The sequence below is a fragment of the Pygocentrus nattereri genome, chromosome 1, assembly GCF_015220715.1.
Source record: "Pygocentrus nattereri isolate fPygNat1 chromosome 1, fPygNat1.pri, whole genome shotgun sequence".
In the NCBI taxonomy this organism is placed as follows: Eukaryota; Metazoa; Chordata; class Actinopteri; order Characiformes; family Serrasalmidae; genus Pygocentrus; species Pygocentrus nattereri.
Genome location: NC_051211.1, coordinates 47,574,910 through 47,719,088, shown reverse-complemented (window position 1 = coordinate 47,719,088; position 144,179 = coordinate 47,574,910). Strand labels below are relative to the sequence as shown.

General features: G+C 38.4%; 4 protein-coding genes and 1 pseudogene across 7 annotated transcripts in view; 3 read left to right on the top strand and 2 right to left on the bottom strand.

The window, feature by feature from the left end:
• Nucleotides 1–33,688, top strand: part of cped1 (cadherin-like and PC-esterase domain containing 1) — an 84,888-nt gene extending 51,200 nt beyond the window's left edge. For both annotated transcript variants that reach the window (XM_017712185.2, XM_017712183.2), the window contains exons 15-21: nucleotides 22,106–22,223; nucleotides 23,283–23,419; nucleotides 26,604–26,824; nucleotides 28,693–28,794; nucleotides 29,288–29,375; nucleotides 29,482–29,628; nucleotides 32,303–33,688. In XM_017712185.2, the coding sequence (XP_017567674.1) occupies nucleotides 22,106–22,223; nucleotides 23,283–23,419; nucleotides 26,604–26,824; nucleotides 28,693–28,794; nucleotides 29,288–29,375; nucleotides 29,482–29,628; nucleotides 32,303–32,542 (1,053 nt within the window). In that variant the 3' untranslated portion in view covers nucleotides 32,543–33,688. The remainder of the gene's footprint in view (nucleotides 1–22,105; nucleotides 22,224–23,282; nucleotides 23,420–26,603; nucleotides 26,825–28,692; nucleotides 28,795–29,287; nucleotides 29,376–29,481; nucleotides 29,629–32,302) is intronic.
• A 1,204-nt stretch (nucleotides 33,689–34,892) lies between these two features.
• Nucleotides 34,893–44,485, top strand: wnt16 (wingless-type MMTV integration site family, member 16). Its single transcript, XM_017712186.2, has 4 exons — nucleotides 34,893–35,246; nucleotides 35,553–35,779; nucleotides 38,211–38,497; nucleotides 42,585–44,485. Exons 1-4 carry the CDS (start codon nucleotides 35,152–35,154, stop codon nucleotides 43,047–43,049), a joined length of 1,074 nt encoding a protein of 357 aa, XP_017567675.1. The 5' UTR covers nucleotides 34,893–35,151; the 3' UTR covers nucleotides 43,050–44,485.
• A 5,995-nt stretch (nucleotides 44,486–50,480) lies between these two features.
• LOC108435988 (opsin-VA-like) lies at nucleotides 50,481–55,614 on the bottom strand. The gene is made up of 4 exons (XM_017712178.1): nucleotides 55,248–55,614; nucleotides 53,975–54,303; nucleotides 53,067–53,312; nucleotides 50,481–50,627 (listed from the first exon to the last, which is right to left on the bottom strand). The coding sequence occupies exons 1-4, from the start codon at nucleotides 55,612–55,614 to the stop codon at nucleotides 50,481–50,483; spliced, it is 1,089 nt and encodes a 362-aa protein (XP_017567667.1).
• A 4,030-nt stretch (nucleotides 55,615–59,644) lies between these two features.
• Nucleotides 59,645–114,335, top strand: stab2 (stabilin 2). Of its 3 annotated transcripts, none has more exons than XM_017712188.1 (68): nucleotides 59,645–59,760; nucleotides 60,755–60,882; nucleotides 62,146–62,258; nucleotides 66,366–66,451; nucleotides 66,571–66,637; nucleotides 66,808–66,903; nucleotides 68,392–68,514; nucleotides 68,940–69,136; nucleotides 69,310–69,440; nucleotides 71,667–71,800; nucleotides 72,065–72,147; nucleotides 72,351–72,494; nucleotides 72,743–72,886; nucleotides 73,056–73,118; nucleotides 73,200–73,316; nucleotides 73,430–73,483; nucleotides 73,609–73,689; nucleotides 75,323–75,475; nucleotides 75,644–75,703; nucleotides 75,902–75,997; nucleotides 77,500–77,586; nucleotides 77,715–77,826; nucleotides 78,645–78,822; nucleotides 79,655–79,748; nucleotides 81,813–81,971; nucleotides 83,472–83,567; nucleotides 85,387–85,482; nucleotides 85,642–85,689; nucleotides 86,157–86,293; nucleotides 87,006–87,114; nucleotides 87,222–87,299; nucleotides 87,391–87,480; nucleotides 88,241–88,348; nucleotides 89,204–89,335; nucleotides 89,751–89,879; nucleotides 90,003–90,071; nucleotides 90,970–91,056; nucleotides 91,330–91,525; nucleotides 91,935–92,030; nucleotides 92,116–92,161; nucleotides 92,342–92,421; nucleotides 92,509–92,634; nucleotides 92,931–93,004; nucleotides 95,374–95,445; nucleotides 96,233–96,352; nucleotides 96,452–96,496; nucleotides 97,572–97,652; nucleotides 98,748–98,894; nucleotides 99,901–100,038; nucleotides 100,490–100,549; nucleotides 101,728–101,904; nucleotides 102,128–102,217; nucleotides 102,985–103,131; nucleotides 103,823–103,885; nucleotides 104,116–104,239; nucleotides 104,792–104,941; nucleotides 105,175–105,279; nucleotides 106,404–106,511; nucleotides 106,795–106,988; nucleotides 107,806–107,947; nucleotides 108,647–108,780; nucleotides 108,863–109,028; nucleotides 109,245–109,351; nucleotides 110,467–110,586; nucleotides 110,682–110,831; nucleotides 111,237–111,485; nucleotides 113,725–113,832; nucleotides 113,971–114,335. In XM_017712188.1, exons 1-68 carry the CDS (start codon nucleotides 59,683–59,685, stop codon nucleotides 114,028–114,030), a joined length of 7,632 nt encoding a protein of 2,543 aa, XP_017567677.1. In that variant the 5' UTR covers nucleotides 59,645–59,682; the 3' UTR covers nucleotides 114,031–114,335. The 3 variants fall into 3 exon arrangements, with proteins under 3 accessions (XP_017567677.1, XP_017567676.1, XP_037398740.1); XM_017712187.1 differs by having other exon boundaries at nucleotides 89,748–89,879; XM_037542843.1 differs by lacking the exons at nucleotides 59,645–59,760; nucleotides 60,755–60,882; nucleotides 62,146–62,258 and having other exon boundaries at nucleotides 66,409–66,451; nucleotides 66,575–66,637; nucleotides 89,748–89,879.
• A 931-nt stretch (nucleotides 114,336–115,266) lies between these two features.
• Nucleotides 115,267–135,541, bottom strand: LOC108435989 (annotated as a pseudogene).
• Nucleotides 135,542–144,179: the final 8,638 nt, after the last annotated feature.

Sequence of the window (144,179 nt, the reverse complement as noted above, 5' to 3'; positions counted from 1 at the left end):
AACAAGGCCTGATGCAAGTGTAGCAGATATATGAACTGCTTTTGTTCCCCCCCACATCATGTTTACACTTGCATATGTACAACATTCTTATTGCTTTGAACTCCACCCAGATACCAACACAGCTTATCAAAGAAGTATCCATGTATACACAGAAACATCTTAACCTTATTGAATTGGCAGTCTTAACAATGAAAAATTCTGAGAATATAATGACGAGCCCTGAAACTCGTTCAGATCTGTAGCCTTTGAGGAGTAACAAAGGGTGCATGTGTGCATTGGCCAGAAGCGTGCAGAATTAAACTTCCCATTTTCAGTTTCTGCTGGTCTATTTGTCACACATAATGTAAAGAAAAGACTTTCAAGGCAGATGCAAAGAGTGGCTTTAATTGGCTCTTCTCCACTACTCACATCAGTTCTGTTGCTGCATTTGTTTAAAATGTAAAGAACTAACAAAACAAGAAAAATTTAGATTTTTATTTAGTTAAGTGTTAGTTTCACAAACTACCTTATTGAATAAGAAAATACTTGTGGCATTGAAATTGCATGGTTTAGATGGGCCAAATGGTTGCAAATGAATAAAATAATATTTCATGAATACAGTCATTGCCAAAATATGTAAACTTGTGTTGAGACAATATAATTAATGTTATTAAAAATTAATATTATTGTATTTTCTCTCACCATATAAAAGATGCACAATTCCTGTATTGCTTTGTGTACTGTGTTTTTTTTTTTCTCAGAAGGAATGCATAAAGCATTTAGAGCACAGTTTGGACCATAAGAGTTCATAAGTAACACAAAAAATGTTATTGATGAGAGATTTATATTTGTAGTCTTTTACTTTAGTGTTCAATAAGGTAGTTTGCTAAATAAACTACATTAACTAAATAGTAGTTAACTAAATAAAAATATACACATTTTTGTTGTATTAGCTCTCGCTCCTTATGTTTTAAATAAATGCAGCAACAAAACTGATGTGATTAATGGAGTAGAGCATATTAAAGCCATGTTTTTTTCAACATTTGCTACAAATATAACAGTAGAAACAACACAGTTTTAACAGTGATAATACGCATCAACACATATGCCCTTCACAGATCTTCATATGTGGCCAGCTCATTTGAACTCTCTAATCCCCAAGCAAACACAAACACAAATGAATGCCTGTACGCTATGGAGACATTAGTGCATATGGAGAGATGTGTGAGCACTACGTCATGGGGAAAGAGTGTGTGTGAGTCTACTATAAACTACCTTCTGGGACCCTCTGAATAAACACTAAACTCAGCAGAGGCCCATTCACCTCACCTGCTGTGTCCCTCAGCCTTCACATATCAGCTTTACTGAAAAAATGGTGCTTGACATGACATGATTCAGATGGGTCAAGTGGTTGCAAATGAGTAAAATATAATACATGAATACAGTTATTGCCAACACATGTATACCAGGGGTGCACACTGGTTCTGGAGAGCTGGTATCCTGCACAGTTTGGTAGTTGCCAATTGGTAGTTGTCAATTAACAGAGGAGTTGAATTTGAGCAGCAAGATCATCAAACTATGCTGGACATCCAGGACTGAAGTTGTGCATCCTTAATGTAAACTTAAAGAAAGCCATTGTATTGCTATATTTAATTTGTGTGCAACTAAATTTGAAAACATTTTTCCAGTGAATACCAGTGAGTAGCTTAAGAATATCGCACAAAAAAACTACTAGTATCTTAACAGCGTCATAATGTTATGACTATAAATTACAGATTATTTACTATGCTTCTGACAACAGTTGCCTATTGTCACTGTCTACCGAAAACCATTTATCTTCATTTTTGTAGATTTTTAGTTTTCTACATAATTTCAACACACCAGCTATCCTTCACATTGTGTAAAAATTTCATGATGAGTGGACCAGTAGAAATGCTCTAAAGTCACTTAAAATCCCTTTACTTTGACTTACATTGAAAGGTAAGTGTTTTTGCCTTCTCCTCTAAAACTACTATTTTGAAGATACTTGTTTTCCTTTGGACAGCAACGATATACTAGGACCATCTCTGTTGTCCTCAGTGGTCTAATACATGCTCAGCAACTTTTGTTGCCTTCTATTGCAGCTTTTAAAAATTCCTTAATTTTTAAGAGACCAAATATCAGTCTAGATTTAAGTTCTTCACTCTATTTCTTTTATAGTAGATACCAAATCATTCATAATAGTTACTGAATATCATATCTTAAGATTAGTAACTGAATAATAAGCTTGTAGTGTCAGGCATTAAATAAGCATTTTTATTTTCTAAATACAAACTGCTTTGTGATTACATTAGAGACCATTCTGTATTTCTGATCTTCACCACTTTGTGTGTGTACGTGTGTGTGTGTGTGTGTGTGTTGGCATGGAGACAAGGAGCCAAGCACTCATTTCCTGACGTTGTCAGGAGAGTTTAAGTTGAGCTCGGTGAGGCTTTGAAGTGTACCAGCTGGGAATTCGTGTCTTGGTGACAGAGAAAAGCGCCACTGTGTATCCCATTGTGGGTGCTAGAGCACCGATACCACCACCTCACAAACACACTCTCTCTGTTCACCTCAACCTAGTCAACCAAGGCCACAGAGCGCACTCCCACAATGCTCCACTTCATCTAGCCTCATTAGTCAAAGAGAAACAGCACATTTGATGTGCTGTGTCATATTCGCACAACATTAAATCGAGCACAGCTGTGTTTTCTAGCTAGACTGGAAATAACGAAGATATTTTCTATTTGGTGCTAAGAGTAGTTGGCTATGCTGAGATTCTGGACAATACACTGGATTAGCTCAGAGGTGTGAAAGTTTTATAGGCTGCTGCAGCATGGCCATCTGCTATTCAATGGTCACTTCCTGGAGGCTCATTGAGGGTCATTTAACACCTGACTCAACTCAGGGGTTCGGAAATGAGCAGAACAGTTGCTTCAGGTGTGTTAGAGAAAAAAAAATTGTGATACAGGCCTTCGTTGCTTGGGCAGTGAAACAGCAAACAATTTTTTTCAATATGTTTATTGATAAAATGATCATGGTGTTCCATTCTTTAGTTTAGAATTGGTAGCAGATCAGAGAGTAAAAAAGGCTATGAGTTTAAGAGAAGCGCAACTGAGATTGTGGAGATGCTCACCTTAGTTTTAAGTGCCATTCAATTAAATTAGTCAAATTTAACTAAACTACAAGTTGAAAGTAATCCAAGGTATGACACCCAATCCTAACATTAACTTTAACTACAACTCTGAACACTGTTAGTCAAATCAAATCGTGCATTTGTAGTTAAGCTATAGGAGGCTCTCAAAATAAAATTTGACAAATATTTATTTATTCTTTATTTATGATTATTTTTGTATGATCTGCCTTGATAGCAAATAATGTTGTACATTACACCACAATAAGACTTCTTCTTCTGGGTTCAAAATACTAGGAAGAGCTTGTATTTTTTGGAAGTTATTAATATCCAGTGATATGGAAAAATGTAGGGTTGCAATGACCGTTTCAGGAAATTTGATACATTCAGTAAAATAAAATATTTAAAAATGAAAAAAAGCCTTTTCTTTTAACCAATGTTATGAAGGCATGCATTTCCACTTGCACACATTTATTGTTTATCAGTAATTTTTCCATTACCCTGCAGTATATCAAGTTTCATTAATTAATAATAGTGATACAAATAAAATAAACAGAATAAAATGTAATTGAACATTCAAAAATGCATTTAATGGAGCTCTAGAAAAATGTGCTTCCAAAATGGACTGTCACACTTGATGTAGTGCATCAGATTGCTTTTTTTCTGTTTGTGTTCTTGATTGTTTACATGTGTGTCTAAATTTCTGTCTTTTCCTACTTGGTCTTCTGATCTGTATGAATGTCTCTCTGCATGGCTCTTTTAAGCCAATCCTGCTGTTTTGATTTGGAGCATTAGCAGATGCGGTCTGTACTCTGGCCTCTTTTGTGCCTTTGTGGTTTTTCATCAGTTTCAGACAGGCGTTAACAGGGCAGCTTGAGGAGGATGATGGATGTGGGTGTGGAAACTAGCAAGGGGTCCATTCTCTCCCAATTTTTTATCTTTCCCTTTCCCTCTCTCTCTCTCTCTCTCTCTCTCTCACACACACACACACACACACACACACATGCACAAACACCTCTCCTCTTACCTCACCTCTCCCTTAGTACAAATGTAAGTGGACAGATAGCATAGGGTGAAAGAGTGAGAGAAGGTCAAGCAGAAGAATAGCAAATGGAATGATCAAACTTACTGTAATTCCCTGTCTCTGCAACACACACACACATGTAGTCAGAGGTGTGTCCGGAGCTGCTGTCTGCTCAGTCGGGATCAGATGTGGAAATGAGGGGATTGTGAGCTGGTTTGTGCGCGTGATCACACTGAGCTTTTGAAGTCTGTCAGATCTGAGCTGCTCATAAAGAGATTACGCACTCCCAGCTGGGCAAAAATAGAGAAGGAGACAAAAAAAACATGAAAAGAGGTGTACCTCCCACTAAGAGAATTAAATGTAGAGGCCAGACGAATATGTAATTCGAAATAATATTTATGTGTGTATGATGTGTGTTATGTGCATCAGTGAAGGTGTGTAATTGAGTGAGTTGTGACATTTGTGTGTGGTCTGCAGTTATCTGCTGCAAATTAATGTACATGTTCATTTAAACTTATATACTTATAGTCAGAATCAGTATTGTGGGTCCAATTGCATGTATATGATTGAGATAGTAATAAGGCATTATCTGGGATCATAATAAGCTATGTATGTACAAAATCATCATTTTGGAAGTGGCTGTCCAACTCTAAGCCCCAAATTTCAATTAACATTTTTTAAACTTTTTTTTTCCAGTTTTGTTTTTAAAAATATCTTTTTGATTAAAATTGAAAGATTTATATTTTATGTGTGTGCACTGTTGTAATTACTGGCGGCGTGGAGATTTTATGTATGTACTCTAGGGGGGTAGAGGGGCAGTTGCACTGGGGTCCATTGTGCAGGGGGGCCTGAAGCAACGAGCTCTTATAAAATCTGTATTTAGAAAATAACAGGAAGATCCAATTTATTAACAACATACCTTACTAGTTATCTTCCATCAACACTACACAGACAGACCAGATGTCTGTTTATCTTATTCATAAGACAGCTTGTCCATGATGACCATTTTCGAATGGATTCTTAATAACCTGCAACATGATATTTACTGTATTTATCATTTTTAATCTATATAGATAGTCTAACAAAGATTAACATTGATTAACAAAGAGTTAACATTGGGTGCTAGTGGCTGAAGTGGGATGCCTTGAGAGTGTAAACTTATTTGAGACACCATTAGCAAGTAAAGAAGCAAACTACACATTTACTATTCCTTAAAAGTAGGTTTTACATTGTGGGGTCGTTTTGCGACAGTGCTACGTGCTGGGTTTCAGAGTGCTGCTGCTGCCTAGTTCCAGTTTCCCAAAATCTTTAGCCCAGTACCTACCGTAAATTGCGTTTTATGACCTAGAGGGGATGGAAGGTGGTTTTTAGAAACCTTAAACATTAAGCCAGCAACATGATTATGTTGTGACAACATCATAACGATCTATTGTTTTGGTGTCCACAGTGTTGTCACAATTTTAAAATGTAATTCCTTTTCACAGTGTAATGTGACAGCTTTCTAGGAAGTTGTGAAAACATAGTGGTAACAGTGTCACTAAGTTGTCACAGCCTTCTACAATCCTAAGTTCCATTGTGTTGTGCATAGAACTCCAGGGAATCTTGCTGAGTTGCCAATAGGTAGTCATAATACCAGGTGGCAACATAACCTGTTCAGACAACATAAACTACCTTTTCACAACGTTGTAGCAACATTAAAAGAATATAGACACTGTTGAGAAAATGTGTATTTGCTGGGTGTGGTTTAGCCCCAAATGGTGTAACGGTGGGGAGCAATGAGGAGGTGGACTCATATGCAGAGATAAGTGAGATTTATTACATGCAAATCCAGGGTCATGGTCATAACAGTCCTGGGTTGTATAGCCAACACAGAGAGCAGGAGGGACAGACATATTAAACAGAAACACAGAAATTCAAGCAATACATACACCTCAAACATCAAACAGCACAAACAAATCAAACAAAGACCAGCACTAGACTAGGGAAAACACAGGGCTCAAATACAAACAGGGATAACGAGGGTTCACAAGACACAGGTGGGAGCAATCAAGGGCAGAGGCAAGAAACAAGGGGGCAGAACCAGGAGGAAACAAAACAAAGAAGCACGTGGACATGTAAACAAACGCACATGGAAGACTGGGAGGGGCCAGTCATGACAAATGGCTCCTGACTGCACTATGTGTGTTATGTGTGCTGAATGTGTGTTGTTTGCAGTTCAGCCGAAGTAATCATGAAATAAAAGGAAGTTTGTGGCGCGGTTGAACCGGAGAGATGGCTGTATGAACAGTCAGTAATGCTTTACACCTGTGCATGCTTTATAGCAGCCTGCAGCACCAAAATATACTTTAGTACTGAAAGAACAAAAACTGTTACTAAAAACACAAATCATTTCTCTGTTAAAAGGGTTTTGTTAATCCAAAAAGAGTTATATAGTAAATTTCCTATACACTGCTTATTCCTATACTCACAAGACCGTGGCTGCAGTTCCTGAACAGAGGCTCAGGGAGATGAAAGTGCAGGTCTGTGGGGGCTAAAGTTGCAGTACTGCAGCTGTGCAGGTAGATATTCCTGGGCCATGCTAATGTTACTCTGCTTAATAAATAGCAAAGTATTCAATTCTGTCTCATTATTCACTGACATTGCTGGGATGTCTGTGATTTTTAAAATGCTGATAGAAAAAAAAAACTCACAGGACAAAGCACCTTTTTCAGTGTAGATAAATGTAACGCCATTTTGCCAGTTATAGTGAACTATGCTGCCTGTCACAGCATAAAACTATCGAAACAGAAGATTAAAACAAAAGTTAAGACGCTTCTCAGGTTGTCTTTATGTTAGGACAGTATTTAGGAAACTTTGTCTAGGTAAGATGCTTCTGTAATTAACTTTTCTTATCAGGTGTTAGGACAAGATTATGAAGTTATGTTGTTCTGTGATTGCTACTGTCCTAAATTCAGTCCTTACTGAAGTTGTCATAGCAACTAAACAGAAATAAGAAGTTTCTGTATAATATAGCTCCTGAAGTCAAAGTCAGTTTTGTGGCATTTGACATTGAAATGAATTATATGTAGTTATGTAATTACATTTGAATTGTATAGCAAAATGAACAGTAATTCAGAGCTTCTCGGGGCTAAATCTATTGATTTTGGAAGAAGTGCTAGACGAATAGGATACTTTTGTATTTATGTGCCTGTTTTTATGCAGCTCTTCTCTTACATTTCCAAAGGTGTGTGTATGTGTCTGTGTGCTTGAAGGCTGCCGTATGCCAGGTTTAGAACTCAAGATCAAGTCAGCCTATTCTTTGCTAATGCACATCTGGAATCAATGCAAGGAGACAGTGCTGTTGAGTTGATGGAGGAGAAGTGGAACATTTTTACTCTTTCACACATGTGAGGCCAACAAAGTGGAATACACTTCTTTCCTTCACCTGCTGTCCCACTGTTACTTTTTCATCTAGCACCTCTGCAACATGCTGAAGATTTCTGTTGTGTGTTCATGTAGTTCTGTAGGTCTGTGCTGAGAGACACTTGGTCTGCGTATGTGACGTGTGCTGAAAACAGGATATGGGCTCTGGCTTCTTGATAAGCTTTGGCAGAGGTGTCGGTGTGTATGTGTGTCTGAAAATGGAAACAGGTTTTGTCTGGCTCGTTGATGTGGTCAAACGAAATGGGCCAGTTCCGCTCCAGGAACACCCGCTCTTGGTCCTGTGGGTTTTCTGTAGTAGCAATAAATGAGTTTTAGGAGATTTGTGTCCTGCTAATCCTTACCACAGTGAAGCCAGAGCCTCATTAAGGAAATGAATTGGTGTGTGGATATGGGTGATAATACTCAATCACAAGTATTCAGTATTTATCATGAGTCTAAATGAGTAGAAAAAACAATGTCACTGTATGACAGTAATTCGTAAAATTCAATATCCTCTCAGCAGCTTGTCATTGACATTATAGTGTAATCCACAATTCATAAACCAGTCTGATTTATGGCAGGCAGTTCTGAACTCAATCTCCAGACTGTACAGTAGAGTGCAGAGTACATCTCCAGACTTCATGCTACTCATATGTGTGTGTGTCTCAAAGGACACTCTTTAAATCGTTCAGTGGTCTAGCTCTTGCCCAGTCTCCGGTTCTGAATTAATTAACACTCTTGTATCAGAACTGGTAAATGTAACTCATTGCTATTCCTGATCCTCCTCTCCATATATACAGACTCTAGTAAAACTAGCGCTTAGCCAGGAGTAAAATAACACCTGATATGTTCTGTCCCTGCTATTCATGTTTTTCCTTCATTCAATAACTGCTGTTTAGTTTTCCGCTCTTAGTGAAGCCGATAAACAACATTTGTATAATTGATACATGTTTTAAATCATTCTGAATAATTTGAAAATAATGTAATTATATTGATTGGTGGTGAAATTTGAGATTTCATAATGGACTAAATAAGTTTCTAAAGGCCACATTGAATCATTGTGAGGTTGGAGATTTATGCCTCTAATTACAGTGTTTCCCATTCCCAGCCCTGCAACACAGCTAAGTGATCTCCTGGTTCTAACTGACCGAATACAGCAGATGATTTGGCTGAAAAGAAGAAATATATGTCCCTCTCAAGCTTCTGCCAGGATTTGTAATAGACTTTGTTATTGACATCTCCTTCATGATCTAACACACTCACTGAACTTCTTTCCTGCAATATCCTCTTATCTAACACCATGCATATATCTGAAGTAATCAGTAGTCCAGCTACAGATATTTGGCTTTAAACATAATCTTATACTTTTAGTGATTTTTTTCCTTTAGAGCCTTGGTTCCTTTCAGTAATTCTTCCTCATATCTGGTAGTTTTTCTTTTGAACTTTGGTTCCTCCCAGTGTTTCTTCTTCATGCTCTTAGGGACTTTTTCCTTTTGACTCTTGGTTCCTCTCTGTTTTTCCTCATGCTCTTAGAGTTTTCTGGACACTGTCATGCTTGAGCTTGTTCTTTAGGGGTCTTACCCTCTCAGTGGTTTTGTATGACTGTGTTGTTTTTTGTAAGGACAAATAGGGCCAGATATATGCATTTGTGCAAGCTAGCAAAAAATGTGGAGCAATACATGATGGTAATGTGTCTGAAATTAACATTTATTTTACGAAACCTGTAACTAATCATGGAATTGGCACACACATAAGACCGCCTTTTAAATCTGTGTGCTTTTGAGGTGCAGGGTTAAAGAAGCAGTGAGATAGTGGAGTGGTGAATTTTGAAAAAGTGCAAATTCAGTGACATAAAGATATGTTTATTTTCTGTTCCTCAGAAAATAAAGTTTGAAACAGTAACACTGCAAGTTTTTCTGTTGACAAAGATTTTTTTTAGCATATGTTTGAGACTCATGCCTATGTCTAGCCACTATGGCAGCTGATATTGTGAAAGAAAGTCTGACAGCCACAAGCTTTCAGGTACTGCTGTGTTTTTATATTTAGTTTAAGGAAGGGGAGAAAATTCCATGCAACACTGGAGCCCATTAGTTGACCAAATGTTGGTAAATTGGTCAGTTTGGCAATCAGCTTCACTTAATAGCTCCACCCATTTGTTTTGTGATCATCCCTGGTTTTGCATGATTTGCTTTCAAAATGCACATGTATGGTAGGTGTAATGGGTAAGATGTAAGTCTGACTGGTCAAGCACCTTTTGCTTTACCAAAAAGAGACCGTTGGGCAAGACTCCTCACGATACTACCTTCGCTTACCTCTGTAAAATGATCAAATTGTAAGTCACTGTGGGTAAGAGCATCTGCCAAGTGCCATTTTTCCATGTACATGGAATGTAAAGTTTAGACTTGTATGCCAGTTTAGTATATAACATCCAGGCAGAAAGCATATTGTTTATGTCTGAATCTGGTGCACAGATCTTGTCCATAGTGTCACTGATGCTCTGGATATTTATGTAGTGTGCATTACAAGCCTTGGACTTCATATACATGCAATTTGAGACTATAAACACATGTGCCTTCGTGAAATCCAGCTAGCATGGGTCCATGCCAGTTTCTTCCCTTTAAACCTGGTGTGTCCCATCTAATACACATAGGGCCTGTGTGACTTTTCATTCCAAGAATTTAGAAGCACACATGATCAGTTGTTAAAGATTGAGATCACTTGGTTAAACTAGTGAAATCTGTATGGAATGAAAACCTGCACCCACCCTAGCACTTTGCAGATAAGATCGGAGACCCTTTTTTAAAAATGAAACACTTACTTAAGTGCTGACAGGTTCCTGTTGTGGAGCATGAGGGAGTGATTGAGCCAAATAGTTAAGTTAGTTAGGTTAAATAGTAAAATTAGTTATTTAGCTACCAGATTCTTGAGATGCTTTGCATCTAAAAAGTGCTCAACAAATAAATTCGAATTGTTAATAGGGAGTGCAGTAAACTCTACTGTGCAAGGCTATATCAGGGCCACAATTAGGAATACGCATACTTGTTCATGCATTCAACCAACTATGCTTTGAATGATGCCTGTGGCTCTGCTGAGTATCAGTAGACCAGAGCTGAAGAGCTCAAATTTCATCTGATGCCCACATTGTCTAATCCAACTTGACGGCCACAGATACACACACTGTCATGGACTTAAAGGTCTGCAGAGTGTCAAGGTCACATAACAGCACAGCAGAGGCTGGGCTGGCACAGGAAGGCCGATGTACTGCCAGAAACTTCACAGAGAGCATAAGCAGGAGTGATCCCAGTCATCCTCATCAGCACAGCTGTAGCCCAGCCAACACAAACCCCTATCCCAGCCCAAAGGCCTCTATCCACCCTTCAAATGGACTCTACAGTGCTTCATCATCAACTTAGTAGAGTCAAATCAGACTAGACATTTAATAAGTTTCTGCTCTTGGAGTGTCCACATTTTTAATAGTTTTTGAAAATCCAAAGAGGAAAATAATTTATGTCATTGTTTGGATTGCTTCTCTGCAGTCAACACATTCAGTCAAAAATGTAAGAATTGGAAAATGATACAAAACTGATTTTTTATATTCTAGTCTAGTCTACACATGCATTTTCTGAGTGTTGTGATAAATAGATGTAAACAAATCAATAAATTTGAACAGATTGTGTATCCATATAATAATTATGCCCATTTCTAGTAAATACCAAGAACTCCTGTGACCTTACTTTGAGAGGAGGAACAGAAGGTGATGCCATCAATGCTGCATCTCTTGAAGGTCCCCAGGTGGCCACAGGCTGGACATGATACAATCCTCATGCCTTCTGAAGTGTGCTGTGTCTTGGGTTTATGGCCTGTTTATGTCTGGCCATGAATTGTGGTATAGCTTGTAAAGCTTTCAGCAAAAAATGTCTCAAAACATTGCACAGTGACGAATGTTCACTTTCATGCTGCAGCTACCTCACTGAGAGAGAACTGATCCAAAAATACTGGTCAGTAAAGTGAGTGTAAGTGTGTGTGTATTAGTGCTGGGCAATACCTATAAAATCTACAGTATTTTTCAAATATGTCATGCTATCAGATGATAGGTTTATCTTAATGGAGTTAATGAAATCCATGCCCCCCAGGTACTCTATTCTGTAGTACTATGTGCTGTAATAATGTAATAATACAAATCTAAGAAAGTTGATTGCATATTTTATTTTTATTAATTTTGGATGTAATTCTTTCAATCTGAAGCACCCAGAAAATGACATATGCAGTTACTTAAGTGTAGTTATAAATCAATACTGCCATAACAAACAATTAGTATTATTGTGTGACATCAATACCTGTTTACCAGTATAGACAGAGTACAGAAAGAGAGTGATTTTTTTCTTTGTAACACAATGGGACATTCTGTCACACCAAAAGACACCATAAAAAATATATTTTTTGTGAAAATCAAACATGTTTTTAGATATACCTTCTGTTAATTCTGTTAATTAGCTTCAGGCCAAATAAATAATGAGATTGCACACTGCTAGAAGAAACGAATATAATTTAATGTAATTTGGTCAATAAGAATGACTAGAGTGTAAAACGTGTTAACAACATCAATGGTGCACTGTGGAAGATTCAGGCTGATCTATAAACAAAAATTTAGATTGAGCCCTTCAAATTTACATAGGGAGTGGATCCTCTTCCAACAGAGGCGCTACCACATCTCTTCAGTAGCCCAGAACGGACAACCCAATGATACATTTACAAATGGTGGATTATGCTTATTATTTAGCACAAGAAAAAGCAAGGGAGGATGAATCCTTACCGTCAAAGAAGAGAGAACATGAAGAAGCAAAACAAAATTGGGACAGATGATGGCAGAAAACAAAGATGGACACTGGCATGGCCTTTCCCAGAAGAAAATCACTGATGAGGGACTTATGTTTTTAGAGTGATGCATCAGTTGCCTGTTTTCTGCTGGACAGGTAATTTTGCATACCGGTCATCTGTCAACCATTGTAGGTTCTACTACTAAATAAATCCATTTACGTATGTCAATGAACAGTACATATCAGCAGTAGGGCTGTACAATATATTGTTTTTTAATGTATGCTGTGAAAATCTTCACAGTTTCAGATTAGTGTTTCTACAAGAGTTTGGATGAGTCATGATATTTGTTATGAAACTAATGTAAATTGTTTTGGTTGAAACAGTCTTGTAATTCGTCATAATCATTTAGAGTGCGAACTTGAACACCTACAATATTAGGGGTGTGGGGAAAATCGATTCTTATCGCGACGTGGATGATTCAGTTCGATTCACGAATGTACTTTTTTTTTTTAATTTCTAAATTTTCACTTTATAACGTAATGCTAACGGAACACAAAAGGGGGAACTTGGAATTGTGGAAGTGCAGTTTCCGGACAGTCTGTGACGTGCAAAAAAATTTACTGGCACCCTCTGCATTAAAAGCAAAGTTAAGTCAGGAGTCGACAGCCCAAATGTTAAGAAGAGCCATTTTGTCCTTTCAACAAAAATCAGACCACCTTGGGAGCCACAACATTTAATGTCCAAAATGTCTTAGTATGTTCTAATGTTGTATTATAGGTTGAAAAATGTATAAACAAAAACGCAGACTTACTTCGCTCTGCTTTAAGCTTTAGCTATAGCTCCTTTCCTCCCATCTCCGCCATGAAACTTTTCTTCAAAAGTAGAGCATCTTATTGTGAAAGGTCTCTGAATGTTCGACTGTTTTTACAAGGCTGAAGTCAGCTTCTTCTTCGCCAGCTTCTTATTTGATTTTTTTCGTTCCACCTTAAATTCTGCCTGAGGTGCCAGAGTGTAAATGCAGCACCATTTAAGGTGGACTGGGTAAATTCGAAAGAGAAGCTGGTTTTATCTTTGCAACTTTTTAGTGTTTGACAGTCTCAGTGTTTGCAGATTTAATGTACCTGCATTACTTTAAATCTTTCTCTTTGCCTTTTCGTTAGCTGCTAGCTAGGCAGGACTGTGTTGCTAGGTGGCCTACAGTCTGCACACCAGGGGAAAAGGGACCTGAATAAGAGCTATACTATATGCAAGTTGTGTTCCACTAAACTAAAATATTTTGGAAACGCCGAACATGAGAAACTGTATTACATGTTTCCACCCGTTTTCCATCAGGTTGTACTTGTTTGCTGCCAACCAGAAGAGCATCGAGCCAGTAATGTCAAAGCTTCCGTCCAACTCGGAGGTGAACTACGAACTCTGTCGCAACTTTTATTGTCAAGGATTTGCGTCCGTTCTCAATCGTTGAGACCAAGGGCTTTCACTCTATGTTGGACACTTTGGAGCGAAGATACAGATACATATTCATTGGTAGTGATAAAATGGAATGTTTAAGCCATTATTTAATTAAAATAAACATACACTACCAGTTCAGTAGCATGATTCATGCATATTGTAATAAAATATGACAAAATTAAACACAAAAATTAAAGATAAAATCAACCACCTATACGCTGTACCCCTATTTGATTAGCTCTTAACTCTGTCTGTGTGTTGGGGCATATTTGACTGTTCAGAGCAGCTAATGTAAGCTGACTGTGGCCTGGATGCATTTACTTTCATTCCATTAGGCCTCAAATCAGCTCAGACAGTTGCTGTCAAACAGATAGCTTTAGTCTGAAGCTGCAAAACAGCTAAAGGACAGCGCAAATCTGTGCACTCCAAATCTGACCAAGCATGCTTTGATCTGCCCTGAGAATGGACTCAACAGGCTGATGATGCAATAAGAGGTCACAGCATTTGACCCTTTTGGGTGATCGGTCAGCCTCTGTCAGCTTTCATCCTGACCTGTAAAGCGATTGCATTGGCAATCATTGTCTTAAAACCTTCCACTACAGTGTTACAGTTTTGGAATCTTCTTTACTGTAAATGCATGTTTGAGCCCAGTATGATATCACTATCTATGCTGTCAAGGCATTGCGAACTATTTTGCAGCAGGTAAATGTAAGCATAGCAGCAGTTTTGCCCTAAGTGTGTCTAAGAAGAATCTGTCTTTTCTTTCAGCCTGAGTGATTGTGTAACAATTACCTCATTGTACAGATTGTAGATATGTGTGTGCAGTAGCCCCCAAGGCTCATTCTCCTCTTTCTTCCCAGTTCATCCCTTGCTATGAATCTCACTCCTTTGCTCTGAGTGCTGTGCTTGCATCAGTGAATGCATCTGCGTATATGTGTGTGAAAGAGAGAGAGAGAAAGAAAAGAGCTTATGCATGCACACGTACATGTGCATTTGTGCATGCATTGTGTGTATGAGAGTTGATCTTGCCAGGTCCGTGCAGTTATCTTCCTACTTCCATATGGTGTATAGCTGGCAGCAATTGCTCTCTCACCTCTAATAGCGATTTAAGTGGGAGCAGCTCCGAAGAAAGCAAAAACCCTCTCCACTTGACCTTAAACAAGTAGGTGTAACACGGTGGTAGGTGGATGTTTGGCTTCCGTCTGCAACAGGTGATTGCATCCATGTGTATGCGTGTATGTACAACAAAGATTCAAACATTAGATAGTGAAAAAAATATTGGAAGGAGAGAAAGCTCCAGCTCTCATTTTCATTGTGTTGCTGTTTCTTGATGAATGGACCAACAAAAATGGTCAAAAATTTTTCCTTTTCTTTTAATGTTCTATTTAAGGTTTTCTTATGGCAGTCACAATATACATGTAACTTGTGAGCACATATGTTCAGTCTGTATCCTCTCTCCTTCATCTTCCCTCTCGTGTTTGGGTTTTGACTGATCTTTTGGGTGCGTGCCTTGCCCTGGAATTCCTCAGCCTGTTTGAGAATGAGATCACAGGCTGAAATGGTGCCATAAACCTGCGAACCTGTACATGTGTAGTTCAGATCCACCTGCACCAAACCTACAGTAAGTGTATTGAGTGGCTGTCTTTACACAGAATTGCAGACAGATTATGTTCAATTCAGCAAGCTAACAACTCAAAGCTTCTTATTGCTTTAAAGTGAAAAATCAGATGTTGCAAATGTTCTGTGTCCAAAGTTTGTGTCTTTAGTTTTGCATTAAAGCTATGAGGCTAATATAACTAACAAGCAGTAGAAACATACTGTAATTATAAACATGTTTGTAATGGTGATGCTTTCCCCATTCCTACAGAAAGAAGTCTCTATAATTTCCCCTGGTTACCTCAGGTAGCCTGTATTGAAACCCCATAACCTAGATGTTTACCCAAGCATCTAAATTACATTACAATTACATTGACATTGCAGTTACTACACATAGTTCTAGATACTACATACAATAGTATTAGGCTAGTAAAGTGGACTTAATTTAAGAAATTTCACCCAACAGGACAGAAATTGTTCTGCCTTGTAAGAGGTATGTTTAATTTAATTCTACTTCTGATTAGCTCATCACCAAACCTTTTTTAGATTACAGTAGGGGTTTTGAAGTTTGAGGTAAAGGAACTGGGCCAACAGCTCCATTTTTGCAGTTAGCTTTTTCTCTTTTGCTCCAAAGTCTTACATTAGTCTTACTGTTATTACATTGCCGTGAGGACTACTATTACTGAAAAAACTCAGAGTTTGAAAAATTATACTTTCGCTCTAGAATTATACCTGAGCAGACTTGTAAAAACTACAGAAAACTACCGACATTGCAGATTTTATAATGAATAAAAATCACAGATCCTCATCAATCACTCAAATTACAGCACTTACCCAGCTTGAGTAGGGCCTAAATCAGCTCACATTTTCAGCAAAACATGTTGTGAATTACCTCAAATAGACACACAGTAGAGATATGACATACTGTTATACATAAAAAATGACGAATGTACATTGCATAGCTAAAACAGTAGAATCACTTTTCTTTGAAATTTGTCTGTATGTTTGTCTACACTAGTCATTTAAGCAAAACCTTTCAGAAGGCCAACATAGGCATACATATGTACTGTAATAAGCCTATATAAAACATGTATGTAGGCCTACATGTATGAAATGAATGATTCTAATGTAGTAAAGTAACTCATAAACATAGAGATTACTGAAATACTGAAAATATTAGTGCATATGAATGATACACTTAAAGAGAAATAGAACTTACAGAAACATTGCCTGTAAAGTACAAAGACCTTATGTGTTACCTCTCCTTCTGTTTGCTATTTTTATCTTGTTGGAATTTTGCTTGCGATGTGCTGTAGAAGCTGCTAGCCAGTACCCAATGAAAGAGGCATTTTGGCTGAGACCAGAGTTGTCATTCAACAGGTGAAGCCCACATGTTTAAAAAAAGTTGTCCGTGTGCAAGAAACATATAAAAAATGTTAGGATGCGACTGATCTATCTTCATGGTTATTTTATTCTCTGAGTTTCTGCCGTTCTTTTTTGACAGTCCTTCTAATTCTAATCTGCCAGTCACTCCCTCTCACAGGCCCTGACATATTTTAACCATGCTTTTAATGTTTTTTTACTTTTTTTTTCTTGTTTGAATCTTTCCCTTTCCTACCTCTTTTCCTCCTTTGCCCTTTTGATCTATCCAGACCATGTTCAAAAGTGGACAGTGTTACAAAAAAAAAAAGCTGATCTACTCTCTTTCTCTCTGCTTTTCCCCTAAATAAAGAATGGCAAACTGTTGCAAATCGCTGCCAGTTTTTCTACCCTCTTTTAGAAGAACTCTATAGAGTTTGAGATTAGCTGTAAACCTAACTATTGCCTAAGATTACAGACTTGCATTTTATCTAATCCTATTTCCATAGGATTACATGGAATTCTCTTTGTGAGGCCACTTCAGTCTGTCACAACAAAGGCTGCATATGAGTGACCACAGATGGACTTAAATGGAGGCCATGCACCTGCCACAGTCAGATGGCAGTATTGGTCACCCATTCGTCACCCAGCTTAGACCTCACATTAATTAAACAACAGGCTGATCTATAAAGACAGATGTGATTAGCAGTGTTTCTGTAATGCTACTTATATGTCTTTATCTGTCTGGGCCATATCTGTTGGGAAGTTGGAAGCTAGTAGCAGACATATAATTCAACCTCAGTTAGCATAACTGAATTCAGAGCCTCGCAAATAGCCAGGAGCACCACTTTTCTCAGTTTAGCTGATGAAATCAGTCAAATATCACAGCATGAGCCAAGAGAGACTGGTATGTATTTGGTCAGGCTTTATTTTTTATTTTCAAGTCCAGTAAAGTGAACATTTGTTGTGTTGAAAAATACCAAGACTTTCAGAAAATGTGTTGGGTGTTTTTATGTGTTTTTTTAATATGAATAAAAATAAAAAAAATGCTAGCTGTCTTTTGCAGTCATTCTGGCATTTCACCATTTGTCATGCATTTTTCTCTCTGTTTCTTTTACTCTACCCCTGGCACTCTTGTGTAGAGGGCCACCCTCTGCTTATATCCTGTACAGGAAAACTCACTTGATCTGGAAGCATTTTCTTTGTCTACATCAAGACTGGTAGTTTATAATCTCATGTGTGTTCACTACCCAAAAGTTTGAATTCACATAATTTTTGTTAGTTTATAGACAATAATGTTATGTTTTTATTTTACAGATAATACCTGTGCAATAACTTATATACTATGGAAGTAAATTATATAACTCACATACCAAAAGATTGTGAAATTATTTATTTACAGTCTATCAAGTTGTCTCCACTTATGTATACGAAACCCAGTCGCCAGCATGCAAGGCCATGGCGTTACTCCTTACCCTGTTTAATAACTGTTCAGAATTAGTCATAACTCTATTTAGGAGCTCTCTTGAGTCTTGTATGAATCCCTGTCTTTTACAGTAATGAAAATTACACTAACCACATAATGGAATGTGAAACATTATGAACGGTTTATTGGAGTGTAGTTACTGAGCTGAACCACAGACAGTTAGTACTACATTTGAGAGTATGCTTAAGAGTGATGAATTTCGATGAACTCAAGATGACACACAAGCTCTATCACTGGGATAAAGCTTGAAACAGATGTTGAAGAATAGTGGAGGAAATATAAAATATACTTATTATACACACCAACCAAAAGGGCCCTTGTGCAGTGTTGGGGCAACATGGCTGGGGACTTCCTATGCTCTGTCTGCACTCTGACTGCACCCTGACATTCTTAACTGCTGCTAGGAGTAAGTTTACAGTTTGCATCATTGAATAATACAGGGTGAGCCAAAAAAGTCTTAGGACACCGTTTTATTGTACTTTATTTTTTATGCTGTCACAAGCCTCCACGATACAGTGCTGAAGGTGATGTTTGTTGCGGATTTTCTCAGCATACACAATTTGTTTGAGATGACCCCAGAGATGAAAGTCGATGATAAAATAATAAATAAAATAAAACGGTGTCCTGTGACTTTTGACTCACTCTGTAAGTATGCAGTGGTCTTTGCTGTGAAAGACTATTTGTCTCCTCTGTCATTTACCTCTTGTCTTATTTCAAGTTTTATACTTTATATTAAGTAAGTATAATTTATACTTAGTGTTTACATAGCTTATTATGTAGGTTACAGTGGAATTTATTATCAGTGTTTATTATAGATATAGACCTTTAAACTGTTGTCACTTGACATACTTGTCTGCTGCTGATTAGCAAAAGTTGCACAGGATAGGCGCATTACCATGATTTATATGCGTAACTACAACCAACTGTTGAACAGTACTGTATGTTTTCATCTCTTTCATTCAGTGAAGTGTGCTTTTGTCCCCCTACACCAGCTCTTTAGAACACAATCTTAAGAGCCAGACTTTTCTTGTAAGAGCTCTGAGCTTTTTCTGGAAGGTTGGTCTTGGGAGGATAAAGGCTGGCTGGAGAGGCCGTTGAGGAGCGTGGAGGGCTTTGTTGGGGCCCGTCCCAGAGCAGGTGCCTTGGAGGCCGCAGAAAGCATGATCTAATGGAGGATGCAGGGGAGTAATCCGGACAGCTCTATCTGCGCGCTTTAGCCCAGCACTTTGATCACAGGAGATTAAGCCGCTGTTTCTTTTGGACTGTGACCACTGTAACTGACTTGAGTGGCTCCTTCAGCGCTGAAACATTCACACACTTTAGATATGGCAGTGCATAGGAGATGGAAGATCAAGAAGCAGAAGAGTTGCATGAGGCACATGGATTGTGCAGAATAATGTCACTTCAGCTTTCTCTCATATCAAAGATTGTGTAATACATAATAATGATTTGATAACTGTGGTATGGCAGTGATCAGGACCTTGGTCCTGGAATCCCTGTTCTGCACATTTACATCATTTATGTGTCCCTGCTGTAGTACAGCTGATTCATTTAATCAGATCAATAACAAGCTTTTGTGGTGTTGAAGTGGGTGTGTTTATGAAAGCATTAACATTTTTCTTGAGTAGGGTTACTTCGGACCAGACGTAGGAGCCACTGGTATATGCCAGCTTTATTTCTCTGAATTAGATAAATGTTAAAGGCCGTTCACAATAACATTTTTGAATATATCGCTGCTGTCTGAATAAAACCTCATATCTCTGCGTTTGATGTTTTTCAGTTTTTGACAAAATTTTAAAATACCCATTTCCTTTGTAATGTATGCAAATTTAATGATGAATGAACCAAAATAAGTTCTCCAAAATTACTTGGATAAAAAGTCTGGTTCCATTGACTTACATTAAAAAGAAAGAATGTTTTTTCCTTCTGTAAAGTTACCATTTTGAAGATACAAAGTTTTGTTCCGACGGCATCAGTGTAAGTATGTATATAGAGTATATATTTTTGTGTAAGACTTTCTTTCTTTCTTTCTTTCTTTCTTTCTCAAAATATATTCTGTTTATACACTGTAGAACATACTGACAATACAGTTGTATGTGAAAGTTTTGGCTTGAGAAAATAAGTTAACACATCCTCTATAGAGAACACACTTCCTCACATTGTTTTGCACACTGTTTCTTTGCTGAATTTAATATATTGAGGGAAAATAAAACATAAATGTGGCCTGTGCAAAAGCTGTGGCACATTTAATGTTTTATGTTTTATTCTTTCCAAAAATGTTAGATTTAGTAATTCGATAGAAATTGTGCATTAGAAATTGCAGGAAATGCCACATTTAAGTTTGTTCCCTGGATGTTTTAACTTGTTTCTGATTTAAAATCAACAGAGCATGCCATTTGACCAGGGGCATTCAAATTTTTGCATTCAACTGTAGATTGCAGTTTGTTCCATTTTCATGCCTACATTGTTTTATGTAGAATCATTTTGAATATAATTATGTATAGCACCGTAAGGGTTATTCTGTTGTCACAATGGCAAGCATGTAACAATGGAACTCTTTTTGTTGTTATATAGCACCATTTTCAAAAAGATTTTATATAGAAACATATGCATCACATTCTCCATCAATCTCAAAAACCATTTCACCATGCAAAGAACTATTTAAACATGAAATGGTTCTATATAAAACTGTTTAAAAAAGTTTTAAACAGAATCATTGCCTTTACTAAAGGACCCATTGAACAACCATATTGTTAAGTGTGAAAGCTTCCACACACTTGGTACACTCTCACACCTGTCATCAGTCCTGGCACAAGAATATTACCTCAGACAGCACTTTCCATCCATTAAATTCCTGTACATGCCACAAATTAATTGAATGCAACTAAATATGCTTTATTGTCCATGGTCTGAAATTTGTATCATAAAGCTGTCATTTGTATGGAGGAAAGCAGAGAAAAGAAAACCGGTCCCCCTTCTAAATGTGCCATAATTACAGACGTTTTTCTTTGGCGCAAGGCTGTGAGGTTTCAGAGCGATGCGTGGCAGGAGAAAAGTAGCAGGCGGTTTTCTGGGCTGATTTATGCGGCCCCCGCCGAATCAAATAGTCCGCCCGTGTTTGCGCGGATGCACCGTCCACAGGTACGAACAAGAAAATCCCTGTTAAGTTGTCTTGTGGCACTTTGTCGACAGCAGCAGCAGGCCGGTGGGGAATGTGAAGTGTCCACGCGAAGCCCCTGTGTAAAGTGTAGAGTGGGGAAAGGGGTGATGGAAGAGGTGGGTAGGAGCAGGGCCTCACTCTCTCTGAAGTGGAGCCAGACCTGGTGGCTCCTGCCAGAGCCTGCGGAGGGCAGTCCGGCCCCCTTGCCGCCGTTAGGTTGGTTTGATCCCTGACCTCTGCCTGTTAGAGAGTCTGCAGTGGGATGGGCGGCTCTTTGATTTGGCCCAAAAGGGAAACGAGGTACCCGCCACCACATGAAAGAGTAGGCAGAATATGGAAGAATATGCATGGAAAAATCAACTCATTCGCTTTCATTCAGAATCCAGAGTTATATGCCTTTGGTGCTTAATCCTTATAAGTCAAAGGTATCACAGTATAGCACAAGCAAAAGCAGGTCTTAATTGTATATTAATTATTTTTCAATCATAGCTTCTTGAAAAAACGTGAGGAATTACACTTAAAATATGGATTCTCAGTTTTCAGTCAATGTCATCTTTATGTTTGTAATCAAAAGAGGACATATCAGCCATTCTCTGTTTAGCTTTCATCTCCTTTGGAGGCATTCATTTGCTTTCTTTCTGTCTCACAATATCTTTTTTCTCTTTTGTGTGTATGCAGGACTGTGGCTTGATGGTCAGACCTGACCTGCCCTGCGGCCTAGAACCCATTGCTGGACTAAAGTCTTCAGGCAAACCTCTGGCAACAGCACAACCTTGCTCTTCAGGGGATGAGACCGGTGAGCTGATGCTCGTCTCCCTTCTCTTTAACAGACTAATATCAACACCTCCAACTCCCCTCAGTAATACGCAGTTGATATACCGCACTCTCTCTTAGCTATGCTGATGTTCATAACTCACTTAAGGACAAAACAGGTGCTGTAGATTCTTTCATGATGATATTATCTATTTTCTGCTTTTAGTAAATGATGTATGGTTTCGAACTATAGACGCCTTTTAAAACTAATATATTCTATTCATTTTTCAGTGTGTACCCAGACATTTTGCTCTGCATTGCACACTCTGGAAATGCCGCCTGTTCTCACCTAACATCCTTTAAGGGTTGTTTAGTGGCCTACTTAGGCCAAGCATCTGATTTTGTTTAAAAACAAATTCTCACCTGGTGAAACCCAACTGGAGACTGGTTTCACTGGCAATATGTTCTTAAACCTTTTACTTAAAGTCTTATGCAGTAGCATTACATTTAATTAGATTATATTGTCAGTATTACTACAATGTCAGTGTAACATCAATACATTTCTAACACAATTATCAATACACTGTTTAGTGTATTTCCTATTCTCTCTCTCTCTCTCTCTCTCTCTCTCTCTCTCTCTCTCTCTCTTTCTTCTCTGGTTTGTGCGTGTTATACTTCTGCTAGCTTTTTTCCACAGGCAATGATTAATGTAGCTCTTTAAGCTTTAAGTTCAACCAGAGTACGTTCTACCACTATATTCATACTTCGTGCACAGTTCTAAGTGATAGTGGGTAATAATTTTTCCTAATTGGCTTACAGCTGCCTCAAAGCTTATTATAACATTGTTCACATACCAAAACCCAAGTGTTTTTTTGTGGATGGTTAATTTACACTGGGTTAAAGAGTTAATGGTCAGTCTTTTGACCTCATCTTTGCCAGCAGTGCTATATCAGAGATAGCAGCAATAGGGTTTAGGAACGCTGGACGCAGATAAAATTTAGAGAGGATCTACAGTTCAGATGTCAGAACACTGAATGCAGTGCACTTGCATCAACTGAGAAGGTTTAGTGAACTCACTATGATACTGAATGTCTGTTTACAGGGCGCTGGGTGGTGCCATGCTTAAGCTGTTCGGACAACAGGACATGTGATTGGAGGGAAATTGCTTGGCAGCCAGACAGCTGTTATCACCCTGTGTTGGAGCAGCCTCTGTTGCAGACATGTATGATGAACAAGAAGGTGAGACAGTTAATTGTCAATAAATGTCAGTTGTTCATTGAACAGGCTGGCACACATTTACGATAAGCCATTAGGATCTCAGCCTAAATCACCATTTTTGCATCTTTGACAAGTATAATATGAGACAAAAGGATTTTTCTTTACTTTTCTTTACTTTTAGAATAGTACTGAAAATGGCAAAACTGTGAATTAATACATTAGAATTAGCCTGGAATTACAGTACTACAGTCAGTAATACTGGCCTTCAAACCAAAAAGGGGTGTTTAGATCCACCCTTTCCACACCCTACAACAGCTAATTGACTGAAACCTCTTAATGAGGACAGGCATTCTGCACATAGTAATTTGGATGATAATGATTGTAGCACAGTATTTCTCAATGCTAAATTTCACAAAATTAAACTTCTACAAGAAACTTACTTGATGACTTGCTGTAAAGTATCATTTTTATATTAGAAATAAACAAGAAATAGACATCATGATTCCTATTTAGATTTGCCTTTGAAACAAATTTAAAACATTTAAACGAGTCTTTAGAAAATAATGTCTTAAGGATTATGAAAAAAACATGCCTTAGCTGTGTTCAAACTTAAGACTGCTACTGAGTTCCAAGTCTCTCCTGTGGAGTTGTACTATTAGGAGCATTAACTGCAAACCAGGCCAAATGATTGGAACTTTCCCACTTGATGTGAAATTAGCTTGTTAGAGTGAAGCTGTACCATTACAGTCAGACAGCAGATGATAAAGCAGTGTGATTCAGAACCTCTGTCTATACCAGACTGTAGCTACCATAGTAATGTTGTACATATGCTGCATATGTTCAAGGGAGAGGAGAGTAGAGTGAAGACAAGACAGGGACACAGAAGAAGTGGGTCAGTACAAAGAGGAAGAGTAAGAATTGAGTGTACTGAGTGAAGTTATCTCTCTCTTTTGTCATTCTGTGCTACTTGCTTGTAGTTTACTTGCTGATGTTGAGCAAGTTCATTTTTTCCACAGATTAGCTGCAAAGGCGAATAGCAGAAAACCTCACTGTGCTTTTGTCTTTTGTAAGAGGCCTCATAAATTATCACATTAAATAGCCTGGTGCTCTGTATCCACATTACAGACATTTTTTAATGTATTTTAGAGTGTTTTAAAGCAGTTTATGGAAAAGAAATCTCAGTTTTTAATATTTGCGCACAGACTATAAAACTAATGTAGCTAACAAAAAAGCAAGCTTTTACCTGTCTGCTCTTGCTAGCCAGACCTCTGGGTTTTGTTGCTTACTGTGGCCTAGAATTGTCTTCTTTAATAGGAAAGGTCATTCGATGTAAAATTACTAACCATGGACAACAGTTTTAGCATAACATGTACCCAAAACAAACCCACAGGCAGAGGTGAAAATAACCAATTACTTTTACTCTACTCATTACAGTGCTTGATGAGTCTGAATAAAATTAAACCATACATTTTTTAGTTTTACTTGAATAATAAAGTACCTTTGTAATAAAATTATTACATTTGTAATAAAAGTATGTCACTTTAATTTTTACTGTTTAATTTTTACAGAGAGTATAAATATATGTGAATCCCATTTTAAAGCTGTTTTCTATGTTTAAGTGCTTGTTAGCTAGCTACTTTAGTTTATGTAAGCTAATAGTCAACAGTAGGACTGTTGATGAAATTTATCATTTTAAATCAGTAATCTACTCATCATTTTGACTCTTATCAAATAATAACTTAATGAAACAACAGCAAACTATGCCATACTTTTCAGATATTCTAAACTACTTTGTTATAAAACTAGGAAGCCTTAAATAACCATCTAATCATGAAAGGCATATAGTTTAATCCAAATCTTGTGTTTTACACAGTGCATAGAAAACATGCAATGTGTACATGCATATATATACTAATGGAGCATGCTGTGGTCAGCCTCAGAACAGTGTTTTTTCTAATATCATATTTTGCTTTTTGTTTGTACAGTTTATTTCCAAAGACAGCAAAGCCAACACAGAAAAAAATATTTGATTGTTAATATACAAAAAAAGGTTCAAATAATTACTCAAGTAGTTTTTCAGTAGTTTATTTAACCTTACTTAAGCAATGTCGTGCCCTGCAATGGACTGCCAACCTAGCCTTGGTATGTGAAGATTTAGGCACGTAGTTTGCTTGATGCTAATCTGTGCTCATAAGCGTCCATTATAGCTTCAGAATTGTAGCTTCAGTACAAAAAATAAAGAAGACTTCAGACACCCAAAAAAGGGAAAAACTGAATTTCACTGAACTGCCCCAGTTCCGAGCTACTTTGGGTGATGACCACAAAGGCAGCTTGGTGACTGTTGCCTATTGGTGCCAGTTAAGCCATATCTAAAGACTAGTTTATCTGTGATGTTAAACTTAGATGCTTGCATTTAAGTTTGTATCTTTCTGCAACCACATTGTTACCATGGATCATGGCACATACTCGTGATTTTTGGCTGGCATTCCTTGTGCCAACTTATCCTGCCTCAGCACACATACACATGACCTCGTGATGTAGTCTGGTATTCTTACACACACACACACCAGACCTCGTTTCCAGCTTATCAAATTCTTGTGAACTGCCGCTAAGAAGCTGTGATCTCCGCTGGCTCACAGCAGCCCTTACAATGCCATGCTTGTTTATTCCATCAGTTTTTTTTTTCTCTTTCAATCATCTTTCATTTCCTTCATCCGTGGCAGCACACTGAGAAAGAGAGGCTGGAGGAGAAGGTTGTGAGGCATCAGACGTGTGTGTTTGAGTTTCTGAGTTTGATCTGTACTGTTTGTCTCCGATGTCATGGTGACATAGCATGTGTGTACAGTCTGGCACACGCTGAGGCTGCTGAGATGACTTATGCTCGGAGTGCAAATGCGTTCTTGTCCATCTCCCCATCACCATGCATGCCTCTCTGTCTCTCCAGCAAATTTCCAGAAGATATGTTAAGCTTTTCAGATTTTTTGGACCCAATGTGATGTACAGCACCATTTTAATCATTTTGACTGTTTTATGATGGATCAGTCCCTCTGTATCTCAGTCATTCTACAATGAAGTTTATATAGAAGTATGCAATAAGTGTGACATCTAAGAGAATACAGATACAACATAGCACTAACAGAAATCCAAAGGTGCATCGATTTATATATTTTTAAAAGGGGATTCTTTGACTCCTGTTGTCCCTTAGGTCCTGTTCATCGGTGACTCTACTAACCGGGGGATGATGTACTATCTGATGGAGCGAGTGAACACTACGTTGGAGGACTGGGACAAGGCCCATGACACCATCGTCTACCGCAACCTGAACCAGGGCAGAACACTCATCAGCTACTCCTACTACCCACAATTCTGGCTACACAAGAGTCAGAGACCCACCTTCCAGAGAGCCCTGCAACAGCTCTTAGAGAGGTCAGTCTTTTTGTGTGTGTGTGTGTGTGTGTGTAGTGTGATCCAAAAGTTTAAATATTAGTTATATTTTGTTGTTGTTACTGTTTCTTTCAGTACTTTACCTGGCTTGAGATTTGATGACTACATTTCAAATAGGAGGCATATGTAGTTCTTAGTTTTATTAGACCTTGGCCATTAATGTCATACAGCTATTACAGATAAATTCCTGGAAATGTTATGAAATGTTATGAAGCTGTTCTGGCATAAGTAAGATTACTGAAATCATGTTATTCATGAATTTGCAAAATATTATTGAAACAATGATTTCAAACTTTTGAATGTTATTGTATGTTCACATATCTTCCATTACATAATCTAGTGCCCAGTATTTATGGGCACTTTCAAAGTGTTGTTCTTTAAAGATACAAAAGATTCTTTAAAGTACAAATCTAAAGAACGTTTACAAAACCTCCACATTATGTTAAAGTTCTGTACCAGTCAGCTATGGCAATCTATGTGCATTTTACTTCAATTAGTTATATCAGAGCTGAGCAACACTCAGCAAGTAGTGTTATTATGCCTGCATGAGAAATTACCATGTATCTTGGGTGGGTTTGTTTGCATGTGTATACAATGCGAGGGAAAGGCAGTGTTTGTCTCCATGTGTTTGTGGGAAGGCTGATAGCCTGCAAGCTGTGAATGTTGGTTTGGCGACTGGCTGAAGTGGCAGAAACTTTGTTCGCAGGCTCTGAGGCTGTATGCGTGTCTTTGTGATGTGGGCTGTGTAAGTGGCTAGGCACTGCTTTTGTGTGTGTGTGTGAAGCATCAGTAGGCTTGAGTGATGCTGCTGGCTCAGTGCCTGCCTGATCTCACCCAGCTACTGATGTGGGCATCAAGGGGAGAAAGATATGTAACACAGATGCTGATTATGTGGAACCGGTTTATTTTTTTCTGTTAAGATGTTGAAGTGCAGTTAACAACATGAATAACAAAACAATTAAGACTTGTTTAGTCAGCAGGGAAAGAATAATAACTAGTAATACCTTATACATATAAGCAATACCTTATACATTGTCCTAAGAAAACGTGGTAACTTAACAGGAGAAGAAAAAAAACATACATAACTTTAATGGAAGTTAATGTACTAATGTTCAAAGTGATTTTCACCATTTCTGTTGGTCTGTCATGAAATGTCACTATGTAAAAGACAGTGGGCATTATGATAGTGCTGTTATGCTCTCACTTTTGCAGTCCTCCACCTATTATGTACTTGCTGTATTTCCAGGTTTTTGATATAATGATATATCTTCAAGATTCAACATAGGCTGTTGCTCACTGCTCCTGCCACAACACATTTTGGCCTACAGCCCAAGTTGTCACTTGCTTTGGAGATTTTATTTTTATAACCATTTTTAACCATTTAAGAAACCCCCAATCTACTCATAAATATCGAGCATTAATAACCAAGCAACTACTCTTCATTCTAGTGCATGAAATCCAGAGCCTGTTTGGTTGAAAACTGAACAAATTGCATCAAAGCTAAAAGATAAAACATAGCTTTAGTACCAGTGGCAGTGTTAGCAGTACAAAAGACTAGGATAACAATAATGACTATCAAAACACATTAGAAAAGAGAAGAGTCAAGTGGAAGAAATAATTAATGTAGCTAAAGTTTGGCCACAAGATTCATCATTCTACCCCTGTATATAACTGTATATAGGCCCACATAATTAGGTATGTGTGTGTTTCTGTGTATGTGTGTGTTTTTACTTTTGAAAATTCCTTACTTTTTTGTATTATGGCTCATTAGCATCACTGGTTTGATGATTACTGCTGACATGTGGATGTGATCTTTGACCTGCGGTGCTGTGGCTTCTGACCCATGGCAGGTCGCGACCTCTGGAAAACTCCCCTCAGACAGTGCTGGTTGTTGGAGGGGTCCAGTGGCTTAGCCTGGACCATCTGAAGACTTTACAGAAGGTCCTGGAGAGGTAACATGTGCCCACACACACACACACACACACTACTCCCAGTTTCTGTTCTTTAAAAAAAAAAGAGCCTTGAAAACTGTAAAGTACTGCACTAACAGATGTATTAGAATGTCATGAAAAGCAAAAGTTCCCATTTGGAAAACTAAAAAACAGAGAAAAACTGATATGAAATGATCCATGCGTACAAGATTGTTTTTAGCTGTAATTGGAGACGTTTTGTGGAAATGTGCCGGAATTAAGTAGAATAATTAATTCAGATTGTGCCAAAGCTTGCTGACAATTAAAATTCTCAAGCTCAAGCACAAATTAACAGAAAAAATCCAAATAGGTCTCGCACAGCATTTCTTAACGTAGCTATCTATGTTGTTATGAAGTTTTACTGGGTTTTGTCTTGTCCAGCTTCACCACCACCTGCTGAGTGAAAGGTTTATGACAAGTATATGACTTTTCCTTTCCGTCATGAAATGTAACCATGTTTTCTGTTATTACTTAGAGAGAAGCTACAGAATATTATGGTGGTGGTAAAGTCTTTAGGAATGGGCTTCCATCTTCCAGTGGATGGCATTCGCTCTCTCTCTCTGGTGAGTATTATACTATAGCCTGGGTTTCAGATGTTCAGTAATTTCAGGTTAAATGTATTTAATTCTTACAAACCTACAGTACATCACATTCTCTTCCCACCCTTAGTCTGGAGTGCAGGAGCTGTATGACATAAACAAGAAGATTCTGGAAAGTGCCAGGCGCCTTGGATATGAAGTGATCGACACTTTCAGCATCACCATGGGCCGCTATAAAGAGTTCCTGCAGGGGCGCTGTGCCTGCCATTTTCATGAGGTAAACCCAATGGCACATTGACGTTAAAAAACTGGCAGAAATTTAGAGCAGAAGTTTAGGCATTTGAAGGTTACATAAATCTTGAAAATGTAATGTTTTAGAGATCCATAAATGGTGAGAACAGCTTTCTCATGCACATTAAATAATATCCATATACCAGACATGCCAAGCGGGTCATATTGTCATATAAACAAACTAAACTGCTATTCTGTGTAATTGACTTATATAACTTATTATGAGGTTTGACTTCAGAGTAATAATACCACCCTGTATTACTGCTCTGCTGTTATGTTGCTGGGGTTATTATATTAATCTCTTCCAGTGGTGTGCGAAACATAAGGAGCCAAAATACACAGCGGCAGCAGAGAAGCTTGGCCTCTGTGCTAATGCTGTGAATTTGTTTCTGTAATTATAGAATTATGGGCTGCATTTACCACCCAGTCGACACACTTGCTGACTCACCATCTTTGAGCTTAAACCCAACTTTCCTGGAATATGAGGCCAGGCTTCATTCCAGTCCCCTTTGTTTTGCCTATATGTGTGTATGGGAGTAAGAATGACGCTGTTCCTCCAAGCACTCAGTCCAAACTCTTCAGTTCATACACAGGGATTCCTTAGAAACACAACCTGCCCTTCCAGCCTAGTAAATCTCATTTTAAAGAGCAGCCGTGCTGTTTTTTTATTCGCCTATAAATTGGTCATCAGATCAGTTAATGAGTAATTAGCAATTAGGAGGCTGTTTATTAGCTAGTAAAGAGCAGGTTGGGTGCAGATGAGGGAGGTGCAGCATGTGTGAAGTGGTTGCATTTTGCTTCCATATGGATCAGTAAAACGGCGCACAGGTCCACTTAAACTGAAGAACACAACACTCTAACCCAGCACAGTTAGACCACATCTAACCCATCTGAACTACCACATAGTTTATACAGAGACTTAAAAGGAACTGATAGGTCTCCTATTCTGTATATGCCTGAAAACTCCTCTTTATACATTTCAATTAATTGTTTCTCACTTGTGGCTCACTGAAACAAGCAGAGAATGAAGTTTTAATCTATATTATGTTTGTAAGTAAAAGAGCTATGGTAAAATATTTTTCATTTGTTAAAAGTTGTTCCGCATAGTCACTTATTTGCTGAAAGGAAATACATCCTTTAGATTTTTTCCATGTTTTTCATATTTTGACATTGAAACAAATACCAAAATGTGTCCAGACTCAAGTTACTTAATTACGAAAACATAATCATGTACTGTGAATAAAATGTATAGCAAAACGACCCTGATAATTCTAGACGTTTAAACGAAGCTATTTCTGCATGAAGAACAGGCACTTTCAGACTGCCCTTGGATTTTAAATTCACAGCACCGCCAGATAAAGAGAAACTTTTCTTTCTGGGTAGGCAAGGTTGTAAATGCGAGCATTTATCCCCTGTCATCAAGCAGATGCTACAGGGAGTACATGTTGTCACTCCTGCATTTCATGACTCTTATGTGGTACTGGTAAACACTTATTTACAATTACTTTTATTGCTTTACTCTCACACGAGAGATTTCTCGACAGTGTTTGCAAATATGACCATTCCAAATCAATGAGTTTGTGTGTCCTCCATTTCAGGAGCATAGTCCTGCCCGTAGGTAGCTAGTTAGCCATAGGTTACGGATATAATGTTAGCACTGTGCGTTTAAATAAAGGACACTATATGCCCATGATCTGCTCATCATAAGATGAAAGCCTAAGGTCTCAAAAATTAGCTTAGATGTCCAAAATGACCATTAGACAGCTTGTTCTCCACTTTGCACTTTTTACTTACAACTCAGCGAAGAGTGAAGTAATCTATTTTCCTGTGGAGGGGCTCAAACATGTAGTACTGAACCACATCAATAGGTGATGTTGCTTACCACTGACACTGGAGCTGGGGTGTTTTACGTTGTCTGGGAGATGCCACTGTCAGCCATTATTTAATTTGACACACCCATAGCAGTTTGGTATTTTTGGAGCCTTTATCTAATTATTTTCATTTATCTAAATTCCTTGAATACAACACTGGTAATTATTTTTCTGCAGCATATACTTACTAACAAAACAATAATATAAACATCTGAAACCATGTAGACATGGACTTGGGATCATTATGTACTAGTTGAATCCATCAACCACTTTCTGCAGGCCCCTTAGTGGCTTCCGGTAAAAGGGAAATCAGTTTGAATATTTTTAATGAATATGATCAAGTAAAACATTTGCCCCCTGTAACTCTGTCATCAGATTAACTAGGACACTGTTGTCTCTCAATGTGTGCAATGTTGTGACTCTGTGTTGATCTACTAGTGAGCAGTGAGGGGTGAAAGAGGAGGTTAGGAACCCCCGCTGGGAAAATAGTTCTTAGCTCTCCACAAGGACAGCCGTGCTGAGATAAAAACTGACAGCAAAACTGCAACTTTCTTGATACCAAAACATTGTGTGCAACTGGCACAATAAAAATGACCATTTAAACAAAATAGAACACTTTTAGAAATCTACACTTACAAAGATGAAAATTCTGTTTGTTTTTTTAATCACACTCTTCATTGAAATATATTCCATTGGTGATACTGAAGAAAAAATGCACAGGGAACAGGGGAATTAGTAATGTGAAAAGGGGTTAACCCTCATACAATATTTTCGATGTGTCCTTTACAGGTTCATAGACTATTGATTCCCACAGTTCCGGTCCACCGAAGACTGCAGATAGTGAGGCCTGCTGGAGAGAGTGTGAGTGACACTAGCACACAGCTGGCATCTGCACAGCAGCAAGAGTTGTGGTCTCAACCCTCCTCATCCTACCATGTGAAGGGAGCAGTGAACCAAGTGTATTCTGAGATTCTGCTCAGCAGACTGTGTGTGCCTTATGTCCACAATGGGACCAAAAGCCAGCACTGAGGGTACTGCCTGTGTCCATCCAGTGAGAAAGTGTATATTTAGCATATGTATAATTGCATGAAATTCAGTCTCTGCAGTTTAGTCGTAATGCTAAGGGCTGTGTGTATATGTGTGTGCGTGCGTATGTGTGTGTGTGTGTGTGCATGTGTGCATATTGAGGGGTCCAAAATGACTTAAGCAGCTGTGGCTTAAGGACAGCCAGTGGCTGGAGTGTGTTGCTGATCAAAACTGTGAGACGACTGCCCAGTCCACTCAAACAGCCACGCTCGAACCTTTCTGCAGCATTCCCACTGCACTGCCACTGCTGTGTCACAATACGCGGTGTTCCCAAGATGTTTTTGGAGACGTTTCATGGTTGTCACGGAGTGCCTTTGATGTCATCACATTGTCACTTTTATGGAAGCTCGGGTGACTTTTTGAAGTTGAGCTTTTAAACCCCCAGCCTTCACCAACCTCCTTTACAAGTGCTGAGGAAATTTTATGCCAAAGGTCTTATGAAGGTTATGCTGTTTTTATACAATCTTAAGTATGCCTCACATCTCTATACCCCATATATTTTTCTACAGATATGATTTATTTCCAGGCCTTTGACGGGCGCTGTAAAATAATCAGTGTAAGATATTTTGCACAAGCTCTTAACGATAAAAGAATGTTACTGATGTTGAATTTTGATCCTATGTATTTCTTTTTTTAACCTCCTTTCCTCTGGTACGCTGGAATGCACCGCCAGTTTTGTTTTCTTAGCATTTAAGGAGACGTGGACTTCTTCAACTTTATTGATCTGAAAAAGATCTTGCAATGAGATTATGGAAAATGCAATATCCCAAAAACTATTCCTTTCCTATCCAGATACTAAGCTAAGCACGGTAAGGCCATGAATGTTCTGTGTAACTGGTGAAAGCCTGTGCTATGTCCCCCAACTCTCACTCCTGGACCCTGCAGCTCCTTGTGCCTTGGGATCACACACCTGGGGACTGAACGCAAAAGGAGTGTATAACATGTAAAAGTGTTTAATGAGCTGGACTCTGTGCCAAATGCTTTTTTTAATGTTTATTTTAGTCTGTCCAAAAGGACAAGCCTATATGAAACCTATCTGAAAAGCAAGTACAGAAAACTATATATAAAGTATATTTTCTTACTGTAAAACAGGTTCTGTGATGTCTTTGTGATCAGCTTTGCTTTTTAAATGAATTGCTAAATATCTTCTTTCTCTTTTTGATTAATGGGAATGCCCAACTTAGTTGTGCTACACTGGAAAATGGTTTATGATTCAAACGGTGGTTATACACAAATAAAATATATTACATTAACACTATTGCTTTTTATAGACTGGCTTCTGTTGGTAGTAATGGTGTTCATGTAATACGTTTTATTCATTTGCAACCACTTCATTCATTTGAATCGTAAATTCATAGAGCCGTTTGTGTCAGTGTGCTTGCGCTATTATCATATATTCATATTCATTCATATTTAAAACCTGAAAACGCCGGGAAACTTTAAGCTGTTTGGGCTGTTCCAGTGTAATTAATATATTAAAATATATTTGATTAAATCAAGCCCAGTTGGAATTAATTATGGCCCTAATTCGCTGATAAATAGACGTGCCTTAATGATTTCTCGCTGACTACTGTAGTTCGTGCTGTTAGTGATTTCTATTGTATTTTAATCCTATATGTGAACATCGTTCCGTTTGGTGTCTGATTGTCGACGTTCAGTTTTAATATACTTTATTTAAAAGGACGAGAAAATGTTTTAAAGAAAGAATTAGTTTTTCGTTTGAACAGTTTACAAAGCTTGTGTACGATTACTATTCCCACGTATAGTGACCTTACATTATTCATAACTGGCCATGAACAAAATCTGCACGACATCTAGAGTTTACAGTACATAAAAAATATTCGCGAAAAAAAGTGATTTTATTAACTCGCTTTAAAAGACGAGTGGTTTCTCTTCTTTCGTACCTTTTAGTTTTGAGCATAGACGTTCTCATTGCTTTCGCGCCTGCACACACCGCTATCCGTATCACCCTGTTTGTTTCCCCCCCACCTGTTTTCCGACAAACGCCTTAAGAGTGCGAGCTACTAGCCAATCACAGCGCAGGACCCAGACCACAACTAGCCAAACAGCGCAGCGATGAGTACAGCCAGCTCCGGCGCGGGAGGCGAAAACGGGTGGAGAAAAAACAGAGCGCGCTTTCCACTGTCCAATGAAAGCCGAGGACGGACGCGCTTATTTGAATATCAATAGGCCGTTCAGCCAATCCGGACGCGGCGTCGTCGCTGCAGGAGACGAGTTCAAAGCGAGAATTTAAAGTAGTATAACAGCCCTTATGAGGGGAGGGAAAAGGAAGGGAAGGAGGGAGGGAGATCAGAGAGAAGGGGGGCAAACTGAATCGTATAACCCACCTGACAAGGGTCTCAAAACTCAAGACAGAAAGCTGACAGCTCTCGGATGTCCCCCTGAATGGACGAAGAGGGAGAAAAAATTATAACAGCCTCACGACAAGAAGGTCTTTGGATTACGGCGGTAAGAGCCGATGCAGCTGACGGCTATGAGTCGAGTGTTATCGGAGCGCTCGCGCCCTCCCTGCACTTTTAAATGAGGCGGACATGGAGAAGAGCAGCAGCAGCTGGACGCGTTTACTTCACTTCTTCTTACTCGCGTTCCTTTCCTCTTACCCCCTCTGCTGCCAGGGAAGCTGGATGTAAGTAGTTAAACTCTTTGAGATGTGTGTTTGTGCGCAGTCAGTTTCTACCCCCCCACCCGGCCTGGGCGAACGGCTACGGAGCCCCTGGTCTTTTTTAGTTTGGTTTAGTGACGCTGCGTTTCCTCGCAATTATTTTGCGTACGTTTGCAAGGGAGCGCAATGCCGTTGCAAATGTTTTATTTTCGCAGTGGCACTTCAGGTGCTCCGTGCCGAATCTGCCCCAGGTGGAGAGGAGAAACTGCCCCCTTCATTCCCTTCTCCTGTCTGGCTCTCCATAACTCTCCAAACCGCTCCGCCCCGCAGGTGGCTGGGCATCACGTCCGTCGGCGTGTCCGAGAAGACGGGCTGCGGCAGTCTGCCCCTCTCCGTCAAGCAGAAGGACATGTGCCGCCGGAAGCCTTACCTGCTAGCGAGCGTGGCAGAGGGCGCGCGCTTGGGCGTCTCGGAGTGCCGGACGCAGTTTAGGCACGAGCGCTGGAATTGCAGCACGACGCGCGAGCCGCCGGGCTTCGGCTACGAGCTCACGAGCGGTGAGAGCGAAATGAAACACGACTTGCACACACTCGTCTTTTCCTGTTCCTTATTGATTTTTCTGCCTCATTTCTCACTTCTTTCTTCTGTTTCATTTTTTTATTCCTGTCTTTTTTTCTAGACCGAAAACAGACTTTGCGCTATGAAACTGGCCTGGACTGATCACGGCTCTTCTCTTCCACCTCTAAAAGCTTTAGAACACGTTTTTCGCTTCTTCATATAAACAGCGCTGTGCACAAGCCTCGCACCCCCTCAGCACATTGTTCAAAGCCATTTAACACGGTGTGAGGAATAAGTGTGTTTGTGCAAATACACATAGAAATACCAAATACACTTAGAATAGAAGCAAATGAACATTAATACAGTAGAAACGCACATCAGCGTCTTGTCTTCAAAAAGTAATGATCTTGTTGGCGTGTTTGAAGAACAGTTTGCTTCCAGATTTCTCCTCGTGCTCCCAGACATCACAGGGATTTTTAAAATTCCATCACCTGCACACTTGATTTAACACGGTGAAACACTGATTCCCCACACTAGATATTTGGTGGTTACAAATTGAAGTGGACTGCCATGAGGAGAGATTTGGAAATGCTTTAATAAGCATATTGGCATGCATAAAATTACTCCTTACTGTCTTAATGTTATTTGTCTTTATCCTAAAATTAGAGCTTTTCAAAACAAATAAATGCTTACTGTGCAATTAAACAGCTTTTAGATGTCATTTTTAAGGTGCCTAACACTTTTGCACAGAAGAAAACATTGTATCTCCATTTTTGTCATTTTTCAGTTTTTGACATAATTTTAAAATACCTGTCGCTCTTTACATTGTTGGTAAATTTCATGATGAGTGGTTTAAAAGAAATGGCCCCAAATGACCTGGTAGAAATGCTGGTTCCATTGACTTACTTTAAAAGTAGAGTAGTTTTTTTCCTTCTCCTGTAAAGTTACTATTTTGGAGATAAGAGGTTTTGTCCTGACAGCAGTGATATGTACCCATAGTGCTAGTGTTTAAAATGGTTGCTGGTTCAGCGGGGAGTTTTCTCAGGCTGACTCTGCTGTGTACGCTCATAGGTAGCTTTTCTTCGCATACTTGAAGTGGACAGTCAGAGCAGAAGAGCAGTTGGGCAGCACATCTGCATTACTTTAAGCAGTTCTCTGTTGGAACGGTTCAGTGCTGGACAGAAGCACGAGTGGCCTCTACGCTAATCAGAGGAGATTAGAGTCATTATAATGGTTTTATTATTACTGTCTGTTTAGAACTTATTAAAGGATCCTGAAAGAAAGAAAAAAAGCAAGGAAGGAAGAAAAGCAGATCTAGGCTTTTACCATGTCTATAAAAGGAATACATTGAATGTACAGCTTGCATGCTGACATATCTTTAATGCAGTTATTATAATAATAGCTTAAATCTTAGCATGTGAACACTGGGCTCCACCAGCTTCAAAGTTTAGGGGCTTGTGAGTAATTCATATCACCTGGGGCGGGCTTCCCTCTTATTGAGTTATTCCATTCAGCTGGACTTCACTGATCACTGTTACTCATCACTGAATTGCTGATAACTCTGTGATTCTGTGAGGTTGGAGATGCGATACACTTTAGTCTGCTTCATTCTGTTTTCCACACTTAAGGTGGTGAATCTAGTCAATCAGAGGCGTTTAACATCAACAACACATAGCGCTATTCAGTCTTTGACAGAAAAGTAATTATTGTTCTTTTTAGATTTAAATGTTATATACTGGAATTTGTTATTTTAACAGTTTGCGAGCTGCTCATCTCAGTTATTTGGCTATACAGATGTAGAAGGTGATAATACCAGTTACAGCTGCATAGCCTTCTAAACTCTCCTTTATAGGCCTAACCAGTCTTTTCTGCTAATTTTCCAGTGAAATTCCATACATTCTGGCAGCTGAGGGTATAATGACCTATCCAGGTGCAAACCAGACGTATGTGTATGTATATAATCTCCCAGTGCGTTTTCCATATGGGGGTATAATTACATATGCTTACATTTCGGTCATGGCAATATGCTGATCTAGTTATATCTTCACAAAACAATCCTCTAACTGTGCTGTATGTTAGCAGCTGTGATCCTCCAAAGTTTTTTTCTCATGTATGACTGGCAGCTCTGACTGTAAAACCGTAAACTGCAGGCTTAAGTAAAACCATAAAATGCAGGCTTAATATTCGGCTATTAATCTCAAGACTTGCTATAGAATAACTACAAAAATCTTTTGATTATTACTATGACACCATATAAAAGTTACCCAAGAACTAAGGAACTGAAGGCCACAAATGAGTTTAAGGTTAATTGTTTTTATTGTCACAAATATGTTCACGTGTTCACACTGATTTCCTCACATGGGCCTTGCACTTTAAATACTATATACCATTAATTTAGCCTGACATGATTTCTCTGTTTTTGGCTCTCAGGAACGAAAGAGACGGCATTCATCTACGCTATAATGGCTGCAGGACTGGTGCATGCAGTCACTCGCTCGTGCAGCGCAGGGAACATGACAGAGTGTTCGTGTGACACAACCCTAAGCGGCAGCGGCTCAGCCACAGAGGGCTGGCACTGGGGAGGCTGCTCGGATAATATCGCGTATGGGACGTGGTTCAGTCGCCGTTTCATCGATAATGTGCCCAAGAACGGCTCAGCCACTGGGGATGACGCCCTGCTCGCCATGAACCAGCATAACAGCGAGGCAGGGAGACAGGTGAGATACCGATGCATAAATCTTGCGATATTTCAGGCCATTATTGTGACTGTGAATTAGATTGAAATACATTTTTTATAAATTAAGGTCCAGGCCTAGCATATCACTGGTATCCAAAAGAGAAACACGTATAGCTATTTTTCTATTTTCTTTTTCTTTTTATCCTTTAAAACAGAAGCTGTTCTTTACATTGTGTGATTATTTTATAGTGATATTATGTCGATCAATAGAAATACTGCATAATTACTTGGAATAAAATCTTTTCATTTGGTTTAAAAGTTAGGAGATAATTTACCTTCTCGTACAAATCTACTATTTTGGAGACTTGTTTCTTTTATTTTTGGAAAGCAAAAATATCCATTTTATTGGCTTCAGGCTGGGTGTTCTGTGCCAGACTACTGGTTAGTTGTGATTGTGTAATCATGTGTACAGCATGTAGGCAATTGGTTGCTTCAGACTGGTCGAACTCATCTGTAGACAATTCTAAAGATCCTTGTTAAATTTCCCCACTTAAAACATAAAACAACATTATTGATAATGTTGGCTACAATTAAAATCACCGCCACTTTTTCACATTGCGATTTTGATATAAAACTGATGAATCAGCTCTGTTCACTACCTTTAGTTGGGAAACACAGTTGAAACATGTTGCATTGCAGTTATATATTTTAAACTGCATTTACTCTGTACACTCTGTCTTGAATCCAGCCTTTTTATTATATTTTGTCTATTTTAAAACATATAACATTTTAAAGTGTTACCTTTAAAAGGTTGTGAACATGTACAAATAAACACATGATACATATCACAATATTTTTTTTTGAGGTTAAATAAGTTGGAAGAGATCAAAAGAGCCAGTAGTGCAATCAAAAGTAATAAATACATTTTTGTTTGATATTTCACAAACTTCACTGCCCTAAAGGCTATTAAACAGGACTACTTTGGAGTGAAACATGCAGTTAGTCAGTCTTCTTTAGGTAATGTCCATAATATGCTCAGAGAAGCATAGTTTGAGAGGATATGATGTAATTTATTATGATGAAGATGAATATTGTCATAGTGCCCACCATTAGTAGTTACTGAATATGTTATAGTAGTAACTGAATAATAAGTCACCAGATTAATAGTAAGAATAAGTTTAGAGTTTAAGGAGGTAACCAGTTGCAAGGGAGTCATGTGTTTGTGGAGGGGGGGATGACTGTAAACTATGTTTTGAACAGCTCATGTAAAGATCTGAGAAATTTATGAAGGGTCACAGAAAACAGTTTGAGGAGAGGAAGACATCGGCGTGGAAGGTCGGTTAGTGTCTGAGAGAGACAGAGAAGAGGGAGAGCGAGAGAGAGAAAAAGTGAGAGGTAGTGAGAGAGAGGGCGATGTTAATTCACACTAATATGAGTAAATATGTAAGGCATGACAGTGTGGAAAATTTCTGTCTTGTCCCATTCACCCAAATGAATTCCTGACATAGATACAGATTATATAAACTTCTTCTCAAAAGCACCCGTTTTCCTCCTGTTCTGTGTACCACTTAGTTTATTCCGTAAACTTGTCTTATCTCCACATCAACACCAGCTAATCATTCCTGAACTGGAGCCCACCTCTAGCTACTCATATCCTCCATTTCTTCTTCCCCCTTGGTGGACACAAGGAAAAAAGAATGCAGATGACCACAAACTTCCTGGATGCAGCATTGCCTGTGCCGCTGTGTGATTTAATGCATGTGCATTGCCAGCATTCTAGCCCTCTGACAACAGAAACCATTTCAAAACGGCAGGATAAGGACAATAATAAAAGCGGACTGCTTTAACTCCAGCAATTTGTCCTCAGATGAGTTGCACCCTCCTTCCGGGTCTGTTCTCCATTAATGTGAGAGGTTTATGTCCGCCAGTTGGAAATTAGAGGGCAGAATTTGCATCGAACTCCACAGGCTTGCCTACAAATCGCTCAAGAGAGTTGAGAGACACTCTACACCATGGCTATGGTTTGAAACCGCAGAGCATTGTGCAGAAAGAGTTTGCAGCAGAATGCAGGGACTCATCGGTTCATCCGCCAAACAGATCACCCGGCTCCACATGGGGGGTTAGAATCTTACAAATTCACAGCTTTCCCACTGTCTTGTGGCCCCTGCAGGGGTTGTGGTTATGACAGAGAAAAACTCGAGGTAAATTCTCCTGGTGTCTGACATTTGCTCCAGCGTTTTTCTTCGAGTTCAGGATGTCTGCTGGAGCGTATTGTGTAAGATTTGGCGAGCGGTGCCTTTTTCCTTGAGGGTGTGTTTGTATTGTTATTCACACGTTGGGATTCAACTTTCGAGATATTTTACCCAGAAAATTCACAGACATGCAGAGAACAGTACATCCAGTACATCTGTGAACTGAGAATTACTTCTATTACTGATGAATTACTGAAACATTTCCTCTCACACTACAATCACAGCGCCACAGTCATTCAGTTACACCATCGTTTAATGATGCAATGAAACAGAATATTTTATAGGCTCCTTGGGATTTCCAGATGAGTATCCAAAACTCTCAAAACCACCTTTAAAATGATTAATATTTATATTTCATAATTAACCATAATTTGCAGTATGTTTGTTACTGCAGTTCAAAATGTATCCAGTCTAACTCTTCTTAGTGTTATTCTTATCTATGTATTCAGATCAGGCACATATGGTTTGAATCTAAAAAGAAAATAATAGGCTGTGTATTGTCTTGTAATTTTGTAATGCAAGTTATTTACTGAGTACAGTGCATTAAACCACAGAATTGTTGAAACCTACACAACTGATATAAGAATGTCCTTGTTTATACAGTCGTATGAAAAAGTTGTATTACCCACAGTCAAATCGTCCTTAAATAGATTCTCTCTATATAAGAGAAAATAAATTACACATCCTCTACAAGGTAGAGGACATGTAAGTATGGCTTTTTTGTGCAAATTATATAACAGAATTTGTATCTGTTTGTTTAATTTAACATCCATCCATCCATTTTCTAAGCTGCTTCTCCGTCAGGGTCGCGGGGTTAATTTAACATATTGGGGGAAAATATATGCCACAACTTTTGTGTTTTGCGCAGGCATACACTGTACCTTAAAATGTGCAGAAGTGTGTTTTCTGTAGAAGAAATGTAGGGCTTCACATAATATAATATAAAATATCCAAAAAAGTGACAAAAGTATAATCTATCTGTGGGAAAGTGTCTTTGATAGATAATAAGCATAAAAACACTGTCCCTGTTGCCAATTTAGTTTTGAACACTTTTTGTACACTTTACTCATTGAATACAGACTTGACAGTTTTCTGCAGTGTGTGGTATTTACTGGGTGCTTTAGACTGTTTTAAAAGGATGGTTCAGAATACGTAAATCTCAATAGCAACTTTCTCTTAGTCTCTTCTCTTTCTCTGGAATAGTGGTTTGTGTCTGGCTAACATTTACAATACCACTAAATGAATACAAGGTTCCATTTGGTATATTTTGTAGAGAAGAAAATAGAGCAAAATAGTACAGTCAACATCAGCAGTGTCAAACATTCTTTTAGAACGGCATAGCAGCTCCCAGAAATGAAGTGTTTATTAACTTTATCAGTGCAAGCCTATATAGTATATAATCTGATACTATGATAAATTTGAGAAATATGATAATGGCCCATATGTATCCCAGTACTCAAAACTCTCAAACCCACCCTTAAAGTTATTATTTTACATTTCACAATAAACCATAATTTTAAGTATGTTCCTTGCTGCAGTTCAAAATATGTCCAGTAAGAAGCAACAGTTTATTAATAGTATATACTCGTGATTGATGCAAATTAACTAAAATCAGGCATGTAGGCTACAAAGTAATGGTATTAATCAATAGATGTTCTATCTAAACAAATGTAGTTTATCACTACTGTAGGTAAAAAAGATGTCTTTTCGAAATACTAAATACACAATGCAGCACATGCTAACATAACAAACAAATACTGAAGTATTCAAATTATTTGGGCCAGCACAAATCCACCAAAAGCTGTAGTTATACTTTAATGCAATTTGTCAAACTGGTTCTCTCTTTCAGTAACATTGTTTCCTTCACTCCTATAGGCCGTAGCCAAGACGATGTCGACAGACTGTCGTTGCCATGGCGTCTCAGGCTCATGTGCGGTGAAGACATGCTGGCGGACGATGGCATCGTTTGAGCGTGTGGGGAGCTACTTGAAGGAGCGCTACGAGAACAGTGTGCAGGTCCTGGATCGCTCCAAGCGCAAGTTCCGCCGCAAGGAGAAGGAGCAGAGGCGTGTGCCATTCGGCCGTGAGGAGCTCATCTTCCTCAACAAGTCACCCAACTACTGCCTGGAGGACCGGCGGCTAGGCGTGGCGGGGACCCGCGGGCGCCGCTGCAACCGCACATCTGCCGGCCCGGACGGCTGCAACCTTCTGTGCTGTGGCCGTGGCTACAACACGCATGTGGTGCGTCATGTGGAGCGCTGCGAATGCAAGTTCATCTGGTGCTGCTATGTGCGCTGCCGGAGGTGCGAGACCATGAACGACATCCACACATGTAAATAGCCGGCCAGGACACAGCCTAACTGGTGGAGGGTTCTGCCGGCACCTTCAGGCCTTCTCTCAGAACAAGAAGCATCAGGTGTTTGTTTCCTATCAGGAATCCTTTGTTTTGGACCTTGAAGAGACAATAAAGTGGCCTCTCCTTTTCCTCTGGTGGCTGTATCCTCAGGAAGATGATGACTGATAAAATTGTCTTTAATAGGAGTGGAGGGTTTTGATCCTCTTCTAGTGGACAGTCTTTTTCTCTGTCTTAGACTGGCTGCTTAAACAAACAGGATTGTGAACAATGTCTAAAATTCAAGAGACCCTGCCATAAGAGTGCAGTTCCATTTCTATGGATTTAACATTACTGGGTTGGACAAGTGGTCTCAAGTCAGATGGTCAAACGGTACATTAAACTCATTAAAAACAGACCAGATACTATTACAGTCTTAAACTGAGTTTGGTTCAGCTGACTTGCTCTGCAGTCCTCAATCAGGAACATAAAGGGAATAGAAATGCTAGTTCTAGAGTAACTAGATAGAATTGGTGTAAATAGATGTTGACTAGGTTCTCATTTTAAGGTCAGTATTTGAAAAAAGGAAGATTCCCTTTTTGGCAGTAGTAGCTGTCCGCATCTGGAATGTATAGCTAGCATTATTTGGCTCCTTTGCCATTTGCCAAAGGATGTCCTTTGAAAAACACAGCAATTATCTGCTTTATAAGTTGAGTATTCAAGGTAATAATTTTAAACACTTATAACAATGACAATATAAACAGTCCCCAAAATGAAGTAGCTTTTTCTAAAGGTAAAATGTTACCTTTAAATGTTAAATATATATATGTTCTAAATGTGAATTGAAGTGTTTGTACATACTAAATTATGTATTTAGTGTCCAGCATCAGGTGGACAGCGGTATAAGTTAGTGATGATGACTGATACCACCTTCACTTACTGTGTGTGCCCCCATTTGCCTTTTCCACATGTTCTCTTTCTCTACAAGTAGTGATTCACTAGAAGTCACAGACTTGTGCCAAATACCACAAGTGCTTTCTCTTAAAAAGAACCTTAAAAGCTAATGCAGGTGACCTTTTAACATAGCCCAGCTCCCTGAGTAAGCAAGAGGATGGCAGTCATTTAGAGCTGAAGCTAAACTGTCAAGGGCAGTGCACACATACACACTTATTTGGATATCTTTTCCAAATGAACAGAAGGGTGGCATCTGTTTGGCAAGTCTAACATTTACAGTTGGAGAATACCTTTTCACACTGGGCCTGCGCTTTAGCACTTCATTAGGAAATGCACTGCATACGGTATTTTTAAAACTTCTGTAAGGTTCAGACTGGGGCTGTCACTGGTGATCATATTAGTAATTGAGTAATCTGCTGATTATTTTATAGAATTGCTTACAGTGGTGGTGATAAGAACCAGATGTCTGAAGTGTTTAATGCCTCTAAACGCTCCATCAAAGATTTATATATATATATATATATATATATATATATATATATATATATATATATATATATACATACATTTTTTTTTTTTTTTTTCTCAGATCTAAGTAAACATTATTTCACTATTTTATCATTAACAACATTAACACTACATATAAAAACTGAAAAGAGCAGGAGGTACACTGGTCATTTTGAATTAAAATGTCCATATATACGTTGTGTTTTCCAGTTCCTGTCACCATCACTGTAAAGATATCAGTAATTTTCACATCAAAACACTCTGAATGCTTTGTTAACATCTTAACAATTGAATTATGCAGAAAGTTAGAAAAATTGATGGAACTCCCCTTTTATTACATGATTTTATTTTATAATAAGTAATTGAGTAATGAACTGACAGCTGAAGTTCAGAAGACCATCCATCCATCCATTTTCTAAGCCGTTTCTCCGTCAGGGTCGTGGGGGGGTGCTGGTGCCTATCCCAGCAGTCATCAGGCGGAAGGTCCTGGACAGGTCACCAGTCCATCGCAGGGCAGACAGACAGACAGACACAGTCACTCACACCCAGGGGCAATTTAGCATGTCTAATTGGCCTGACTGCATGTCTTTGGACTGTGGGAGGAAACCAAAGAACCCGGAGGAAACCCATGCAGACTCCACACAGAGAGGACCCCGGTCACCCGGCAGGGGAATCGAACCCAGGCCCTCCTCACTGTGAGGCGACAGTTTTTTGCATTTTGTCTAACTCATGTAAATGCACCTACAAATGGAAAATTGTCAGTACCTACTTCGCCTTTCTTCTTTCACTGTCAGGTCACGTTTTGGGAACCTGCTCTCAGGAGGAACTCGCAATAGCGCTCTGAAGTAAATGAGAAACAGAGCCTGTGCATCAAAGTCAGCATGCAAACTCTAAGAGCCATCGCTCGCACTCGCAATCCAATAAATGATTTAATTTGGACAACCTCTCAACCGTTGTGTTTTATGGCATTTCATGGTTGTTTATGGTAACCGTGTTATAGACTTTTTGACCCGCAGCCGATCTTGTGGAAATGTCTAAATAAGATTTGATCTGTTGTTCCATTCAGTTGAGTGGAGTGACCACACAAGTTCATTCCAGAGCACACAGTTCTGAAAACAATACTCCCTCCTCAACAAGCTGCCAATCATGATCCTCCCGGGCAAACATCTTGGCCAGTCATGGCTCCACTGAGCTAAATCTCAGCCAGTTGTAGATAGTATCTTGTTGATTAGATAAGCCCTAAGCTTAAGCCTTCAGTTGTTTACTCTATATCACAACAGAATGTACAGTGATCAGCGGCGAGTTGTAACTTCCATTTACTCAGTTATGTGTATTTACAATTTTGATGAATATGTACTTGCCAGAGTATTTTCCACTGTATTTATGTTCCACTGAACATTTAGTTACTGATTACATTTTGCTATTAATTTTAATTAATAAATTAAATTAAATTTAATTACGCTATGTTGGTGTACCGCTTTGCCGCTGGTCACACCTCTGACTTTTGATATGTATCATTTTATTTTAGACCAACAGTGCATCAAAAAAATAGAATAGCACCTAACTAAATTCTCCTCCTATACTGACAGATGCTGGATAAAAGAAGTTTCACTGCACTCCAAAAATTGGTTCGATGTACAGTAATAATAATAATAATGTGAAAATTAATGAAAACACATTAAAAGAAAAAAAAATTACGATTCTTAAAAAGAGCTAAAGATCCAGAATTTCTTTGAGACTCCAGAAGTTAGTTCAACATTAAACATTCATAAACCAAGGTAATCATTTTTAATGACATGTCTCTATTGTCTATATTGGTTAAACAATTGGCTTAAATGTCTCTGTTGTGTAACCAATGCGAAGACTCTAAAACTGGAGTGATGGGTGAAAACGTTTGGATGTTGGTTAAAATATGTGCAGTGCAATTCTGAGCACACAGCATTCTCTGTATTATAAATCTATAAAGTTAAGAGAATTTAAAACACAGGTTATGGTTCTGTCTCTTACCATTTGAAAGGCCAATGAAAGTGTAAGATGACTTTCTTTTCTAAGTTAAAACATTGGCTCATTTTTTTGTAACAAACAGCTCTTTAGTTTGTTTTTGGGGGTATTTTTTCTCAGATTTGTGTTTGGAAAGATGCTTTTACTTCTGCTTCAGTTACATTCATGGCACTTAGTAGTTGCTCTTATCCAGAGCAAGTTAATCATATGACAGATATATGCAAATGTAGTGTTGGGAGTCTTGTAAAATAAAACAAACAAGCTTTATTTATAACATGGCATAACATACAGTGTTACGAACATTTTTACACAGTAATATACAACCTAGTATTTGACTGTTCTGTAAAATACACTGCAAGTTCCCCAAAAACACAGCAACTGTTGCCATTTAAGAACCTGGATCCTTTGCAAACAAGCAAATACACAAATATCACTTTACAGCTACATAAACTCCACACATTAACATCGTTATTTGGAGCACATGTCTACTGTACTAAGTTTGAGAAGCATTAAATAGTAATGCATACACAATTTTACATAGAAAAAAGTGACCCAAAGAAATAGCATACATTTGTAAATGTACCTACAAGTGTGTAAATTGTGCGAACACTGATTATTATTATTTAAAACACTGGTTCATCAGCAGATCTATAGTGAATCTGGGTGGCTGAAATAGTTCATCATTGATTGAATGAAGAAAGTTCAGATTTATTGGCTGTGAAATGTAGTAGGTGGCGGTGGAGTGATACACACGCTGTAAAGTACTTTTGTTTTTATTTTAAAATGACGGTTTTAATGCCTAATTCTTAGGCAGCAATAAATGTGCTGTTTTTGGTGATTTTTGTGGCATATTTTACACACACCCACACTTCCTAAACTGCTAATCCTTCTGTGTCACGGGGGATGCTGAAGCCTATTCCAGTGGTCATTGGCCAGAAAGCAGGATACACCCTGGACAGGCTGCCAGTCCGTCGCAGGCGTATTTTACAACATAGTCAAATAACTGAACCAACTGACAACCAACAGAGGACCGTTGTGTCATCCACTATGCTATACTAACCTTAGGTCTTAATTTTACTGAAGTAACAGTTCTTTTAGTGGAGTATGTGTTTAGGCCATTCTACACACATCTGATTGTAATTTATTTACAGTATATTATTGCACGTTTTGTTTTGTATGGGTTAGGGCCCGGCATCTCCAGGGTAGATTTGAAGGCCAGGCTGACTATGAGTGATTAGGGCAGGGAATGAGCATGAACACAAGGAGGAGGCCTAGAATTAACCCACCCAGGAGAGACATCCAATCAGGATGAACGAGTCCACACGGAGGTTCAGCCAGCTGCACAGGTGACTGCCAAGTTATCTTTTCCCTCATGCCTTCACATTCATCCTTCTCTTTCCAGAGCTAGGTTTATTGTCCTGTTAAAGGTAAGGTATGCAGAGGTGTGAACTCTGCCCAAAGCTGCCCAGTGTTCTGCAGACCTTTTGCCATGGCGGGTTTGTTCTTTTACAGCCTCGCTAATGACGTGGAACTCCCTCGCTAAATGTACTGTGTGTAGCTCAGCAAAAGCCACATGAGCTATGCCGGCTCCACAACTGTCAAAACATTGAAGAAACATTCTTGTGGGGCAAGAAATAAAATATCACTATTTCTGGGATTACGGGGGCTTTTTTCCCCCTCATAATCCCTTAATGTAATAATTCTACATCTACATCAGTGCGTATGAGGAATGTGTGTGCAATAATCATATTCTTAGCAAAAAAAAAATAAGATAAATAGAAACCAATGCTTCTGAAGTACATGCAACTGCAGGCATTTACCAATATGGGATACATCATCTTACTGACTGACTGGACTGAAGCAGTGTGGACAGCGGTGGTGGGGGGCCGTGGTGATGGGCACACATAGCGTTTGATGTTAATTTGCTCCATGCTGGTTTGTGGAGCCCATAACTCTAACTCACTTGTGCCATGTCTCATCTTTTGTCTGTCTCTGAATGGTCAGTGATAGCCATCCAAGCATAGAGTTACAGCCCCGAGCCAAAAGTAATGCTCTTTTCACTCTCCCATTTCTCTGCACTCTGCAAGGGGTGCCGCGGCCTGTAAGCATTCCCAGAAGTCTGTGGGGGCTCACGGCCGGCTCTAGCACACTACTGAAGGCCTGAGAGGTTTGGATTAGTGGTGGAGTCCCGCTGCCAGTAAGTGTTTCTTTAATAAGAGCAATCAATCAGCCTGCCTCACACACATCTCCATCTGTCTTCCTAGTGTGCACAAGCCTTGACAGACTGAATGCCAATGTATAAAGCAGAAGGTCAAGAAAAACTCTGGTCTTTTTGTCAATTTTCCTTTGTAACGCAGAATAAGACAAAGAGGTACTTAGAAGAAAATGCTACATTGATGCTAACAATCCTAAACATTGATAACAGCAAATATTAGCTGACAGGGATCAATCTGCAAATTTGCCAAATGCTGAATGGAGTTTTTTTTTCCTTAGCAGTGTAAGTGCTTTTGAGTGAATTGCTCCTTAGAATGCAGTTCACTGCTATTTGTCTCCATCTAGTGGACAGACATACACATTAAAGAATGTCTGACTAATTATTCAATCACAAAACCACCCTTGCTCTCCCAATACTGGAAAACATTTGTACTGTAATATAATGCTACAAAACTAAATACATATGGTAGTGCATCCATGCCAAAATGAACTGCAGAACAAAAGTGTAATACACATTGGAATGCAACGCACATCCACAGACCCTTATTAGACTTACATCTTCACATTTATGAAGATGTCACATTTATGAAGAAATGTAATCAAATGATGAATTCATTTTTAGTTAAGGCACTTAATATTCATTCCACTTGGACACAGAAATATAAAAGCAGGCTGTTTTTTAAACTGTGTCCTGTGTCCTAACATGCCAGATTTCTGCTGCGTCAGTCTCAGACCACTCTTGTTTGGGGGGCTCTCTAAAACAGTGGTGGTCTTTCATGGTCCTGTCTTTTTTGTGTGTGGGTTTCAAAGTAGTTTGATGATTGCCTGGTTTATTCATTTTTTACATTTTTCTTCATTTATTTTCATAGTATTTATTCCCTCTGTCTTTTGAAGACTAATCAATGCATAATGTAACGATATTTAATTTATCTTAATATTTTATTTATTAATTGCATATTAAATTATGTTTTTTACTGTATATTGGATTGCTTTTTTAAACTAGCTGTAGTTGAGAAGTAGTGGGTTTAAACCCTGCCATCACACAGCCTAACTTTGCCTATGTGCTTATGCACTGGCTGTGTCTCAATCCAAATGCTCCTGTACTAAATAGCATGTTCAAAATAGTAGTGGAGGCTGTGAATAGGGCACTAATTTCACATGTAGTTTAAGACACAGACAAGGAAAGAACCCACCCACCACCTGAAAATTTGTGCTCCTCCCTGCACAAACCTAGGAGAGAGAGAGAGAGAGAGAGAGAGAGAGGAAACAGAAAGACAGTGAGAGATAGGGAAAGAGGGAGAGAAAGACTGAGAGACAGAGAGAGAAAGAGAGGGAGAGAAAGATAGGAATAGACTGAGAAACACAGAATGAGTGAGAGACAAGGAGCAAGAGAGAGAAAGAATAAGAAAGACATATGTCACAGCTGTTCAGGCTGTGTGCTGTTCAGGCTGTGTACTGTTCAATCTGTGTGCTGTTCAGGTTGTATGCTGTTCAGGCTGTGTGCTGTTCAGGCTGTGTGCTGTTCAATCTGTGTGCTGTTCAATCTGTGTGCTGTTCAATCTGTGTGCTGTTCAGGTTGTATGCTGTTCAGGCTGTGTGCTGTTCAGGCTGTGTGCTGTTCAGGCTGTGTGCTGTTCAATCTGTGTGCTGTTCAATCTGTGTGCTGTTCAATCTGTGTGCTGTTCAATCTGTGTACTGTTCAATCTGTGTACTGTTCAATCTGTGTGCTGTTCAGGCTGTGTGCTGTTCAGGCTGTGTGCTGTTCAGGCTGTGTGCTGTTCAGGCTGTACGCTGTTGGGTGACAGACGTCTGGGACCTTCCTCCACTGCCGACATTTCACTGTTGTCTGGCATGGTGGATGTCGGAGTATAACAGCCACACAGTACAATCTGCAGGGCACTGTATCGGAACTGGGAGCAGGAGAGAGTACGTTATCTGTAGTGGAGTATTTCTTAACCACTGAGCTCTGACAGAACATGCAAGATAGGATCAACATCAATCAGATATGAATCTACATTAGTCAGTTCTATTACAGTAAATGACTGAACTAATGGAGTATATTAGTGTTAGTGAAGAGTATCTCTTTACATTCAGGTTTCCATGAGTAATGTTATACATTAGGTATCATCAACAAACCTCAAACAGCAATATTAAGCAAACATAAGGAATTTAACAAAGTATTTAACCTTTATATCAACTCATGCTTTATTTTATGTTAACTAAATTATTAACACCTTTAATAAATAATGTTTCATCCATACATACATGTGTACACATTCTGTACAGGGATCACATTTCTGCACATTTTTATGCACAATTATTGTTTGTTTGCTGAACTTGACATATTGGGAAAAAATTACACATATAATATAGCCTGTGCAAAAGTTACAGCACATTTCATATTAAATATAACATTTTTTTCAATGTGATACTCAGCAAATAAATAGAAATTGTGCACTAAAATGTGCAGAAAATGTTTAAGATGTTTTCTGTAGAGAATGTGTTAGCTTACCCTTACTTAACAGTTAACATGTAGTTCGACAAGGGGTGTTCAAACTTATATTCAAACGTATATGTTGAGCAGAGGGGCTGCACATTTCAGGGGCAGCAATTAAGAATTCATTAGTCATGAAGAGGATGTACTTCACAGCAGATAATAAAATCTATCAACACTGAATTGCCAGTTATTCTGGGTTAACCCATTAAAGTTCCAGGCTTCCTACACACTTGTAACACACTAAGGCTTATTAATCAGTAACTACAGGGATAAACTGGCTGAGCTGTTCTTAAGTTATAGAAGTGTGTAATAAAACTTTGGGCCTGCCGTTGGGGCCTGGCCGTTTAAAGGGTTAAGGTATGATAATGACATTATACCAAACTCCACAAGAAATGTTATTGAGTGTATGTCAATTAGACAAATATTGTTCTTAACTAGGGTGACCTTGCATCCCTTATTTTCCTGGACGTGTCCCCTTTTTGGTTCCTAAAAATGCGTCCTGGACATTTTAGGCAGTTTGGAAGTCTTCATGCCTTCATGTTTCTACAGTCTGCCCTGTGAAGCCCTTCAGCCCTCAGTGTCGTCTTTTTTTGAAAACCAAAATATGGTCACCCTCAGTGGTGGACAGTAACTAAGTAAATGTAATTAGTTTCTGTACTTAAGTAGTTTTTTCGTGTGTCTGTACTTTAGTTAAGTTTTTCCATTTTGGGTGATTTTTTCCTTTCACTCCACTACATTTCAAAGTCAAATATCTTACTTTTTACTCTACTACATTTAGAGAAATCTGTCGTTCCTTTTGGTTTATGTGTGCATAAAACATGTTAAAGTGAAAGAAGCGTGAAGCAAGAACACCAATTAGGGCACAGCGGTTTTGACCTGTTGGTCATACCGACCCAGTGCAAGCACACGGTTCAACATCAGCACAGCAGCGTAAAACTCTGGGAGCACGTACGTCTACCTAAATAATGGAACTAACCTAACTTTGTGTAAATAGACCACAATATAGAAATATTTACACATCACATATGCAGTCGTGACTGACGTGTGCCTTTTTTTCAGAATTTATACAAACACTTTCATTCTATACTAAATTAGTTTCAGCTAGTCTATGTTTATGAACACAGACCTACAGCTGTAATATAGTAAAAGAAAACTTATTTGTGAACCTGTGTTGAAAGCAAGTTTTTATTAAACTTGTATCTAAGTTACAAATAAATCTTGAACTGAAACTTTGCTTGCTTGAAAAATGGCTTTTAGAGGCACTCGGTTCTACCTGATGAAAACTGTTTGCCTTAATTATGCAATCACATCATTTTAATAGTGCCAGACTAATTAATGACGTTCTATTAAAAGACTGGTTTACCAAGAGAGACACTGGAGTATTTTCACCTAAAATGAGTTCATGAAGTGAGTCTTGTTACAACAACGATAACAGGACATTAGAGTCATAATTAATCATTTAGTACTTTTACTTTCGATAGTTAAGTACATTTGAAGCCAAATACTTTTGTACTTTTACTCAAGTTGAGGTCTAGAATAGGGACTTCTACTTTTACTGGAGTAATATTTTACCTTGGGTGTCTCTACTTTAACTCAAGTACATGATTTGTGTACTTCGTCCACCACTGGTCACCCTATAAGTATTTAGTTATCATTTATTTTCAATTAATCCAAGTGTTAATTGCTTTGATTATGTATTGTTTGAAGTCAATGCTTTGACAGGGCAGTTTACTAATGTAATAACTTAAGGTAACCTTAATGTAAAGCTTTACTCTAATGATCTAACCTCACCCTAATACTTCAAATTCAGTTTCACTTATTTAGAACCAGCAGGTCTTCTTTGTTAGCTCACCTGCCTGTTGGCCAGGAAGAAGATGATGGGGTTGTAGATGGGGCTGGTTTTAGCCAAGTAGGCAGGCATAGAAGCAAGAAGTGGAGATATGTGGAGGTCTGGTATGAGGATCACAAGTATGGAGACAATAGCATAGGGCAGCCAGCAGAAGAAGAAGGAACCAATCATGGCCGCCACCATGCACGTGGCCCGTCTGTTCTCAAGGTGCCGGGACCTTCCTCCCTGACTCTCCACACTCAGGTTCAGCTGCACAATTCAAACCAGAATGAAAGCTTTGCACTTGCAATTAGATCAGACCAGTGGTTTGCAGTCCTGGTTCTGAGGTACCACTGATACATCTGACCCAGTTAATCAATTAACAAGTCTTTTTCCAATCTGGTCTGGGTATGTTGGAAAAATACTAAAATGTGCAAGACAAGGGCCAGAACTGGGGGAAAGCATAAAAAGAGACAAAAACACAATATAAAACAGTCCAATCTGTAGATGTTATTAAATGGCAGCAATTAATACAGAAACATTTTAATATGTTCATAAGAAGCCTGTAATTATTCAATTTACACCACTGTAAAAACACTAATCTCCAAAATGCTCTTTATGGGATTTGCAGTATTATGTGAGCACCATGCTAACAAGGGTGCTATCACAGCTGTGCATGAGCATTTAGTGCTTAAAACACAGACATTTAAAGCTCATAGTTGCTTGTAATAGACATTCAGGGAAGATACATTTTATATTTGTGCAATGCTACTGTGAAATATGCTGTATTTGTTCTTTTAGCTAGACTGCTCATGTCATTGATTCATAGCTGTAACTGAAAGGGCCTCTCTAATGTGATGCTACAGTGAGTGTATTGATCCCTCCTATCCAATATTATGACCAGCCATTTTCATTGTTCTTTGTACCCCTACCTTCTTCATGGAGATTAGTATGTGGCAGTAGCAGTAGACGATAATCCCAGTGGGCAATAAGAAGCAAAAGAACCAGTAAGGGATCAGGTAGCTGTAACTGACTGTGGTGCGCTCCTCCCAGGCCAGGGAGCAAGAGGTTTGGACTCCCTCGGGCCCATAGGAGCTCCACCCCAGCAGGGGCGCTGCAGCCCAGAACAGACAGTGGAGCCACACCAACAGAAGACCTTTAGTACTACGCCAGGTGGTGACCTTGAAAGTGCCCATGGGCTTGCACACTATATTATAGCGCTCATAGGCCAGCAAGGTTAGTGTGCAGAGGGAGACGAGGCCTATGAAGAGGGAGGAAAGAGAAGAATGATTAGTTATGATAATTCCGTGGTTGCCTTACTCTGGAATGTGGGTGGGCGGGGAACCCAATATGATATTGATATCACAGTGAATTGCATGGTCATACACAGATCAGGCATAACATTATGACCACCTCCTTGTTTCTACGCGAGGATGACCAACACAAACTGTGCAGCAGGAGATGAGCCGTCATCTCTGATTTTACATATACCAGGTGGACTGACAAAGTAGGAGTGTCTAATAGAGTGGACAGTGAGTGGACACAGTGTTTAAAAATTCCAGCAGCTCTACTGTGTGTGATCCACTCATACCAGCACAGCAGCACCTGTATAGTAAGTGGAGCTGATAAAATAGACAGATAAAATGAGCAAAGAAACAAAGAGGTGGTTATAATGTTATGCCTGGTCTGTGGTGCAGAGGTTCGGTCTGGTACTGGAAGATTGCAAGAATCCCAGTGATGTTGGGACTCCAAGAGAGAATAAATGGCCACATTTGATTGTAATGATGTAAATGCACTCATAGTTCTTCATAAACTGTGGCACCACTGTTTTGCAGATGAATTATATCTGTTAAAGTTGATCATGGTTTATTCTGGAAGGAAAAAGGAATTCCATTCCATGGTTTCTTCTGGCTGAAAGGATTTGGCTTGTTAGTTCATACTACCTAAAACATCAACTTTAAGTAATACTGCCAGATTTTCAGCGCTTTTGCATAGTCAGTACAAGTTGTCAATGCCTGATACCTCATTCATGTGAAGGATTGTGCTTAGCTGAGGAATTTTTGGTACCAACTGAAGTGACGGTGAAAGAGGTCAGACCTTAGTATGCTGATGTATAATTTAATCAGTCAGGAAGATAAGCAATAACGGCTATAAACATATAATTACAGGATAATTATACTAATTAAAACATCAGCCCTTACTCACCAAAGTAATTGACAGTGAATCCCTGGAACATGCAGAGTTCTCTGCCCATGAAGAACTGACCATAGTAGTTGGTAACCGTGGCGATGGCTGATCCGCAGAGGGTCATGAGTAGGTCAGAGATGGCCAGGCTTAGGATGAGCATGTTCATGGAGAAGAAGAGGAGGCGGTTCCGAAACATGACCAAGATGACCAGTGAGTTATTAAAAACAGAGAACACAGTGATGAGGAACATCCAGAATGACAGAATGGCATATCCCGATGGAGGCAGGAGAGTAGGAACAGGAGAAATGGCTTCTGCTGCCTCCTCTGTGCTTCGTTCCACATGTGTACTGTTTAGTTCCAGCAACGAAGCAGGGCCGATTTCCATGTTTGCACTACCAGATTTCTCTCTTTACTCTTGAAGATGATCTTCAAAGACATAAAAATGAACCTCTGCTTCTGTGGAGAAAAGCCCAAAAGGATCAACAGGGAACCAATGGAAGATGAACGTGATCTAATCCAGTGACCTCTGTCCAAATCCAGATTATAGATGGTGTACAATTAGGAATCAGTGCTTTCAAAGAGTATGAGGGACCATATGTCAGGTGGTTTTATAATATGATCAAGAGGCTTAAACGTGTAAAATATTAATACTAATAGGATTATGTAGTTCAACTATCCATCCATCCATCAATTTTCTAAGCTGCTTCTCCCTCAGGGTCTAATTTAATGAAATAAAGTTTGAAAGGCTCAGAGGATCTGGATTATTTCTCAATATTAATATCTTCACATATATATTATTTTTTATGTGCTCTTTCTTACTTAAATATATTGGTCAAATGTGATGTTAAACATGATCACTCATGTAATAAATTGAAAAGAGTGAATGACTCAAATGCTATGCATGTCTGCCTGCCAGCTGTCTGTTTCTGCCCTTCACTTAAGGAAGTCCAACTCCTGTCTCTTTACACTCACTTCACTAACTGAACTATAGGCCTTAGTCATGAATGACTACAGTGTACTGTATATTTCACACCTGAATAGATCTTAAGTGTTGGAAAGTGATGTTGAAGCAGAAGAATGATGCTGTTGAAAATGCAGAGACAGTGGATACATTTTTAAAAATCTGGAGAAAAATAAAACTGCAAAAGTCATTTTTATGAAGCCCTTTCTTAATGTATTGGACAAATTTGGGTATATACACTACAGAATATTGGAGTCAAACAGAGCTTTGATCTGCACTGTGTCTGTCTGTGCCAATCTGCTTTGTAGTGAGTAGCAGGTGGAGGGGCTGATATGAGATGACTGAGTGCATCTTAGTAGATGTATTAAAAGTCATTAAAAGACATGCACATCATTTAGATACCACTGCTTCTAATTTGGTTTCTGTCCTTATATAGAAATGATCTGTGTGTGTGTGTGTGTGTGTGTGTGTGTGTGTGTGTGTGTGTGTGTGTGTGTGTGTGTGTGTGTGTCTGTCTCTCTGTTGAATCTGTTCACTGAAAATACATGGCTGTGCAAAAGCACCCGAAAATGGATTTTTAAAAAGCTATTTATCTTGGCAGTACTTGTTTATTTGCTCAAAAAAGCACTAATTTTAGACTTTATATGTAATAATATGAATACATTTAGTAGTGATTTCATGTATGTGTTCTCTTGGGCAGCCCAATATTACTTCTAGTTATCATGCACATGCAATGAGTAGTTTGGCTAATCAATCCTTCATTAAAATCAGGTCAGACATGCTGGTGAACAAATCTGTGCAATGTTTCTCCAGAAACATTCTACTGTAACATTTCAGCATTTACAGTGTTGATTCCTGTTCTGTTAATGAAAACCTGTAGGTTTCAGCACTATTCAGCTACTAAGCTTTCTGTACAATCCCACTGATAAAAATGTGCACCAATCATATCCTTACACAGCTGCACTTTGAATGGCAGGCCTACATTTCAATTACAAACTTCTGGAAGCTGGAAAGTTATGACACAGCAGAACGTGCAGGAAGCGTGTGCGGGAATCTTCATCCCGTTAGCCTGCTTATTTACGAGTAAGGACATCCTGTAAATCTGCTGCCTCCAGCTTACTTTTGCTGTTACCAGCTCCACCAACACACACAATGTACTTAAAATTGCCCACCTCATTTCCAGCTTTCTAGGCTTTACAATGCACTTCTCACAGTTTCCATCTATTGTGTTTCAGAGAATCTTTTGTAATGCCTTATTACAGTTTTTTCTAGATTGCTGAGTATATGTATATCAGCACATTTTCAATTTGCAATGACTTATAATTGATAAAGTGCTACTTTTGGAATAATGCCAAACCACACATCATTTTGTATGGCCCTGTTGTGGTGTCAGTGTTCAAACCTTTCAGCCATTTAAACCATCTTTGGGTTTTTTTTCCATTTAACTTATTCTTCAATGTTTTGATGGGTGAGTCGATTTGGATGGGTGAGTGAATACTTTTGGTAATATAGTATAGATAGATAGATAGATAGATAGATAGATAGATAGATAGATAGGGTACCATAAGCCATAGGGTTTTTAGTATGTTGTCTTCCCACCCTTTGTAGCTATAACAGCTTCAACTCTTCTGGGAAGGCCTTCCACAAGGTTTAGGAGTGTGTTTATGGGTGGTTTATGACCATTCTTCCATTTGTGAGGTCACAAGGAGGCCTGGCTCGCAATCTCTGCTCTAATTCATCCCGAAGGTTTTCTATCGGGTAAGGTACAGCTCTTGATTTCCATTGCCATCACTGTAAGAGGTCAATAAGTTTCGCACATTGAACCAATTAACATGAAACCCCTCTCAAACACCACAAGTCACATCTCTACGTCTATTTTATGGAGAAAATTTGAATGATGGATGGAATTTCCCTTTAAGCCTGCTCTACTTATAACACTGTAAAAAAACATGAAGTTGAGTGATGCAACAAATATACCCACAATATTTTATATAAAAAATAGCTGTTTAAAGACTTTGCACATATAAGGCTCTGTGCAGGCCACAGCATTTATGGGCCTTGCTTTGTGCACTGGTGCGCAGTCATGTTGGAATGGGAAGGGGCCGTCCCCAAACTGTTCTCACAAAGTTGGGAGCATGAAATTGTCCAAAATCTCTTGATCTGCACAATGCAGTCAGACAAGTACCGTTCTGCTGGCAAGCGCCAACCCAGACTCATCCATCAGATTGCCAGACGGAGAAGCGTGATTCGTCACTCCAGAGAACACGTCTCCACTGCTCTAGAGTCCAGTGGTGGCGCTTTATACCACTGCATTCCACGCTATGCATTGTGCTTGGTGATGTAAGGCTTGGATGCAGCTGCTTAGCCTTAGAGAGCTTCATGGAATGAGCTTCCACGCTGTTCTTGAACTAATCTGAAGGCCACATGAAGTTTGGAGGTCTGTAGTGATTGACTCTGCAGAAAGTTGGCGACCTCTGCGCACTATGCGCCTCAGCATCCACTGACCCTGCTCTGTCATTTTACATGGCCAACCACTTCGTGGCTGAGTTGCTGTCGTTCCCAATCCCTTCCACTTTGATATAATATCACTGACAGTTGGCTGTGGAATATTTAGTAGTGAGGAAATTTCACGAATGGATCACGGTACCACGCTGGAATTCACTGAGCTCCTGAGAGCGACCCATTCTTTCACTAATGTTTGTAGAAGCAGTCTGCAGGCCTAGGTCTTTGGGTTTATACACCTGTGGCCATGGAAGTGATTGGAACACCTGAATTCAATGATTTGGATGGGTGAGTGAATACTTTTGGCAATATAGTATAGATAGATAGATAGATAGATAGATAGATAGATAGATAGATAGATAGATAGATAGATAGATAGATAGATAGATAGATAGATAGATGCTTTATTCTGGAGAAATTTACTGGGTCAGAATTACAGCTCTTGATTTCCACTACCATCATTGTAAGAGGTCAATAAGTTTCTCACAATGAACCGATTAACATCAAACACCACAAACCACTCTTCGTTTACATCTCTATACCTAGATTATGGAAAAAATTTGAATGATGGATGGAATTCCCTTTTAAACCTGCTCTCCTTATATGGGAAAACACTGTAAAAAACGTGAAGCTGAGTGCTGCAACAAATATGCCCACAATAGTTTATATAAACATAGCTGTTTAAAGACTTTGCACATATTTTTGTCTTAAATATAAAGTGAGAATGAAAATCAAACAGCAGTAAAACTTCAGAAGGAGAGCTGGCCTCTAACTTGACATGCACACAGAACACAACTGTAAACTCTTTCCTGCTTACTGACGGGGAGAATGCTGAAAGAAATGCTACACAAGGAAAGTGCCGGTGCCTACAGCACAGGAAAGAGAGGAGGAGAGGAAAGGGAAGAGCTGAAAAGGCAGAGAAGTATCACAAGTGGCCCACTGTCCAGAGAGGAGCTGCCAAGAGAGACCCAAAGAGTCTTAGAAGTCAGAATGAACGCTGTGTGTGGAACTGAACTTCTCCTCTTGCTGATCTTTATAGGAACAGAGATCAATTCTGCTGCTGCACAGGTGAGGCAGACTGTCATAGAGGGGACTGTTTTATGACACTATATGAGGAACTCCACCAATTTTTCATAATTTCTGCATATCCAGTCTTTGAGTAGTTTGATGTTAAATGCTGTGTTTAAGAGAAACTTACAGAGTGACAATTGTTTATAGAGTATGTGATACGAACCAAATGTCTAAAAAGTTAAAACACTATAACACTATTTTGAAACAGTTTTGGCCTAAAATGTCATTTTTAAATCCGTTCTCTATGCATGCAGGACATTGTAAGGCAAAATAGCACCTTCCTTTTCCAGATTTACCGCTATTATGCCATTATCAGCATTACATTTAAAAACTCAGAAGATGCCCTGAAAGCATTTCAGATCAAACCACTCTGAATGACTGATTTTTAAAAAATCAGTGGAATTCCCCTTTTACAAGTTAGTACATTGCAAACGTTAATTGATTCGAATTGATTCTAACATTCTTTAGAATTGATCCTGTTGTACTGATGCGGTTTTGCGTTCTCCTTGCTGATGTTGTATCATGTTCTTAACATCTGTAACCTGTTGCTATCAGTTAGACACACATGCTGGGGGTTACAGTCCTCTCAGTTTTCCTTTCAGTATTTCTAAATTAGGAGCCTTGAGTAACTAGAGACTGACTAGAAAAGGTGTAATTATATAGATGTACAGTCTTACATGGAAGATCCCCTGTCAAGTTTATGCTATGTTGATTTTCTAAGTAAACATATGTTATTACATCCTCTATAGAGAGCAAAGATGAATTGGACTTTTTTCAACTGTGTCACTACACCATAACAACTACCTGGGATGACAACATAAACCTGATTAAGTTATCTAATTAAAGCTATCTGTGCTACCACTGCTGTGCTTTTTAAGCATTAATAGCTGTGTATATAATCTGATCCAGATGTGGCTTCTATGTGTATGTAGACATGATCTGTTTTCTGTGTGTGCGCATGTGTATGTGTGTGTGTGTGTGTATTCACTAGAACCACTGTGATAAAAACATTGAGGTGACGACCAAGACAGATTGTCATTCTTGCTCCATAAGTTCTGTAGTGAATTGCCCAGAAGGCTACCAAAAGAAGACCCCCGGCAGGGGGAAGCAGGACTGCAGGTTAGTGGGCATGCATTTGAGTCTATGTTGAATCAGTTCTCTGAATCTGAAACCGTAGAAACTGTTTCTTCTTCAAGGGCTCATATCATGGAAGGTCATATGTCCACCTCTTCAGTTTACAGCGGTTTAGCCTAAAGCTATGGAGAGTGTTTAAGTCTGGACAGCTTTTTTTAATGATGTACAGTACAGAGCAGTCATACAGAACAGAGGTCATTTACATATTGTTGCTGTCAGAAATACCTCATAACTCTAAAAAGGTAACAGGATAAGCAAAAAACATTCAGAACTTTCAATTTTAGATAATGTGACATTTCATATTTGATCATTTTTTGGCCCATTTCCGTTCATTTTGGTGATGTTTCTGTTTATTAATTTGTCACCTGTTCTGTTTATTCATGTTATCAGTAGGTGGCTTTTTCAAATTCGGTCAGATTTTCGGTCAAATTGGAGATAAACCATTCAGTTCCAACAGTGACAGTACACCAGTTCTTCCCAGCTCTGGTCCTGGAATAGCCTGTCCTGCACATTTTAGTGTTTTCCTTCCTCCCAACACACTTGATCCAACTAAGCAGCAAATGTTCAAGAATCTAAAGGTATTAGTAGGGTGTTTATCATCTCTCTGGTGCAGTAAAAGACTCTTCTCTGAGAGGACTTTGCACTAAATGTTGGAGAATTGCTGAGGATCTGACTGCATTCAGCCACAAAAGCAAAAGTGAGGTCATGTACTGATGTTGAATAATTACTTCTGGATCATTCCAAAGGTGTTGGGTGGTGCTCCATCACTCCAGAGACCACAGCTCCTCAGCCCAATACTAGGGGGCTTTATACTTCTCTAGCCAATGCTAAGCACTGGGCATGGTGACTAAAGCACATGTATGGCTCCAGATCATTCTATTATATGGGCTTATTACCTTTTTATGGAGATTATACAAACTGTTCACATGCAAATGAATGCCTTTGTCAGTGCAGCTTAAAGTAACTGAATTCACTAATTGTAGGTTCAGTAAAGTCTGGATACTTTTGGATGTGAAGTTTATGTCAGTCTTAATGACACAGTAACAAAACAGCCTGTTTAAGTCTATTGGATAAGGAGATGAGAGAAAAAAGGAAAATGAATTAAGTCTATGGTGCACAAACCTACATGATGTTAAAGGTGCACCTAAATGAAAAAAAATAAAACACAAGAAAATTAGAGAATATGGGCCCTTTAAGAGCATCAGATTATGGACTATAATGTGGTTGTGTATTTTGTTTTATTTGAAGGTATAATCTGAAAACCATCTCTAACCTGTCCATTCCTGGCTGTTCCCATGAATGTTACAAAGAAGAGGTGGAACAGAGATGCTGTCCAGGGTACTGGGGTATCGACTGCATTGGTAAGTTCACTTAACAGGTTTCTGCTAATGTTGCATTATGTTCATCTTAGGGTCACTTCCAGCACAGTTATATTACAGGCTGGAAAAGTGTTTTCCTCTGTGTCGCTGATTTGTTCACACTCTGCACTACTGGAGCTCAGTTGGTATTTCCTTCTTTGTCTGCTGTGGACAGTGTAGGACACTAAGGGAATATTTTGATAGGAAGTGGAACATCTAAGAGAGTGCATAGCACACAAACAAGGGGAAGAGCCTGTTCTGTCTGAGAGCGTGCTGAGTATGAAAAAAGGATCTTAGCATTTTGGAGAGCTGTGTGTGAAGTGAAGAAAGAGACAGAGGGAGATGTAGTTGCTATGAAAATGTGATGCATTGAATTTAATTGATTCAAATGCACACAATTTCAAAGAAAATATCTCTATTGGAGCAAGTTTCGTATCTCATCAAAAGTAACTCTATGAGACAAGAAACGCATGCTTTTCATTTTTAATGGAGGTTGAATGAGACATGATCTTTTCCAAGTCATTTGAACCATTTGTCTTGGTCCATTATTCATGACATTTGGACACAACATGAAGGGAAACCGGCTTTTCCGAATGATGTCAAAAAATGAAAAATATGAGGTTTTGTCCCAACAGCAATTACGTTACATCAGCAGCGTCTGTTACTGTCTAAAGTAAAATGAAAGGCTAAATTACAACATGATCTTCCAAATAAAGATGACAAAAAAGGTTCTTTAGAGGGGTCACATTCTGCAAAGAACCTTTCAACAGATGCTTCTACAGAGAACCATTTTTGTAAATTAGACGTGTGGGTGTAAAGAACCTTTTTCAAGTTTAAAGAAACAACTGAACGTTTTGTTAAGTCAGCAGCAATATAATATGCTAGATTAGCAATATTCCACTGGAGTCAAATTATAATACTATCCAATATTGGTTGAAACGTAAAAAAAATCTCCCATAATTTGGCCTCTAGTGTATACATAGCTATACAATACTGTGCAAAAAATCCTAGGCAGTCATGGAAATGGTTTCAATCTAGTTGCCTCTGCAGTCCATGTATTTTCTGCAATTTCCCTCTGGGATCAATAAAGGATTCTGATTCTGATTCTGATTCTGATTCTGATTTTATTAGGGTTTTACCAACATACAGTCAAATTTAGTGAGGAAGGTTTTCTCAATGAGTGTCAGTAAGTATTTTTGCACAGTACCGTGTGTCTCTATCTGCTTTAATGCTCTGTAAAAGCAGCAGACTCACCCGAGCAGGAAAGTCACACACACTTCCTCTGCCCCGAAGGAATGTGCTGACGAGCTGACCTCACAGCCGCAAGGTCGCAGAGGGCCTGCTGCCCTTTCTCTGTTTATAACTGAACTTCCTACATTGGTTCTTTTGTGTGTAAAGTGAGGTTAAATGATTTGACTTCTTGTGCTTTAAAGATTAAAGCGATAGTTCAGCAAAAATCTAAACTGCGGAATTTCACACTTATGGATAGATGAACAGAACTTTATTGATCCTGAAGGGAAATTGCAGTGTTACAGGAGCAAAGTGTATAAATGCATTACATATAGCCTTACATATATTAGTCAGAAATAAAGATACAGATAAAAATTGACATAAAATAGGCAATAAAAAATAGAAATAGAAATAAAAAATTAGACATAAGTTAAAGTATGAGAGTGAGGAAATAGAAGTATATCTATTTGCGTATTTATATGGCATATAAGACAGATTTGTTGTATTTATATGAGAGCAGGTATTGGATGGTGGTATGAGGTAGTTCACAATAATATACACAAATTACATAACAATATAAACAGCACAAGGAATATCAGCAGTATTTACAATCTAAAGTGCACATCGAGAGTGTCACTACAGTGGCAGGTTATGATATATTGCACAGTGTGTATAAACAAGAGATGGTGTAGTGAAGTGACTCAGCACAGTTCAGGCAACAGGAGACCAGCATCATCTCTCCAGTAAGGAGACTCGTAGAGCCTTATGCTAAAGGCGATTCATATATAAGTTTCTATTTGTTTTCACACATAAAAACAGAAAAAGGATTACGTAGATAACTTTTATAGGATAGTATTGTACCTGCCATGTGTTAGATTTTGAGGTAGTATGAGACCACAGGGCTGCATCAAATTCCAAACAATCGCCCCTACGCAGGTTTTTTCTTGGATTTCTGGATTTAACCAGAAATGAACAGAATACAATTCCGCAAACAGGATGGGTTCTGAAATGCTTTACAGACTGACTGCAACAAAAGGACATTCAGATGAATCTGGCATGTGTCCAAAAAGCTTAGCTGCAACAGGTCATAATGTAAAAAGCTGCTAGTTTTTCTGGAAGAAGGAAGTGCCAGTATTAAAGCATTTATTGCAGCATTCTGGGCTTCTTTGCTTAACTTTATATTTATTTTGCTGAACTGTTGTTCAAAAGCAACAATACACTCAAGGCTGTAATCTCATATTCTATTGCATAGACTTGCTTATGTGGTTTATAACACTGTCTGACATTCTGTTAAAAAATAAAAACAAAAGGCATATTCAAAAATCAGGCTTGTGCTGTTAGCTTTGTGGTGTACTTTTTATCTATGCAAATGGACAGTTGGAAAAAAACATCACTTCAAAGTAGCACACAAAGCCCAAAAATTCACACACAATTCTGTAAAAAAAGGTTTGGAGACATTAAGCCAAAGTGTGAGGCCTATCAGTGGTCACTAATGCTGCTCTTTGACACACACACTGCAAAATCTCAGAACTGTAGCCAAAACCACAAGGAATTTCTAACATAAATGTGTATAAATGTGTCTCATATCTATCACAGTGAATATTACAGAGCTGCTATCAGTGGCTGTGATAGTGGCTTTATTGTCAGAAACTTTCACAGTTATATTATTTCTGTCTTATCAGCACAGCTATTTACAGCCTGGAGAGGAAGCTTCCTGCACAGGCTTAACTCTGCATGTGTCTATGAGTGATAAGTGTTGCAAAAGAGAATAACTGGAAGTGGAGGAAATGAGGAGACAGACGAGAGAGACATTTCAAACATACACTTGCGCTGCATATTCACAGTAATGAATATATGCACACATGCAAACACACAGCTCTTTAGGACAATGTCAGATTAATAATGTTGGTCTGAATACTGTTTAACCAGTAGCTTATGACCCGTGATCTGACCACCTTTCAGTTGTAATTTATGATGAATAGGGTGCATCCAGAGACTTTCCCTGCAGTAATCTCTGCTTTTTGAATATTATTTTCTGTTTTTATGCTCTAAGTATCTCTCAGCACATTTCACTGCACTGCTTTGGATAAACATGATGAAAATGTGTCAAGTAACTGCAGTTGATTAAAAAAACAAGTCACCTTAAAGAAACGTTCCGTCACTCTCTCGTTTTTTATTTATCCGAGGAAAGCAGCTGCCTTTTATGTTGCATGAAAATTTCATAATGATTGGATCAATAGTTTCAAAATTGTTTGGAATAAAATCTATTTACTATGATTTACATTGAAAGTGAGGAAAGTCCATAGCATCTCCTGTGAAGTAGTCATTTTGGAGATACTTGTTTTGACAGCCGTGATATTTTCTTTGTATAATATTTTATTGACACAATAAATTCACTTTTTTTCAGTGTATGGTCCTGTGAGCTTATTCATAAGTTATTGAGTACAAAATGTTTATTCTTATTGTGAGGGCTGGGCTTGTATACAGCTTTTTGATTGGACATCCAACATCTGCATAGCAACTTTTCAAAGTTTGTTATTTTAAATAAATGGTGGAATGCTCAACTAAAAGACATAAAAGGTTTTATGTCACCATGATACAAGTACACTAGCAAAACCATAGCAACTACCTGGGATACCCTAGCAAGCTCCAAGCAACACTCTAGCAGACACTTGGAATGCCACTTCGCAGTTGCCACCACTATCATAGCAACACCACAGTAACCACCAGAGATACCTTAGCAACAACATAACCACACAGTAGCAACCACCTGGAACATGATAGCAGCCACCACAGCTATCCATAGCAACACCTTAGCAACCACATGGAATAATGCATGAACCACCTACCAACACTCTAATAATATCTCTCTCTCTTTAGAGTGCCCAGGATCTGCTGCTACACCTTGCAATAGAAAAGGAGTGTGTTCTGATGGCATGGGGGGTAACGGCACATGCACCTGTAAAGTAAGAGTCCTTCTGTCTTTCTCCTTCATGCACACAGAGAGCCTTTTCACTTATATACACAAACACATGCAATACCACATACACAAAACCTGTTGTATCTTGTTTGTGTTTGTTTCTAGGCAGGTTTTGTGGGGACAGCATGTGAGGAGTGTGATGAGAATCTGTATGGACCCATGTGCAGCACTGGTAACCGAAACTCAACATAAAAACACCCTGCTGTAACATTTCAGCAGTTAGAGCGTTGTTTACTGTTCTGTTCCTGAGATGCTGTATATATATATATATATACATACATATATATGTATGTGTGTGTCTGTATGTGTGTGTGTGTGTGTGTTTATGTGTGTGTTGCTTAGTGTGTACCTGTAAGCATGGTCTCTGTAACAGTGGGCTGAAAGGGAACGGTCAGTGCACGTGCTTTTCAGGATACACAGGCCCAGACTGCGACCAGGGTAAGATTAACCTCTTTAGTAAGCTGTATACCTTTTACTCATAATCCAAGCTATTTTAATGTTAACAGTTACAAACAGTTACAAACAACGAAAACTCGACTTTTTACAACACTCTGACAACTCTTGCCTCCCTTAGTTACTATGGCTATATCAAACCTTCTGCTAAGGCCATTTGGTAGCACTCATAGCACTTGTACTTATAGACTCACAAGCTCAGTAGCACACAGGGCAGTTTTTTATTATTATTAACATTTTATTATGCAAAAATAAAGTAGCTTTACAATATAAGATTTGAGAAAGTTTGAATGTAGCCCAAATTTAATCCATTAAAAGGTACTGGAAACCATGTTTACACTAATCAAATCAAAAAACAAAATCTTAAAGCAGCAGGTTTTGATGTCTAATAAGGAGGAGGTTTTAGTGATGGAAGCTATGACCTAAGACTAAAGCTAACACTGGAGCTAGTCTGTGTATCATTACATGCTGAGAAGGATTTCATCATCCTGTACACAAGGCCTTCTTACAAACTTGACTGTAATGCAAATGCATGTCCATGAGTGCACATATCTTTGTACAGAAAATATTTTCACCTTAAATGTTTTTTTAAAATTCAAGCTAAGTTAAAAAAAAGCTAACTTAGCTACCTTACAGTTTGAAGCATTACTTGGTTGCTTTATATAAATAAAAATGAATATTAGCAAATACAGAAACTGATATAAAGTGTAGCTTACCTGAAACCAATTGCAGGAAATGTTTACATGTTAATGATTTGATACTGAGCTGTGAGTTTATAACAATACCTTCGGTTATTGGAGTGATTAGGACAGTGATCAGTTGACTGATAGACATGTCAGTTATTATTTTGCAAAAGGTCCTTTAGCCTTGTGGCTAACTAATCTTAAGCAGCTACTGCATTATTTTTTGTGTCATTTTATAATAAAAAGCTTCCTATATTAATCATAATGCTGTTGTCGGAAGAAAACCTCATATCTCAAAAATGGTAGCTTTACAGGAGAAGGAAAAAACCTACTTTATTTTTAATGTAAGTCAAAGGAGCCAGACATTTTTCCAAGGCATTGTGAATCATTTCTCTTAGTCCCTTCATCATGAAGTTTAAACACAATGTAAAGGACAACACGTATTTTCAAATAATGTCAAAAACTGGGTTTTCTACTGACAACAGCAATAAGCTGATAATTAACATATAATGTAAGCACCTTAACATTAATGCTGAGCACTGGACCCAGGGTGTCTATGACTCCTTACAACTTAAAATGATCTTTTACAAACAAATTGTTTTAAAAAGTATTAAATATTACATTATCTTAAAATTGTACTTGGCTACAGACAGGTTTTTACAAAAAGTGTCTTTTATGAGCAGACGGCTTGTCTTGAGTCACACTTTTTCTTGTATTGAAGTGCCTTATCACTATATTAGTAGTACTTTTACTTTTTTATTTTACTATTTTCCCTGCTGTGTTTCCACAGAGCTGCCGGGCTGTGCTGCTCTGCGCTGTGGTCCAGATGCACTCTGTTTCGAAGATGTTTCCTCAGGAAAACTAGCGTGCAAATGCAAATCTGGTTATGCAGGTGATGGAGTCCAGTGCACCTGTGAGTATTGAATAAGACCATTTTTATCCAAAACTGTTGCTCTTTGTGCAATTTTAGCACAAAATCATTTTAAATTGATAGGTAATTTTAAATCACAGTGTTTATGAACACTTTATGAAGAAGCTAAATGGCAATTATCAACAGTCTAATCTAAATGAATCAAAGCCTCAAAAACAAAATAAACCCATGTTTATTACCTTACCTTGTTACATTAGCTTCTGGAAAATGATGCATATTTTCACTCTGCATACTTACGTGATGGAATTTTGTTATTCATGCCATTTAAACTTAAATTGCTCATCATTTCCATAAAGATACAAAAATACAAACAAAATAAAAGTTGAGAATAAAATGACAGCAGGATAAAACAACCTGAACAGGCATGTTTTAATCCTCCGTATTTTACCAATTATTGTCATTTTCAGCTATTAATCCATGTGTGAGGAGTGTGTGTCATCAGCATGCGGTGTGTGTGCACACGGGTCCAAACCAGCACACATGTACATGTACAGAAGGCTATCAGGGAGACGGATTGGTCTGCCTGCCCATTGACCCTTGCCAAACAAACTTCGGAAGCTGCCAGAGCCACTCTACACGATGTGTGTACGATGGGCCTGGGAAGGTGTGTGTCTGCACATCATGTTTGCTTGCCATTCACTTCATTAGTTTTCATTATTAATAAATAATCAAATCTTGTGTTAGAGATACGTACATACAAAAAAGCAATGTTTATGACCTTGTAGCTTTGTTGCATCTCAATGTCCTCTACATGAATGCTTTTGGTCTTTCCCATAGGCTCACTGTGAATGTCTGCCAGGTTTTGAGAAGCTGGTTATGGGGGTGGGCTGCAGCTTGAGGGATGCGTGTAAACCAGACTCCTGCCACAAGAATGCATATTGTACTAATGTGGCACCAGGAACAGTGGAGTAGGTTTAGTTGCATGTCTGCATGCATTTGTTTCTGCAGATGCCAGTAACATCTGGTCATTGGATGGATACACAGTAACACCATATTGAGAGCCTCATCCCAGCTAAAGCAATGGAAGAATGAATTGTGCTGTCTAGCAAGCTACTCATTGTGTTTAAATGTCTAAATATATAACATTAACTTACAGCTTTATAAAGCAATCACACTACTTTTCATACCAGCAGTGCACTTTTTAGCAAATACAGCCTGAGCACAACATCATGAGATTTAAATTCAAACAATTACAGAAAGGTATATCTTACCCCAGTGTCAGTACCAAGCAGTTATATGCTTTAAATTGTGATGTTAAAAGTTCCAGATTTTTTGTGTACATCTGCTAAAGCTCTAACATAACACTACAAATCCCATAGTAGCACATATTAGAAATTAGGGTCATTCTCCATTTGAAGTGGGATTACATGTGTTTCATTTTTTAAAAATCAGTTTCTTTCATCCCAAAACTAAATAATCTTAATATGTCCATTAACATGTCCTATTTTCATATATGCAAAATGGAGAGCTTAATTCCACATATATTTTACAGTCACTGGTGTAATATGAATATGGTGTAACACCAGTGACTGTGACTCCAGGGAAATTCTGGTTAAAACTGAGGATTTTGTAAATTAGCTGACTCATTGACTGATCAGGTGTACAACTATTTAACCTTACTCTCTTATTCTCCAGGTTATATTTTGGTTGTCTATCTGAATATACATGACCAAATCATAAGGCAAATTATTCAGTAACTGCATGTAATACATGTAAATTTTTATTTATTTATTTATTTATTTCAAAAGCTCCCCTCAAATTAACAACACGTGTTTTATGATCACACATATTACCATATGCTTACAATTTACTGCTGAAAGCCAAAAATTTCAGATGCTCTTTGCATTACTTAAAAATATATATATATAAATTATTATTATTAATTAAAAAAGTACATTTTTACAGAGCAGATCACTGGAGAGGCGCCATCTGTTTATGGTTTATAGCCCAGATTTGTGGAAAAATGAGTCGACTTTCAGTAGACAAAAATAATTAGTTCAGCTTCTTTTATTATAAGGGTTTAAAATGAATTCAACATCTATTTGACTGGAAAGTTACAGTTACAGTCTCATATGCCGCCCACCTTTTGAATGTAGCTTATAAAATATGAAAGTTATGAAAATATGAAAGTTATTAGTGAAGAATATCATGTTTTGGAACCACCTTCAGTGATCTGAAGGAGTTGAAGAGGTTAAAATCAGAAATAGAAATGATATTTGGCATTATTTTGACAAAACTATTATTACCCAGCCATTAAAGCACAAAACACCAGTGACACATAGCAGTTATGTACTGCCTGATAAACAGACTTATTAATAAGTTAATGAAATATCTCTGATGAGCCTCCACACAAAGTAACAGGTACTGTAATACTGTGTTAAAATGTCACACCAGTGACCAAAAACTGACAAGTGAATATTTTAAATAAAATACATATTTTAAATGTAGCATAACATTAATGAAAAAAGGTACATATGAATCATGTATACAAATTCCAAAGTTATACCTTTTAAAAATATTGCCTTATATTAAAATTTTCAAATGTTGAAAATTGTTTATGTGACGAGATGTTTTACAGGTGCAGAGCTATGAAATAGGATAAAAAGAAGAAAAATCAGAGAATCATAAGGGAAAAGTATTATTTAAACTTAGGTCAACTGTGTAACTGTACATACCAACTTTGGAGCTGTGCCTAATATTTTAAGCATCTTTTTAAGCCCTGCGGCCTTTGTGACATGGTTTCCCCTCCAAATGGAGGATGACCCCTTGCAGTGATGAAAATGAGATAAATGTAGAAGCAAATGAAAATGTTTCTGCGTTAAATGTTGCAAAGTGATGTTCACAATGACAGATGACTGTATGTGACTTGATACATCACAACAAAATTGACACACTAAATTACAGATTGGCTGTGTGAATCTGCAGCTTGGACAGATGTGAGTCAGCCACTACATATTTTTCTTATATCTTTTGTTGGTGTTCTTGGGTCAACAGAATGAAGCCTTATTTTGATTGATTGTTTTTCTTGGAAAGAGAGTGAGGTCGTAACCATACTAGCTCATTTATATCAGCCGCCCTGATTATTACTATCCTCATGCCCAGACTTCATAAGAATGTGGTGTTTGTGTCTGCAGGTGTACTTGTCGTCAAGGTTTCCTTGGCAATGGAAAAATCTGTTTTGGCAATATAATGCAGCGACTGCAAGATCTGAACTCAGAACCTGGCAGCGGCTGGACGGGTCAGCTGTCCAACGGCATTAGGCTGTTTGGTGAGTGACATATTCGCTCCTCAATGTAATAATGTATGCACATTTGCAGATTCCTTTTGTTTACATGGAGCTATTCACACATGGTCATATCCAGAAGTCTGTAATAAGCTGACATTAATCATTTTTATTATTTTTAATAGAAGTGTGTAATAAAACGTGTCTTATTAAGGGGTTAATCAGCTTCCTATAACTCTTAGCAATTATTTTAAAGATTAGAAAGACTGCAGAACTATTAAACTAATTGTATGTGTTAATGTGTTTCAGAGGCAGCCATGTCCTGGCCTTTAACTTCACTTGGACCCTTTACTGTGTTTGTGCCAAGCAACAAGGCTTTAAAATCAACATCTGTGAGTTAACTTACACAAACTCATATGCATGAAAATATATATGATGAAATAGTTAAAACACCTCCCGACATGCACACAGAAAAGCAACAGGACACTGGAGATTTGAAATTCTTGAGAATCAGTCACAGCCGAGCTACTATTGATTACACATTCTTGCTAGTGTTCTATTGCTTAAGTTTATAAAGTATACGTACCCACCTCAGGTGAAAACTCTGGTAGCAGATGAAGCGAAGGCTCGCTATCTGGTGAAGATGCACATGGTTGCTGGTGAAGTAACCTCTGATTTTCTGAAGAAGGGGATCCTCTATTACACCCTGACTGGGAAGCTTGCTGAGTCAATAACTGAGGTAGGGAAAACTGTATATGTGTGCTGCATTTTTTATACATTTTCAGTACAATAATACATTGATTTCACAGAAAACTAGAGAATTACAGGACTAACCTTCATTATTAGACCCAAAACCAAGATTCTGATTTTGCTAAATGATTTTCACAAAAGTTACATTTCATTTTTGTTTAAATTTGAAAGAGCAAAACCATTGATTTTTGCTTAAGATTTTTCTTTCTTTCTTTCTTTACTCATGTTCTCTCATAGTCACAGCAAGTGAAAATTCGTATCCACGGCAGCCGTAGAAAAGGGACCCTGGTGGAGTCAGATGTCATTGCCTCAAATGGAATAATTCACATAATTGATAAAATGATGGACACAGTCCCTTCCACTGTAATAAGTGACAATCAGGTTTGTACAAACTCACTTTGAGGCATTTGGAAACTTGTGCAATGCAAAAAATGTATAGGCATCACTGCATCTTTCTTTCTGTCTCTCTCTCTTTTAGTTTACCCACTAAAACGGTATATCACATTTAGCTAATATTCTGCTTTGCTGGTTTACATTTTTTTGGTGTCAGGAAAACCTGATGAAGATTCTGTCAGACAACAGCAAGTTCTCTCAGTTCAAGTCTTTATTTGAGGTAACAGAGTATTATCAGAAATGTCTACATGTCTAAATAGATCTACCCATGAAGCTCTAACCATCTGCCCTGCTGCCTTAGAAAACCACCATGGCAGACACTTTGGATCAGGCAGGTCCCTACACAGTGTTTGCTCCCACAAACACAGCCTTTTCCTTGCTGAAGGACGGCTACCTAGACTACCTTACGTCTGAAGAGGTAGGCCTACATTACAGCTATATTACACCATATATCAGTCTTATCTTCACTGTATTGTCCAGGCAAAATGTTGGTCTTTCCTTTTATCTATGCTTTTTATATTTTATATGTAGGGCAAACCCAAACTACTGGAACTTCTGAGAAATCATATTGTAGCTTCTGCCCAGGTGTGTGTTACACTTTGTAGAGTGTGATTAAGAATTTAAAAACCCTTTGGAGCTTGTTTTCCTGTGCTTTTATCAGATATACTGCATGAAACTTTACACATGTTCTTTCTCTGGGACCACGTCAGCTGAGAGCTAGCTACATTGTGTCAAACCCACGGACTGAGTCCATGGCTAACCAAGTCCTGGAGTTCAATGTGACCACTGCTGTGAGTACTCAAAATGTGCTAATGCTAATATTGGTAATGTTCACAAACTGACAGGGGTCAGTCAGCTACAGAAATGACATAATGATAACTGACCTCTGCTAGCTGTTGTTGAGAGCTATTCCAAAGCTATTTGGCTTCCACTAGCTGTTGTTCAGTGCTATTCAAATGCAAACTGGCCTCTGTTAGCTTCTGTTGGGTACTATTCAAGTAGTGATGTGATTATGAGATTAACGTAGTCTACCACTATGTTAGAAAGAACATACATGTTAAAGGTAACACTTTCTATGTATGTCACATTTGTAAGGATCTATAAACACGTTCATAACATTGTATAATGCGGTCATAATGCATCATAAACATGGCTATAAATATTTATAAAAATGCATTATATGTTATACCCATGCTTATTATGCATTATGAATTGTTAACATAATCAAATCAAATCAAATTTATTTGTATAGCACTTTTTAAAACTGACGTTGTCACAAAGCAGCTTCATAGCATTCCAGTAATTCCAGTACAGTTCATAACAAATTATAAAAGCTTATAAGCTGCATTTGTCCGTTTTAAGTAAAGTGAAGCATACTTTATGCAGTCATGTGCTGGAGGTTAGGGAACTGGCCTTGTGGAACCGGAACCAGAACATTACCCGTTCGATCCACAGAGCTGACAGTACATGACTGGGGTATCCTTGAGCAAGGCACCTACCCCCCAACTGTGCTCCCCAGGTGCTGCGGATAGGGCTGCCCACCACCCCGGACAAGTGTGCTCACTGCCCCCTAGTGTGTGTGTGCTCACTAGTGTCTGTGTGATGTTTCACTTCATGGATGGGTTAAATGCGGAGGTGAAATTTCCCCGTTGTGGGACTAATAAGGGTTACTTCATCTTAATAAAAGCCTCCTCCTGTGTTAAGAGTGAGGCTTCATGCTGAAGTGTTTGCTGAAGGATTTACTGAAACACTAAAACATACAGAATAAAGCTCACTACAGGCTTCAAATGTCAGATTTTAAACTAGTGTTGCCATCAGTGTTTTACCCAATGTGGGAAAGTCAATGTACACCACCGTTAGCCTGACACTGACCTAACACTGCATATCCAATAGAATGCTAGCAGAAATTAGCATTCCTGTAGTGTAGGGATGTTACAAAGTGAAGGGTTCTAGCGCTTATGTGAGGGAACAAATTACAGTGACAGCGCTACTATCTCACTTCTCCCTCTTCAGGCCTTCACTCCACAGTGACTTTATGTTCAAATAAAATACTGGAAATCTCAGGGCGTAAGTAAACTTTACATTTGTCTTTACGCTCTCCAAGCTGGGACTGACTTCTTTGACGCTGGATGTATAACATGTTATTAACGCTACTTATTATGCATTATATTAACAATTCATGTATCATAAACATGGCTAAAAAGTGTTCATTTTCATAAATATTTATAACCATGTTTATAACGCCTTATGAATGCATTATAACATGTTCTCAATGTGTTTTTAGATGCTTACAAATGTGACATTCATAGAAAGTGTTATTGTGTTAAAATACATGTATGACTGCCACTGCTGTCCTTTAACATGCTGTATCGTTTAAGCAGTGTCAAAATTTATCATCTCAGAATGGTTTTTGCTCTTGATCAGGGTCAAATATTGATCAACGGGATAGCAGTGGTTGAGGCAGACGTTGAGGCAAAAAATGGCCGTCTCTATTCTCTGGACGGCGTTCTAATCCCACAATCCATAGAACCTATCCTCCCTCACCGATGTGACACCACAGACAAATATATTTATAAGGTAAGTGTTAGCAGCCCACCTCACAAAGCATAGATCAAAAGTCTACATCAGTCAATCTTATCAATGCCAGCAAATGGGTTTAACTTTCACTTAAAGCACAAACCCACTGAAAATGTGGTTGGACTCACTCATCAGAATGGAAACTGAGATCTTGTCTTTTGCCTTCAGGCTCCATGTGTGAGCTGTAGATTTGTCAGCTTGTCCACCTGTCCAACTGGGGCCTCACTGGTAAGGAGATATACCAGACATATAGTTATTGGTGTTCAGCAGTGGATAAAGTCATATAACCCTAATGACTAATTACTAGCTAATAGAAAATAGCTTACTCATGGGGGAAAATGTTTTCTGAGATTATTTTTAAACCATATTGTGAGACTGTGCTGTTATATATACTGAATACCCCCCCTTTCTGGCTGCCGTGTGAAGAACACATTTTCCCGAGGCTGCATATACACACAGAAGACTTTGGGAATGAAGGTTCCTGTTCTAGGCTGCAGCCTGTTCTGCAATGAGACACGTGTTGTGAGTATGACTTGAAATTTCAAACACAAGCAGCTTTTTATGGCCGAGATTTGCTCAGTGATATCATAGACTAATCTTAAAGGAGCAATCTGTCAATATGCCAACACAACGTTGACATATTTTTATCATTTTTGTCAATAATTGTGTTGATGTAATATAATAATCTTATATTACATTAGCACAATTTATTAAGTGATTTTAAGCTGTAGTGCAATGCAGTATACAAACCCAATTCCAAAACAGTTGGGACAGTTGGTGAAATGCTAATACGAACAGGAAGCAAGGATTAGTAAATTCTGTTTGACCTGTATTAAATTGAAAAAGGCACAAAAAACACAATATTTTATGTTTTACCTTATGAAACTCATTATTTTTTGTAAATATTTCATATATTTCATATGTGTTCATTCCTTGCCTTCACAACACATTAAATTATAACAGTGCTTAATAATCATTTGGGGACTGAAGACACGAACTGATCCAGTTTTGAAAGAGCTATTTTAGTCTTAAGATCTCCATTTTTGTTGATTTTCAGGTTTCTGCATAATTTCAAAATGTCTGTTGTCCTTTACATTGTAAAGGACAACAGACCCCCCCCATCACTCAATGTGATGCTAGTCAGTGCAGGCATCTGTTCACTGATGTAACAGATCTGGCAGTTGGCGCTTTCCTCCGAGCGCGTTCAGTTGTCCAATGACGCTTCGTGACAACAGCGACATGTTGCTCCAACATGTGCTCAGTGTTAGTGGTGCTGTCACAGATGTACAAGTTACCCACTAATATGAGCTTTACAGGGGTTACAATTTGGATGGTTGTTTTCTTCTTTGGTCCAGAGAACACAACGTCCATTATTTCCATAAACAATCTGAAAGATTGACTCAGAACACAATACACATTTCTACTGTGCATTAGTCCAGGGTTTTCAACCTATTGGGCATGCGCTGCCATCCAGGGGTCCAGTTTGAACCCCCCCTGGGTGGCGAGCCTCAACCCAACCTTGCTCACCAAAGACTAGGCTTTTCTTGGATGCTCCTTTTACAGCCAAGCATGAGTGTATCCCCTATTTAACTATTATTATTATTATTATTATTATTATTATTATTATCATTGTTGTTGTTACTATTATTGTTATTATTAATATTTTATTATTATCATTATTATTAGTAGTAGTAGTAGTAGTAGTAGTAGTACTATTATTGTTATTTTCATTTTACTTGCTGTCCCAACTCTTTGGAACTGGACTGGGTTGTACATCCATACATTCCCAGGGTGTAAAATGTGACATGACTGCTTACTAAGGAAAGTATGCATTAAACCATAATAAAATGTAATCTTTCACTGTAAATCTACCTTTAAAAGAAGCAAAATTCAGTAAAAAGCAGTAAAGCACTCCATAAAACAAGTAGCAGTTTTAAAGTGTTTAAAATAATAATACATTCTTGAAGCTCAACCTTTCAAAATGTACAACGGTATAACCTTGGTCATCTCTGTCTTTTGTAAAGACCCCTAAATGCTGTGAAGGCTTTTTTGGGCAAGACTGTTCCCCTTGTCCAGGTGGTTTCAGCACCCCCTGCTCCTCCCATGGCAAGGTACGACACACACTCACACACTCGTATAAATGCCTTTCAAATGATTTCTCTCTCTGCAGGAGACTAGGACCAAAAAACCCCTAATGCATGCACAATGTTTCTCTTTATTTCCTTATTTAACCTTTCAGTGTTTTGATGGTATAAATGGCAATGGCACTTGTCAGTGTGAGCCCAACTTTAAAGGATCGCGTTGCCAGTACTGCGCTGACCCCAACAAATACGGCCCATCATGCGACCAAAGTAAGCTGTCACCCCTGCACCTCCACAAATGTCATTAACTTTCCATACACTCTAAAGCTGCTATAAAGGGTTCTTTGGAAAAGAAAGAAGAACCACTGGCAATGCTTTATATAAATATCATGTCTATAAGAATGTAGATATACTAACATGTTATAATGCATTCACAGGACATTCTAAATATGGCTACATATATATTTTACAGCCTTATTATGCATTATTATAGCCACTTTATGCATTATTAGGCATTATAAATTATTGGCATAATGTATTAGAAGTATTAGAAGTTTATAACAAATTATACAGGATGAGTCAAAAGTCCCCTGCGATGGCCGGGCGACCTGTCCAGGGTGTATCCTGCCTTCCGCCCGATGACCGCTGGGATAGGCTCCAGCACCCCCCTCGCGACCCTGAGGGAGAAGCGGCTTAGAAAATGGATGGATGGATGGAGTCAAAAGTCACAGGACACCATTTTATTTTATTTTATTTATTATTTTATCATTGACTTTCATCTCTGGGGTCATCTCAAACAAATTGTGTATGCTGAGAAAATCCGCAACAAATACCACCTTCAGCACTGCATCGTGGAGGCTTGTGACAGCATAAAAAATAAAATAAAATAAAACGTTGTCCTGTGACTTTTGACTCACCCTGTATTATTAGTGGCAAATAAACTTGGTATAAGTTTACAAAGTGCATAACTAACAAACCTGCCTGTATATTAATATATGGACTAATAGCTTATAGTGATATACATCTTACATAATATTCATAGAAACGGTTACTGTGCCACCTTTTGTTCTCTCTTCTCCATTCTTCAGCCTGTGGGTGTGTGCAGGGTGTGTGTGATAATCGTCCAGAAGCTCATGGCACATGTAAGCCAGGCTCCTGTGAACCAGGCTTCGCTGGGCAGCTGTGTGATAAACATGCACAGCCTTGCGGTCCCAATCAGCCGTGCCACGCCCACGCTAACTGCGTCTACAGCGAGGGAGCGCTGACGTGAGTGCCCTGCCTCAACCAGAGAACCAGGAATTACAGAAACTCTAAACTTCTAACAGAGACTCAAAAGTGAAGGCTGAAACAGAGCAACCTTATTTTATTCAGAAGTGGACTAAGTTAGCCCTGTTTTTCTTTTGCTTGATCACTAAAAAGTTTGAAATCACTTGTCATAATAATATGGATTATTGTACTTAGCAATGACACAGAGTGCCATTGATGCTAAGCACTGCTCTCATGAAGAATCAGAAGCTACAAGCTTTTGCAGAAGGTGCCTTTTATCTAAAAGTAACTTTTGCACTGTGGACTGAAGCATTATTAATCAGCCATTATGAACATTTTTACATTTCATTAACTTTTTTCAGGAACAGCTATGAGATATTAAATGAGGAAAAAAAATATACTGAAATAATCTTCCTTGAATTTTGATCACCATTTTTGAAAAACAATGCTTTCTGGATATCCGTTTTATTGTAGATTTAACTTTATCCTCAGCGTTATACTAAAATCATCTTTGGCTCTGTGCGTAATTTGGACATGTTCAAAATGTTTTAATTCTTTACAGCTTCTTACAAATTAGAGGACTTACTGGAGTTTCAGAATACTGGCATCATAATATGATTATTTTGTACACATTCTTCAACTGCTGTTTTTATTTATTAATTTATTTATTTAAATTTTGCTGAATGTTTAATACATCATTTACATTCAGAGTTCAGTGCTAGTTACTGAATTATTTAAAGCATTGCTGAGTGATGAATTTGAAGATTAATAACTAAATAAAGACTGGTGCTTTTGTTCTTGCACTACATGATGAATGCTGACTTTGTTGCAGGTGTGTGTGTAAGCATGGTTTCCAGGGAGACGGATTCCTGTGTGCGGAGGTCGACGCATGTGCTTCGCCCCCCAATGGAGGTTGCAGTAAAAATGTAATTCAAGAATGTGTGTGTGTGCGCGCGCGCGTGTGTGTGTGTGTGTGTGTGTGTGTGTGTGTGTGTGTGTGTGTGTGTGTGTGTGAGAGAAAGAGAGAGAGAGAAAGAGATGGAGATAATCACAGAACCAGCATCACCTCCAGTAATGGACCAATCATCTCATGGATGAAGCTCAACTTGTGTTCTCCTTCAGGTGTAGAGAGAGAGAGAGAGAGAGAGAGAGAGAGAGAGAGAGAGTTTGTAGAGCTAAGTTTCAAAAATTTAATATTGATACTTTCACCTAACATTGATGCTTATCCATGAATACAAAATACAAAACACAGAGACCTAATCTAAGTTTATTTGCATTTATTTATATTTGTATACATTCATTTATTTTCTGTAAAATTGCCATGAAGTCTACTTTGTTCATTTTTCAGAAGACATATCAGAGTTAAAAATAATTATATAGAGAAAGTTGGTGGAGGGTTTGGTAGACCACCAAACTGTCTCACTAAACTGAGAAAGAGGAGAAAATCAAGCTGCTTCAGATCTGAATAGACCTGAATAGGACAACATTAGGAGACAACTCCAGATAGGAGTACCTGCTAATGCCATACATGTACAACCCCAATTCCAATGAACTTGGGACATTGTGTAAAACATAAATAAAAACAGAATACAATGATTTGCAAATCCTTTTCAACCTATATTCAACTGAATACACTACAAAGACAAGATATTTAATGTTAAAACGGATAAACTTTGTTGTTTTTTGCAAATATTCACTAATTTTGAATTTGATGCCTGCAACATGTTCCAAAGAAGTTGGGACAGGGACAACAAAAGACTGGGAAAGTTGAGGAATGCTCAAAAAACACTTGTTTGGAACATTTCACATTTCACTTCTCACAGTGTCATGATTGGGTATAAAGGGAGCATCCCTGAAAGGCTCAGTCATTCACAAGCAAGGATGGGGCAAGGTTCACCATTTTGTGAACAACTTCAGGAGCAAATAGTCCAACAGTTTAAGAACAACGTTTCTCAACATGCAATTGCAAGGAATTTAGGGATTATCATCATCTACAGTCCATAATATCATCAAAAGATTCAGAGAATCTGGAGAAATCTCTGCAAGTAAGCGGCAAGGCAGAAAAAAAAGTTGTACATCAAGCAAGAATGGGAAAGAATTCCACCTACAAAGCTTCAACAATTAGTGTCCTCAGTTCCCAAACGCTTATTGAGTGTTGTTAAAAGGAAAGGTGATGTAACACAGTGGTAAACATGCCCCTGTCCCAACTTCTTTGGAACGTGTTGCAGGCATCAAATTCAAAATGAGTCAATATTTGCAAAAAGCAATTAAGTTTATCTGTTTGAACATTAAATATCTTGTCTTTGTAGTGTATTCAATTGAATACAGGTTGAAAAGTGTTTGCAAATCATTGTATTCTGTTTTTATTTATGTTTTACACAACGTCCCAACTTCATTGGAATTGGGGTTGTAAATGTAAGTGTGAGATGCAGTAAAAGCAACAAACTTCTAGGGCTGAACTTTGCAGGTGTGGAAAAATAGTCGAGCAGATATCTTGGGTTCAGGAGTTAATAACATATTAATCAGCATATCCCTGCTGCCAGATCAAAATCTTGTAAATCTATTTTTGTCATTCTTCAGTTTTTGACATATTTGTTGCCTTTTACATTGTTTGTAAATGTCATGATAAATGGACCAAAGAAAACGGCCCAAAATGACTTGGAAAAATGTCTGGTTCCACTGACTTACATTAAAGTGAAGTAGGCTTCTTCCTTCTCCTGTAAGGTTATTATTTTGGAGATGCGAGGTTTGGTTCTGGCAACAGTGATATATGAACTAGGCATAATTATTGTTTCAGTGATGCTGATAAAACTGACTGCTTAGGTATTGAAAATTGATAGTGAATGGATTTTTAATATTCAATGGCAATTTGGTCTGTACTCATTTAATTTGAGGCTAATTTATACTCTATAATTATAATGAATTATTTTATACACTTTGTATGTGTGTATTTGCCAGTGAATGTGACTGAGAATGTGTTTGAATCCCAGGCTAACTGTATAAAAACAGGACCGGGCACACACCGGTGTGAATGTGTGAAGGGATGGAGAGAGGATGGAGATGAGTGTCAGCCTGTTAATAACTGCCTGGAGCCCTCCAGAGGGGGGTGCCATCCTAATGCCTCCTGTATACATGTGGGCCCGGGACAGGTAAGAGGAGACAGCAAGTCCATTTTGTAGAATTTTAGGGGTGTGTTCTGGTAATCGAGTACTAGCCAAAATGATAACTTTGACCATTGCTATATCTGTAAACATACCTGCTTGCCTCCTATTGGTAGTCCCAGGAGTGAGTTTTTTTCTGCTTTAAAGACTAGGAAAACCCTCTTCTGATGAAGGATCTTTATGGAGCTTTTGAAGATGATAAAGGCTTGAGGTTTTTGCAGAAGGATGCCAGATAGCTGACCCTACTGAATATTTCTTCTTTATTTATTAGCCTATACATCCCAGGCCCGCTTTTAATTTTCTGATATCAAATTTTTTAATTTTAATTTTCTGTTCTAATTAGCCTGTTTCACCCTTAGCTGCACTTTAGCTCCCAGCATGTACAGCAACGTACAACATATGTTCTGACCCCCTTCACCCAACTACTATCTATGGGGCAGCGATTACACAAAAAGAAAAGATGCCTGGTGTCTAATTCAAGCAAATAGGCAGTTAAAAATACCTAAAACAATTTACTTTTATTCAGATTCATTTTTAAAAATAAATATTCAATGCCTATTTTGCTGTTGTAGTTTTGGCATTTTTTGGAATAAGCAATATTTATGCTTTTACTTCATAAAAACGAAATAAAAACACAGCTGGCTCACAGATTTGCTAAGATTTTTAATATGGCCCTTTTACTGGTTGAGTTGGGCACCCCTGCTCTACATAATAGGTAGTGGTTCTCTTTTTTACAGTGTAATCGCCAGTCGCAATAGAGGTGGGACATATAAGTGCAATGTGTACTGGGTATTTTAGAGAGAAAACCAATGAGGCTGATGGGATACTGTGCTGCACTACACAATATTACATAATATAAGAAAAATAAATTGGGCTTTCAGCATTTGAAAACTGGCACCTGGAAATGTTAATAGGGCATTGCAACCAATTTTTCTTCTCATATTATGTAATATTGTGTAGTGCAGCACTGTATCCCGTCAGCTTCATCGGTTTGACAGCGTTTGACTTCCTTCCAACTGTTTTGAACGAGCTGTTCAAAATACACAAAACCGAAATCAGTTCTGTGAATCTGTTTCTGTCTGATGTAGAGTAATACTGTGTAAGCTTCCACTTGGTGTAATTCTAACAGAAAGCAGGATCAGGATTGTGCAATCAAAACAGGCTCTATCAGGTTTGTAAGACATTCTTTCAGCATGTCAGTGCTCAGCAAGCAGGGGTTCATTAATTTTATTAATGCAGATATAAATATCATCTGATAATCTGCTGTAAAGTAGGTCCTTTTTTTGCTCACAGTCAACTGAAATGTGTTCACTAACTTTTACAAATACTTGAATATGTAAATCAGTCAGAATGCACATGCTTTATACGCATCATCTTTTTTCAGCTCCTCTATTTGTCCTTCAGTGCCTCCATCCTGTTAGCTGCTTTTCAGTCTCTCTATACATACAGTGTCATTATGTTTCACACTTTGTTGTCTTTTTTTTTCAGAACTACTGTGTCTGCAAGCAGAATTACCGTGGCAATGGGAGAGAGTGTGAGGCTGTCAATGAGTGTGTAGAGCAGATAGGAGGATGTCACCCACGGGTAAACGTGACCCACATTTTCAGTCAAATAAAAGCCTCTACTTATTACTGAGTCTAACTTCATAGTGTAAACCAGGGTCACCAATCTTCTCCCCCAAGGGCCAGCATGGCTGCAGGATTTTCAGTTCATTTGAAAAGGAGCACAGCTGATTTCAGTTGTTCAGTCAGTTGATCTCTTTCTTAAATCAGGGTTCCAAACTGACTATTGGCAGAACCGTCCGAGAATCAAAATAATGAAATCTGAAAAAAATGTTGTCAGCCTTCATCTCTGAAGTCTGACCATCCAATAATGCTTTGTTTACATTACATTTTTCCTTAGAATTCCAGTACAACCATATGATGGATTCCTAAAAAGAACAAATGTGTTTACAGACTCACAATGCATACAAACACATCTATGGGCCATAAATACATTTATGAGTATGCATCTTATAGATATTTTACACACATAAAAGCTCCGTAACCAAATGAGTAATATTTGAAAAAAATCACTTTTTTGTAATAATCCACACTTTTAAAATGTAAAACAAATCTCTGTAAATTCCGATTGTGCTGATTTTCTCTTAATAATTATTGTATATTGATAGTAGAACGTTGTTGGTGGTGTAGTGGTTAACACCTCTGCCTTCTACGCTGTAGACTAGGGTTCAATCCCCCACCTGGGTAAGCACCCTACACTATACCAATAAGAGTCCTTGGGCAAGATTCCTAACACCACCTTCGCCTACTTGTGTAAAATGATCAAATTCTAATTCACTCTGGATAAGAGCGTCAGCCAAATGCCATAAATGTAAACGTTGCTGCTCTTCAGAACTAGCTGCCTTGTTTCGGGGCATCAGAAATAGGTAGTAAGCAGTAATTATAAACAATTCTTAGCATTTATCATAATTTTTGGCTACCATTAGAATAAAAATTCATTGTGCCCTGGAACATAATTTGATTCTGCTCAGGTGCTATGAAACATCGCTGGCTAATTGCTCTACACAGGCTGTTGACTAGTCTGTACTACCGTATTCAAAAGATTTTAGAGAAACTGAAAACTCCAATAAACAAAATAAGAAAATGTTACAAGCATTTATTGTCCATGTTTAAGACAGAGTACGCTAAAAACTGCAGTAATTGTTAGCTTGCTGCTAATAAGACCTAGGAATTTCCATTGACGGGCTAATGGAAATCAGCATTATGCTTCTGGTACACATTTGATGAAAAAATGCTACTTAAAAGCAAATTAAAGACACATTTTGGATTGAATGTTGCTGTATTTAGGGTGGATATGCATGGCTGCCACTCTCGTTTATTTATGACTAATATTTTACAGACATTAAGTGTTTTGTTTTTGCACTCAAGTTAACCATGAACACTCTTTTTCATGTATTATATTTGTCCCTTGTGGCCACTTCAATGAGTAAAAAAGGCTATATCAAGATTAATGTAATTCTTATAGAGGATAACAAAATCATTCTTTCATAAGGTTCACTGTAGTTTAACTGCTGAACACCTTGATAGCACAGATAAAATAAATGGAAAGCTAAAAATATGATGATAAAATGCAAACATTATATGTACTTAAGACTATGCCATTTATGATCATTAAAAACAGTAATATCCACACAAGTATTAAAGAGACTATACATACATGATTGCAACTCTTTTATCATCCTCGGGGACGATGGAGCCCTCCGTTGCATGAGGTGTGCCTTTTTGGAATGAGAACCTGCAGCCAGACCAGGCCTCAGAGAATAAGACGGGTGACCCCCTATTGTCAAACATTACATGATCTGGTCAATTCATCAGCATGAATGTTCACATTATTCCTTCAGGCCCTTTGCTTGTCTGTGAGTCAGAGGAGATTTCAGTGTGTGTGTCAGCCGGGATACTTGGGAGATGGAAGTGTCTGCTACGGAACTCTGGCACAGGTCTGACAGCATCTCCAGTGATTTTACCGTTTCGGTGGTTTAAGAGATCTTGACCTGTCACAGGACAGATATCACATGTTGACCAAATAACACAAGAATTCATATTTATTTTCATATAACATATACTATATTTATAGTTGCTTCCCTGTTTTTCTATAGGAGGTGGAAAGCAATCCTGACCTGAATGAATTCAATACATGGGTTAATGTAAGTATTCTGGGGATGCACCGATATGGGAACTGTAGGCCGATGCTGATCACCGATATTTTTCATCTACTTATGTGCCAATACAGAAACATTTATGTGTAGAAATTGGGACTAAATCTACCTGCATTAGCATTAGAGAGAAAATTATGTAGTATGTTATGTCAGCTGTGATGAGATATTGTTATGTAGTCTTATGATCAGCGCCCTACGTTAAAGTGTTACCAAAGAAATTGTTCACTGACTTATCTTTAGAAGATGTGTCAACCTATTTTCACTTCAAAACCTGTATATACAACTGTATATCCAAGTGTTTGTGACTAACTCTGATGAGCATTAATAATGACTGTAAAAGACAGATATAATTTTTGGAAATGTAAAGAAATGTAACTGATTAAAGGCAGTGTAAGTCCTTTTTGTAGTTATTATTGCTGTTTTGAGCATCTCTTCTGTTCTGGAATAATTCACAGCAAGCAGACCTCACACAGTTGCTGTCCGAGACACATAACCTGACCCTGTTCGTGCCTTCAGCACAAGCCATCAGCAATTTGAGCAAAGAGGACCAGGATTTTTGGCTGTCCAGCAGCAACCTTCCAAGTCTTGTCAAGTGAGTGTAACGTAATGCATAATTTAATTTGCCACGTGTTTTTAATTTAGATATATTTCTCTGAGTCTGTGATTCATGAAACTACAAAGAATGTTATGCAAAGCAAAACAGCTGATTTCTATATTTAGCTTGTATATTCAAGCATTTAAGCAAAAGCCTTTATAGCAAAATCTTAACATATGGGAAAAAATGTGGCCAGTGTAAAGTTTCTGCCACACAATTATTTATATGTTAAATTTAGCAAACAAAGATAAATCACTCCCTACAATTAGCAGTTAATGCAAAATATATATGTTTTTCCTGTAGGGCACTGATCACCAAACTCCTGGAGATCTGCTTTCATGCAGAGTTTAGTTCCAACCTACATCTAAAATACTGCCTCCACATTATCAATCACCAATACAACTGATCTAGCCAGTTAAGCACTCGTGAAGAAGTTAATTAGTGGAGGGTCAGACTGTGGTTGAAACCAGACTCAGACTAGGTGGTTGACTGAAGGAAGGTAGGTCTCCAGGACCAGAGCTGCTGTAGAGGACCTGTTAACTTATTTTCACTTTAAAAATCAATAAACCATGTAATTTGACTGGTGATATTCAAACATTTGTATACTGGCCCATAGTACCAGTGAAAACAGTTAAAGGTTTAATCATATCTTATTCATATGATGTCACATGTGACTTTCCAACATCTGACCTACCTGTTCTATCTTTAGGAGTCACATTGTGTCTGGACTCTTTGGCTTGTCTGACCTGCGTAGCTCCCCATCTCCTCAAATAACCTCCCTTCTGAAAAGGACTCTACCTGTTTCCTGGACCAATGAGGTAAACAAGCTGACTGAGCTATTATGTTTATGTTTATGGCAATGCCCCTGTAAAAACCAAGCAGTAAAGTGATGTTTCCACTTAGAACCGTCCATCTTTTGCTTTAGACCACCACAGTTGCTGGAGCTGCAGTTTTATCAGGAGACATGCTTGCAAAGAATGGACTCATTCATCTAATCAACACAGCAAGTGTTCTTTTTCTAAACTGGAAATGCAATAGAGATGTAGTCCTGTAATAGAAATGGCTGCTAATATGCCACTGTCTGTCTTTTCCAGGTTCTTGTCTCTGATCGTAAGCTGAGTGAAGGTTTACTTGAGGTGCTGAACCAGAGACCAGAGTTTTCTCTGTTCATGAGCTCTCTCACTGTAGGTGTACAATGTTCATAATCGCTCATTATGTAATTACTAAACCAACACCTTATTACCCAATGACTAATAATGACTACTATAAATTATTATGTAGTAACCTTTATGAAACATATGTTTATGTAGTCATGAGAGATTTTGAAGTGTGGAATTAACAATGGGTTCTAAGAGTTTAAGGGAGATTTTAAGGGGTTCTAATCCCTGAAAGGGAAGGACAGGACTGTCACACTTTACTTATATGGTTCCCAGTAGTTTACAAATAAGGGTGAATAAGGATGATACACAATGATAACAGAATCTGTGTATGTATATGTGTAAATGTATATATACATTTACACATTGCTGCTGTTGGAAGAAAAGTTCATATCTCTAAAATGGTAACTTTACAGAAGAAGGAAAAAACAATGGAACCACCCCCCCCCACCCCCCCCAAACATTATATATATATATATATATTGGATATTGGCCTATTTACAAGTGCTTGAATAATAAGTTCATCTGATGAATCTCAGTTGATTTTAAACAGTGTTAGGGTTAGTATTAGGACCCGGGTCATTTGAGAACAGAGGAGAACTCACAACACCCTTATTTAGCAGGACAAGGATGTTATGTTTATATTTATGGTTAGATGTTGTTTTTTTTCAGCAAAGCATAAGAAATGTAATGTCAAAAAAGCGTTATCAATGTGATCAGGATCTCTCAGTGAAAATCAGTGTAAACATCACAGAACTGAACAAATTTGGCTTGTACTGCATTTTAGAATTACAACCTGACTGAGACGATAGAGGAGGCATCCGGCTTTACAGTGTTCGCACCTACGAACACTGCCATCACGGAATACCTGCAGAGCACAGGACAAGATTCACTGGTACCATGCTCACACATATTTGCACAGCATATACCAGTCAAACGTTTGGATAGTACATCATAATTATATATAATATAATTTCTGATCATTATGAGACAGGAAGTCATAATTATGAGATACTAAGTATTAATTATGAAATACTAAGCCATGAATATGAAACATTATTTTATTGGTATAGCAAGCAATTATTAAGAGATTATAAATCATAAATATAGGTCACTTATAATTATGGCTTGTTATTTCATAATGAGATTATAAATCATAAATATAACATAGTAAAGCATTACTAACTAAACTAAACTAAATAATTAATATTTTTAACTATGAGATAGTAAGTGGTTATTATGTGATTATTAGCCATAAGAATGAGATGTCATTATTATGAGGTTATGTATTTTTGTGTATTTTGTGTCTTTAGCTCTGTGCCAGAAATGGGCTTCCATAAAAAGTGACATTGTCTTTTATGGAAACTCCATATTCTGTTGTATATCCAAATTTTGTGGTGCTTGTTGTATCCAAACTTTTGGTTAACGGTCTAATGCATTATGCATCAAATGCACATATACCAGTGTTAATGGAGAATAAAAGCTGGTGTGTGTTTTTTTTTTAAACAGTTTTTCATTTTTAAGGATTTTAAGGATGGAAGGTCAAGCTGATAAAAACATTTTTTGTAGCCATTTCTGTTCAGGTTTACCAAGGCTGCCAATCATTACTGGCACCATAAGCATACACATATATTCCAGTACAAACTACACACACATATGCATGTATAAAAGCAAATGTTCACACACATGCACACACACCGATACAGGAGTGTATGTTTTCATGTGTGTCCCTGTGTCTTCTTCTAAACAGGATGTAAATGTAACAAAGTACCACATTGTCCTGGGGGAGACTCTGAAGCAGGGCGATTTGCAGGACGGCCTGTATAAAGACACTATGCTGGGGTTCTCTTATCAGCTTGGCATCTTCCGCAATGACAGCAATGTAGGTCACATATCTAAAAAAAAGTGTAACCAATTTCTAAGACTAAACTTTGGAAGTGTGGAGACATTTCTTTGAATTTCTTTGAAAACCTGAAAGGAAATCTCTTGAAAAGACTGGAATGTATAATTAAAGGCAAGGAGTGGACATAAAAATATATATATATATTGATCATTTTTCCTGATGCTGAACAATGAATGATGCCCTTAATAACCATTCTGACTGGAAATTACATAAAAGAAGGGTGGTCTCTGATTTTACAAAGCATTGTGATTCCACACTACTGAAAGGTAGCCACCCCAAAAAGGACATAAATAACAGAACAAAACTGAGAGACATTAATCAGTACGGAATTCTGACTTAGATATGGTCCCTTATTGTTCTGTCTCTCTCTCTCTCTCTCTCTCTCATAAAGCAGTGGTGTGTGAATAAGGCTCAGCTGAGTGCTACAGACATAGAGAGCACTAAAGGAGTGGTCCATGGGCTGTCTGCCGTGCTGAAAATTCCTAATAATCGCTGTGACACAGCCTCCTCCAAGATTATTCGGGTATGGTCTGCCACCATCCACATCTCTCTCAGTACATTTGTATTTCATTTCTGTAAATATGATACTCATTTTAATGAACTGTTTTCAGTGTGTGCTATATTTGAATCATGATATTGTGTGTAGGGGCAGTGCATGGACTGTTTCTACCCAGGCGAGAGACGCTGTCCACCTGGAACAGAGGAAGTAAAGACGGTAAATTTAATCTAGCATCTAGAACGTCGTGTCTTAAAAGCCCTTTAATTACTGTTAGTTTATTAATGTGTCACCTTCTATAGGCATGTTAAATCAGAAAAGTAAAAAGTGTTTAAGCCTGTTTAGCTTTGTTAGCCGTGCAAGTGCAGTTTCCTCTTGGCAAACTCAGAAATGGATGGCTTTATGAGAGCAAGGACAATCCATATGGACCACTCCTACGGAAATTCACATGGAAATTCACATGGTTTTTACACACTTCATATGCTGTTTTCCATACATCTGGAAAAAAAATGATATATGAAAAAACATTATCACATGGAAAAAGTGTCTCATCAGATAAAAATGTGGAAAAAAAACATCTTCATCTCACATGAATCAAAAGATTTCCTCATTTTACATCTAAATATATATGTGATTGAATGACCATGCATCAACTAGATGGGTATAAAACCCACCAGCACTGGGCTGTGGTGCAGTGGAACTGTGTTCTCTGGAGTGATGGAACTCCATGCGATACCTTTGGGATGAGTTGAGTGACCCCGAACTAAACACTCAACATCAGTACCTGACCTCACTAATGCTCAATGAAACCCTCACAGATGTTTCATCTTCCAACATCTAGTGTAAGGCCTTCCCAGAAGAGTAGAGGCTGTTACTGCAGCAAAGGGGGACAAACTTTTCATTAATGCCCTTGATTTTAGAGGAAACGTTGAATGAGCCGGTGTCTGGATGCTTTTGGATGTATATTTTACAGGTGTTGTGGTTAATATGATACTAGCAGTGTCGCACTGCAGATAAGACTATGAGTCTCAGCTGGTTTCCAGTGTGCAAAGAACAGTTCAATGAAATCATTGGTAATGTTGCTCTGTAACGTCTTGATTCTCTCTTTTGTCCAAAGATAATAACAAAGCGGAAGTGCACTTACAGCAGGAGGAAACATGGCATGTTCATCGGCTGTCAGGCCTCCTGCCGGAAACTCACCATCGTACGTGAGAATTAGTGTCTTCCCAGAATGTTATAATTAATATAGTCGTAATAATAATGCATTATTATTAATATCACTATTATACGTATACCTACATACATATGCATATATATATATTTATATATATATATATATATATATATATATATATATATATATATACACTTTTTTTTTTTTACGTGTCCTCTCTCACTCCCTCTTATCCTGTACTCTCGTACTCTTTCCTTTCCTTAATTTCTCTCTCTCTCTCTCTCTCTCTCTCTCTCTCTATAGAAAAGGAAATGCTGTGAGGGGTTTTATGGTACTAACTGTGAGAACTGTCCAGGTCCAGAGGGTCAGCCATGTTTTAGTAATGGTGTGTGTATGGACGGGATCAATGGCACCGGTGTGTGTCAGTGCAACCCTGGATTCAACGGCACAGCCTGTGAGACTTGCCAAATTGGCAAATACGGCATCCACTGTGACCAAGGTGACTTGAACCAACTGTGGAATGTTACCTCTCACAAAAAATTAGACTAACTCCAATGATCTGTACATTTGCATTAAATACAGTTGTATGTGAAAGTTTGGGCATCGGTCCCAATATTATGTTTTGTTGATTTTCTAAGTGGAAATAATTTTGCATATACTCTACAGAGAACACAATTACAGTTTATTTGCTGAATTTAACATACTGGAGAAGAAAAAAAACTAAAATGTTGCCTGTGCAAAACTTATGACACAGTTTGTTTTTTTCACTATGTTAAACTCAAACTTATTTTTACTTAGAAAATTAATCAGGTCTTCAAAACTTTTGCAAAATGAATGTCCACTTTACTTCCACTCTGCTTTTGTCTGTCCGTCTCTCTATCTGTCACCCTCTCTCCCTCTCTGTATAGACTGTAAGTGTGTAAACGGCTGGTGTAACGATGGTCTGGAGGGGGATGGCACCTGTCAGTGTGAGGTGGGATGGAGAGGAGTATCTTGCTCTGTAGGTAAGGTCTCACAAACACACATGAACACTCATTTAATTATGTCTTTTTGTTGATGGTGAGAAAATGGCTCTTCGCTTTGTTTCAGCCATCACCACAGACTCGTGTGGAGGAAAATGCCACACCAGTGCAAAGTGAGTGCAGTCTCTAAATGTTTCTCCTTCTCTCTTCTAACTCCAAAGCAGTTAATATAATGTTTTGGCATGTCATCATTTAGACCTCCACACTTTTGGAATGTGACATACATTATGGTTCACAAGATTCGACAGTTTTGAGATTCGATTTTATTGCAGCTGTTTGTATGTGTTTTCCAGTTGCCTGCTCAAAGTAGAAAACCAGTCATATTACTGCAGCTGTGCGGCTGGATATCAGGGTAATGGAACATACTGCACAGGTAAGAGCTGTCACATCTGTTCTGAAGCTTCTCTACACTCATATTCCAGTGAACACTGTGTGACGGACCTTATGTGTGTGTCCTTAGCGGTGAATGCTTGTGAGAAAGATAATGGGGGCTGCTCCTACAATGCGGTGTGTAAAAGGACTCTTCCAGGACGCAGGCAATGTGTGTGTAACCCTGGCTTTGCGGGAGATGGAAAAGTGTGTGTATGTAAGTGCTATTTCATCTTTTCAAATGATGTATACCCAGTGAGTGTATATGTGGTGCAGTGAAATTTTGGCTGATAACTAATTGCTATATAAGCTCATTGTGTGTAACTTACAGTTCATGCCTAAAGTGGCCAAATTGATGTGATTCCTCTCAATGTTTCTCACCTGCCACTGTTGTTGTTGGCTGGTCCTTTAGGGGTGAGGACCTGGATTTATGTAAGGCTGATTTGGGACAATGCTTTACAAATGTTTATACACGTAAAACTTAACCCAATTCAATCACATTTGTTTCTCCAGCTATCAACCCCTGTCTGGATGATAATGGAGGTTGCAGTGCAAATTCAGACTGTATACACACAGGCCCTAACAAGGTTGGTGAAAAAAGTCAATAAGTGAGAGTTGCTTTGTGTTCATTTGCCAGTGTGTTTGTGTGATAATGTGGTAAGACCTTGTCTGAACCCTTCTGCAAAACATTTGCACAACTATGCCATAAACATAGCAAATCATATGCTGATCAAGTCTCACAATTTGGCATTACAAATATTCATAGATACGTTTGTAATTGTATATATATATATATATATATATATATATATATATATATATATATATATATATATATGCACCATATTGCCAAAAGTATTCACTCATTTTCCTTCACATGCATATGAACTTAAGTGACATCCCATTCTTAATCCATAGGGTTTAATATAATGTTGTCCCACACTTTGCAGCTAGAACAGCTTCAACTCTTCTGGGAAGGCTTTCCACAAGGGTTAGGAGTGTGTTTGTGGGAATTTTTGACCATTCTTCCAGAAACACATTTGTGAGATCATCCCAAAGGTGTTCTGTTGGGTTGAGGTCAGGACTCTGTGGAGGCCAGTCAAGTTGTTCCACACCAAACTCACTCATCCATGTCTTTATGGACCTGCTTTGTGCACTGGTGTGCAGTCACGTTGGAGCAGGTAGGGGACGTCCCCAAACTCTTCCCACAAAGTTGGGAGCATGAAATTGTCCAAAATCTCTTGGTCTGCTGAAGCATTAAGAGTTCCTTTCAATGGAACTGAGGGGCCGAGCCAAACTCCTGAAAAACAACTGTACCCCATAACCCCCCCACCCCAAACTTTACACTTGGCACATTTCAGTCAGACAAGTACTGTTCTCCTGGCAACCACCAAACCCAGACTCGTCCATTGGATTGCCAGATGGAGAAGCGTGATTTGTCACTCCTGAGAACACGTCTCCACTGCTCTAGAGTTCAGTGGCGATGCTTTACACCACTGCATTTGACGCTTTGCATTGCGTTTGGTGATGTAAGGCTTGGATGCAGCTGCTTGGCCATGCAAGTCCATCTCTATGCTGTCCTTGAGCTAATCTGGAGGCCATATGAAGTTTGAAGGTTGGTCGCGATTGACTCTGCAGAAAGTTGGCGACCTCTGTGCACTATGTGCCTCATCATCCATTGATCCAGCTATGTCATTTTATGTGGCCTACCACTTTGTGGCTGACGTTGCTGTCATTTCCAATCGCTTCCACTTTGTTATAATACGACTGACAGTTGACTGCGGAATATTTAGTACCGAGGAAATTTCACGACTGGACTGGAGAAGCAGTCTGCAGGCCTAGGTGCTTGGTTTTATATACCCATGGCCATGGAAGTGATTGGAAGATCTGAATTCAATGATTTGGATGGGTAATGGATACTTTTGGCAATATAGTGTATAGCTATATGTATATATGTCTGTCTGTCTAAAGTTTGATGCCATAACAGCTTAAGTCCCATATTACATTTTGCTGTATACTCTAGTTGTCCATCCATCCATCCATCCATCCATTATCTTCCGCTTCTCTGGGGTTCGGGTCGCGGGGGCAGCATCCTAAGCAATGAAGCCCAGACCTCCCTTTCCCCAGCCACTTCCACCAGCTCTCCAAGGGGTATTCCGAGGCGCTCCCAGGCCAGCTGGGCGATATAGTCGCGCCAGCGTGTCCTGGGTCTTCCCCGGGGTCTCCTCCCAGGTGGACTCGCCTGTGACACCTCCCGAGGGAGGCGTCCAGGAGGCATCCTAACCAGATGCCCGAACCACCTCAGCTGGCTCCTCTCGACGTGAAGAAGCAGCGGCTCTACTCCGAGTCCCTCCCGGATGACTGAACTTCTCACCCTATCTCTAAGGGAGAGTTCAGACACCCTGCGGAGGAAACTCATTTCGGCCGCTTTTATTCGCGATCTTATTCTTTCGGTCATTACCCAAAGCTCATGACCATAGGTGAGGGTGGGAACATAGATCGACCGGTAAATCGAGAGCCTTGCCTTATGGCTCAGCTCTTTCTTTACCACAACAGACCGGTAAAGAGCCCGCATCACTGCTGACCCAGCACCAATCCGCCTGTCAATCTCCCGCTCCCTTGTACTCTAGTTGTCATGACATTAAACATCTATCACGACGATTATGGGCAATCATAAAATAATGCCGTTCTATTACTGAACAAAATGTGCCATGATGACTTATGATAGGGTATGACAGCTTATACGAAATGTTTATGATGTTTATGGCATGATTATGAGAGTACACTGTACAATATACAACAAAAAGAAAAGAGGCAACATGCATTCACTGTTATTGATTTAAAAAAAACGTAGTGATGGGAAAAGCCACCATGTTGTTAATTTAAAAGTCAGAAAATTAAGTAAATTAAAAATGACCTTTTGCCAAACAAGTTTTGTGTGTTTGTGTTCTTGAAGACATCTTGTGTGTGCAAACCCGACTACTCTGGAGATGGAAAGACATGCTCTCCTGTCAACCTGTGTAGCAAGGTAAGGAACACGCTTTGAGTAAAGTTGCCTCCAGAACAGCCTGGAGGGGAAGTTTTATCCTTTAGACTCCAACAGTGACAGGCTTATTGATCACTTATTGATCACTTATTTTTGAAAAACAAATGTTACATCATAAAAACAAAATTACTAATTGATTCTATGAGATTATTTTATGACTTAATTTTAAATGTGAGCCCCAAAAACAAACAAGGACTAAAGGGAAAAAAGTCCCTATAAATCAGTTCAAATTGGTGTCAAACATCTAAAAATGCTTACCAAAGTTATGAGCATGAACTTTACTACATATTCCATAAACCTTCTAAAAGAATTATTAAAAGACTTTACTAAACAAAAACTTTAGAATATTTATGTCTTGTAATTACCTCCATATAATCTAGTTGAGCTGTAATCCTGTCAGACTGCTCTGTCTCCTGACAAGCCATGGGCCCTCTGGCAGGCCACACTTCTATAATCTAAGAATTGCTCCATTAGTTTGCATTGAAGTCCCTGTAGTTACTGAATAATAAGCATTTGTATATAATAAGCCTGTGATTGTAAGCACCTCCCGTTAACAGCACCCCCTGGAACCCAGAAGATGAAACAGCTTAGAAGACAGCTAGTGTTTAAAACTTTACATTACAAATTGAGAACTGTAATATTTTGATTTGATTTGATCTGTCTCATCATCCAATAGTCCACTGTGGTGCTCTGCTGATGCCAAGCATTAATGTAGTCCATCAATGATTTTATGAATTATGAATAGTACTGTTTATATGATCCTTGATAGAAAAATGGAGGCTGCCACAAGCATGCCACCTGCACAATGACTGGACCAGGAGAGCGGAACTGCAGCTGCCCGAGAGATTTCATCGGAGATGGAATAACCTGCAAAGACAACGTCATGCAGGTCAGGACAAAGGAGCTCTCTCTTTCTCTCTCACACACTCTGCCTCTGCTGTGTTATTGTTGCTGTTTAATGTAAATATGTCTCTCAATGTGACACCAGGAGCTTCGAAACCGAGGCTTGACTGACTTCTTCTACAATTTGCTGGTAAGTCTATGCGTTGATGAATTTAGCTTAATGATGTAAGGAAATGTGTTACATATAAGTTCGGAATGGATCAGCTGTTTACACTGTAGGGATGCAAAATTTGGCAAATTCTTTTGACCAATAACTGACTAGTCATTTGTTGATCATCAATTGTGAAACAATAAGCTTAAATTAAAGCCTGCACATACAGAAAGTGATTGAACTCTGATTGGCTGAGCCACGTTTGAAACCACTGTACAATAAAAGTTCATACTTTTAGTCATTTGCTAATGTTTGTGTAGTCCATTCAAATGGCATGTTTTGATTTAAAATACGTCAACATGTCTATTACAGAGAACACACTTCTGCACTTTTTAACGCAGTGTTACTGTTAATTTGTTGAATTTAACATACTGGTGGAAATGCAAAACATAAAATTTGACCTGTGGAAATGTTATGGCACATGTTTTGCCTCCAGTTCCCCTTTATTCAAACACTGGAATCAATACAAATAAACAAATAAACAATACATCGTTGTGATTTGAAGTGTGTGAGTGCAGCATATCTACTTCCAAATCTCTCATTGAGGTCTGGTATTTACAGTTACCGTTCCGTACCTAGCTTATCTAATCAGTCCTTGATTAATTTAAAACATGTTAAATGTGCTACGGATGAAATTCAACAAATCCATGCAATGTTTTGAATGCAGTGAGAAGTCAGGAGCCAAACTTGTGCTCATCTAACAGTGTTCTTCTAACCAGCATATGAATAACTGTTTCCCAATTTCTGTGTCCTTTCAACTTGCTAGTAGATTACAAGCATAAAAATCATATGCTTTATGTATGTTTATTTGGGTTTATCACATTGTTGTATGGCATTTTACTGAAAAAACACACTCAAAAAAATTTTTTTTTGGCTGCCTAAGATTTTTACCCAGTACTGTATATAAAAGTGTAAATTATATAATCTTAATGAAAAAATAAATAAATAAAAAATGTTCACGAAAGAATCTGAAAAAGGAATATGTCGACTGTTGAACTGATGATGATGATGTGTAACATACTGAAATAAATCCTGGCAATATGTCTGTTTTCAGAGGGCTGATATTTCTTTTCTTCAAGGACGTGGTCCATACACTATGTTTGCTCCCAATAAGCTTGCGTTTAACAAGCCAGAAGTAAGTAACATTTTATATAAACACACTGCTGGTCCCTGCTTTGACAAAATCTTTAACTACTTTAACGACTGCAGGCATCACTTAGAAAATAAGTTCTTGCATTATTGACTCTTGGATAAATTAGTAGATATGGCTGTCTGTCATTGATTGAAGCTGCACTATATAAGTTTTTTTTATCTAAAGAACATTTTATTAAAATTGAAAGAATCTATGCATTAACGTCTCATACACACACACACATATACACACACAAACACACACAGTTCAGGTTTCAAATGCAAAATCAACTCTATAGTAATATGATGACAGTACTAGATAATTCACTCACATCCTCAGAAGGCACGTCCTTCATCAAGTTTTGACTGAGTCTTCTTTGAATACTTTGAGTCCTCACAATCCTCAGATTCATTCACTTGGGGAAGGGATACTCAGTTGTGTGCAATTACACATTTCCACCAGAGGGGTCTCCAAATCCCCAAAACTTAGAGTTCAGTTTTAATTGTGGCTGTAAGACCTAAAGCAATATATAAAATGAGCAACATATACATAAATTACGCAACAGCTTTTGAATGTGAGGATCAGGTAGATCTAATTATAACTTGAGTAAAACTGTGCAGGGGAATCCCACTTCACTATAATACATTAATGAAAATCATTTACAGTGCTTTAATTATTTGAATGTCATTAAGCAAATGGTAAATAATTCAAATGGTAGGATGTATTAATGCTCAAGTTACAATTGTGTGATTATTGACTGCCATTAACAAGTTATTAGACAATGGTTAAGGTATTATTTACATGGGATTGTTGTTTTAAAGTGTTACCAAACCTTTTGTTCTACCTTAATGAATATGTTTCTGTCCGTTAATTTTAGAATAAAAAATAAAACTTCCCTGTTTCCTTTTAGTTTCCTTTCAGATTCAGTATAAGTTAGTGCTGCCTCCTGCCTTTTGGCCTCTAGTATAGATTTCCTCCCATCTCGCTTACTTCCTTTGCTCTTTTTGTTCTTTTCCTGCTTTCTCACCATCCTTTTTCATTTTGTTCCTTTCTTCCTTTCTCTCTTGTTCTTACTGATGACATGCCTTCTGCTGCCAGTATGAAAAGCCAGACACTAAAGAGGGCCGTGCTGCTCTCATGATGTATCACATAGTGTCGTGCCAGAGCCTCCTTCCAGAAGACCTCACCCAGCCTCGTAACCTCACCACCCTCACAGGAGAGGTCCTCACCATCTCCTACTCAAAGGTACAAACCCTGAGCTCACAATTTAAAAGGCCAGATCACTCTCTACTACACCTGAATGATGTGGAGTATAATATAATACATTAATAACACATGAATGAATTGTTGATCTACAGTCGTTTGCATTGTTTGAGCACCCCCAGTCAAACGACAAGCTTTAATGACATTACAGCCAAAAACTCAACGCATCCTCAACAGAGAGCTTAATTATGCCACTTTCTGCACATTGTAATGGACAGTTTCTGCATATTTGATGAGTTTAGCACATTGCATATAAATTATAACAGTAATTGTACATTAAAATGCGCAGCAGTGTCATCCCTGTAGAGGGTGTTTTAACTTATTTTGACTTGGAAAATGAATTTTGACATGTTGACCAGTGTGCCCAAACCTTTGCACGTGACTGTAGTTAAAGATTGATAGAAATGTTTTTTTCTCAGATCTTATGAATGTCTTGATGCATCCAAACATAAACAGAAGCTATCCTGGATCAAGATGCTTAAAAACCACCATTAAAAATGTTAATATATAATTATAATTAATAATAATTATTAATAATCATTTAATAAAATTAGAACACCTCAGCTCTTTGATTTGGCTCACTGAGTTTCTTTTTCTGTTTACTCGTATTGTTTTGTACTTGACATTTTATCATTCACTTTTCCATGACCGTTATTGCTCTGGTGTCATTGTTCTGCTACCCAGTGTTGACCAGAGAGGGTGGGCTTCCCCTTTTGAGTCTTGGTTCCTTTCAATGTTTCTTCCTCTTGCTCTTAGGGATGTTTTTAGCTTCCACTGTTGCCCTTGGCAACACTCATTTGAGGGCTGTTCTGTGGCAAAGTGAGCTGTAAAAGCAGTATACAAACAAATCTGATTTAATTGAAAAAGGGTTATTTGCATGATCTGCAATATGAGGATTGTAGAGGCCAATATTTTAATACTGAGTAATAAACAAATTATTGTGTCTGTACAGTTATAAAGAAATATTCAAATGTAACTTTGTCTGCAGGGTACAGTATACATCAATAACAAAGTCAAAGTGGTCTACAGCGATCAAGAAAGCAGCAACGGGATTTTCCACGAAATCGATACTGTTTTGACACCACCCAGTTTTCAGAAGCTAAGTCCAGTGGACAGGACAACCACTGTAAGCGTCCGCATTTGACCTTTCTACATTTCATATATGAGGAAAAGAAAAAGCTCCGTTTTAGTATTATTTTGTATTATTTAGTATTATTTGATCATGAAGATCTCAGAATTCATTTCTGTGTTCATAAATCAAGATGACCTGAAGTAACAAATGATGGTGAAAAAATTGTTTGAATTATTTATTCAACAAATAAAAAAAAACTTTCAAGACAGTTCTGTGTATAAAAAGATACATGGTACACCAAGGACTTCAACGTGAATGATGTCAGAAACCAATGACTTAGACTTTAGTTTAGGCTAAAAGCAAAGCACTAGGGGTAAATTTAAGTAAATTTTACTATTAATTGTCTGATTGCCATAAATTACTGATAGCACTAAAGTGAGATTTAGAAATCCACATGTCAATATATGTGAAAAGCCAATAAACATATGTTTTTATTTCTGGACAGCCCACACTCAAGGACATAGCGAATACACATGGCTTCAAGACCTTTATCAAACTACTGGAGGTATGTGCAGAATCAAACTCTCATATAAATTCTCTCTGTTTCTCACACTGCTTTCCTTTTCTCTAATAACATTACAGTTGAACTTCATTCTGTACTGTTCTGAAGCAGGGAGGCGTATTTCATATTTGAATATAATAAGGCATTATTTGGGAAACGTTCGCTTATTTATGTTTAGAAAATCAACAAAAACTTAATTCGACAAGAGGAGTTCAAAATTTTGCATATGACTGTATTTACAGTGGGGTTCAAAATTCTGAGACTACGTTGAAAATATCTCTTTTTTTATTATTTATTTAATGCTGGAAATAAACAATAAAAAGTTTTCGAATTTTGGAAGTTTTAAAAGAAAGAAAAGAAATATTTATGATTCTGCACTATTTCTAGGTCAAACTAAATGGGAAATATTCATAACCAAACTATAAAATTCTGAAATGCATGTAAATATATAAAATGTCTAAAATTGTAATAACTTGCCCTGCATTTTTTCTGGTGGTCTTGTGGCGTGGTTGTTGGTGCCAGACAGGCTGGTCTGAGTATTTCAGAAACTGCTGATCTACTGGGATTTTCATGCACAACCATCTCTAGGGTTTACAGAAAATGGTCCGAAAAGAGGAAATATCCAGTGAGCGGCAGTTGTGTGGACAAAAATGCCTTGTTGATGTGAGAGGTCAGAGGGGAATGGGCAGACTGGTTCGAGATGATAGAAAGGCAACAGTAATTCAAATAAATAAAAATCTCTGAGGAACGTTTCCAACACCTTGTTGGAAGTCTGCCACGAACAATTCTGAAGGCAAAAGGGGGTCCAACCTTTTACTGGCAAGGTGTACCTAATGAAGTGGCTGGTGAGTGTATAATACCACCCAGGGTCTCTGGTGTTGGGTGGAAGACCTTCGGGAATAAACAGATGCAAAACTCTGACCAAAACACTGCCCACTGGTGGAGTAGAGACGTATCACAGGTAATAGCTCTGAGCTGAGAGTATAACATTACAGAGAAGCCAATTTGCATATATTTTTTTATTTCGATGACTATAATAAATGGATATTCATACATTCTAACCAATCGCTTTTCTGAAAATTACTTCAACCTAAACTTCCATGTAAAAGAACAGTCTTTAAAGGTTGTCCAGCTCCTTCTCTGAAGAAAAAAGCTTCTGTTTTTTGATCTGTTTTTGTTAGGATACAGAGGTGATGAAAAAGGTCATGGACCCTCTCCATCTGCCGGTCACGCTTTTCCTGCCCACTGACCTCACTATGGCTGCTCTGCCTCAGCAGCAGAAAGACTTCCTGTACGGCCTGCATAACCGCGCTCAGCTGATCGAGTATCTCGAGTACCATATCCTCCGTGATATGAAGGTGAGAGGGAGTGCTTGTTGTGCTGGTGCAGAGCTAGAAGTGGAGCAGGGCCCAAATCTGAGAGAACTTCACCCTAGACGCCTCAGTTATTAGGGTGCTGGTGACATGATGTGGGTCTGAAGCCCTACAGTGCACTAAATCAAGAGTTTACTATAAGATCTAAGACAGTGAACATGAATCTGCGTGTTTAATGGCACTTTTTATTTGCATGTGTGTGGTTTAGGTGCAGTCTGCTGAGGTAATCCACTTAAACTCACTGAAGACTCTTCAGGGCTCGGAAATCTCTGTGAGCTGCGTTGGAGAAAAACAAATAGTGAGTGACCAAAAAGGAAATAATGTCTCCAGATCAATTCACACCAGATTGTAAGCCTAGACAGTATCTAAATGATAGTAGAATGATAGTTGATAATGCAGGATTATCAGTGATATTCAGTTATAGACACCAGTGGGAAAGTATTACATTTTTATTCCTCAGCTGAACCAAAGGGACCCTAGACTGTACAGAAAATGCTTAGAACTGTCATCAGGTGGTATGTCTCAGCAGAGAGCATGTCTCACCTATAAAGGATCACAGCTCTCATCATGCACTCTGTTTACAGAGAAAATCCCACCCTTGAATAAAATGAGCCAATCAACTTGCTGGTAAAACCAAAAGCTCCTCGTTGTTTTAGAGATCTGAGCATGCACAGTAACTAGAAAAAAACATGTAAAAATGTGTTTCTGTGCATTGTTTGAACTAAACACTACAAACTATTTATGCTGCTTTTGTCAGATAGAAAACAAGACAGTTAAAATAAAGCAATGTAGATTTTTTGTAGTTTTTGATGCTTTTCACTTAATTGCTTTTTGTCACTAGTGTTTTTTTTTTGCATGTTATAACTCACTTATTTGTTAGAAGTATTATAATGAGGCACTTTAATATCCAGTAAACAGAATGTGGCCACTTGAATCAGCTTTTTGAAAAAATACTATGACACTCAAAAGATGTTATTTTGGCTACTGTAGTTCCATTTGGTAAAAAGTGAAAAAAACTAAATGTTTATCATGTGTCGTGCATTTCATTTCTCCCACTTTTTTCAGGGTGAACTGTATATCAATGACAAGAGTTGTCGAATTGTAAAGAGGAGCCTGAATTTCCCTGGAGGCACTGTTTTTGGTATTGACTGTCTGCTAACACCTCCCAGCCTCGGAGGACGCTGTGATCATAAGGATGTTGTAGATATCACTGTGAGTTCTGCTTTGCCACAAACAACCTTTTTGGACTTGTGCCCCCCTTCCGTGTGTCTGCTTTTAACTTGTATGCCACCACCCCCCACCCCTATAATGGTAGGGAGCGATGAGGTGGACGCATGTGCTGAGATAAGCAACTTTTATTAAGGGCAAATCCAGGGTCAAAACCAGAACAGTCCAGGTTCAAATGGCCAATGTGGAGAGCAGGAAGGACAGGCATGACAAAGAACACAGAAATCCAAATACTGAACAGAACAAGCAAAACAAAGACATCAAAGAATCAGCACGATCAAACAGGCTTACTAGGGGCAAACACAATAATAACAATAATCACAGGGATGACGAGGGAGAGGTGGGAAACAGGTGAAACGGATCAGGGGTGGAGTTAAAAAAAACAAGGGGGCAGGACTGAACCAAAACAAAAGCACGTGAATGTCAAAATGTAAACGAAAAGCACAGACAGAAAGTTCTCAGGCTGTATTTGGGTTCAGACCAAAATATTAGACCTGATTAACCCCTTATAAGACCAGCTCCCACAAAGTTTTACTACACACTTCTATAATCTAAAAACAGCTCCGTGTGTTTGTATTTAGGTCACTGTTGCTACTGAATAATAAGCCTTAGTATGTAATATGTCTGAGATTTAAGGGGTCAAAGCTCTAATTAATCCTTTCTTTTGCTGTGGTAGATGCCCTGCAGACGTTGTAGTCTCTCACTTTCATCTGATTGCCCCGCAGTAAGCAAACCAAAGGTATGGCTTCATTTCTTCTGACCATAAGGAAGCATGGAGAGCATGTTATGCTTGTTTTTAATGCACACCAAAAAAATTTCCATCTCTATAAATTCAAATCCATTGTTGTCTGTGAGCTGCCTTTAATTCTAAATGTACCCCAGCATGTCTAAACCTGTTCAGTATTTGCTTGGGATCAGATGGATTCAGACATTTGTGTGTAACTTCAGTTTGATATGTTTTTAATGCAGACTGTGGAGAAGTGTGATCTGCCAAGGCGTCTCCTGGCTGTGAACACTGGATGCCAGTCTGTGTGCTCTATGGTCATATGGAAGCCAAAGTGTTGCTCAGGCTACTACGGGAGGGACTGTCTGGGTAAGCTGGACGGGACAGCATAGTCAACTAACACTCTATACCTTAACCAAACTGGTTACTTTATGTGCAACAAAAATAATAATAATATTCCATTTTTGTTATTGTTTATGCAGTGTACAAATATCATTCTATTACAGTGCCTGCAAGGCAAGCTCTGTACTATCACTATTATTCCTTTTTATTTTTATTTTTCTTTATTTCTTCATTCCTTTATTTATATTTCTTCACTGTTTCCTCCACAACTTTCTTTTTCTTTTGTTTTCTTTCTTTTGTTTCTTTGTCCATCTTTCTTTCTGTCTTTCTTCCCTCCTTGTTCTTCTGTCCTTCTTTAATAATTTCCTTTCTTTCTTCTTTTTTGTCCTTTCTTTTTTGTCCATCTTTCCTTCCCTCCTTAACTTCATCCTTTTCCTTCCTTTAGGAAATGCAGATTTGACTATTATTATTATTAATAATATATAATCATTTTTATACAATTGCTTTTTAAGTTTTATTAACACTGATGGTACTTTCAGTTGAACTATATGTATTTTTCTCCTGACACCCATTCTCCAGCCTGTCCTGGGGGGCCAGGATCTCCTTGCAGTAACCATGGGCAGTGTGATGAAGACCACCTTGGCAACGGGACATGCACATGTAACACAGGCTTCCAAGGAGTGGCCTGTGAACTGTGCACTGAGGGCCACTTTGGACCCGACTGCAAAGGTGCTGTCTGCTGTTTGCTGAACTCTTATTAACACTAAGCATAAGACTTTACGCCTGTTTCTCAGCTGAACATTTAATAAAATAATGTAAATAATCATTTCTGTGTACGCATTTCCATTTCTATATGAATGACTTCTTTATAAGCTTTACATCATTATCCATGGAAAACATCTTCAGCATAACAGAAGAAGTGACACAGAAATTAGACATTCTCTTCACTTCCTGCCCCACAGCCTGTAACTGCACTGAACACGGGATGTGTGATGAGGGTCCAGAAGGCACTGGCTCCTGTTTCTGCAATGAGGGCTGGACCGGTCCACGATGTGAGCACAAATTAGGTGAGACAAATACTTAGAGAATCTTTTAATTTAGACAATGAATGGAATAAAACTCACCATTGCACATTTTTTAAACTCCACTTAAAGTCACTCCACTTAATGTGTGGTTGCACCACCTGACCCGTTCTGTGTAGTTAAATAGACAATCATGTTTAAGAATAAATGTACACTATTATTAAAGCTAAGAAACCTAACAATGCATTGATTAGATTCTTGCACACAGAAAAATGCACATGAAAATGTAAATTATCATTTTAAGCAGGTCAGTGTAGGATGATAACTCAGGCCATAGGCTAAATATGAAATCACATGCACTTAATAATCCGATAACTGCAGAAAATCAGATATTATTAGTAATCCTATCAATACATTTACACGCACTTGCGTAATCAGATAATGGGGAAACTCCAGGCTTACATGAGTCAGACAGTAATCAGATTTTTGCTTTACAACCAGCCGATAAACTCACAGAGGAAGACGTGACGTAAACATAATGTAAAACTCAAACTTTATGCAGCAAAATTTTTTAAAACTTCAGTACACTTTTCCTCGAAATTATGAACATACATCATCTAGAACATGAGGAATATTTAAATCAAACATCTATTCGGTTTCAGTGTCGCTTCAAAATTGTTTTGCTGCCAACTAGCGGCAACGCTGCTTGCTTATGTATGATACCGCCATGTGTTTTCGCACATGCTCAGACTGAGAAATCTGAAAGAAATCAGAGTAGGAGTTCACATGCACTGAGAAATCTGAACACTGAGCTAAAATCCAGCTCTCTTTATTGGATTTCTTTATCGTATTTCTTTATCGGATTTTTAGACCTTACTCCAATCTAAGAATTTGAAATATTCTGTTTGTATAATCAGATAACTGAAGGCTATAGCAGCAGAAATCTGATTATGATGATGATGAGTGCATGTAAATACACTTGGTGACGATTTTACAGTTCATGTTGTGCCACTGCAGGTTTGGGATTCTGTATTTGATTTATTAAAGCAGATTAAAAAAAATTCCACTCATGCTTTTGTTGGAAAACAATTAATCAACAATGTATAATGTTCATTTCATTTCATTTTCGTTTAATTGTTATGTTGCCTATTTAATTTCTGAACACATAGCCGACGGTCCCCTGTGCGTCCCTGCTTGCCATAAGAAGGCCGTGTGTGCTGAGAACAACACCTGTGTGTGTAAACCATTCTACGAAGGAGATGGAATCACCTGCAAAGGTGAACACTCTACTATAGCCATTCATGAAATGCTGCTATAGCCTTTTCTGCCTCTCTGCACCTTCTTTCCTTCCTCAACCATTCTTTAAACTTCTCCTCAAAAGAGATGAACAGGAATTCAGTGAATGACCAAACTCTATTGAGAAGAAAGGCTGCTTCTTCGGTCAGTCTGTGCATGAGCTGAACTCATATAAACCACAGCTTCATTTCTTTGTCAGCAGTAACATCACAAAAATAAAGATGCTGTGCTTGAAACTCTATGCTGTCATTTTTCCACGTTTAGTGACAGATTTGTGCCAGTTCTGGAACGGAGGCTGTGCAAAGAATGCGGAATGCTCTCAGAAAGAGGAGAAGGTGAACTGCACCTGTCTGAAAGGCTACTCTGGAGATGGTCTTGTCTGCTCACCAGTGGATCCTTGTGTTGTTGAAGACAATGGAGGCTGCCATGAGCATGCTATCTGCACCATGACTGGAGCTGTGAGCAGACTTCTCTTATGCAACGCCTTTAGTATTAAAAGTGTTTTGATTTGATTTTCAAACTTTTATGAAAAATGCACCAGAGATATACAACACAGATTTGAAACGGTACACATTTTAATTCATATGTTGTTGTAAAACGCTAGAAGTAAGCTATAAACAATGCAGAAATACATAATATGCTCTGAGATGCCTGATATTGATTTCCACCAAAGACAACAAGAAGGAGGCCCACAGAAAAGATCGGCGATACAGTTATACATTTCCATGCAGTGTTTTTCGAACATGGTTCAAACGATTTGATATGGTATACAGATAATTGAACCTAAACAGAACAGTGATATTATTAGACATTATTTGATTACATTTGTCAGTAAACTACCAATAATGAGTTAGCAGTTTACAAGATAGCCTGCATTTTTTGGCCACATACAGTTTTTATATCTTTTAAGGCCACGAAATGATTAAGCACATTATTTTGTGTAGTTAACATGAACTGAACATGAAAGTTATATGGTTTCCAATATTGACAATATTGACATCTATGTTCCACTTATTTTCCAACTCTAAATACTTTTCCAACTATTAAATACTTCTAAATCATTGACTTTGTGTGGTTAATCAGATTAATCTACTTAATAAAAAACAGTAGATTATTCTATTACTAATCTAATCAACAGTGATACCTTTAACATCACATGCACATTCCAAGCTGTATATTTATTTAATATGCTTTGTGTGTGTGTGTGTGTGTGTGTGTGTGTGTGTGTGTGTGTGTGTGTGTGTGTGTGTGTGTTTGTTTATGTTTAAAATCCAGGGAAAGAGAAAGTGCGAGTGTAAGCCTAACTACGTTGGAGATGGCCTGATGTGTGAGCTGAAGGTACTCCCAGTGAATCGCTGTATGCAGGATAATGGCCAGTGTCATTCAGACGCACAGTGCACTGACATGCATTACCAGGGTCAGTCTTTCAGTCTTTCATTATATAGCAGGAATATCACGCCAAACAGAGCAGTCCAAAGGTAACCAGCAAGTGGTATCAGTATTGTTGCCTTGCTTCAGTACCTTAACAGGTCAGATTGGGAATGAAACAGATTCATGTACAGTTAACGTGCAAAATATCAGATTTATTTCCAGGGTAGTTATATCTACCCATTGCACAAAAAATGGACTGAGCTCAAAATGACAAAATATTAAAGTTTTAATGGTCTTAACAGCAAATTATTAATCAGTAAATCAGCATGAATTAAACAAATATGTACCTTGATTATTTTCTTTAAATGTTGAGGTTTTGTGTCTAAACTTGCAGACAGCCTTTTACAGAAAGAAGAGTCTCAGCATTGATGGCTTCAAACAGTTGGAAAACAACCGCCAGGCTAATTTATGTTTAAAGTGAGACCAAATATTCTGCATAGGTTTAAATCTGGACATCAGAAACACTGTTTTTGCCACTTGTGGTGTCAGTGCATAATTATTTGTTTTCAGTGTTTGCTGAAGGACTGAGCCAAAACAACAAAAACTTGAACCACTGTCTGATTACTTATAGACTGCACTGTAAGATTGTTTGGCACTCTGATGCTCAGTGTTGTCTGCATTAGTTTTAGTTCTCAAAGCAAAATGGACTTTTATTAATGGCTTGTGTTGGATTGCTTTATCTCAGATAAGACTGTGGGAGTCTTCCACTATCGTTCTCCATTGGGAACGTACAAACTCAACTATACACAGGCGGAAGAAGCCTGCAGGCATGAGGGTGGCACCATGGCTACGTACATACAGCTCTCCTACGCTCAGCAGGTAGATATAAACACAAGTATTTAACACTGACATTCATAGCATAAAGGCCAGGGGTGTGATGTCCTGTTTGTGTGTTCTGCAGGCTGGTTACAGTATGTGTTCAGCAGGATGGCTTGCAGAGAAGCGGGTGGGCTATCCAATGAGCTTCTCCAACGCTAAATGTGGCTTTGGTCATGTGGGCATTGTGGACTATGGCACTCAAAAAGATCTAAGCAAGACCTGGGACACATTCTGCTACCGGATAAAGGGTAAGATGAAATGGGTTTGACAGACATGAAAGAAGCTCCTCAAACAGCATCTCACATTACATGAATGGTTTTCAAGAAATGTCATTTACACAATTGTACCTCATGTTTGGTGTCTGCTTGGTGTCTACTCCTTTATTTTTACACTAGCGCTAAAAAACTAATATTAACATATATGTAACGTGGTGAATTCTGATATCAGTGTGGCGTTTGTTTCAGATATGAAGTGCGAGTGTAAGGTCGGCTACATTGGGGATGGATATTCTTGCACTGGAAATCTCTACCAGGTTCTTTCCACCAAGCCAGACTTTTCCAACTTTCTTTCAGTGAGTACTACAGCTTTCCACTCATAGTCTAGTCTTGCTCTGAATATGAAATAAAAATTGGTTAGCCACCTGTAAGGGGGAGCAAGGAGGCGGACACACACGCTGAGATAAGCGAGATTTATTATGGGCAAATCCAGGGTCGTGGTCAAAACAGTCCAGGGTCAATGAGCCGACACGTACAGATTTAGGGTTTGACATACCAAAGATCAGAACCAACACAAACAAAGACCAGGTACACAGATACAAGGATACAATACAAAGACTGGCAAACACAAGGGGCAAACACAGGGCTTAAATACACGGAACAATGAGGGACAGGTGAAAACAATCAGGGGCGGAGTTACAAACCAAAACAAGAACACATGGACAGGACTGGGAGGGGCCAACCGTGACACCACCCTACACACACATGAATGAATGGCCCAAATTACATCGAAAGTATGTTTTTTTCTTCTCCTCAAATGTTACCATATGTACACACACAAAAAGCAGGGTAGATTTTTCCTTTAACCTGGAAATAAACAGAAAAGTTTAGAATTTTTACAAATTTAAGATAAGAACAAGTTATAGCTATTAAAATGAAGAAGAAATATTCAGGATCCTGTGCTCCTTCTGGGTCACTACTGAAACAGAAGCTAATTTCTGACATTGACCATGTTCAGGCCTTTGTATAAAAAGGCCAGATTTTTTAGTTTTATTCATTCCACTGAAACACATGTTCAGACTCTCAGGCAGACTTGATCTACTCCTCAGAGGCTTTTGGACAAACTTGCAGAGTACATACCAGCTCAAATGCACAATGTCACTAAAGCCAGATGGGGACTTACCAAGTAATAATAAAAAAATCAAAGACTCTACTTTTCATTCAAATTGTTACGCTGACAGTGTAATTTGTAACAAACACAGCTTTGCATTAAAATAGAAAACAAAGCATAGCATATAGCTATAGCAATAGCATTTTCAGTCATGGCCTCTTTTGGACCACTTGTGTATATGTTTATGTATACAGCTACTGAATTATAATACTGCTATTTTCAAACACTTATAATCAGCAACAGAAAGTGAGCACTTGCATAGGAACTGATGTGAGTTACTCTTCTGTTGTTTCTTTGTAGCAAATCTTGAATTACTCCAAAGCTTCAGCTGCAGGGCAGGAGTTTGTGAAGCGCCTCACCAACATAAGCATCCAGTCCACTCTGTTTGTTCCGGATAATAACGGCCTCTATGAGAATGAGGTACACGGCTTCTCTCTGTGCCACATAGACATACGTGTTCTTTATTAAATGCCAAAATCTAACTGAACTTTTTGTGCTCTCTTTCCACTGTGTAGACCCTGTCCTACAGGGATATAGAGCACCACCTGCTGGACGGAAGAGCTCTGATGTTGCAGGGCCTCATTAATGTTACTCACGTTCGAACACGTCTAGGACACACGTTGAATGTAAAAGGTGTTGCCAGCCTCCAGGATCCTCAAACACAGGTTAGAAAATTCTCACATGCACCAGTTTCAAGGATCATGATTGAAATGCATCCATGTTGGAATGTTATCATCAATTATAGTTGTATACTATACTCATTTTTGGCCCAAATAAATTATTCTGGCTTATTTCCAATTTACAAATTATTGCATAAAATGTGGCATAATCAGTATTTAAAAAGTAATAATTTAGAATTGTACCGAAATAAGTCACATTGTGGTGCAGTTTAAGGTCATGATGAATTAAAGAACTGTAATACTGTTTATTGAACTGTTTTCAAATTGTATTGCGAAATCAGAGATTTACTCTCCTATTAATCAATAATTACATTCATTTGCAAAAAGTGTCTGAGGACCAGGACTGTGGTACAGCAGATATGAAATAATTATGCTCGTTCCACTCCTCAGGCATCCTCAGGATACATCAATGACCGATACATCATCGAACCAGACATCCTAACGTCCAATGGGATCATCCATGTACTTCAAGGACCGCTGAAAGCCCCACCCCCTCCACCTCCATCCCTGCCACAGGCCCATAAGGCAGGGATGGGGATCGGTATTCTGCTGCTAGTAATCCTTATTGTAGCTGCTGTGTTTGTGGGCTACCATTTCTACAACCAGCAGTCCAAGCCATTCCAGTTCCACTACTTTAAGGTAAGCGTATTTGTGTGTTATTTACAAATATAACATTAATTTATTGTATCATTTATTTTTTAAAAATTCATTATGATTATAATAAACACTACATGGCCAACCATATGCGGACTCTCCACAAGTTCAGATGTGTAAGCCACATGTGTATAAAATCAAGCACATCAAGCCATGCAATCTCAATAGACAAACAAAAGTTGAATGGGTCGCACTGAAGAGCTCATTGACTTTAAACCTGGCACTGCCTCCTTTGCCCCTGTGCACAAAGTGATGACCTTAGAGACATGGTTTGGTGAGACTGGTGTGGAGAACTCCAGTGTCCTGCACAGAGCCCTGAGCCCAATAACTTTGGGATAGATTGCTATGCTTTTTGCTTATATGCTTATAAAAGTGTGGACCTGCAGGTGGGTAATGGCCATTATGCATTTATAAATGTGTGTATGCCTTGCTTGTCTACATTTGCTTTACATTTCAAGGTTGCAAAATGTTTTTAATGCCATTGGTCAGGTTGCAATATCTTAACATATTAAAGATTGAGCAGGTGTATTTTGAGGAAACTTAAATCAGTATATAGGCAAAACCTAGCAAGTGAGCGTGTTGACAAATATGCCAAAAAGTATTACTAAATAAAAAGTTGCAGGTATTTTTTTTTTATGGCTGCAATATGTTTGATTTTTTTTGTTAAAATTGGAAGAAGTACACTATATTGCCAAAAGTATTCAATCACCCATCCAAATTATTGAATGCAGGTGTTCCAATCACTTCCATGGTGTTCCAATCACTTTTATGGTGCATAAAACCAAGCACCTAGCCCTGCAGACTGCTTCTACAAACATTAGTGAAAGAATGGGTCGGTCTCAGGAGCTCAATGAATTCCAGCGTGGTACTGTGATAGTCCAGTCATGAAATTTCCTCGTTACTAAATATTCTGCAGTTTACTGTCAGTGGTATTATAACAAAGTGGAAGTGATTGGGAACGACAGCAACTCAGCCACGAAGTGGTCAGCCATGTAAAATGACAGAGCGGGTCAACGGATGCTCAGGCGCATAGTGCACAGAGGTCGCCAACTTTCTGCAGAGTCAATCACTACAGACCTCCAAACTTCATGTGGCCTTCAGATTAGTTCAAGAACAGCATAGAGATCTTCATGGAATGGGTTTCCATGGCTGAGTAGCTGCATCCAAGCCTTACATTACCAAGCACAATGCAAAGCGTCGAATGCAGTGGTTTAAAGCACTGCCACTGGACTCTAGAGCAGTGGAGATGTGTTCTCTGGAGTGACGCTTCACGCTTCTCCGTCTGGCAATCTGATGGATGAGTCTAGGTTTGGCGGTTGCCAGGAGGACTGCATTGTGCCAAGTGTAAAATTTGGTGGAGGGGGGATTATGGCGTGGATTTGGGCTTGGCCGCTTAGTTCCAGTGAAAGGAACTTTTAATGCTTCAGCAGACCAAGAGATTTTTTGGGAACAGTTTGGGGACGGCTCCTTCCTGTTCCAACATGACTGCACACCAGTGCACAAAGCAAGGTCCATAAAGACATGGATGAGAGATTTTGGTGTGGAAGAACTTGACTGGCCTGCACAGCGTCCTGACCTCAACCTGACAGAACACCTTTGGGATGAATTAGAGAGGAAACTGCAAGCCAGGCCTTCTCATCCAACATCAGCGTCTGACCTCATAAAATATATTGGAAGTATAGTCTAGCATCATTAAGTCAGGAGGAAAAAGTATGCTAAAATATGGTGCGCATGTGCTCCTGCAAGTCTCCCTGTAAAGCCTGTATTTTAGACTATGTATTATTGTCCCAGGCCCAGTTTCAAGAAGAACGTCCAGCTCAATGTTTAGATCCAAAATGGAAAATCAACATATGCCTATAAAGATATGATAGCAATAGTATTTAATTCACTTACATCCTCAGAAGACATGTGCTTTACCAAGTTTTGACTGAGGTCTCTTTGAATACTCTTTCAATCATCAGGTTCATCCAATCAGGGAAGGGGTCAGAAGTATAACTGACATTACAAAATGTTCTACTGCATGTTGTGTGAAACTGCTCCACCAGAGAGGTCTCCAAATCCCCAAAACTTACACAGTGCCGATTTAAGTAATTGAAATGATCTGGAAATTGAAAAGAAAGGAAGTCATCACCAAAGTTTTGAAGGGTAGTGGATGTGTTGTATGTGGTCTATGGAGCTTCCACAGTGTTTTAGCATCTATCTTCAGCATGTATTTTGTTTTCAGGAGGATGAAAGGGAAGATACAAGCCCATCTGACTCCACTCCATACATTTGTAACCCCACGTATGAGGCCACACCAGCCCCCAGCAGCACAGAGCCCCCAATGGAAAATGTGAGTACAAGACAATATGACAGATTGTTCAACAGCTGAAAATGTCCTTTACTTTTTAAACGTCCTTTGGTAAAAGGGAATCGATACACTTATGGTTTTATAACCAGTGCTAACATTGGACTGTTGACTGTGTTGTAGAAGGAGGATAAGCACCAGGTGGTTTCTGGTGGCTCTTATGACCTTCTCCAGGACAGCTGAAGAGACCTGATCTTCTGAATGATGATGAAGGGATGGAAGCAAGGACAAACAAGCTGCAGTACTTTTGAAGACCACACCGGGGCAGCAAGAAATGTTTCACAATGACAGAATGGTGATTTCATGAAGCTAAACTGAAGCAAACTAGCTGATGATCCAGCGTGATGGGCAGTGCTTCAGTGATTAAGTGTGACGGAGCTCGTTACATCTCTGTATGTGTGTGGTCAGGCTGAATGGTGGTTGCTTGTTTTCTTTTGATGCAATGCAATTTACAATTTTCTACAGACACAAATAAACAAACAAAAGTATTTGTGTCGTTTCTGGTTTAAATACAAGGTGTTTTCCAGTGCAGACATTTTTCTATTAGTGCATTACTTAAGCCAGGAGTCAAGACTATCCAACAGGAATGTTCCCTTATTTCTACTGTTGCGTAACTCCTGTGTCCACACTTCAAACACATCACACATGGAAGAAGAAACAAATCATTTGTCTTACTTATTGATATTTGAAGCACACTGCCCCATTCCCAAATTTAGACTGCTGTTCTGGTCTGTGATGGCAAACCTTTCACCTAAATACTGAGGCAGCCATGATTTGGGTCTATTTTAGCCAAATGATTTGCAAAAGATTCACTTTTGTATGTGTTCTTTTCATATGTACACTGTCACACTCAGTTCAGTTCAACTCAGTTTTATTTGCACATCAAACATTATGGAATTGTCATGACAATTACTAGTAATGGTAACTTGACACAACTTGACTTAACTGAACATAATCTGTCATGACAGCATCTAGCATGACATGGTTACTCAGTAGTGCATACTATCAGAGTGAGGATGAGAGTGAAGTCCATGAAAACCAGTCATTCCTGTGAAGCCTTATAAAGCCTATAATGAAATGTTAATAAAACAATAACAAAGTACAGTAAGTACTTATGATTTATCTTGGCTTCTCTACAATAAACTATGTTCCTGATAGAGTTAACACTACATACAGAAGAAGTGTATGAAATGATCCTATAGTGAGGTTTTATTATGTTTTCAATTTTGTCCCCACAACACAAAAGTGTAACTTGTTCATTCAGTATAGTCATATGTGCAACTATTTATTTTAAAAATATATCTAAAAGTTGCTCATTTTGTCCATTTTACTCAAAATATTTTGTTCAGGCATCAGTAGATTATTACTGAATACATGATCTAAGCTTTTGAGAAACTCTCATTTCTCAGAGAGGTCAGTTCAGCCAAGAGATGAGAGTCGTTCATGGTGACTCTACTCATACTGTTCCATGTACGACAGTCCTGTCTCCCAAACCTACACACAGACATCAGCACTGTCAGCACACTGAGAGGAACCAGACAAATATATTGGTATTATACCGGTTACATGAGAAAAAGACAGTGTCTGAAAGAGAATGTTTAGGGTTGAGAAATAAGACCTAAAAATTAGTCATGAAAGGACATATTCACCATTTCCTCTAGGAGGAGCTTGGGAGCTGCTTGTATATCAGAGCTCATGACGAGGTCTTTGTCCAACGGCCTAACGGGAAATGAGTTTTGAGTGACATCACATGCCAAAATAGAACAATGACAATGACATCACCAAAGCAGAGGTCAGGACAGTCAGCCTTTCTGACTAGTTCACAGGAAATCACAGAATGATACTCACTCGCCAAATGTGAAATAAATGGATTAAATAATGAAGCATCACTTTGAACTTTTAACCCCAATTTATCACTAAAATTCATTGGAATTAAGACTCTCAATTATTTATGCCATGTGAGTGAATGAAAACTTTCTGAAACAGCCTTGCAATATATGGCCAACATAACAGATGCAGGTGCAGAACTGATATTGGGGTATTCTGTCTCATAGACACTCACAGTACTGTAACTACACTGTAAAAAAAAAAAGCATGGCATAAAACGGTTGACTGAACTCAGGTCAACTTAAAATTACAGGCAATCAGCTGTACATCTTATCTGGATTAGCACCAAAAGGCACCAAAATTCCCTCAATTTAGTTCAAAGCTGTCTTTATTCACATTTTTATAGTTTTTGTTATTATTACTATCATCTGACTACGGAACGCAGCAGCTCAAACATCTTCTCCAGCGGCAATGTGGTCCTCAAGGGTCTGTGGAACTCCAGCTCCTGGCAAGCTGCAAGTAACTCTATAGCAAGAACGTCGTGCAAGTGTCTGTTTGGAGAGTAGGAGAAGACCAGCAAGAGATGCATTTATTAATAAATGCGGAATGAGTAAGTAATAAGTAATAAGTAATAGAGCTCTGTTGCTGTATATTGCCATCCCCCCTTTAATGTGAGACTGTAATGGGCTCTGCAAACCTTGCTTTACATGCTCAACCACCTTTAGGGCTTTCCTGGCTGTCCAGCCACCCATAGACATGTGGTCCTCAGTGTCTGTGCTGCTGGACAAGGAATCCACAGAGGCTGGGTGGCATAGTACTGCAGCAGAGTGAAGAGAGATGCTGTATATTTACACTGTGCTGGTAGTGTAAATAGCCCTGCAGAGCTTATAAACATGCATACAGGCAAGAGAACAATCAAAAATGTGGACCCTGCTCATTGAACAAATAGTTTGTATAACCTTAGAGACATTTTGATTTCAAGGCTTATGCTCAAATGCTGGAAATAAGTCCTCAGACAGATATAAATGGTGAAGTTGATAATTCCTTAGTGAAGTTGACAATTTGCTCTTTTGTCAGGGAGCTTCTTGACAGCTACACATCCTTTCAGACCCAGAGCATTGCATTTTCATATCACAGTGGAAGCATGAACAGAAACTCCTGTGGATGTTTTCAGATCTGAAGCAGCTTGATTTTCTCCTCTCTCTCAAAGCTTTAAGGGCTGTTTATCTGATGGGGACTGTTTTGCAGATCTACCAGGTCTTGCACGGACATTAGGAGTCCTATTTTCTCTGTAGCTCAAATATAACTTAAATTCTGATAACTCCAGGTTTTTCCTTTCATTTTTCCTTTTTTTCTGCCACTATGTAATTCCATACCTGTCATTTCACATCAAAAATGTGAGAAGTGATAAAGACACGGAGAAATAAATTGTTCTATGTAGAACCGTGAATACCCAAAGAACCCCTTTGCATGATTAAGGGGTACTTTGCATCATGAAACGGTTCTTCGGATTGATGGAGAACATGCTGCAGATGGCTTGATGTCAGCGGAGTGTTCATGGTTCTACATAGAACTATTTCCTTTACTAGAGATCCCTTGAAGAACCATCTTTTTCATGAGTGTAGATGTGTCTAAACTTTTGACCAGTATTCTTCACATGCATGAACGCTGTAGTCCTATCTAGAGCTGGGTATTAAATTCAGTACTTTGATACTACTGAACAAATTTCTTCAACATTACAGAGTAAATCTTTTATTGGACAATTTCCTGTCAGCATACAAGAGCCAATAAGTATGCTTGTCCCAAAATCTAGACTGATGATTGGCTGTTGAAGTTACATTCTGCATACAAGCACATTTTAAAAGTTAGCACTAGTTGATTTGTCTGTGATCTGCTGTGGTCAGTAACCACTTTCTCCACCTTTCAATAATTCTGGTTTAAGCCACACCCAGTTTTGGTTTGTAAATCAGTACTGTTCTGGAAACTGTTTTGAAATCTAATGGTATCAGTACTGATAATGATGGGTGATAGCAAAGACATTCAACGATGCTCAGCTCTTGTCCTATCAGCTGAGTGTGTGCTGTGAGTGAATTGAGAGTGTTTTATCGCCAGCTGCCAAGAACAGCAGCAGTGCAGTAAGCCACCATGAAGCCTGAGCTGAAGCCACTATCTTTCACTAAAAAGGCAGGAAGTTGACTGAGTAAAGAATTACAGAGACTCTCAATACGCCACTCACTAATACTCATTAGATTGTGCACTCCTATGGACAAGAAGTCCAGAGTCTGCAGGAGGAGGTGGAGCTGGATCAGAGAACATTAGCACTGAGCCTTATGTGTCTTTGCCAAAAGAAAGCATTTAAGTGAATATGTTAGGAACGTATTGTAACCTGTTATTTTTTCTTTTAGTGGAGTTCACAGCGGCAAACAATCAGATAAATGGACGTAAATCTAAGGAAATTACATGTAAAGTCAAAATCGTCTATTGCTATGAGGAGCACATAACAAACCAAAAACTTCAGGAGTAGAATCACTAACACTGACTATTTGCATTGCATTTGAAAGATGTTCCTCAGGCCACATATACATTATATGGCCAAAAGTTTGTGGACACTTGCTTATCCAAGGTTTCCTCCAAAATCAAGAGTATTAAAAAGGCCCATCTGCTGCAGTAACCGTCACAGCTAATGCTGCAAACAAACACTATAACTCATTAGTCACCCTAATAATTCAAATAATTCCTGTGAAAATACATCCACAAAACTTCTCTTAAGCCACCAAGGTTTTCATTTTAAGGAAGTACGGACGTGATGTGGTCTAGGACATAGTGTGAACTATAAAAATGAACAATACTTCAGTGCTTTGGTCACTATCAGATTTGTCCATATTTATGATTGTCATTGAGTGTATTTACATGCACTTAACAATCCAGTAACGGCAGAAAATCAGATTTCATCAATTATCTGATCAATTGATTTCTGCTTTTCAACCGAACTAATAAACTCACAGAAGATAAAATGATAAAATGATAAACTCATACTTTGTGCCGTGTCCTTTTTTAAAAACATTGTGATGCTTTACCTAAAAAAATGAACATATGTCATCTGGAAGATGAAGAATTTTTATATCTTTAATTTTGTCAAGCATGTAGTCACTTTCAGCTCCAAAAGTGTTTTGCTACCATCTTGCCTGCTTATTTCTGGTACCACTGTCATGTTTTCGAACATGTGCAGTCAGAGAAATCCAAAAGAAAGCAGAGAAAAAGTTTATATGCACTGAGAATTCTAATTAGTCCTTAATCACCTTTCTAATTCATACTACGATCTAAAAAATCAGAGTGTGTGTTTTACATGACCATTTGAATAATCAGATAACTGCAGATATCTGATTATGATCGTAGTAATGAGTGTATGTAAACACACTCAGTGTCACAAATACTGATTTTATAGCTGCACACCTACTCCTGAGGTGGTTTGTAAATACAGAACACAGACCCTTTTGTCTAGGTTGTTTGGTATTTTTATAGCTCACAGTAAGACATTCTGTGTCCTAAACCATTTAGATAAGTCTGAGCAACATTGATGAAGACCTGGAAGCCTTTTGGGGAGAAGTTTTGGGGAGAAGATTTGTAAATGATTTATGGCTATTTAGGTCTTATTTGAGTTCTAGTGTTTGGTAGCAATGTCACTGTAGGTCCAGTTCTAAACCGAAGAAGCAGAATTTGGACACTAAACGTGTTTTGGCCATTTGGCTACATCTGGAGTAAGTGAAATTTTGTGTAAATTAGATTTTTTTTGCTAAATCATTCCTTTAAGAGATCGCTGGAGGCGTGGCAATGTTCAATATTAAATTTACTAAATTTAAGTTTAATTAAATAAATCCTCTACCAACTACCACCTCTTTATTTACATTGCTTATATTTCACAAGAAGAAAAGGAAAACAGAGTCAAAAACTCCTTGAAGCAAATGAGTGCAGAACATGACTTTAAATGTGTACAACAGCTCCACAACTCATTTCTGGCTACTCTTGGCTTCAATTCGAACCACTGCTACACCATAATGAAGAACAGTTACAAAGCCCTGGACTGCCCTGCCTTTGGCAAAGCTGATCACACCGCTATTCTTCTCCTGCCTGCATACAAACAAAGACTTAAACAGGCAAAAACAGTTCTCAGATCAGTCTATCAATTGAGTGAGGAGGCCATCTTCACACTTCAGGACTGCTTTGAATCCACAGACTGGAACATGTTCCATGATACAGCTGGCACAGGCATCAATGAACACACTGACTCCATCACAAGCTACATCAATAAATGCACTGATGACATTGTACCAAAAATCAATGGCAGATCATTTCCCAACCAGAAACCTTGGATCAATGCTGAGGTTTGAGCCAAACTAAAAGCTCTGGCTGCTGCCTAAATCTCTGGTGACCTGGCTAGCTACAAGAAGGCCAGATATGACCTTCAGAGGACCATCAGGCTGACCAAAAAGAGCTACAGGGACAGAGTGGAATCCAACTATCTTGGCTCTGATCTCAGACGTATGTGGAGTGGCCTGCACACAATCACTGACTACAAAGGTGTGATCTGTAATAGGGGGTCCTCACTGATGACCTCACCTGGTCCCACCACACCAACACTATTGTGAGATCTGCCCATCAGCATCTCTTCTTCCTGCGTAGGCTCAGGACATTTGGTCTGCCTCCTCAGATCCTCACCAACTTCTACAGGTGCACCATAGAGAGTATCCTCACGGGCTGCATTACTGTCTAGTACAGCAGCTGCCTGTGACTGCAAGGCCCATAAAGGAGGGGTGAGGACATCAGAAGCCATCATAGGCAACAAACTACCAGCCTTACAGGAAATCTACCAGTCCCCCTGCCTCAGGAAGATCAAAAAGATCCAGTCAGACAGAAGCCACCCAGCACACGGCCTGTTCACCATCCTGCCATCAGGCAGGAGATTCCGCGGGATCCAGGCCAGAACAACCCGGCTAATGAACAGTTTCTACCCACAGGCTGCCAGGCTTCTGAACAAGCTGTGAAGCTGCAGGTCCTTCCTCAACTATCATTTCACTGCCACTCTGTCTGCATTATTATTATTATTATTATTATTATATCATATCATCACTGCTATGGACAATAACACCTTAACACTAAGCCACTTTAAAGAACAACACTGAGTCACTTAAGCCACTTTAAAATGTATATTGCCTCTACATTTTCTGTATATTTTCTCTATATTTTGTGTATATTTTCTCTACAATTTGTGTATATTTAATATATTTCACTTTGTTTTTTATATTTTACTTTTACTTATTTATTTTCTGTAGTGTGATTACCTCAGTCTCACCACAAGCATTTCAATGCATAAATGTCCTGACATGTTGTGCAAATGACAAATAAACTTGAAACTATCATGTTATATACAAAAGCCTTTAAAGGAGAATTTAAGAAGATATGCAAAAATTTAGAAAATGCCCTCAAACCTCAGAGAGTTAAACACCCGTATTAAACACCCTCTTGTTGTTTATAAGCATTTTGTGACCCTTCTTGATATCCTGTCCACTTAGCTATGTATTTCTAAACACACCACTCTTACTTTTCAGATCTAAAACATTCATCAGCAGAAACTTTCTTTCACAATCCACTGACCAAATATAAAAAAACTGATCAAACTGATTTAAACACTAACTGTGTGCAGCTTCACTCAGCTTTGACACATTTGGTGTGCGAAGTCCAGCCGGAGGAGAATACAGGATTTTCTGTGCTGTTGTTCAGCTCAGTGTTAAGAATGTTCTTGACAAAAGCAACTGTGTGATTGGCCACTCCATGTATCTGCAGGACAATAGGAGAAGAAGCATGTTAGATTTGTTTTTATCCAGGTATATTTTCAGTCATGTGGTTAAATTCTCTGTGGCTACCTGAGGGCAGCATCTCAGGGTATACGTCCTGAACGTGATCGTACTTTGCTTCTACAGGAACATAAAAGCGATGATCAATTAACACAAGCATCCCAAATTGTTTCACACAGTGATGCACACTGATGGAAAAGGTACATAAGACAGTAATGCTGCTAAAAGTATGCCTGTTTTGCTAGCTTGCCATTTAATTAGAATGTGTAGGAGTTTGGACTTGTGATGTTGTAATGTTGTGATATTGGACTTGAAATTTAAGTAGCACACGCTTACAAGCTTACTTACACACGTATGTAGCATCTAAAAAGCCTTTCTGCTTTTAGGGGGAATTGAGACAATTTTGGATGTGCCTCTCATTCACCTGAGCTAGGGCATTTTTAACAGCTACATCTGCTTTCTTACTTTAATTTACTGGAAACAGAAATTTAAGCTTCTCATTCATAAAAACTCATTTGGGTGTCATGTGTCTCTATGTCTGTCCTCTTTTCCCTGAGCGCACTTCACAAAATATGTAACTGAATTCAGTGCCCTATTACAGTTCATTTGAACTATGCATATACAAGCCAGTCATATTAATTATAAACAAAGCTGAAAAGCCAAAATGAGTAGCAACTTCCCAAACTGAATCAGCAACTTCTTGCCTTTCTTATAGGAATATTTCAGCATTTTTAGAAGTCATCTCTACCTGCAACACCAGTAGTGTACCACTGATTAAGATGGACCCCTTTCCATATACTTAGAAAGGAACCAAATATCCCCTGACCCAAAACACCATTATAGTAGAAACCAATGGGCAGTTGCTGAAAAACCTAAAGCCATATTATGTACATTTTAGGCATTTGGAGACCTCTCTTGTGGAAATGTGTAATTACATGAAATGTGAATATTTTGTAACCTGGCTTGTGGCTCAATTCAAGAGGCTTTTATTGTCATTCCATCTATGCATAAGTACAGAGTGGAGTGACATTACGTTCCTCCAGAACCAACATGGAACAAAATAGACAGTACAAAGTGCAAGTGTGCAGACATAAGTGTGCAAAAAAAATTAAACTAGAAACAATCCAAAATCCAATAAATAAAACAGACATTAGACACAGTAAACAAACAGGACAGTGCTGCACTGACACAGCACTCAGACCCCTTCCCCAAGGGGATGAAACTATTATTGTGAGAATAATAAAAGAGTATTCAAAGAGAACTCAGTTAACACTTGGTTCTTTAGTTCTTTAGTAAAGAAAATGGTTCCTTACTAATGGCTTGCAAGATTAAAGGGTTCTATGCATTGTGAAAATGTTCTTTAGACTGATGAAGAACGTGTTTATATGGTTCTATATAAAAACTTTTTGAAAAGGGTTCTATATCGCATCAAAAAGGGCTTCTCTATTGTTACATGCTTGACATAGTAAAAATAGAAGAACTCTTTTTGGTGCTACATAGAACCCATTTCAGAAACCATCTACAGCAGATTCTCTATCAATCTGAAGAACACTTTAATCATGCAAAGAGTTCTTTGAGTGTTCATGGCCCTATATAGAACCATTTTCTTTACTAAAGAACCTTGAAGTACCATCTTTTTAAGCGTGTTCTACTGTCTTCAAATCTTCAGTATAATGTTAATTTTGCATTTGAGACCTAAGCATTAAACTGGACCTTCTTTTTGACTGTGTGCATGTGACACGGTAAATGTGTATATGTGTAAAGACATATGACGTGGCCTGAAAACCTCTAAATATGAGAAGTCTGACTTTTAAATTGTTATTGCAGGCTTTACGGGGTGACTTACTGATTACTGATACAGTGGGTGGGAGTTCTTTCAGCCTAATCATGCATAGATGACCTGTGTTGCTCCAGAATTCAGAAAGTTGGATAAAACTTCATACGTAAAGCTTTGATAAAGCATTCTTCCATCTGCCTCATCCAAAGACCTGTATTGTTAGAATGAAACAGTTGTAGATTTAAATGTGTTTTCTTGACACACATCTCAAACATTCAGCAACTGCCCATTAGCTTCTGTTATGTGATTATTAGGTCAACAAGTTTTCTTTTCTTTTTTAAAAACAGGGAAATGCATCAAAATGATTTATCTATGACAGATGGCAATTAATAGCGATTGAAAAAGTATTCCTTTAAAAAGTACCAGGGTTTTAGGATAATCTGTCCTATCGACTTATCATCAGGTCTTATTGAGTGAGCTCCAGCAGGGAAACCCTAAACTCATAACAGGGCAGAAGTTGCTCAAAGTTGTTGCTGGGAAACTGTAAGACACTATATGTGTTCTTTCCACAGAAACACAGCAGGACTCTGGGAAGACATCAGAGTGGAGTAGAGAACGAAAGCACTGAGCTACTGCAACCTGCCCCGGATGAGGCCTTACTGCAAGGGCATCTGAAACAGGACAAGATAAAATGCTGCTATTGAAAAGAGTTCAAAAGAAGTGTGAATATGAACAGATGCATGTGAACACGCACAGCATGGGACCTTTCTATTGTGGAAAGAGAAAGTCCTCTATCGTTTCCTTTAGTTATTTCCACAAGGAAAAATCCATGATTCATGGCTACACAGCTGTCAGGTTATACGGACATAAAGCTTCTAAAGAGTCAGATAAAGCCTTTCAGCTGGAAAATCTTTAACAAGTACTGGAAAAAACAGAGACCATATAAGTCACAATGATTTCAGTATTTTATGCTCAAAACACTAAAAGGGAGAGTCCAGAGAAGACTGATAAAATGAAAAAAGTTTGGTCAGAAATTTTGCTGATGGACACTGCTCACCAACAATAACATCCTGAAGTCAGGCTCGCCTTTATCAAACGCTTTATTTGTTCCCTCTCAATACTTCCAAAGAAAGTGATGACATCATCTGAGTCCTGTTAATCAAAGCAATGCCCTGAAATATAGTTTCACACCATCTTTCATACAGATTGATGACAAGAAACTTAGTAAAACTACATTTCCCATCAACATTAGACATAAGTACCTCTTTGGGTTTCAGACATGGGCGACAGGCTATGACCCTCTAGTACCTTTGGAGGGAAAGAGAAGAAGGATGAAATGTTAAAAGGATGAATTCAGCTTCAGAAAATGTTGGAATTTCCTGATTTGTAAGTTTGGGTTGATAATGTCCCTTTGCTCTTGTTTCATTAGTAGATGATTATGTTTGCGGGGATGCATTATGGGAAATTGAGTCTCACAGCTCTTGCATCAGTCCAGCCGTTCTGTGGAGACCACAAATGGCCCTCTCCCATCAGCCCCAGCACAAAGTAGGGAGAGAGCAAGGTCTCCACTCACATCATGTTTTCAGTCATCAGTATCTTACTACAATACCCAGCATGCATTACACAAGTACATCACACAACCATTAGGAATCCCTGTGTTGTCAACCAATCTTGACTGCTATCCTAACCTGTGATCTATAGGCTAACATACACAACCAAGATGGGCTCTGGAAGAAAAATCATAAAGAAAACAGTGATTCTATCTTCATTCAGCACAAAATGGACACGAGACAATTTTTTAACTCTTAGTCAGAGAAAAGGTGGCATTTAAGGTAAGGTATCTGGATTATTCTACAGAAATGTCCACTTTTTATCTATCTATAGGAATCACTGGTGTTACTGATTGTTATTGGTGTTACAGATAAGAAATCTAACACCAGAGACATTTTTAATGAAAATGCATTTTACAAAATGACGGCTACAGAGCATCAAACTACATGTTGTCAATCATGGAATATCCACTAAAATGTTAATCAATTTACCTTCTACTTTTGCACACTGACCTAAAAGTAAAGTAGGTCACACTAGTGACCTCAACTAAAAGCTTCATATGAAATCGTGAGCTAAATGAGAAAACTTCTGAAAACAGAAAAGACACAGTGGACTCACCCTGTGCTTTTCTTCATGGATCTTCAGAAAACAGGTAAAAGGAAGTCGAGTGATGTCATCGGTGTGACTTTTATTCCAAAATAAGATATTTTTTTTGTCACGCAATAACACCAGTGACACAACTTCTGAGATAACAACTTTCATTACGTTTTATATGTTTTTACTTACTTGGCTTCTGTTTTTTATGTCATTTAAAAGATATATTCCATAGTCATGTATAGATTATTGTAGTTAAAATTGCAGAAAAACATGTTTTCACTTTAAAATTTGGCCTCACCCTTTACACATGACTGTGAAGAAGAGCACCTCTGTAGTGCTTGGAATTCTACACAATTTATTTAAAATCAATATTGCTAAATTGATGGATCAAGAAGGTGTAACTGTTAAAATAAGTCATTTTATTTTAAAAGATAAATTAATTGTAACCCTAACATTTTTTTCAAATATAACAGATCTGTAAATGCTAGGGACACAAAAATGGATGTTTCCATTGAACGACTCATCTAGACACCCAGGTAGCTACTTCACTTTAGCTTTACCTTGCTAACTTTGGCTTTAGCTTGTGGTTGTTCTTATATGGCCAGTCATTTCTGTCACTTGAGTTATCCTTATCTCCATTGTGATGGGTTGTGATGGGTTTGAAGACACAGTTATAAAGCTACAGTAGGATATTTGGCTTTAGCTATCTGCATGCTAACATTGCATATCCTGAGATTTTATACAGAGTCATTTTGAACTATTTCTATTGGTCTATTTGTTGTGAAATGTTCACACAATTTCATATGACAACATTTTTACATAAAATCTTTCCACTGATGCTCAAATAACAGCAAGATGTTTAAAAAACAAAGGACACAGTCACGTCTACCATTGAAAGCTGCAACCATATTCTGAAGAATCTCCAGGGAAACGCCACTATGACCTTTAACTAGGGTGTTAATCCTGAGAGCAAGCAGCATCCGTGTCCTCTCCGGACTCAAAAGGGATCCGACTCCTGCACACACACAGAAATGCCCAAGCACCACTTATCAGCAGAAATACTACAAGCCTACCTGCTTTTGACACTAGCAGTGAGAAAATAGACAGACTGCTTCTCCTGAGAAAGTGAAACATTGACTACACTGTCAGTCATTTTACCCCAAACAAGCAGTACGTGCCAGCACTGTGGGAGCGAACCAGATTCTCCTGCAGCTCCCTGAGAAGCACCCACACACACACTTGAACACTCACATGCAGGCTGGAAGTATTAATATCCCACTCACTTGAGTTGATCTTTCCTCACAAGAGTTTGTGCAAACTTCCCAAAGCCTGTGTTGAGACCACAAACAACTGAAATATAAACACATAAAAAGAAAATGAATAAGGTAAGAAACGTTTACGATACTGAAGTGCAGTACTGTACAAAAGTCACAGACCACCAGTCATATTTTAAATTCCAGTCAGAAGAGCCATACGATTATTTTATTTTATTGTATATATTTTAAGTGTCTGGGGAAAATAAAGAATCTTGCCTTTTTTTAAAGGTGTCTTTCTTTTCAGGAGACTTGTTTCCAGTGTTTCAAAGAAATCTGGTCCAAAGTTTAGTCTTGGTTTTATATTCTGCTTCTTACATCTAATTTTCTTAGTTTGATTTAAAAATGTTCCTTTTTTGTCAGTTTCCTTTTGTCTTTAAGGGCTTCTTGACAGCTACACATCTTTTCAGACTCATAGCATAGAGTTGTCTTCTGACAGTGGAATTATGGACAAAAACACCTGTGGATTTGTTTCAGATCTGAAGCAAGAGTGGAGCTAGATTGTCTCCTCTTTCTCAAAGACGAAAGATTAAAGCTGCACTATGGAAGATTTTGCATGTTAAAACCGGAAAAGGTAGCATAACAGAGTCAGGAGAAGCTTTAAATAGCAATTAAACAGTCCAAGGGTTGGATTTTCCATATCATGTCGTATATCTTACATATTAATGCCACACATAAGCTCAAAGAGAAGGTCGGACTCTGTGTTTAGGTCTTAAATACAAAATAAACGTTATACTAATTAAGATATAACAATAGTATTTAATTCACTTACATCCTCAGAAGACACAAGTTTTGACTGAGTTCTCTTTGAATTCTCTGTCAATGCATTTTCAATCATCAGATTTGTCCACTCGAGGAAGGGGTCCAAACCACAACTGACGTTACTAATGCTGTGTCCCAATTGTGCACTTAATACTAATACTAACTAGCATTTGAGTATGTAGTATAGTCACAAGTTTCAAAGTTGAAATTCACAATGCATACTTAGAACCAGTCAGTTATGAGTATAGTAATGATGGACACTATTGTCCCACAATCCAATGGGAAACAGAAAGCAAGGAGCTTCTGGTATCTGGAAAATTCTGGAAACGGCTACGCGACAGCAGTGGCGGTGGGATCGGGACCAGAAATAATTTGTAAATGTGAGTTCATCCCGAATTTGTAAAATATTCTGTAAAAAACAAATGTTTTATACTTACTAATGTTTTTATTATTTAGCTTTTCTGTAAGAAAGTTGCCTGTGAACGTGCGTTAATTTGTTAGCTAGCCTTCAGAGTCTAACTTGCTATGATGTGCGTTGTCATAGCAACGGTTCATCACTTCCTGTAAGAATGGTGTAGTATGTTAATATTTTGTGTACTAGCCTGTCGAGCTCAAACTATTTAGATTAGTATGCAGTATTGTATTAGTGTGTAGTACACAACTTGGACGCAGCCTAAATATTCTTTTGCAGTTACACATTTCCACCAGAGAGGTCTCCAACTTAACAACTTTAGGTACTGTTTGTCTGCTGGTGACAGTTTTGGGGGTTTACCGGGTCTTGTACAGTTGTTAAGAGCTGCAATTTCTCTGCAACTGTAATACGTGAATTCTAGTTTTGGAAACTCCTGTTTTTCACAAATTTATCTTTGACTTTCGCCTTCATTATACAGGTGAATTATCTTTTACTCCTCTGAAATATCTGACAAAGAACGAATTACCATTTGGAGTGGAAATTAAATAAATGAAAGGTGGTCAGCAAGTCTGTACCATGATGATGGATTGTATACAGTAGTCATATGTGAATTATGCCACATTACAACTGAACGTGCTGTAACACACACACACACACACACACACTTGAACACAGGTTGCAACACCTTCAACAACATCCTGTATTTTTTAACTGTAATGAGAATCAAGCAGTGGACTGATATGGAAGTTTATCATGTGTTTTGACAGTACCTGTGTTTTTTAGATGTTCTCAATCACATCTCTGGCTCTAGTCACATGTTTCTCTGTCTCCGAGCTCAGCTACAGAACAAAAATAACTCAGACTCTACGGGTTCAGACAAGGACACTCTTTACACTATTCATCATAACAGCTGGAGCTAAAAAGCCTTAAAGAAAAGATTATATCATTTTTCAAACTTCCTACATGATTAAATCATTGAGTTTTGAATAAAGTCATTCAGAGTGGTTTGGTGTTGGTTCTTTTGTAGAGAAACTTACCAGCTTTTTCTTTACACAGTGGTGGTGATAGAAATCAGGGGTCACAGTGTCTACACCACAAATACAGCCATTTTATTCACTATCCAAAACCACCAATGAACCTACACGTTTTATTTGTCATATTCATGACAGACAGACAGACAGACAGACAGACAGATAGTTAGACAGATAGAAAGAAAGAACTTTATTGATCCCGGAGGGAAATTGCAGTGTTTCTGTAGCAAGACATATAATTACACATAAACTTACAGAAACTATGCAGAAAATACAAAATCTACATGAATCTAGGCAAAAGTTAAAGTACAAGAAAAATAAAATAAAGTATAAAACTATATCTATTTACATATTTACATGGCATATGAGACAGATTCGCTGTATTTACAAGACAGCAGGCACTGAGTGATATGAGGTCTAACAGCACATATTATAGACAAGACTAACTGAGTCGCATCAACATTGTAGTGTAAAGTGCATAGTGAAAAGTGTCAATACAGTAATAGTTGTGATATATTGCACAGTGTGTATTAATCGAAGAGGAGATACAGTGATGTGGTTCAGCACAGTTCAGACAGCAGGAGATCAGTACCTTCTCTGCAGTAAGGAGAATCGTTGTAGAGCCTATAGCAGTAGGTAAGGAAGATCTCACATGGTGCTCTTTAACACAGGGCAGCTGTAACAGACGGTCACTGAATGGGCTTCTCCATTTATCCAGTGTAGCATGCAGAGGGTGTGAGGTGTTGCAGATGGCTAACAGCTTGCTGAGCATCATCTGTTCGGCTACAGCCTCCAAAGAGTCCTACAACAGAGCCAGCCTTCCTAATAAGTTTGTTAATTTTGTTCAGAGCACCCTTGTTAATGCTGCTGCTACAGAACACAACAGCCTAGAACAGAGCACTCGCTACAACAGACTGGTAGAATGTCCATAGGAGCTTAGTGCACACACCAAAAGACCTCAGCCTTCTCAGGAAGTAGAGATGTGAGAGTGTTACAGCTCCAGTCCAGCTTGTTGTCCAAGTGCACACCCAGATATTTGCATGTCCCAACACATCAACACCACCAATAGTGTACACCATCAATAGTGATGGTGTTATAAATGTTAAATGATGATGTTAAAAAAGAGATTTAAAAAAATTATTTTGGGATTATTTTGGATTATTTTACCCTGCATGTGCCTCTTCCTCATGCACATATATCAAAAGTAGATTTTAGGCCAAAAACCTTCTCAAAACTACCATAAAACAATGTCTCAGGCATCTTTGTTACCATTTCACATAACTTTCTATGATGTAGCTTTAAAAGGCATTCAATGGTTAAGATGTCTGGTTTCTATCACCAATTACCACCAATTCTGACTTGGTAAGTTTCTCTACAACTAAGCATCTGACATCAAACCATTCTGAATGACTTTTCTTAACCATTTATTTACAGAGAAAATTTGAAGAAAGAAAATGTTAAAACTTGACCTTGAAGCTGTTTCAGCATCACCTTTATTATGAGTGATCAGTTTCATTGATTAGCCGTTCAATTTGAAGAAGCCCAAAGAAGTTCTACACCTTTAATGTGGGTTTCCTAAAAGCAGTGGATACATATGAAGTTCATGAACTTAAAGAACCATTTGAATGTTACTTAAATGTTACTTTTTGTTATGTATTGTTGTGATGGAGAACCTATTGCACTGTCAGAAATAAAGGTACTGTTCACGTACATTTGTCATTCATCAAGACACAAACAATGTGAATGTTCCCTCAAAGGTACAGCAATAGTTTTGGGATACAATTGTGCATCTTATATCAGTTTTTATATTTCAAAAATTTGTATTTGTACCTTTTCATAACCTAAGGTTTTAAGATAGAACAGTAAAATAAAAAGCCTGCAGACAAGACAGGCTGTGTAGGGGCAGCATAACTTTAAAAATACAATTTCATTGGTTTATGGTACAATTATGTTCCCTGACTAAAGGTACTGAGATGTACCCTCAAGGGTACCACCCCAGCTACAAGAGGGGTACTGCCAAAGTGACAGTTTCATACCATTATTTCTGAGAGTGTATGAGAGATTCAACACTGTTGGAAGAAAACCTTGTATCTTCATTTTTGTCATTTTTCAGTTTTTGGCATAATTTGAAAATGCCTGTTGTCCTGTACATTGTGTGTAAATTTCATGAAGCATGGACCAAAAGAAACGGCCCAAAATTACTTGGAAAAAACTCTGATTCCATTGACTTACATTAAAAGTAAAGTAGGTTTTTTCCTTCTCCTGTAGAGTTACCGTTTTGGACATGCAAGGTTTTCTTCTGACAACAGCGATATGTAAATATATATTAGAATTGCACTGACCACATAGATGTAAATATACTTTCTCTGCATACAGGTGTACTTGAAATACACACCAATATGAACATGCAGCAGATACACAATGTTATAGTGTTATAGTCCATTGATAAACAATTGATGATATCTCACTACATTATGCAAAAAATGTTAGTTATTCACACTCTCTTTAGTTTTCTTATTAACAGTGGAGTATCTTCACTAGAATGTAAAGAAAAGCGTCTTTGTGTGTGTGTGTGTGTGTGTGTGTGTGTGTGTGTGTGTGTATGTGTGTGTGTGTGTATGTGTGTGTGGATGGAGCGGTGCAGTCAGGATTCCTTGAGGATAAAGGTCTAGAGCAAGTATGGAGAGGTGACAGGCTGTGAGCAGATAAAGAAGAAGGGAATTCCTGATGGATTCCATGTTCAGAGAGGAGTGTAGGGCTGAGCAGTGGAAGGGGTTAGGGAGGGGTATACAGTACATGGATACATTGGCCAGAAACACAGGTCACATCATCAGCTCTCCAAATAATGCAGCACTAGTAGGCTACACCAACACATTTTGCCTTGTTTTACTTACATTTGGCAGTAATGCACTGAGGTAATATATTTTATTCATGTGATTCAGTGTATTACTCTTCTCAGAGTAAATGAAAGAGGCATCAGTAAAACAGATTAAAACATTGATGACAATGAAGTCAAATTATGTATATATATATATATATATATATATATATATATATATATATATATATATATATATATATATATATATATATATATATTAACTGTTAAGGCAACAAGATTTGGGCTAAGAAAACTATCAGACAGAATTGCTCACATGCTGGCCAAGCGAAGCCCCACATGGCAGCAAAGGACCTTCAGGATGGTTTAGCTGATGCAGGAGTTGTGGTGCACCATCCTACTGTGAAGAGTTGCTTGCACAAACATGATCTGCATGGAAGAGTCAACAGAGGAAAATCTTACCTGGAGCTCTTTAGTTACAATCACTACTGGTGTGTTTGGAGACAAAGGGATCAGCATTTGATGAAAAGAACACCTTGCCATTTGTTAAGCATGGGGGTGTTCCTGTTATGCTTTGGGATTGTTGTGGCATCCAGTGGAACATGCCATGGAAACATTGCATGGGTAGATGGAAGAATGGATTCCATTAAATATCAGCAAATTCTGGAATCAAATGTGACACATTCAAGAAACTGGAGCTGAAAAAAGGCTGACTTCCGCAACAAGATGGATGATCCAATGATCCAAAACATAATTCAAAATCTACCATTAACTACTTCAAGAAACACTGTAACAACTTCCATGTCATTCAATTAGTAGGTAGACATTTAACATATTTTGCATGCAAGGTGGCACAAAAACATCATAGAACTAGCATTGCACTGCAAGGATGAGTGGGTGAAAATTCTTAAAAATATACAACAAATATATAATAACAAATATAGAAATAAGTTAGCTAGTTACAAAAAAGTGTTTGTAAGCTGTGATATCTTCCAAAGTGGTGTTAAGTGCTGACATCATAGGATGTCCAAATTTTTGCACATTATTGTTTTATCTATTTTAAGTCATTCAAATATGAAGATACTGTGCATAAAATTTCCAGAAAAAAAATTAGCTGAATATGTTGTTTTTAATTCTTTTCACTTCAAAATAAAAAAAGTTTGGCCAAGAGTGCCCAAATCTTTGCATACAGCTGTATATATAAAATGTTGCAGCAAAATTATGTCACCTCTCTCTTTCAATGTATCACTCTAATTGATTGATTTTGTTAATATAGGAAACTTTTCATTTAAGGATTTTAATATGCCAATTTTGCCAATTCAACAGTGCTATTTCTATTGCAAGTTTGGCTAATAGAAACTCTTAGAAATGTGCATTTTGCTCTTACAGACTGAGCTTTAGCTTAAAGAAGGCTATTAAAACTCAGTCAAAATAAATGGCCTTAAAAAATTCATGATCTCTGCATCCCTACTGAAAAAGAAATAAAGAGCATTTTAGAAGTATTTGTTTTAGTCATGCACAGTAGCTTGCAGCTAATCTAATCTTCCAAGCTCAAATTCAGTTCAGTCTGACACAAGCTCTCTTAAGATGTATTGCCTCTTCAATCGAACCCTTTTAAGATCCAAACTTATCCTAAATGCAGCCAAAGTGACAGTTGATCAAAAAATGATATTCATGTGGTGTTTCTGAGTATTTTCTGAGTTCATTTCTTTTAATGCAATTTCAACAATGGTCACCCTACATTGAAACTCTGACCTCTTTCAACCTTTCAACAGCACATTGTGTTGTGCATTCTTTTTCCAACAACTAAAAATAACAAATGGTCCCACAGTAAAGAAACCCTCTTTTTGACGTCATCACGGAATAAAATCACCACACCCTGTTTCATTTGCCACAAACAGACACACACATGCACACAGACACACAAACAAAGCTTGTAAGTACACCAGAGTCTCTGGAACATTCCTCCATTATCAGGTTCCAGTACATCCTCTGTAAAAACTCTAACTGCTGCTGGATCTCGCTCCTCAGAGTGATCCAGATTGCCAATTTCTCCTGAGCAAACACAGCGTTTGAAGGCTTGGGGGATGGTTGTAAAGACTGTTGGAGGAATGTGCAGGACAAACACCCTGGCTGAGGGGAGTACAGCATGGCTGTGGAGAAGCGTGAGAGTCCGCTCAGACCAGCTCTGCACCTGTCAGCTGGGTCCACTGAGGGTATAAGAAAGACTGGCCATCTGCCCACAAGTGATTAGCATTGTCTAAGGCCAGTACTGTAAAGCAGGTGTCCCCTAAACATGGACATTTGCAATTGTAAAAGACTTTCAATTAATACGTTCTTTAATTTGTATTGTAGTGTCAGCATAGAAGACGACATGGAAAATACTGTGGTTATGGGAAAATGCTCTTTTATTGAACAAGCACTTCAACCACGAGTATTTACAAAGGCCAAGTCAGAAATGCCCAAGTCAGTGCTACTCAAACACAAAACACAGGGACCCTTAAGCTCCTCACGGCAGCACGGCCTGTGGTAGATGATCATAGTTGGTAGATGATCTGTGGTAGATAGATCATAGCAGTATATTGCAGTTTGACAGCGACTCCAGTTGATATAAAATCTGAATAGTATGAATGGGATTTGTTTTGTAGTATTTTGAACTGAAAATTCATTAACAAGTGCTCAGACATATAGATGCAATTGTCCAAAGGTGCAAACAATTCTGCAGTGTAAGAACACATCATGAATCTAGACTTTTTTCTTAGTATCTTTCTCAAGAACAAATTTAAGAAAAATGTTTAGAAGGATTTTGGTGAGTGAGGTCCATTGTCACAACTAATTTTTCTACAATAACTCATAAATGTTTGCACATTGCTTTAGTGACCCAAAATATAACAGAGTCCCATCATCTTGTCCATTATATTGTCCAATCCTGTAGTACTTTATTTCTCTACGTCAAGAAATACATCAGTTGATACGTAGCTCTATATCAGTTACTATATCAGATCCTGTGATCCGTATCAGCCATTTAATTCCATTTCTTTTAGGGAACACACAATAGTGACCTAGTGCTTTTCTACTCTTGTGGAAGTGCTTTGAAAATTCTTGGCTGATGAATTTGGTAGTAAATCTGTAGACTATTACTCATTCGTGTGACATGCCTGTCCTACACTGGTTCGTCTAAGCAGTGGTGTGGACGGCTTACTTCACCTGGGAGTGCCAGACTGGAAATGGCCTTTGGCAGGCCCACGCCTATGCGCCTCATTTCCTCCTATAGAAAGGCAGGGATCGCCCTGCTCCTGTTCCTGGGGAAGCTCCTGTTGGCTGCTTCCTGTGCCCCTCCCACTCTGTGAATGAATAAACAGAACATTTCTGGACTGTTAACAACTACCTAAACCCCCAACTTCTCCAAGACAAAAAAAAGTCTTTTCCTCTGCACCCCTATCACAGCACTATCCTTTTCCTCTTAGATCTTTCCTCAGTTGCTGTGCTTTCTGCTCTCTGCTCTGAGCCCTTTAAAGTCAACACTCACAGGAAAAAGCTAAGAATAAAATCTGACATATTGCATCCTCCATCCTGCGTCGTTCATCAAGCTCCGTACACCCCACCAACACTTCCAGGGCAGAGGCCTGTCACGGACGATGATCCCAAGAGACAGAGCCTCATTGTTGGATGACTGGCATGGACCTCGAGTCCTGGCTCTATCAGTCACTTTAGGAAGCTGATAAGTCCACATGGCTCTGGGGTATCAGGCCAGAGATAGATGACCAATTTAAGGATGACTGGGGGTCAAAAGTCATCTCTAGGTTCCTTCACATGTATTGGATCCACTCAGCATGAATTTTCCATTTTCCTTTCTCAATGCACTGTGCCAAATACTTGTTACAGTGTAAGCTGTTATGGAAAAAGTGCACAAAAGTGCTGTAACTGTGGTTTCGCTGTCTTTCTGTTTCCATAACAATGGAGAAAATTACATTGTTAACTTCACATTGCTGTAAGGACATCTTATTCCACATCATTTTGGACCAAGATTTTCTTAGGACATCAATGAAATATAACTAAATAAATGGCCTGTTACACTACATCACTGTTCAAAAGTTTGGAATCGCTTGTCATATTAATAATTGCTGTTATTGGATTCAATAATAAACAATGTGGATATATCTTTCAGCATTAATTGTGCCTTCACATATGTGCAACTATCAACTAAAGGGTATAAGACCATGACAGACACTGGCTTTTGAACTTTACACCGGTAACAGTCTTGATGGTCCTTTTCTTCTTTGTCCCAGAGAACACAGCATCCACCCTTTTCATAACCTTCTCAAAACATCTGAAAATGCATTCATCAGGCCACAATACATATTTCCACTGTGTGTTAGTCTAACTCTGATGAAATCTTGCTCAAAGAAGTCAGCAGTGTGTCTGGATGATGTTGACAATTCACACCTTCACTCCGATCACTCTTCTCATTCATAAATAAATACATTGTTATTGATAGTGAAACTGTGGTGCAAAATGCAGCTATTTGGAGAAGATTTCATGCTTTTCTGGCACCAAACCACATAGTAAAAGGTACATCTCTGATTGGTGGTACTCACTTTAGGAGTCTGGGTATATATCGAAACATTTACTAAACCATAATGCTTTAAACATCGTCGAGGGACAGCAAAGTCTGGAACCCTCAAATGTCCTGGTCTGCTCTCACAGTACAAAGAGAGCTCTACTTAGTTATGTTGCATAAGACAAAGTTCACAAAGATCTTTCATAATGATCACCTTTAAATGGCTAGAACAAGTATCACTTCAAATAGACTCTGATGCCAGACTTTACAATACAGTATGAGCATCTCTGGGACACTGCACATCTTAGCTTTTGTCACTAGTGCCTCATACATATTTCACATATTTCTGGGTTTGTTTGTAACATGCAGAAAAGCTGCAGTGAGGGTAAAGAGAGAAGCACATCAGCACAGAGGAATCTCCACTCTCTTTGATCGAAGACCTGCACACGTTAGTGAAGTGCATACACACACACACACCCCCCCAGGCACACATGCACACACAGGTCTCCTCCCCCAGGGGTCGGCACCGCTTGGTACGAGGCTTCTGATAACGAGGTGCAGAGTGTTCTGCGTCCTGTCAACTCCTCCAGCCTCATCTTGCTCCATTCTTGTACAAGTTCACATGCACAGATAGCACAAATCTGTTCCAAAATCAGAGGCAAGCCATAAAACGAAAAAGATATCTGCAAATGTAAGCGATTACAATGATAAAAGCAAGCTAAAGAGCTAGAATGTTTTTTTGATGGTGACAATCTATGGGTATTAGAGACAGGCCTTCAATTTGGGCCGCAAATGTAAAACTTGGCCAAAAAACGATAAAGGCCAGGGCTGCATGGCAGGATGAGAAATTAATTTAACTTTTTTTCTTAGTTAATATATATGTTTATGAAGCACGTCTAGAAATCTGGAAATATGTTTGGCTAATGCAGCATGTAACCCTAACGCATAGGTGATACGTACATTACATCCTTCCGCTGCACAGACGCAGAAGTGTGCGGTCAGCCAGAATTTCGGTTCAGGCTGTTGAATTCTGCGTGTGGATGCATTGGCTGGAAAAATGCCAACTTCAAGCAGCAGCGAGTGATTTAAAAAATAGAAGAACAAAAAAAATGAAAAAGGAAAGAGATTAATGCTGAACCAAGAGGTTCTTTGGATAAATTCATTAAACAACTTCATGAACTATTCATTGCAAAATTTTTAAGTCATTATTTGGTTATTTGGTACAACATATTGTCCACTGTGAACGCAGTCAGTAAAAATCTGCAATTTAAAGATATGCGGCTTGAAAAGGCCCTCTCACTTACAAAGGTACTAACTGACTTCCTGCCTCTTTTAAATGCAGAGGTTTAAGATGATGGTGATGATGATGATGATGATGATTAAACAAAAGTTGTAAAAGCTTCAGGTGTTTTATTTGAAGCTTGAAGCAAACATATATGTTACCTTGTAGCAGTGTTATAGTGACTTTTTCAATTAAAGTGCACTGGTTTAGAGCTGCGGCTTATAATTGCAGTCAGTTGCATATCTAGAACATCTATCTAGAGTGACATTTTTTTCTCAGAAAATTTGTCCTGACCGTTGAAAATTGGAAATGATTAATTACACTCTTTTATTATGTCAGTAGTTAATCTGGCATATTAGAGCTTCAGTTCAGCTGCTGAAGTCCTAACTAATAGGAGAGCTTGCTTGGCTGTATCAATCTAGATACTGCAGAGAAAAAATTCTGATTAGATCATTTTCCATTGGGCTTTTCAATATTTGAAACTTATTTTTTCCCCCGCCCAAACTTAAGTTGAGTTTAAATGCAATAGGCATGATAATAATATGAAAGAAAAATGAAAAACTAAACTAAAACATAGACTTCTTTTCTCAAGGATATCATTAGGTCTATTCTAAAGGCTAAGATTCCCTACTGATATTGGTTCACTCTTAAAAACAAAGGTGCCAATAGGATTCTTTGCAGTGATACAACAGAAGAACCAAAGAACCTCTTCACTATTCAGTTGATATCATGCACAAGTGTAAAGAACCGTTTTTAAAGTTATAACAACTTCTATAAAGTAAAGGTTCTATACCTGTTAAAGCTTTTATTTTCTGTAGAACTGTACATCCAGGCCAAGAACCACTGAGAAACTTTTTTACAGCATGTATGTCAGCATGGAATTAGGTAGGTGATGGATGTTTTGCTTTCCCATGATAAACTGATGCATTCCTGTGTATTAGGTTGTGTTCACTCCTCCACTCTTTCTAGCTCTGAGTCCTGATATATACATGCATGACAATGACAACGTATTGCGCCTGTTTCCCTACATAGTGTCATTCACCCCATTAAATTTGGCACTACAGCACAACACTAAGAGGATCTGTTAGTGTGGAGTCCATCACATTGACGTACAGTAGACATACTGCAAACTGTAAAAAGAAACTAGTACAAAAATGCAATGTCTTATATTGTGGCCAAAAATCCTTTTTGTAGGAACTCCCTGCTCCTGTAGTTTAGACAACAGAATAGTTCCAACAACAGAGTAGCTTTCTCTCCCACCCCTAAGAACACATGTATAAAAGTTGATGTGGTAAGACTTTCTATGAATGTCAGGTTTGTAAGCATCTGAAAACACATTCATAACATATTATAATGCATTCATAAGGCATCATAAACATGGCTATACATATTTATGAAAATGCATTACATGTTGCAGCCTTGCTTACTATGCATTATGAATTGTTAACATAATGCATTATAAGTACTGTTCACAACAAATTGTAAGAGCTCATAAGTTGTATTTGTTCACTCTAAGTAAAGTGAAGCATGCTGTACTAAAGCCTCCTCCAGTGTTAAGAGTGAGGCTTTAAGTTGAAGTATTTACTGAAGAATTTACTGAAACACTAAAACATACAGAATAAAGCTCATTACAGGTTTCAAATGCTAGATTTTAAACTAGTGCTGTGATCAGTGTTTTACCCAATGTAGGAAAGTTAATGTACACCACCGTTAGCCTGGCACTGACTTAACACTGCATATCCAATAGAATGCTAGCAGAAATTAGCATTACTGTAGTGTAGTGTGACAGAGTGAAGGGTTCTAGTGCTAGACGTTAGAACCAGTGAGGGAACAAATTACAATGACAGCGCTTTACTATCTCACCTCTCCCTCTCTATTATTTGCATTAACATATTTTAAGCAATAAGAATGTATAATTGTGTCCATGCATGTACAAACCTGCTGCCAATTTACCCTCTTGGTAAGAGGGTTGCAAGCACCCTGTAGGGCATTCAGTACTCTGCATAAATCAGAGAGCACCCTTTTGTTTACTTAATTTCTGGTCGAAATGGCCATTAAATCCAAAAAAGCTCTAAGCATATATCTAACAATTACCCCAAAGCCTACAACGCTAAGTGTAATATCAAATCTATTAGTATGTTCATTGTTTACTCTTTACTTTTGTCCAGCCTCCCGCCACCTTTAATCTTCAATCGTTTCATTCTTAAAACCAGCGGAGTAAAGCGGTGACCTCCCAACACAAGCTTTCCAGAGGTGTCACTGACATTCTGGCCTCTTTCAAAGAGACTTACATTCAAGCAACTATCCAAACTCAGCTCAGCTGCCTTCGAAATTTCCTTCTCATTTGCTTTTTTAATGGCTAAAGGAAATATTTCTGAAGAGATTAGATATGATGTAATCCACTTGCATAAGAAAAGTGAAAGTTGGATGAAAATGAGTGAAAACAAACAAAGTGAGTTGAAACTGGAGTTCAAAAAAAAGATTAAAAGCTGCAGAGAAAATGAAGCTTAACAACTGTGCAAGACCTGGTAGACCACAGAAATTGCCCCATTATACATACAGGGATTAAGCCTTTCATCTTTGAATGTGAGGAGAAAATCAAGCTGCTTCAGATCTAAAAGAATTGTGTTTCTGTTCATCCTTCTACTGTGAGAAGACAACTCCACACTATGGGTCTGAAATGACATGCAGCTCTCAAGAAGCCCTCACTGAGAAAAGGAGAAAAAGCTTTCAAAAAAAAAGAAGCTGCTGTTGCTCTCAGAAGAATGGACTGACCACCCCAGAGTCCACTCCAGACCTTTGGATTATTGTGAGAAACAGAAAATCCAACCAACTTCTAAGACTGAACTTTGGGAATGTGTAAAAACGTCCATACAGATGTGAAAAACTGCAAGCGAGTCTCCTGAAAAGAATGGAAGCTGTAATAAAAGGAAAGAGAGGACATGTTAAATATTAAAAATGTTGTCATATTCTGTATTATTTTCTGTTTAATATGTTTTCTGGTTCTTTTTTCTGTCACTGAAAAATGGATAACTATTCAATGACTGTTTGGGTTGGAATCAATGGCATCTTTACCATCTTTACCAATTATAATGCCTCATTAAAAAAAAAAAAGATTTATAAAACAAAACTATACACAACCTGAGATATAACACTTAAATTTCAACATCAAATCATATACATATTTTTAAATATGTGCACGTATCCTTTCCAAAACATATGTCGTAACAACAACAAAAAAAAATATTTATATAAATAAAGTTTCACACTTCAATTAAAGCACTGTAGAGGAAAGCCAGCCTCTTTTTCACAAGTCAAATAATTCAGCCTGTCTGTCAGCTCCAATCAGCACAGCAGAGTGATGTGTGAGCCATTATCACTGAGTGCAAATGAAGGATGGTATTGTGAGTCAGGCAATCAAAGCCTGCCCATGCTCAGATGTAAACAGTCTGAAATTAATGTCTGGAGGAGTTGCTGGTGAGGAGGAGGCCTTGACCCTGTCCCGCTGGTACTTGGCACAGCATCACGGCCCTGCATCCGCAGAGAGAGAGAGCGAGAGAGCGCGCGAGCTGAATGCGCGCTCACATTCCTCAAATGCTCCCGTCATTGTGAGCCTCTAATGAGGCGCGGCTGTGAGCTGCTGAGCTAACGGGGGAGGAATTCAGCAAGCAGAGGGACCTGTGAGCTGCAAATAACATCACCATCACCAGCGCATCTCATCAGACCTGAGTGCCAAGCAAATGCTGAACCCCTCTGTAAAAACAACACAATTCATATGTAAATAGATTCCTCTTTGCACCTGCACAAGCACCATATATATGAGAGCTATAATGTCTTTCTACAAGTGGTTGTGCAAGTATATGCTTCATTCTACCAAACTGGTTCAAAGTCAGAGCTGAAAACACATTTTGGACTTAACTGACTTGGACTGAAACCCTTTTGCTTTGAATGACCTTTAATTCTGTTTTTTCTATTAGAGCAGATGGCTGAAAGGAGCATTCTGCCATTACCAAAACAATCATAGCACTACCGAAACAGTCACTACTGAAATGTTTGGTAAAGTTTCAGTAGTGACTGTTTTGGTAGTGACTATCTTAGCTGATTGAGAAATATCCGGGAAAATGGCTTAATTGCAGCAAAAAAAAAAAAACTTTATCATCCAGCATTGGCTAGGCCCTCACAACCTCTCCACACGTCACTGGCTTCACACTTTACAGGATATCTTCTATTGGAAAGTATCATCTACAAGAATTAGCAGTGCTGCCCCTAGAACTCTTCGTACATGGATTCATGGAATATCTAAAATCAGGATGATTCCACAAAGAACGCAGAGTTATGTACCTTGGAGCTATAGATGAACATGTTGTGGAAAACTATCAACATTTGGCAAGAAAACTTCTGACAGCAGCAAAAAAGTAATAGCACGAAATTGGTATAAAATTGCACCCCCCCCCTCCCCCCCTCTCCTCAACAGAGCAGTGGGTGGACATTGTTAGACAAATTTATATACTAGAAAAAATGACTTACCAGCTTTGATTGATGGAAATCATATTTGGCAACAAGGGATAAAAAGGCATAAATGCAAGGAGAGTTTTGTAACGACAGACAACCCCTTTCTCTCTCTCTCTTATTTTTTTTTGCTTCTGTTCCCCTTCTTTCTTTTCGGTGTTGTCCTGTCTGTGATGTTTCATCGTTGTATACATCTTACATCTATGTCTACTTGTGTTAAAAAAAAACTCAATAAACACTTACATGTAAAAAATTAAAATCTGGATGATGTGTTTAAGTTTTTGCTCTTTGTTTTTTTTTTCTTTCAATGGGCAATAATAAAAAAACCTGCACATAACTAGCAAACTTTGATCATAAAATTATACCATTTTTCATTAAAACACAAAAGAATTAACTGCAGAAAATATGTGTTTTGGTATTGACAATTCTTAATGTTCCACACTGATTTTCAGACATTTTAGACACATTTACTACAAAACAATCTAACTGCTGATGATGTAACTGCTGACCACGTGGCCATGAGGGTCAGGGATGCAGTCTCACTTCCTGCTCTAAAATGCATGGGCATGGCTAAAGCGAGGCTCCGCCTACTCCACATGTTTTGGAAGTGACATGAACACTTGGGACAGTAAGTTCTTTTATTAAACATTAAACTCATGATAAATCTATATCTTCCTACCTCAAATGGATCTTAAACAACTATGAAAAAAAAAACTTCTAAGTAAAAGAAAAATATTATTTTTACAATTGAAATTCTGGGTTTAAGGTTTTGGACAGCCACCTCCCAATAGAAAGTACTCTATAAATTATGATTTGGCTTTGAAATTTTGCTTATTACCATTTCAATGAATACCTTGGGTTTAAAGAGGTCATAACATAGTCCTTGTAAATATCTATGGTCTGAATACTTAATTTTTAATAGCTTTTTTTTATCGTTACAGCTTTAACTAATTCTGTAGAATGGTCAATATACTTCAACCTGGGTTTTACTGTCTTTATACATAGAGCTGTGCATGTAAATGCTGGGAAGACAGCTATTATGCCTTTTTACAGATGACTGTGAAGCTGTAAAGAGGCATAGTAGTGAAAGTCATTGAAAACATTGTGGAGGACTGCACTACAACGTGGGTCTAGTGTGAAGTCCAAGCTGATCCACACACTCACCTTGAGAGACATAATATATTCTGCAGTTCTCTGTAGACTCAAACTGTGTTAACATGAAGAAAAGTGAAGTCACTCAGGAGTCGAGAAACAGGGAGAAACCACATGTAGTGGCTCACTTCATCAGGGTGTGGACACGGGCAAAGGACAGGAACTCAGAGTTTTGGGTATACAGGCACACACCCACACACACACACACACACACACACACACACACACACACACACACACACACACACACACACACCAACAATCAAGTGTATTATGTCACTGTAGGAGGGAAAGAAAAGATAAAATCTATGATGATTTTGAGGAACTGTGGACTTCTGGGAACAAGTCAACACTGCATTCCAGTAACAGGACAATTCCTGAGATCACATGTTCAACTGTCTATCATTCTATGCTCTCTCTCTCTCTCTCTCTCTCTCTCTGTTCTGTCACACACTCGGTACATACAGTAATCACACATACCTCATTCATGTCACACAAAGAAAGACAAAGAAGAAAACAGCTAAAGCCAAATAAATTGAACCAAAACTGTTATACACCCGTAATAAGTGAGTCGTGCCAATCTTGGCCTGTTATCTGCTCTGAAGCCTGTAGAAAAACAGAAACCTGTCTAATTCCTCCACAAATGTGTGTCTGGGGTTCACAATGACAAAGTTTTTTAATCCCATCAGGATCTGTGTCAGAGAGCAGAGCGAGCAGGCTGGTGGCCTATTAGTGACTATTTAGTTGCTATTTTAGGCCACAGTGAGACGACCAGGAAAAGAGACCCACACCCATGTTTATCATGCCAGTCTGCCATGCAAACTAACATTTCCCCTACATTCTTAATAACAAGCACACAGCCTAACT

Bases quoted from the DNA above. Each gene is read 5' to 3' on its own strand.
- wnt16 (XM_017712186.2), top strand. From the start codon at position 35,152: ATGGAGAAGAGCAGCAGCAGCTGGACGCGTTTACTTCACTTCTTCTTA. The intron at 35,247-35,552 runs GTAAGTAGTTAA...TCCGCCCCGCAG, and splicing joins TGCTGCCAGGGAAGCTGGAT to GTGGCTGGGCATCACGTCCG. The intron at 35,780-38,210 runs GTGAGAGCGAAA...TTTGGCTCTCAG, and splicing joins CGGCTACGAGCTCACGAGCG to GAACGAAAGAGACGGCATTC.
- LOC108435988 (XM_017712178.1), bottom strand. From the start codon at position 55,614: ATGGAAATCGGCCCTGCTTCGTTGCTGGAACTAAACAGTACACATGTG. The intron at 53,313-53,974 runs GTAGGGGTACAA...TGAATTGTGCAG, and splicing joins TACTAATCTCCATGAAGAAG to CTGAACCTGAGTGTGGAGAG. The intron at 50,628-53,066 runs GTGAGCTAACAA...TCCTGCTCCCAG, and splicing joins TCTTCCTGGCCAACAGGCAG to TTCCGATACAGTGCCCTGCA.
- stab2 (XM_017712187.1), top strand. From the start codon at position 59,683: ATGAACGCTGTGTGTGGAACTGAACTTCTCCTCTTGCTGATCTTTATA. The intron at 88,349-89,203 runs GTACCATGCTCA...TCTTCTAAACAG, and splicing joins GCACAGGACAAGATTCACTG to GATGTAAATGTAACAAAGTA. The intron at 92,031-92,115 runs GTAAGGTCTCAC...GCTTTGTTTCAG, and splicing joins AGGAGTATCTTGCTCTGTAG to CCATCACCACAGACTCGTGT.